Source organism: Lampetra fluviatilis, chromosome 64, assembly GCF_964198595.1.
Source record: "Lampetra fluviatilis chromosome 64, kcLamFluv1.1, whole genome shotgun sequence".
Classification (NCBI taxonomy): Eukaryota; Metazoa; Chordata; class Hyperoartia; order Petromyzontiformes; family Petromyzontidae; genus Lampetra; species Lampetra fluviatilis.
This window is the reverse complement of record NC_136338.1, coordinates 2,923,003-3,040,752: the sequence shown is the minus strand read 5'-3', so window position 1 is coordinate 3,040,752 and position 117,750 is coordinate 2,923,003. Positions and strand designations below refer to the sequence as shown.

The 117,750-nt window shown below is 49.1% G+C and overlaps 1 protein-coding gene across 10 annotated transcripts; it reads left to right on the top strand.

Moving 5' to 3' along the window:
- The first annotated feature begins 10,340 nt into the window (after positions 1-10,340).
- On the top strand, positions 10,341-94,580 carry CEP290 (centrosomal protein 290). 10 transcript variants are annotated; one of them, XM_078882265.1, is made up of 55 exons: positions 10,341-10,429; positions 13,762-13,887; positions 16,358-16,435; positions 16,916-16,985; positions 18,638-18,681; positions 21,100-21,243; positions 21,876-21,929; positions 23,582-23,734; positions 24,521-24,703; positions 25,252-25,341; positions 26,598-26,720; positions 28,339-28,462; positions 29,546-29,715; positions 31,589-31,751; positions 32,478-32,578; positions 34,011-34,098; positions 35,227-35,339; positions 36,821-36,905; positions 39,649-39,833; positions 40,809-40,973; positions 41,911-42,060; positions 42,934-43,049; positions 43,714-43,816; positions 45,600-45,830; positions 46,497-46,670; positions 48,649-48,760; positions 50,112-50,308; positions 52,170-52,321; positions 53,324-53,435; positions 54,554-54,721; positions 56,250-56,414; positions 57,418-57,540; positions 58,175-58,339; positions 58,773-58,880; positions 60,571-60,705; positions 61,669-61,944; positions 63,537-63,644; positions 64,164-64,372; positions 65,973-66,186; positions 67,730-67,867; positions 68,930-69,151; positions 71,319-71,465; positions 73,219-73,367; positions 75,265-75,405; positions 75,566-75,662; positions 79,993-80,121; positions 80,866-80,952; positions 84,487-84,651; positions 85,478-85,600; positions 86,846-87,018; positions 88,761-88,902; positions 89,905-89,978; positions 92,044-92,126; positions 93,054-93,160; positions 94,062-94,379. In XM_078882265.1, the coding sequence occupies exons 2-55, from the start codon at positions 13,786-13,788 to the stop codon at positions 94,248-94,250; spliced, it is 7,419 nt and encodes a 2,472-aa protein (XP_078738391.1). In that variant the 5' UTR covers positions 10,341-10,429; positions 13,762-13,785; the 3' UTR covers positions 94,251-94,379. The 10 variants fall into 10 exon arrangements, 9 of the variants coding, with proteins under 9 accessions (XP_078738391.1, XP_078738389.1, XP_078738390.1 ...); XM_078882263.1 differs by lacking the exon at positions 93,054-93,160 and having other exon boundaries at positions 94,062-94,580; XM_078882264.1 differs by lacking the exons at positions 16,358-16,435; positions 93,054-93,160 and having other exon boundaries at positions 94,062-94,580.
- Positions 94,581-117,750: the final 23,170 nt, after the last annotated feature.

Sequence of the window (117,750 nt, the reverse complement as noted above, 5' to 3'; positions counted from 1 at the left end):
GCGATTATCTGCGCCGGTCATGGGACTCCCCCTAGGTCGACTCGGCCTCAAATGAGTACCCGGTGCGGTGTGTAGTTAAACATCGCCACTGCGGTGACAAAGGCGGCCGGGCGTGGTGCTGGCCACCCACCCACCTCGTGTGCCGTGCCGGCCTTCATAGGTGCTGCTCGCTAACGGCACTTGTCCCTACAGTCTGTTCAAGCCTATGCGGGGGATCTTTGCCTTTGTGTGTGTGTGTGTGTTAGTCACCCGATTTGTGTAACGTTATCGACACCAAGAGACCGCACATTCCGGTCGAGTTTGGTGGCACGCAGTTCACGTTCACCGGAATTACAAACGCACGGATGATGTATATGATATGCATGCTTTGATTTTTTTTCAAGTGTATTAATGTATAGCCAAAGTTGGCCGTACCTTTGAAGGTTTTTGTTTTGTTTGTTTGATGATGTACGATAAAGGAATACCTCATGTTCACACGGAATGGGTTTTTTTTGTTTGTAACGAGAGCGCGCGCGTAAACCAAAGGTAAAAAAAACCAAAGACTTTAAAGTTACCCCCCTCTGGAATTGGCGTCGTCACGACACGAAGAAGGGGCCGATAGGGACATCTCGCACAGCCACGTTGAGAGGGAACGGCACCGTGGAAGCGGACACTGCAGAACTACCACTGAGATTCCTTCTCCTCCTCTCACCTCTTCCTCCACTCTCCCAACATTTCCGTTATCGATTTATTTGAACGAGCAAGCAACAACAAAATTTGAGCATTTGCAATTTTCTCCGATTGTAATTCTTATTTTTTTTTACATCAATGAACCCGAAGATTGGGTGAACGCCGTGCCGATTGCGACCGCAAGACTCAGTGCCGACCTCTCTTTCCCCGTGGTGCGAGGGAGACGTGATGGTTGGTGCCGACGATAAAACTGTGATAGCAACGATGCTCTTAGTCCATTGTTAGATACCGTCGTTTGTCACTCAACGCTCATGACGGATTCGTAGTAACAATGACAATTAAAAAAATTAACCCGTAAAAACAAAGTTTTTCACTATAAATCCTTTATATGCGTGGCATCGGGGCGGCTAGAGTCCTCTCGTCCTCTGGCTTGAGATGGCTGCCACCTATGGGTCAGATGATTGCATTGCACCATTAAGCAATTGGTAATTAAATATAATATTTTTGTCCTAAAAAGTGTAAAATTTTGGAGAAAAAATTTTCACGAACATTAATTGTCACGCACAACGAGTCTGTGTGGAAAATGTCAACTCGATTGGATCACGGGAAGTGGGTTAAAAAACGACTGAAAGATTTGCACGGTCCTAAGCAAGCAAGCGAACTTAATATAAAGGATTTAAAAATAGAAATATTATGTTGCAGAATTTTGGATCGTTGTCGCGGAGGGAGCATCGTGAGATGTTTGGGATGCAGCAAATCTGGCTGTGACGGTTCCACCTGATGACGGAGACTTGTGTTGCGCCCGAAACGTCGTGAGTCAATTGATTTTATTTTATACTCGTTCGTTTGTCCTTCCACCGCACCTCCGATTGGCCACGGTTGGCTACGTACGGTGCGAAAGAAGTTCAACGTACACACGCGTGACATTATGTGCCATGATCTGCATCGGAACATCAGGAGGTCGATGTGCACATCTATGTCTGTATGCATGCACGGTGAACTTCTTTCACACCGTACGTAGCCAACCGTGGCTAATCGGAGGTGCACAAAAATCAGTTCTCAAAAAAAAAGTTTTCGTTCGAGATGATTCAAAAGTGCATAGCTCCAGTGGCTTCCTAAGGAAGAGAGCGTTCCAGACGGCCGCAGAAGCGCATCTGAAAGCGCCGCGCGATGCGGTGACCGCCGTCGTTTTTGTTCGAGTTGTGGCTGATAATGATTATCTTTGATAACACTGTGTAAAAAAAATTGTTCCTAGGTAGTAAGTGTTATTTCCTAATTGCCTATGCCTCAAAAGTACAGGAAGGGGCTATTATTTCCCACAAACTTTGCTTTTGTGACCAGGACATTGATACTTTGAGATGTACCTATTTTCGATGAGAAAACGGGCGAATTTGTGTCTTTTCGTTCACGTAAAGTCAGAAAAAACTACATATGAATCAAAATATACATGTATTTATACTCAAGTAATAAAAAATATGAAAAATTGTGTTTCGTTATAACGCTCTTAGCTCCAGCGTGCCTCCGACTATCAGAAGGAAGAGCATTCCAGACGGCCTGCGGAACCCGTCTTGCCAGCCGGCAATTGCGTGAGCTAAGGAATTCACCTGTACATCATACCCCGAGGACAACACTTAAAACGAGAGGCAATGCAGTTATTCCATGGCTATAATGTGCGTACCTTGAACTTCTTTCGCACCGTACGTAGCCAACCGTGCGAATCGGAGGTGCGGTGGAAGGGGGCAGCAAACTAAGCACAAAAAGCAGCTCTTTGAGAAATGAGTTTGTCTATCTCGATGACGCTTTAAAAGTGCATCGTAGCTCTCAGCGGCATCCTAATATCGGAAGGAAGAGCGTTCCAGACGGTCGCAGAAGCAAAGCGTCTTGCAAGCCGGCTTCACCTGCACTTTGTACCCCCCGAAGGCAACACTTAAAACAACAAGATGCAGGGATTCATCTTCCTGGTTCTTTCGGTAAAGTCACGTAGAAGGGAAATAATAAAATAATAAAAATAAAACATAATAAAATAATGTTTTATTTGTATTATTTTAATAAAATAATAAAAATAAAACATAATAAACTAATGTTTTATTTGTATTATTTTATTATTTCCCTTCTACGTGACTTTACCGAAAGAACCAAGAAGATGAATCCCTGCAGTCACGAAAGCTTTAAATCGAAAAGATGCAGTGCAGTTCTCCCATGGTTATAAAAGTGACCGTCATCGAAAAACCCGTCCACGTGACGCACATCAAGCGTGCGAGAATAGGTGTTTACCCTTTTTGGCGATAAAACAGTTGTGTTACGATGTGAAATCACCCAACAGAAACGTTTTGCAAGGAATCAAAGTTCAAAGTTCATTTATTAGGTATAGCCCTGTGAGCCATTCGGCTCTTGAATCGGGTGCAACGGCAACAAACAAAAAAACAAAAACATGAACAAGAAAACATCTTAAAGTGACTATGTGACTGAGTGCAAACAGAAAATCGAAGAAAAGACAGCAAAATATTGCAGAAAAATCACCGTACACCAACCCTGTGCAAAAATCCCAGTGGGATGCAAGTCAAACAACAACAACAACCACAAGACAACTTAGATTAAGAATCATATCTGCATCAACCACATATGCTTATGGTCAACATGCAAACTAAAGAAACATGCCCTGGTAAGTGTACGATGCACCAAGACAGCAGACATCGTGGCTATCGCGATCTTCACCTGAAGACGGGCGCTTGTGTTGCGTTCGAAACGTCGCCATTTATTTCGTTTCAATTCTACCGACGTGACTTTAGCGAAAGAATCAAAGAGCATGATCCATTGTTCTTTGAAACTGATAGGTCCACACCGGAGACAGCTTTCTTTAGAAGGCCCATTGCTTGTGTTACGATCGAAACGTACACGTTCTGCTGAGCCTCGTCTCAAACGGTGTTAGACCAGAGGACGCCAACAGGCGTACACAGCACAAAGACAATGCCACTATCGGAGGAATGCGAGCTCGGGGTGAGCATCTTCATCATGGGACCTCCTTTGCCAGTACCCCCTTTTATCTGGCAACAAAACGCCTTTAGGCTAAGCCGTCGAACAAAGACGATAACCCCATCACCGCGCCGCGCGTTTAAGGATCGCTTCTGCGGTCGTCTGGAACGCTCTTCCTTCCGATTACCCAGAAGCCACTGCGAGCTACGCACGTTTAAGTCATCAAGGGGTTGAAAACTCATTTCTGAGCCACGGTCGGCTGCGTGTGTTTCGATAGAAGCTAAAAAAAAAGATCCCCCGTATAGCCTGTAACAGAGTGTAGGGGCAAGTGCTATTAGCGAGCACCTATGAAGGCCGGAACGGTACACGAGGGGGTGGGTGGCCAGCACCACGCCCGACCACTTTTGTCTCCCCAGTGGCGATGTTTACTACACACCAGAGGTGTGGACTCGAGTCATGTGACTTGGACTCGAGTCAGACTCGAGTCATGAATTTGATGACTTGCGACTCGACTTGGACTTGCATAACAATGACTTTGTCCCACCTATGAGATGTGGACTCGAGTCATGTGACTTGGACTCGAGTCAGACTCGAGTCATGAATTTGATGACTTGCGACTCGACTTGGACTTGCATAACAATGACTTTGTCCCACCTCTGCTACACACCGCACCAGGTCCTCATTTTGAGGCTGAGTCGACCTAGGGGGAGGCCCAGTACCGGCTCAGATAATCGTGGCCGGTGTTGGCCGTGAGCGGGAATCGAACCCGGGTGGCCGGGTTCGTAGCGCAGCGCAGCGCTAAGCGCTGCACCACCGCTCCCCGCGACAGAAGCTCAACAACGCGTTCATACGCGCGCGTACTTACTAATCATACGTTGCGGGAGTTAAAACAGTCAGCGCGACCAGCCGCACAAATATATCAATTGCACAGAGGGGCCTGTCCGTACAGCCGACGCATCATCCAACAACGGCTCCCACTCGCCAAACAGGTCTCGACAGCGAACGCCGCGGGAGAGAAACGAAATGTATAGTGCCCGTTTTTTTTTCTTCCGAAAAACACACAGACAGAGAAAGCCAACGCAATTATTGACTCCCGAGGGGGGCATGCAGTGACATGGATGGGGTGGTGGAACAAGCGAGTTTTTTGAGTGCCCGTGTCTCGTTCGCGGGTCTCCTGGGAACTTTTTTGCTCAGGCGCGTGCGTTCACTGCTGGCTAAGGAATTGTGTTTTTTTATTTATCCTTTATATTAAGTTCACTTGCTTGCTTGCTTGCGTGCTTGCTTGCTTGCTTACGACCGTGCAAATCTTTCGGTCGTTTTTTAACCCACTTCCCGTGATCCAATCGAGCTGACATTTTCCACACAGACTCGTTGTGCGTGACAATTAATTTTCGTGAAAAAAAATTCCCAAAATTTTACACTGTTTAGGGAAAATGTTTTTAAATATTTAATTACCAATTGCTTAATGGTGGCAGACAATCATTTGACCCATAGGTGGCAGCCATCTCAAGCCAGAGGACGAGAGGACTCTAGCCGCCACGCATATAAAGGATTTATAGTGAAAAACTTTGTTTTTACGGGTTAATTTTTCTAATCCGCGTTTGTTGCAGACTTTCCGAGGTTGAAAATGCGGTGGTAGTGGGCCCTCCCTGGTTAATACCTACTTGAGCGCGCGCGTGTGTGTGTGGTGCTGGCCATACACCCCCATCGTGTACCGTTCCGGCCTTCATGGGTGCTGCTAGTCAACAGCACTTGCCCCAACAGTCTGTGCAAGGCTATACGGGGGACTTTTCGATTTAAAGCTTTCGTGACTGCAGGGATTCATCTTCTTGGTTCTTTCGGTAAAGTCACGTAGAAGGAAAATAATAAAATAATAAAAATAAAACATAATAAAATAATTCTCACGACGTTTCGGCCACAACGCAAGCAGACGTCTTTCCTTCTACGTGACTTTACCGAAAGAACCAAGAAGAAGATATACGGGGGACCTTGGTCTTTGTGTCAGTGTAGCGGTTAGCACGCCGCTCACGGCCAACACCGCCAGTGACGATTATCTGAACCGGTCCTGCCCCCCCCCTAGGTCGACTCAGCCTCAAATGAGTGCCTGGTGCGGTGTGCAATAAACATCGCTACTGGGAGAGACAAAGGCGGCCGGGCGTGGTTGCTGGCCACCCACCCCCTCGTGTGCAACGGTGCCGGCCTTCGTAGGTGCTCGCGAACAGCACTTGCCCCAATAGTCTGTTACAGGCTACACGGGGGATCTTTGTCGTAGTTATTAACCGGTGGAATAAAATCATCCTTCGGTGGCCTGTTTCGCGATGGACTGTTTTAAAGATTCCGTGATCTTCTTGGTTCTTTCGGTAAAGTCACGTAAAATGGAAATAATAAAATAATAAAAATAAAACATAATAAAATATGATGTTTTCTTTCAATAAAAATAAAACATAATAAAAACATAATAAAATATTATGTTTTATTTTTATAAAAATAAAACATAATAAAATATTATGTTTTATTTTAATGAAAGTGAAACATAATAAAAACATAATAAAATATTACGTTTTATTTTAATACAAATAAAACATAATAAAATATTATGTTTTATTTTAATACAAATAAAACATAATAAAAACATAATAAAATATTATGTTTTATTTATTTTATTTTATTATTTCCCTTCTACGTGACTTTACCGAAAGAACCAAGAAGATGAATCGCTGCAGTCACGAAAGAAGCTTGAAATCGAAAGATTCCGTGATCGTTCATCGAAGGAGAAAGTGGTGAGCCACTGGAAAAGTTTACTCATTTGGGAAACGCATTGCAATCGTGGTGCCCAGTACGGTTCTGTGGAGCAAGGTCGAAACCATGGAGTCAACATTGGGGGGGACCAAATCTTCCAGGGTGTTCTGGGGGTCCCAACGCAGAAAAATATCTAAATTTGAAAACTAATTTCCTGCCTAAAATATTAAAAATTTCCCTAACACATGGGATGGACTTTTTATTTATTTTGATTTAAAGCTTTCGTGACTGCAGGGATTCATCTTCTTGGTTCTTTCGGTAAAGTCACGTAGAAGGGAAGTAATAAAATAATAAAAATAAAACATAATAAAATTATTCTCACGACGTTTCGGCCACAACGCAAGCAGCCGTCCTCAGGTGAAAACCAGGTCCGTCGAGGCGACAGAGTCTGAATATATATACGCTCCAAGCTCGTGTGCTGTTTCATTCAGACTCTTTCGCCTCGACGGACCTGGTTTTCACCTGAGGACGGCTGCTTGCGTTGTGGCCGAAACGTCGTGAGAATAATTTTATTATGTTTTATTTTTATTATTTTATTACTTCCCTTCTACGTGACTTTACCGAAAGAACCAAGAAGATTTTTATTTATGTTTGTACAATAAAGTCTAATAGTGTATTGCATTACATTGCTCTGTTTTTACTTTATTTACCATTTCTTGTTTCATTGTATGTAATGGCAGAGATTAGGGATTAATAAAGTACAACCATAACCACGATCATATAAACAGAAATCGATGCATTGATTTATCTGAAGACAAGTCAAGATATTGTGGCCAAGGTTTTGCAAATTGTTGTTTCTATTTACATAGCATAGCAATTTATTTTCATAGCAATATATTGGGGGGGGGGGGCATTTTGAGCATATTTTAATATTGTGGGTGGGATGTGTGTCCCCCAATATATATTATAATTACGGTCTTGCTGTGGAGAGAGAGATAAAAAAAAAACGTGGATTGGAATACGAACGGCAGAACTTACACAGGGCCCAACTCCTGAGACGATAATGCCACCATCAACCAGACGACAGAACATCGGTCAACCGGATTGGGAAGTCCCTTTGAGCAATGCACTTTTACATCATCTGGAATGAACAACTCAGAATCGGAATATGTATTTAGAGTTTCAGTTCAGTTTTCAGTTTCATTCATTAGGATTTACCCTGTGAGCCATTCGGCTCTTGATTTGGGTTCAAGCGCAACAAACAATACAATTACAAGATGCACCTAAAATTAATTGTACACAAATCTAAACATCACGTACGTCGTAAACAATAAAATCCTACGGGAAAAAGCACAACCCGTCCATGCTGCGTACAAAAAGTGCAAACAATTCCATTTTCGATGTTTGATCCCAATAACAATCATAATACAATACGGATAAAAATTTTAAGTACAAATCTACACTAAATAAAAAAAATCGGGCCAAACCAAGCCCCTCTAAAACTTACTAAAACAATGCTATATAAACAACGTAAGAGTTTTCCCAACAAATGTGATTAAAAGTTTACAATAGCGACACACACAACACACATCCTTTCTAGATTTGAAGCTTTCGTGACTGCAAGGATTCATACTCTTAGATTTTTTCGGTAAAGTCACGTAGGTAAAAAAATAATAATAATAGAAATAAAATAATAATTACTGTTTAAAAATAAATACATCTTTAAAAAAACATTTTTATATAAATAAATAGACCGCTATTTCTTTCTTGCTAATTCATTTCTACTATTTTTATTATATATTTTTACCTACGTGACTTTACCGAAAAAACCTAAGAGTACAACACACATCACTAAACCTAGCATCCTCCGCTAGTTGCATAAGTCAATCCATAGCAGCCGGATAACAATAGCAACAATAGGAATCCGATGAGCGATGAAGCTCTTTTTCCACAGGTGTTCAGTAAGGGGGTCACGGGGTAAGATCGTTACAACAACAAACACTACAAAAACACCACAGTGGTGCAAAGGGGCCGTCCATAAATGACGTCACGCACCTAGGGGAAGGGGGGGTCAGACATTTGTGACAGATGTGTGACGAGGGGGGGGGGGGGGGTTGAGAAATGTGACGTCACATCAAAATGCGCAACTTTAAATAAATATAGACAAACACGTTCCACTTAATTAAATAGACTTTTTAATAAATGTTTTCTCCTACAACATCAGAGTGCAGCGCCACATTAAATACGCACTACAATGACAATAGTTTAAAGCGATTTGAAGCATGTTTTATTTTGGGGGGGGGGGCGTGGCAAAGCTTTGTGACGTCATAATTGAGGGGGGGGGGTCTGACTTTTTGTGACGCCGTGTGACTAGGGGGGCGGGGGGTCAAAAATCGTCCAAAATCGCGTGACGTCATTTATGGCGCCATAGTACCGTACAACGATGCATGTTGCTGCACCGCCCTCTGCTGGTCACAACGTTGCCTAACATTCTAGATTTTTAAGTTTTTTCGGTAAAGTCACGTAGGTAAAACATCAAAATTAATGAAAATAAAATAGAATAAAAACAAAAATCACGACGTTTCGGAGGCAACCGGCTGTGACGGTTCCACCTGATGACGGAGACTTGTGTTGCCTCCGAAACGTCGTGATTTTTGTTTTTATTTTATTTTCATTAATTTTGATGTTTTACCTACGTGACTTTACCGAAAAAACCTAAGAATATGATTCCTTGCAGTCACGAAAGCTTCAAATCTAGAATTAGATTTTTAAGCTTTCGTGACTGCAAGGATTCATATTTCTCTCACTTGATACAGCAATCGTGCTGTGACGGTTCCACCTGAAGACGGAAGCTTGTGTTGCCTCCGAAACGTCGTGATTTTTATTTTATTTTTATTTTACTTTTATTAATTTAAATGTTTTTACCTACGTGACTTTACCGAAAAAACATAAGAATATGTTGCCTAACATCTTCTTGGTTCTTTCGGTAAAGTCACGTAGAATGGAAATAATAAATAATAAAAAATCTAAATAAAACATAATAAAAAAATTCTGACGACGTTTTCATTGTTTTATTTGTATTTTTTTTATTATTTTATTTCCTCCCTTCTACGTGACTTTACCGAAAGAACCAAGAAGATGAATCCCTGCAGCCACGAAAGCTTTAAATCGAGAGTTGCCTAACATTCTTACAGTCCCAGCGATGCACATCAGCGGATCATCATTTAATCGCTCCATCTCCTCCCATGGGCGTCCTCTAGCGCGCGGTCTGCCACTCCGGGCTGAGTCTCTAATTGTATTTCTCTACCTACGTGACTTTCCCTGCAGTCACGAAAACTTCAAATCTCGATCAAATCTAGATTGAGTCTCTAACGTCGGGAGAGGGTTCTTCCGGAAGATGTTGTCACTCGAACGGCCGGTAGACGTCTTCCGGAAGATGATTGGCAGATATCTTCCGGAAGATACCGGTAGGCGATTTTGCGGAAGAGGTCACTCGAACGGCCGGTAGATATCTTCCGGAAGACATGGTATCAATCTTCCGGAAGATGGGTCCTGAACAGCCGGTAGATATCTTCCGGAAGACATGCTCGATATCTTCCGGAAGACGTCACTCGAACGGTTGGTAGAAGTCTTCCGGAAGATATTGCCACTCGAACGGCCGGTAGATATCTTCCGGAAGACGTCACTCGAACGGTTGGTTGAAGTCTTCCGGAAGATATTGCCACTCGAACGGCCGGTAGATATCTTCCGGAAGACGTCACTCGAAGAGTTGGTAGAAGTCTTCCGGAAGATATTGCCACTCGAACGGCCGGTAGATATCTTCCGGAAGACGTCACTCGAAGAGTTGGTAGAAATCTTCCGGTAGATTTTACCACTAAAGCGGCCGGTAGATATCTTCCGGAAGACGTCACTCGAACGGTTGGTAGAAATCTTCCGGAAGATTTTACCACTAAAACGGCCGGTAGACCTCTTCCGGAAGACCCACAGTATCAGAAGCGTCAAAACGAGGGCGGCTATGCGAGAGTAAATTGCTTTAATCTCCGGACAGGTGACTATCGTATTTTATATCTAAACAATGTTGGGCAACGCTAACGTTATCTCATACATTATAATTGTCAAAGTTACAACGTATTGACATTTTTTAAGGCTTATCTCAATGCACCTCGCTAGAATAGCGCCCTAGGCCTCTGGTTGCTGAGCAACCCGTTAATACGGCGCTTAAAGATTTTATTTACGTTTACACTTAAAGTACACCTCGTTTAAAGCTTTCGTGACTGCAGGGATTAATATTAGTGGTTCTTTTGGTAAAGTCACGTAGAAGGGAAATAATAAAAATATAATAATAAAAATAAAACAATAAAATTATCACGACGTTTCGATTGCAACACAAGCAATCATATAAAGTAAACCTCGATTTAAAGCTTTCATGACTGCAGGGATTCATCTTCTTGGTTCTTTCGGTAAAGTCACGTAGAAGGGAAATAATAAAATAATAAAAATATAACGTAAAATTCTCACGACGTTTCGGCCACAACGCAAGCAGCCGTCCTCAGGTGAAGAAAGAAACACCACCAAGCTTGGAGCGTATATTTAAGCTGGGTTTTATTACTTCCCTTCTACGTGACTTTACCGAAAGAACCAAGAAGATAAAGTAAATCTTTCACGTATATATATATATTTTTTGCAACGCTTTATTTTAATGTAGCCGCGCTAGTTTGAGGCCGAATTAACGTACGGTTCGCACCTGTGGATCATTTAAGGCTGAGTCGACTTAGCTGAAGGCTTCACTGGATAATCGTTTAAGGCTGAGTCGACCTAGGGGAGTCCAACATCGCCAGTAAATTATTCTGCAGACATCAATCACCCTCGCCGAACAAAACGGCTCTCAAACACCCGAAGTATTCATCTTCTTGGTTCTTTCGGTAAAGTCACGTAGAAGGGAAATAATAAAATAATAAAAAGTAATCAATTAAATAATTCTCACGACGTTTCGGCCACAACGCAAGCAGCCGTCCTCAGGTGAAGAACAGGTCTGTCGAGAAGACAGACCTGCAGTCACGAAAGCTTTAAATCGAAATTTAACCCGAAGTACTGTCATGCAGTTTAACACGCTGGAGGTTTTCGCGACCAATATTCATAATAGAGGTTTTTTCAGGTTAGATCGCGTTAATATATTAATGTTGTGTCGTTAAAACCCGCCACCACCCGACACAGCCAACTAGTAAGGGGTTGTCACGTAAACAGAACGTGGCCAATTCGTCACTAGTACAGCATTAGTGTGTAGTGTATAGTGTATTGTATAGTAGTGTATATTAATGTATAGTGTAATGTATAGTGTATAGTGTATTGTATAGTAGTGTATAATAGTGTATAGTGTAATGTATAGTAGTGTATAGTGTAGTGTATAGCAGAGGTGGGACAAAGTCATTGTTATGCAAGTCCAAGTCGAGTCGCAAGTCATCAAATTCATGACTCGAGTCTGACTCGAGTCCAAGTCACATGACTCGAGTCCACATCTCATAGGTGGGACAAAGTCATTGTTATGCAAGTCCAAGTCGAGTCGCAAGTCATCAAATTCATGACTCGAGTCTGACTCGAGTCCAAGTCACATGACTCGAGTCCACACCTCTGGTGTATAGTAATGTATAGTGTAGTGTATAGCGTAGTGTATAGTAATGTATAGTAGTGTATAGTGTAGTGTATAGTAATGTATAGTGTATAGTAGTGTAGTGTATAGTGCAGTGTGTAGTGTAGTGTACTAGTACAGCCACACCGGTTGTGTGTTGGAGAGCCAAGCCACAACATTTACAATCTGTGTTTGACGTTTCGCCAGTAATTACAACCAGCTTCATCAGGCGACAGACAGATTTCTGTAAATGTTGTGGCTTGGCTCTCCAACACACAACCGGTGTGGCTGTACTAGTACACTACACTATACACTACACTATACACTACACTACACACTACTATACACTACACAATACACTACTATACGCTACACTATACACTACACTATATACTACACTATACACTACACTATATACTACACTATACACTACTATACACTACACTATGTACTACACTATACACTACTATACACTATATACTACACTATACACTACTATACACTACACTATACACTACACTATACACTACACTATACACTACTATACACTACTATACATTACACTATACACTACTATACATTACACTATACACTACTATACATTACACTATACACTACACTATACACTACACTATACACTACACACTACACTACACTATACACTACACACTAGTGCTGTACTAGTGACGAATTGGCTACGTTCTGTTCACGTGACAACCCCTTACTAGTTGGCTGTGTCGGGTGGTGGCGGGTTTTAACGACACATTTATATATTTACGCGATCTAACCCAAAACAACTCATGGATACTATAATGCACATTGAGTGTAATGTTTAAGGTGAATGTAGTGTTATAAACGTTCCTCATTCGTGGGATAAGTCGGTGGGTTGACACAGGCACTAAACGGAATGCACCAACATCACGTATTTACTGTATGTTGAACTTCTTTCACACCGTACGCAACCAACCATGCTAATCGTAGGTGTGGGGGAAGGACAACAAACTAAACACAAAAAATAATTTCTAAAGAAATGCGTTTTCAATCGAGACTATTTAAAAGTGCATAGCTCCAGTGGGTTCCTAATATGGGAAGGAAGAGAGCGTTCCAGACGGCCGCAGAAGCGCATCTGAAAGCGCCGCGCGATGCGATGATCCACCGACTTTGTTCGATGTCTCGGCCAAAAGTCGCTGCCGCTGCGATGTTGACCGGAGTTCACTTCGATGCTTCATGCTCCTTGACGAGAAACAGATACACTCTAGATCAGGGGTCGGGAACCTTTATGACTGGGAGAGCCATAAAAGCCAAATATTTCTAAATATATTGCATTGAGAGCCATATAGTATTTTTAACGTATAATAAATTAAATATGTCTTACTTTTAATGCAACTTCTGGTGCTGCATGGTTTTGCTGATGGCCTTGTAGTCTGGTTCGTACGTGGTGAGGTTGAGCTTCATGCAGGGCGTTGAGGCCCCGTGACCCGTGAAATTTATCTTCAAAACTAATTTCTGTTTACTTTAAAATGACACGGTATTATTAAGCAATATCACAAGTATTTTAAAATCAGTTCCAAACTGAATTTTTTTATTTTTTTTTCAACTCAAAATTGTCTGGGAGCCATATGCCGTCACCAGAAGAGCCATATATGGCTCGCGAGCCATAGGTTCCCGACCACTGCTCTAGATACTAAATCTTGCAAAAGGATTGATCGGTGCGCTCCACCACCCGGGGCCTCAATGTTGTGCGCGCTGTTCAGTCTGTGAACAGGAAAGCTTTGGAAATGTCACCGAACGTGGCGTGGGAGATCCTGCTCAAGTGTGACCCCAACACCTTGGAGAGAGAGGTTGACGTCGCGTACCAGATCGAAGACATTATTTCGAAGGTCAGAATATTTATTCGCACTTTAGGAAGAATGCGATGAGCTATAAAGCTATTTTTTCATGTCCAGTAGGGGCGCTGGGTAAGAACACAACAACAAGCAATACAAAAACATTATACTGGTAGGAACCACCTGGTTCCACCAGCCCACAGGGGATTATTGTGTCCGTCCGTCCCTCGTGCATCCAAAAATGGGAGGGGTGGGGCTGGGTGAAGAGGGGAGGGTGGGGAGGCACTGGGTGGGGAGGGGTGGGCTGGGTGGGGCTGGGTGGGGAGAGGCTGGTCACCTCGTGGTGCCCTTATAAAACTCAACGTTTAACCTACTCACGCCAGCTTGTGCCCGCCCTCACAGTCGGCCATATTTGCGGAATACACCACGCCGCCGTTGACCCTGGCCATTGACCGAGCAACCCAACGTTCCTACCAGCTCCCTCCGCAGGAATGTTTTACAGGACAATGCATATACTATCAGAGTATGTTTTTTGTTTGCATTCTGACCACAAGCATTGTGGTCAATGCAGACATGATTCCTCGTAAAAGGTTTCAGTTTGGTGTTTTAACATCTTAACACCTCATCATGGGACCTCCTTTTGGCGTCATCTGGTCAAACACCATATGAGACTAGGCTCCAAAGAAAGCTGTCTCTGGTGTGGACCAATCCGTTTCAAAGACAATGCATAAATTATCAGAGTATTGTTTTTTGTTTGCATTTGACTGCAAGTATTGTGGTTAATGTAAGCATGATTCCTTGCAAAAGGTGTCAGTTTTGTTGCCAGAAAAAAGGGGGAAAACCCTATTAGTATCTTAACACCTGTTTTGTTGCCAGAAAAAAGGGGAAAACCCTATTATCATGATACAGGGACTCCTCTACTTACGAACGAGTTATGTTCCAAAGGTCTGTTAATAACTCGATTTATTCGTAAGTCTAACTTTTCTTCTGTCGATTCCAAACATGTTGTTCGGCATGTACACTAAACATGTGCAGGGGGAAGTGTGTTTTGCCGTTTGTTGCATTTGGTTCGCGGTTCAAGCCCAGAGGCCACCCTTGTTAATTTTGCATGTGCATTATCCGGCCAGGTGGCTCAGCAGCAGAGAGCGAGAGGCTCGCAATTCAAAGGTTTGCGGGTTCAAAATCCTGGTTTGGGGTGTTGACTCAGCCCATCATCCCCTCCAGGGTCGATAAAATACGTGTTTAAGTTGAACCTCTTTCGCATCTTACGTAGCCAACTGTGGCTAATCGACTTGTGGGAGTAGAACAACAAACGCGTGATACACTTGGTGGAGAGGAATCGGCCAAACATCGCAATTCAGGACTTTCCGCAGTAGGGTTTCTCGGATAAATTAAACAGAGTAACACTTTGCGGCGGGGGACGTCAAGGGTGTTTCTCCTATAGAAGGATAATCGTCTGCGCCATAGGAATGTGGAATCTCCACGACCGACATCAGGGCTGCAAACAGGAGATGAGCACTGCCTCATTGCTCACCACTCTTGTGACTTCGTTATTCCAGAGAGGGTAGGCCATGCCCGCCAGCGTCACGGTTTCTATTTGCCAAATTTGATTTTAAAATGTACCCGCAAATTGCCTAGCTGGGACAGCATTGCCCACCCTACCGGCAGACTAATGGCCACTCGTAGGCCGGTGCTGCGTTCCGCTTGCTCCACACAGGGAGAGCTGCCACTGGCAGGGTTCCCCTGCTGCAGGGCGCTGTGGAGTGTACTGCATGGGAAGCGCAGTGTTATTGTAGTGCCATAAGAGGGGAGGGGCTGCTGGGGGCTCTGGGACCCTAGACAGTTAAGCCCCTTGGCGCCACCAACGGGGGGGCTGTGTGTGCTCTGTGGGATATCTGGGGGCGCACACAACCCCACCCCTCGTTGGGGACGAGGCATAAAAGGGCAGCTCCCTGGCCGATCGGGGCCAGTCGCAGCTCAAGACCCAAGACCCGCCAGCCAGCCAGCTTAGGACCCTGGACCCCCTCGTCCCGCTTGTCCTTGTAAGGGCCGGGACGCTGTGAGGGCCAGTGGTGGGACTCTGGTGCTCCCGGCTCTACGTCCTTGTAAGGGCGAGTTCCGAGGAAGCCAGAGTCCAGACCCGCACCTTGGCTGGGTCGGGTCAGGAAGCCTCCCCTAGGCTAATTGTAGCCAGAGGACCCCAGAGCGTAGCCAGAGTAGTGTATCTAGGCTGTGTACCTAGGCTGTGTACCTAGGCTGTGTATCTAGGCTGTGTATCTAGGCTGTGTACCTAGGCTGTGCACCTAGGCTGTGCACCTAGGCTGTGCACCTAGGCTGTGTACCTAGGCTGTGTACCTAGGCTGTGTACCTAGGCTGTAACAGAGTAGTTGGACTGTTGGACTGTTGGAGTGTTGTATTGTAATAAAGAAGTTACCTCTACAAGTGTCTCCGGAACCCATTCCATTATTATTATTATTAAGCAATGATGGTGATGTATTTGGAACACTTTGCATTGCCTTCACAGGTGGAGGTGAAGAGTTTAAAAGATGAAACGTCGGAAAAGCTCATCCATCTGTTTTCCCTCACGCAGTCGCTCATGCAGGTGAAGAGCGCGTGCATGTCATGTGTTCCACCTTCACCATCGCCAGCAGCGGTCACGTTGCCTAAATCGCGTATCATCTGAATTGCGTATCATCTGAATCGCGTGCCATCTGAATCACGTGTAATCTGAATCGCTGGTAATTTGAATCTCATATAATCTGAATCACGTGTAATCTGAATCTCATGTAATCTGAATCGCTGGTAATCTGAATCGCATGTAATTAATAATCAGCATTCCAAAGCACGCAATAATATGTAATGTGAATCACATGTAATCAGTAATCTGTAATCGGAATCACGTATCAATATGTAATCTGAATTGCATGTAATCTGAATCGCATGTAATTAATAATCTGCAATCCGATTCACGCAATAATATGTAATCTGAATCGCGTGTAATCAGTAATCTGCAATCATAATCACACATTCATACGTAATCCGAATTGCGTGTAATCCGAGTCATGTGCAATCTTTGCCCCAGCTGAAATCGCAGGAGGCTGCGTTTGCCATGGAGGAGGTTGAGAGGGCGGGAACCGAACAAGCCAAAGTCGGTACACAACGCACGGCACACCAGGGGAGGAATGCCCACCCCGATTTTTCGAGAATCGTCAACGCATTCGCTCGCGACGATAACTCGGCACAGTGACGGTAGCTGAACGCAGAAACTATTTTAACTATTTGCTATTATTTTTTTATTTTGACCAGGTAAGGCCCATTTGCGACCTGGCCGCAAATTATAGCTCAGTGAAGTGGCTTATCGCGTGGAAATTTACAGCGGCCAAATACACTTAATGCGTGACTTTGATTCAAAATATTGAGGCAAAAATTGGAAGACCCGGAGAAAAATCCACGCAACCACGGGTGGAGAGAGAGACAAGCAAACTCCAAATATGCAGCAGCAGGCGTCAGGGTCGGGATCAAACCCACGACCTCCTGTATACCAGGCGAGGTGGTTAACATCTCGCAGCCACCGTGGCGCCCCAAAAAAACACAACAAACGCAACACGCTGACGAAAACTCAACCGCATTCGTTAGTGACTGTTAAACCGATTGGCATGCGCCAAAGTTCAAACCGCACGGCGTGTTCCAAGAACGTGATTGGTCAACGTGGGCGGCCTTCATAAGACACCTATGGCTGGGCTGATCAGTCACTGCGTGGGACATTCCGATTCAAAATGCAAAGATTCCACGTGTATTATACACACACTTTTGGGGCAAGTGCTGTTAGTGAACGCCTATGAAGGCCAGCACGGCACACGAGGAAGTGGGTCGGCCAACACTACGCCCGACCGCTTCTTGTCTCCCTAGCGGCGATGTTTACACACCGCACCAGGTACTCATTTGAGGCTGAATCGATCTAGGGGAGGTCCATGACCGGTTCAGATAATCGTCACTGGTGTTGGCCGTGAGCGGGAACCGAACTCGGGTCGCCGGGTTCATCGCGCGGCGCGCTAACCGTTGCACTACAGCTCCCCACACACACAGACAAAGATACCACCGTATCCCCTGGACAGACTCTTGCGGCAAGTGACGTTAGTGAGCACCTATGATGACCGAAACGGCACACGAGGAAGATTGTGGCCGATTCCTCTCACCCTGGACACTCTCTGTTCCAGCTACTTCCCTCCGGCAGAAGGCTGCGGTCCATCAGGACCAAAACCTCACGTTATAAAAAATAGTTTCTTCCCATCCGCTGTGGGCCTCTTCAGCAAGACCAAGGGCTTAAAATGATTTTTACACTTACTTTAACATTTTATCTACAAAATTACACCTTGCCATATTTACAACATATTTGTATTTTTCTATTTTAGGATTGTATATTACAGCTAGTTTACATTTTATATCGTATACTTATTCAAAATTTTACATACGTTAGCCCCTGAGTATTAGTTTAGTATAGTTAGACTGTATACCACTTATTTAAGTTTTAAGATTCCTACATGTTGAATGTATGCACCTTCCTGCCATAGTAAATTCCTTGTTTGTGCAAACTTTCATGGCGAATAAAACTCTTTCTGATTCTGATTCTGAGGGAGTGGGTGGCCAGCACCACGCCCGGCCCCACACACACAAATACACACACACAGCACCCAAGTGTTTTAGGAGCTGTCGCTTAGTTTTACTCTGTGTCTTAGATGCGCACTCTACTCGAAACAATCTCGAAGAGATGCCACGTGATGACGTCTTCACCTCTCTCCCTTAGAGCGGCAGTACAAGGCGAAGATCGACAAGCTGGAGAATGAGCTGGTACGCGCTTGCTCTGCGCCCACGTTGTTTGCAATCGTCAACTCCCGCAAGCAGACACCCGTCAGGGATAAGGGGAGACAACACTTCAACCGATTCAACGACACGTTAACGCAAACATCTACACCGCAGGTTCTTTTGGACCAATCTTAATTTGTAGCTTTCGTGACTGCAGGAATTACTCTTTGGTTCTTTGGGTAAAGTCACGTATAAAGATAAAATAATAAATTAAATAATAGCATACGACGTTTCGATTGCAACACAAGCAATCATCATCAGGTATAAATGAAATAGCAACAAAAATCTAACCAGAAAACTATAGACAGACATATAAGCAGACAGATATCACCAAGATACATAGAGAGAGAGTAACACATAGGCACAGAGAGGGAGATCGTCTCTGTGGCGAGGCCTTAAATAGACAGAGGGGGGCGGGGCGGAGAGAGGGAGGGGTTAGAGAAAAAATTAACATGTCAATGAGTACAGCGACGCGTGGCCAGGATGAGCCTCCTGCAATAAGGACACAAGTTCATGTCCAGGTTGGGGATGGGTTTACTCAGCCATCCCTCGCTCCGAGGTCTTTAAAATTAATACAGCTTCGTGGGGAAGCCACACCGTGGTTTATCCTGTGGATAAACTCATCCCCCGCCATTGCAGTGGGAGAATTTCCACCACTGCCTCATCAGTGGTTAGCCTATGGATGGACCTGCCCCCGTCATAGTAATGTAGAATTTCCATCACTGCCTCATCAGTGGTTAGCCTATGGATGGACCTGCCCCCGTCATAGTAATGTAGAATTTCCACCACCGCCTCATCAGTGGTTACCCTATGGATGGACCTGCCCCCGTCATAGTAATGGTGAATTTCCACCACTGCCTCATTAGTGGTTACCCTATGGATGGACCCGCCCCTGTCATAGTAATGGTGAATTTCCACCACTGCCTCATCAGTGGTTACCCTATGGATGGACCCGCCCCCATCATAGTAATGTAGAATTTCCACCACCGCCTCATCAGTGGTTACCTTATGGATGGACCCGCCCCCGTCATAGTAATGTAGAATTTCCACCACTGCCTCATCAGTGGTTACCCTATGGATGGACCCGCCCCTGTCATAGTAATGTAGAATTTCCACCACCGCCTCATCAGTGGTTAGCCTATGGATGGACCCGCCCCTGTCATAGTAATGTAGAATTTCCACCACCGCCTCATCAGTGGTTACCCTATGGATGGACCCTCCCCCGTCATAGTAATGTAGAATTTCCACCACCGCCTCATCAGTGGTTACCCTATGGATGGACCCGCCCCCGTCATAGTAATGTAGAATTTCCACCACCGCCTCATCAGTGGTTACCCTATGGATGGACCCGCCCCTGTCATAGTAATGTAGAATTTCCACCACCGCCTCATCAGTGGTTACCCTATGGATGGACCCGCCCCCGTCATAGTAATGTAGAATTTCCACCACTGCCTCATCAGTAGTTACCCTATGGATGGACCCGCCCCCGTCATAGTAATGTAGAATTTCCATCACTGCCTCATCAGTGGTTACCCTATGGATGGACCCACCCCCGTCATAGTAATGTAGAATTTCCATCACTGCCTCATCAGTGGTTACCCTATGGATGGACCCTCCCCCGTCATAGTAATGTAGAATTTTCACCACTGCCTCATCAGTAGTTACCCTATGGATGGACCCGCCCCCGTCATAGTAATGTAGAATTTCCACCACTGCCTCATCAGTAGTTACCCTATGGATGGACCCGCCCCCGTCATAGTAATGTAGAATTTTCACCAGTGGCTCAGCACTGCAAATAGAAGGGCATCGCCTACTTACTTATTTGAGCCACTGTTCATTTTTTTTTGGGGGGGGGGGGTGGGGGATTTTTTGTACAAACGAATTGAATTTACAAAGAAGAATATTTATACGGCAGGAGGAATACAGATGTCCAGTCAGGGCACGGGGTAAGAACGTCACAACAACAAACAGTACAAAAACGCGACAGTGATGCAAAGTACAAGAAAGGTAAACAAACTACCCAAACAACATACAAATACAACGAAACCATCCCCATCCTACCAGACAGAGGTCGCAAACGGGTTTTGATTCCTTACCCGTACCCGGCCGCACAAGGGTCGCAAATGGGTACCCGTACCCGTACCCGGCCGAGTACGGGTAGCCATATCCTACCCGTACCCGTGCCCTACCCGAAATGCGTGACAAACGGTTACTCACCAGTGACTCACGGTCTACGGGTACCCGGTTGCGACCTCTGATCAGTGGAGGTGTGCTGCAGGTGACGGCGTCTGGGGAGAGAAGTCCGCGGCTCGTGACTGCCCCCTCCAACTCCCCCCCCTCACAAAACCCCCCCCGCCCCCACATACCCCCCCCCCCACCACCCGCTTCGCTTCGTCCACACAGACGCAAGTCCCAGGCCGCGGCGGTCGCAACGCGAGCCTCATGCGCGGAGAGATCCAAGAGCTGGAGCAGAACCTGGAGCGTAGGGATCAGGAGCTGGCGGCTGTGGAACAGAACCTGGAGAAAGAGAAAAAGTGGAGTGAGCAGGTACCGGTGTTTTTGGTTTCGGTCGGTTTCACTGTAGAGGTATTTTGCTAATGGTTGGTTCCACGGTACAGGTGTCCACTGTTTCATTGCTTTTATGGCTTTATTTTGGTGATTTTCGATAAGTTTTTTGGTTTGGCCATGTTTGTTTGTGGTAGTACGGAGTTAGAATGATGGCTTTAATCTAAGTTGTCTTGTGGTTGTTGTTGTTTGACTTGCATCCCACTGGGATTTTTGCACACAGCGTTGGTGTACGGTGCTTTTTCTGCAATATTTTGCTGTCTTTTCTTGGATTTTTTGTTTGCACTCAGTCACATATTCACTTTAAGATGTTTTTTGTTCATGTTTTGTATTTTTGTTTGTTGCGGTTGCACCCGATTCAAGAGCCGAATGGCTCACAGGGCTATACCTAATAAATGAACTTGTAACTTGAACTTAGTCACTTTAAGATGTTTTCTTGTTCATGTTTTTGTTTTTTTGTTTGTTGAGGTTGCACCCGATTCAAGAGCCGAATGGCTCACAGGGCTATACCTAATAAATGAACTTGAACTTGTTAGCAGGTGGCCTGGCTGCGTCACCGCGAGGGATCCATGGTCCGCTTAAACTTTGTGCGGCCCAACGTTGTGCCTTTTCAGCTCTCCAAGAAAATGGAAGAGGCTGAAGGGGAGATTTCTAAGCTGAAGAGAGAGGTAAGGCCACGCACACGGGCACACACACGTGGGATAATGCATCAATATTTGAGTGTTTTCAATGTCTCGATTTAAAGCTTTCGTGACTGCAGGGATTCATCTTCTTCGTGGGGAGGGGAGGGGAGGGTGGGGAGAGGCTGGGTGGGGAGGGCCTGGGTGGGGAGAGTGGGGAGGGGCTGGGCTGGGTGGGGGGTGGGAGGGGTGGGGCTGGGTGGAGAGGGGAGGGTGGGGAGGGGCTGGGTGGGGAGGAGGGGGCTGGGTGGGGAGGGGCTGGTCACCCCGTGGTGCCCTTATAAAACTCAACGTTTAACCTACACACGCCGGCTTGTGCCCGCCCTCACAGTCGGGCATATTTGCGGAATACACCACGCCGCCGTTGACCCTGGCCATTAACCGAGCAACCCAATGTTCCTACCAGCTCCCTCCGCACGAATGTGTCAATTCATAAAGGCGCACGCAAAATTCTTCATGCTCTTATTTATTTCTGTCTTGTCAGTGTTGTTAATTTCACCGTGTTTGGTTTGTGCTCGTTTTTTTCCATCTGATCGCTCCTGAATTTCTCCTTGGTTTCTCTTGACCGCCTTCCTCCCTCTGCCTTGTGTTAAATTCCCATGGAAAAGAAAAAAAATGTGAAAAAACTGGTAAGCCCTTCGGCGGTAGATACGTGACCATCTGAGTGAGCCTCAATGAGCCCTCTTGAGTGCGTATGTTGTAGTGTGTAGTGGGGGAGCGGTAGTGTAGTCGTTAGCGCGCTGCGCTACGAATCCGGTGACCCGAGTTTGAGTCCCGCTCACGGCCACCACCAGTGATGATTATCTGAACCAGTCCTGGGCCTCGCCTAGGTCAACGAAGCCTAAATTCAGTACCTGGTGCGGTGCGTGAGCATCGCCACTCGGAAGACAAAGGTGGTCGGGCGTGGTGCTGGCCACCCACCCCCTCGTGTGCCGTGACGGCTGGGTACGGGTACGGGTAGCTGTTTGCGACCGTGGTGCGGCCGGGTACGGGTAGGCCGTGAGTCACTGGTGAGTAACCGTTTGTCACTCATTTCGGGTAGGGTACGGGTACGGGTAGGGAACGGGTACCCGTACCCGGCCGGGTACAGGTACGGGTACCTGTTTGCGACCCTGGTGCGGCCGGGTACGGGTACGGGTAAGGAATCAAAACCCGTTTGCAACCTCTGCTGCCCGGCTTCCACAACACACAGCTTATCAGCGAGCCCACCATCACCCTACCCGGCTTCCATCTTTCACGCAAACAATGGGCAGCACTTAACCGGATCTGCACACACAACGGAAGTTGCGGACACATGTACAAGTGGAGAATAAAAATTAAATACATGTGCGAATGCTACTATGAACACCAAACCACAGACCGTGTAACTTCACGCTGCCCCAAATATACATTTGATTGCAGTGGGTTGGGTGAGCGAGTGGATGAGTGAGTCAGCGAGTGGGTGGGCTGGGTGTATCTGCAAGTCACCAACTCTCAGACCAAAGCGATTGAATGGCTAACTCGCTTTGAACTGAATCTGTAACAGCGCTCTTCACTTGGCGCGTACGAAATCGTCGTCACCTTCGTCGTCATCATCACCAAAATCGGTTACCTATCGTGCGCTCTAAGCGTTTTTTGTTTTCTCACGGGTCCCTTGACAGAACGACATCCTGCGGCAAGACATCGTGGACTACCAGCGCCAAATGGACTCTCAGCGAGAGAGCAAGCGGTCCCGCACCGAGGATGGGGCCGATCTGAAGGCGCAGATCTCGCGAATGAAGCGCGAGATGATGGAGTACCTTGACGACATCCAGGTATTTCATGGTTTTTTTCCACCGGAAAAAAATGGTGTTCGGATCTCCGAACCAGTCCGCTTGTCGCTAAATATTTTTAGCCGATGTACGCCCGCGCACGCGTGCATGGGAGCACGCACGAGGTCTGGTCCAAAAGGTCCACGGAGTTATTGCAGCGAGCCTCCCCTCACTCGAGGCCACTTCTCCTGGCCTCGGCAAGCACCTAGCCTGGCACAAGGCAAGCGCTGTGGTCACGTCACGGCCACTCGGTGGCGAATGGCGGCTGTTGTCGATGTAGTATGTCAGAATAAGAATATTTATGATAATTGGTTTTTACCCTTTTATCTGGCAACAAAACTGACACCTTTTTTTACACGGAGTCATGTTTGCATGGACCACAATACCTGCGTTCGGAATGCAAACAAAAAACACAACTCTGATAATGTATGCATTGTCCTTGAAATTGATTGGTCCACACCCGAGACAGCTTTTCTTAGAGCCTAGTCTCACATGGTGTTGGACCAGATGATGCCAAAAGGCGCACAACTCAAAGACAATGCACCATCAGAGTATGAGAGCTCGGGGTAAAGCATTTACACCATTGAAACCTCATTTGCCAGTAGCAAAAATTATAATAGTTTTTTTACCCTTTTATCTGGCAACAAAACTGACACCTTTTTCTACAAGGAGTCATGAATATTTATGTCTACTGGAGGAATCCGATGTGCTATAAAGCATTTTTTTCACAGACGTACCGTACACACCCTCGCCCTTCTCCCCCCCCCCCCTCCCCGGCCTCTGTCGTAGAACCTCACGGAGACGAACGAGCGGCTGGTGACTCAGGCGCAGCAGCTGCAGAAGGAGCTGGAGCAGAGCGCCGTGGACATGGAGCGCATGGCGGAGGAGTACGCGCAGATGAGGGTGCTCGTTCAGCAGAGCGACCTCGTCGTGGATCAACTCCGCCGAGACAAGGAGAACCTGGCCCTCCAGGTCCGCGTTCGTAGATTGTGTGTCGCTGTGTGTGTGTGTGTAGAGAGTGTGTATCACTTTGTGTGTGTCACTGTCTGTAGAGTGTGTCGCTGTGTGTGTGTAGAGAGTGTGTATCACTTTGTGTGTGTCGCTGTGTGTGTGTGTGTAGAGAGTGTGTATCACTTTGTGTGTGTGTGTAGAGTGTGTGTGTGTGTGTAGAGAGTGTGTATCACTTTGTGTGTGTCACTGTCTGTAGAGTGTGTGTGTGCGTGTGTAGAGTTTGTATCACTTTGTGTGTGTCACTGTCTGTAGAGTGTGTGTGTGTGTGTAGAGAGTGTGTATCACTTTGTGTGTGTCACTGTCTGTAGAGCAGAGGTCGCAAACGGGTTTTGATTCCTTACCCGTACCCATACCCGGCCGCACCAGGGTCGCAAATGGGTACCTGTACCCGGGGTGGCTGGCTGCTTGTTTGGTGAGTGGGTGGCTGAGTTGCTGAGTGGATAGGCCATGAGTATTGGCTAATGTCTGTGTTTCCTTGCTTTTGATGAGCAACTTCCTCTGCCCCACAGGTGCAAGAGCTGAATACTTTATTGCAAGTGCGCTCCGAGGAAGATGACCCCATCATGCAGGCCGTCAACTCCAAGATAGAAGAGTGGAAGGTCTCACACATTCTCCATTGCTTCTTTCATTGTCGTTATAATTAACAAGCAAACACTAGCCAGAGGTCCACGTGCTTAAATGATGCATGGTGATGATGATTATACTTGTGCTTGTGATTATGAGGCTGCTGCTGATCATGATAATGTTGCTGATGATGATAATGATGCTACTGCTGGAATTGGTGGTTCTGCTGCTGTGAATGATGGTGATGCCGGTGATGTTACTTCTGTGGGTGATAATAGTGGGGGTGAAAGTATAGATGCGGATGATGATGCTACTGTTGATCCTGCTGTAGATGATGACGATAATAATGGTGCCCACTGATGCTGACAGTTGTGTTGCCGATGCTGCAGCTGTTGCTTCTGCTGTTGTGGATTACGATGATGATTCTGCTGCTGCTGCTGCTGCCATTGTTGATGTCTCAACTGTAGACGTTGGTGATGATGGTACCACAGCCGCTGGTGCACCCATAGAAGCACTATCCAGGCTCAAAATCCTGCTTGACTTCCGAACTCTGACGAGATCGGGCGGATTCTGGACGATTTCATGAAAGGCTATGATGATGATATTGCTTCTAGACTTGAAGTTTTCGCGACTGCAAGGGTCCATACTCTTTGTTTTTTTTGGTAAAGTCACGTAGGTAAAAAATAAAATAAAAAGAAATTAAATCACGACGTTTCGGAGGCAACACAAGCTTCCGTCTTCAGGTGGCACCGTCACAGCAAGATTACTTGATACAGTGATTTAATGTATTAAATCCTTTATATTAAGTTCACTTGCTTGCTTACGACCGTGCAAATCTTTCGGTCGTTTTTTAACCCACTTCCCGTGATCCAATCGAGCTGACATTTTGCACACAGACTCGTTGTGCGTGACAATGCATTTTCGTGAAAAAATGTTTAAAAAATTTTACACTTTTCAGGAATTTTTTTTTTTATATTGAATTACCAATTGCTTAATGGTGGCAGGCAATCATCTGACCCATAGGTGGCAGCCATCTCAAGCCAGAGGACGAGAGGACTCTAGCCGCCACGCATATAAAGGATTTATAGTGAAAAACTTAGTTTTTACTGGTTAATTTATTTTTCTTTTATTTTTTACCTACATGCCTTTGCCGAAAAAACCAAAGAGATGATATTGCTGCTGCTGCTACCGTTGTGACTGCTGCTGCGGCTGTGGCTGCTGCTGAACGTTGCTCATCCATCTGCCGCCTTGCGCCCCCCCCACCCCTCCTCCTCCGCGCGGTTTGTTGCAGTCGCTTCTGGTGGGCAAGGATGAGGAGCTGCTCGAGTATCAGAAGAGAGTGCGCGACCTCCAGGAGAGGCTCAAGGCCACACAGCTCGACCAGGACAAGCAGAGCATCGTCGCGTTGCAGCAGGTACCTACCTCCGTGGCCCGTATCGTGTTTCCGTCTGTTCTCCCGTAACACCGCAAAGTGTTTCGTCGCGCGGATCGGATACGTAACGCGACGAGCGTGGTAGGGAACGCGTTATTTTTGTGCAGCGCGGACGCGGATTGGATATGCAGCGTGATCGTGCGAATGGAACTACGTCGCAGCGAGTAGTAATAATGATAATTCAATTTGTAACGCGCGCAAATTTGCGGACGTATCGGCCGCAACTCAGAGGCGCGGAGCCAAGCTCAGTCGCTCGATAGCACGTAGTTATAGAGGTGAGTCTTTAAGTGTCTCTTGAAGTAGGCGATTAAGGTGATGCTGAGAATGTACATTTCATTAAAGTATGTTTTGAAAAAAGTTTTTTTTAAATATTGCTTATGTATGTTGAACTTCTTTCGCACCGTACGTAGCCAGCCGTGCGAATCGGAGGTGCGGGGGGAAGGACAGGCAAACTAAACACAAAAATCAGTTCTAAAGAAATGAGTTCTCAATGTAGATGATTTCAAAGTGCATAGCTTCAATGGCTTCCCAATTTCGGAATGAAGAGCGTTCCAGACGGCCGCGAAAGCACAACTGAAAGCGCGTGATGCGGTGACCGCCTTTGTTGGATAGCTAGCCAAAAAACGCTCTTGCGAGGATGACCGGAGTTTGTGTGATGGTTTATGCTCTTTGACGAGCTCAGCGAGGTATCGTGGTTCATTTGTGGCAAGGACTTTGTGCGTAATGGCGAGATGTTAACTACCTCGCCTGGCATGCAGGAGGTCGTGGATTCAATCGTAACCCTGACACCTGTATTTTTGGAGTTTGCATGTTTCTCTCCCCGTGGTCGCGTGGATTTATCTCCGGGTCCTCCGGTGTTTCCCTCCACATTTAGAATCTTTCCATTCATATTGCAAACAAAGACAATTTAAAATGAAAATAATAACGTTACATTTTATACTGTGCAATGTTAAAATTTAAAAACTGCTCTAAATAAAATAAACAATCATCATCAAGTGTGAAATCCTGATGATGATTGCTTGTGTTGCAGCCGAAACGTCGTGAGAATTTTATTGTTTTATATTTTTATTCTTTTATTATTTCCCTTCTACGTGACTTTACCGAAAGAACCAAGAAGATGAATCCCTGCAGTCACGAAAGCTTTAAATAAATAAATAAACCTCGTGGACTGAATGCATATCTTATTATAAATTTCATAATTATTTCGCATAGTTGGCTACGTTTGGTGCGAAAAAGTCCAACATACATACTGGAGATCGTTAAATGCATGATTTATTCATTATTATTCATAAATGTTAGTGCATTTATTGATTAATAAATCCAAAGTCCGTTCTACTGTTCGATTCCCGTTCATGGCCAACACCAGTGACGATTATCTGAGCCGGTCCTGGGCCTCCCCTAGGTCGACTCAGCCTCAAATGAGTACCTGGTGCGACGTGTAAACATCACTGCAACGGGATTTGAACCGTGGCGTTCAAATAATATAATTGTTATTATCATGACGCCGGGCTGCGAATTCTACGGGGCCAAACAAAAAACTGTCTCTCTGTCTGTCTCCCGCGGCCGCCCACCCACCCGCCCGCCCGCCCTCATCTGCCAGGCGCTGCAAGTTCGTGAGCAGCAGATGGAGCTCCTCGCGGAGCAGATGGGGCAGCACACGGCCGAGATGGAGAGGAACGCCGCCGTCATGGAGGAGATGAGGGACCAGCTGCAGCAGCACCAGGGTGGGCAGCACGGGGCCGGGGGGAGGCGGGGGGGCGGTGGTAGCGTGGGATGGGAGGGCAGTGCGAAGGAGCAGTACGGAAGGGAGGGGTCGGCAGAGGTCGCAAACGGGTTTTGATTCCTTACCCGTACCCGTACCCGGCCGCACCAGGGTCGCAAATGGGTACCCGTACCCGGCCGGGTACGGGTAGCCGTTCCCTACCCGTACCCGTACCCTACCCGAAATAAGTGACAAACGGTTACTCACCGGTGACTCACGGCCTACCCGTACCCGGACCCGGCCGCACCAGGGTCGCAAACGGTAGCCGGGTATCGGGTAGGGTACGGGTATCGGGTACCCGGTTGCGACCTCTGGGGGTCGGTGGGAGGGGGCAGTTACTGAGGGCAGCGCGGGGAAGCATCGTGCGAGGGCAGCATGGTGGGAAGGCATGGTTTAGGCCTCATGGTGGTGAGGAGAGGGGGCGGGGGGGGTATGGGGCAGCAAAGGAGGACAAGTACGGAAGGGCGATACGGAGGAGAGGTCAAGCGGGAAGTATAGGGGCCTGCACGATGGGAAGCAGTACGGGGCAGTACTAAGGATAACACAGGGAGGCAATCTGGTTGAGGCATGACAGGAGGGCAGTACAGAGTGCAGTATGGGGGGGGGCAGTGCAGATGCACATCCTGCTAAGAGCGGCACACAGGGTGCATGATTATTGTGTTTTATACTGCCGATGGTGCTGCTGCCATTGCTGTTGATGCTTGTGATTATATTACAAATGGCTGACTTAACTGACTATCATTCATTGGTTGCCACCGTCGCTGCTGCTGCTTCTGCTTCTCTTGCTATTGCTTCTCTTGTGGCTGCTCCTACTGCTACTTTGCTGCTGCTTTTGCATCTTACATTTCTACCGCTGCTACTATTCCTGTTTCTGCTGCTTCCGCTTCTGATTTTGTCACTGCTGGTCCTGCTGCTTATACTACTGCTGCTACTGTTGCCACCGATGCTGCTATTGCTACTCCTCTCGCTGCTGCTGATCTTGCTATTGCTACTTCTGTTGCTACCGCTGCTGCTGCTGTTGCTACTACTGCTACTGCTGCCGCAGCTGCGCCCTCGTCGCAGGCTTTCCAGAACTCCACGCTGCGCGGGCGGCTGGCGGAGCTGGAGGGGAGGCTGCGGCAGGCGGAGGAGGTGGCGCGAGCGGCGGACGCGGACGCTGCGGAGAAGGACCGGCAGCTCATCGACGCGCTGGCCCGCATGCGCCAATACGAGGCCGTGCGTCTTTGCAAGCACGCCTCCCAGGCCTCCCCGAGTCACGACACGCACGACACGGACGACACGGACGACATGCAAAACGCGCAAATGAGTGCGGGTTATGTGCTGTGCGGCGTTCCCCGATGCGAACCGGCTCGCGTTTGGCGCTGTGCAGAAACGGGTGACGCACAGATTCACTCGGGGAGACCTCCCCCCCCTCCCCCCCAGGCTCGCACAGACACCCCCATAGATTCACTGAGAGGTCCAGACACACGTAGAGAGATCCATCGCCTCGCGTACGGGTGTCTGTGTGAGTCTGCGGGTCCCTAAGTGAATCTGCGGATTCCTATGTGGTTATATTGGACTGTGTGCGAGTCTACGGGACCTTTTTTTTGTTTGTTGTCCTTCCCCCGCACCTCCGATGACCACAGTTGGCTACGTTTGGTGCGAAAGAAATATCCCTGTGTGGGTTTATGGATATTCGTGTGGGTCTTCTGGTCCTTATGTGAGTCTATGATACCTATGTATGATACCTATGTATCATAGACTCTGTGTGAGCCTACGGGTCACATGTGAGGTATTTCGATTTAAAGCTTTCGTGACTGCAGGGATTCATCTTCTTGGTTCTTTCGGTAAAGTCACGTAGAAGGGAAGTAGAAGGGAAGTAATAAAATAATAAAAATTTAACATAATATGTTTTATTTTTATTATTTTATTACTAGATGTGAGGTATTGTTCCTCATTAGTTATACGGATATCTTTGTGAGTGTGCGTGTAGGGAGCGGTAGTGTAGTGGTTAGCGCGCTGCACTACGGACCCGGCCACCCGAGTTTGATTCCTGCTCACGGCCAACACTGCGCCGATCCTGGGCCTCCCCCTAGATCGACTCAGCCTCAAATAAGTACCCATGTGCTGTGTGTAAACATCGCCACTTGGGAAGTCAAAGGCAGTCGGGCGTGGTGCTGTCCACCCACCCTCTTCCTGTGTCAGCCTTCATAGGTGCTGCTACTCGCTAACAGCACTTTTCCGAACATGCTGTTAAGTTTAACACGTAGGCTTTCGCGACAAATATTAATCATAATCAAGGTTTTTGGGTTATTTATAAATGTGTCGTAACCCTCCACCACCCGACGCGGCCAATCAGCAAAAAAAGTGTCACGTTGACAAAAGACAAATAGTTCACTGCTTTAGCCCCACACTGGTGTGTTGAAGCGTGAAACCACAACATTTACAATTTTTGAGTAGTACGACGTTTCGCTGGTAATTGCATCCAGCATCATCGGGAAATTCGCCAGAATGGTGAGGCTCTGCTTTTGCTCCCGGTCTTATATAGAGCAGCAGCAGTGTGACGTCATCATTAACTCATCAGGTGCAACGATTTGAGGCGGAGGGGGGGTTATTGTTATTATATACTAGATTAGTAATCAGGCAATTTCTAGTAGTAGGTTTTTACCCTTTTAAACTGGTACAAAACTGACACCTTTATTCAAGGCATCATGTTTGCAATAACCACAACACAAGTAGTCAAAAAAGCAAACAAAAAGAAGCAACTCTGATAATTATATGCACTGTCCTTGAAGTTGATTGGTCCACACCCGAGACGGCTTTCTTTAGAGCCTAGTCCCCATTGGTGTTGGACCAGATGACACCAGAAGGCGTACAACTCAAACACAGTGCAATATCAGAGTATTGAGAGCTCGGGGTAAGCATTTACACTATGAGACATCTCTTTTACCAGTGGCAAAATATAGTCGTAGGTAAAAGAGATCTCATAGTGAATCGGGCAATTGTTACGATGCGAGTTGTAGATGAGTAATCGGTTGTAATGTGTGTTATTGTAATTATATTCTACGTTAAGGCTACACGGAGGGGGGGGGGATCTTTGTCTTTGCAGGGAGAGTACGGCCTTGCGGAGGCCGTGGCGGACATCAAGGCGTGCCAGCAGCAGGTGCGCACGCGCGACGCCACCGTGGAGACGCTCACGCGTGACCTCAACGCCCTCGAGATGCGGCTCAACGACATGCTGGATGAAAACGACGAGCTGCGCTCCCGCCTCGGTGACCACCCGTCTGTCCGTGTGTGTGTCTGTCGCTGTGTGTGTGTGTCTGTGTGTGTCTCTGTGTCTGTGTGTCTCTGGCTCTGTGTGTCATTGTCTTGGTTTTGTCTGTGTGTGTCTCTGTGTTTGTGTGTGTCTCTGTGTGTGTGTGTCTCTCTGTGTCTCTGTGTCTGTGTTTCTCTGTGTGTCTCTCTGTGGCTCTGTGTGTCTGTCTGTGTGTGTCTGTCTGTGTCTGTCTGTGTGTGTATGTCTCTGTCTCTGTGTCTGTGTCTCTCTGTATATCTGTGGTTCTCTGTGTGTCTGTCTGTGTGTGTCTGTCTGTGTGTGTCTGTGTGTGTATGTCTCTCTCTCTGTGTCTGTCCGTGTGTGTCTCTCTGTCTCTGTGTGTGTGTCTCTCTGTGTCTCTGTGTGTCTGTCTGTGTCTGTCTGTGTGTATGTCTCTCTCTCTGTGTCTGTGTGTCTCTATGTGTGTCTCTCTGTGTATCTGTGGCTTTCTGTGTGCCTGTCTGTGTGTGTCTGTCTGTGTCTGTCTGTGTGTATGTCTCTTTCTCTGTGTGTCTGTCTGTGTGTGTCTCTCTGTGTGTCTGTGTATGTACGATCACCCACCCCCTCGCGCGCCGTGCTGGCCTTCATAGGTAGTACCCGCTAACGGCACTTGCCTCAACAGTTTGTTAAGGCTATCGGGGTGATCTTTGTCGCGTGTGTGTGCGCCCATCTCCCGTGCCAGGTCTGGAGTCCAAGTCTGTGGTTGACCTCACAGAGATCAGGAAGAATAAAGCGCTGACTCAGCAGCGTTACCGAGCCGAGAACCAGGTGCTCCTGAAGGAGGTAAGTCCTCTGCTGCTAACCAACACCGCTTCGGTGGCTAGGAGATGTTAACTACCTCGCCTGGTGTACAGGTCGTGGGTTCGATCCCGACCCTGACGCCTGCTGCTGTATATTTGGAGTTTGTGTCTATCATCATCATCACCACGGTGGCTAGGAGATGTTAACTACCTCGCCTGGTATACAGGAGGTCGTGGGTTCGATCCCGACCCTGACGCCTGCTGCTGTATATTTGGAGTTTGCGTCTCTCATCATCACGGTGGCTATGAGATGTTAACTACCTCCCCTGGTATACAGGAGGTCGTGGGTTGCATCCCGACCCTGATGCCTGCTGCTGTATATTTGGAGTTTGCATCTCTCATCATCACCGCAGTGGCTAGGAGATGTTAACTACCTCGCCTGGTATACAGGAGGTCGTAGGTTGCATCCCGACCCTGATGCCTGCTGCTGTATATTTGGAGTTTGCATCTCTCATCATCAACGCAGTGGCTAGGAGATGTTAACTACCTCGCCTGGTGTACAGGAGGTCGTGGGTTCGATCCCGACCCTGACGCCTGCTGGATATTTGGAGTTTGCGTCTCTCATCATCACCACAGTGGCTAGGAGATGTTAACTACCTCGCCAGGTACACAGGAGGTCGTGGATTCGATCCCGACCCCAACGCCTGCTGGATATTGGAGTTTGCATCTCTCATCATCACTACAGTGGCTAGGAGATGTTAACTAGCTCGCCTGGTATACAGTAGGTCGTGGGTTCGATCCCGACCCTGACGCCTGGATATTTGGAGTTTGCGTCTCTCATCATCATCACAGTGGCTAGGAGATGTTAACTACCTCGCCAGGTGTACAGGAGGTCGTGGGTTCGATCCCGACCCCAACGGCCGTACATTTTGGAGTTTGCATGTTCTCCGCGTCACGTGGACTTTTTTCCAAGTCGTACGGTTTTTCCCTCCTCCATATACAGAAACGTGCATTTAGAGTATTTGGCTGCGATACATTTCCACGCGGTAAGCTACTACGTTGAACTGTCATTTGTGGCGAGATCGCTTCGGGAAAAGAAATTAATAGCTCAATGGTCCTTACGTGGTCAAATAAAAAATAAAAATCATAGTTAGCAGTATTCTTGGTTCTTTCGGTAAAGTCACGTAGAAGGGAAATAATAAAATTATAATAAATAAAAGGAAATCTTGCTGTGCTTTTCACACCTGATGATGATTGCTTGTGTTGCAATCGAAACGTCGTGAGAATTGTATTGTTTTATTTTTAAAATAATTGTATTATTTCCCTTCTACGCGACTTTTACCGAAAGAACCGAGACTATGAATCCCTGCAGTCACGAAAGCTTTAAATCGAAATTCAGTTAGCAGTAGTTACAGAAGTGCATAGTGGCTTCCTCGAATGACGTCGGTCGCTCTGCTTGCTCCGCTTTCTCGCAGATCGAGCGGCTGGAGGAAGAGCGGCTGACGCACAAGAAACAAATCCGAAAGCTCGCGCAGGACAGGGGTCAGAGAGCAGCCTCCATTGGTGAGTTGGGGTGGGGGGCCGGTGGGGGGTGCAGAGGTCGCAAACGGGTTTTGATTCCTTACCCGTACCCGTACCCGGCCGCACCAGGGTCGCAAACGGGTACCCGTACCCTACCCGATACCCGGCTACCCGTACCCGGCCGGGTATCGGGTTCTGATATCACTCACCACTGATGTTATCAGAAACATAATCTTACTGGTAGGAACCTCCTGGTTACACCAGCCCACAGGGGATTATTGTGTCCATCGTGCAGGGAGGGGCTGGGTGGGGAGGGTGGGGTTGGGTGAAGAGGGGAGGGAGGGTGGGGAGGGGCTGGGTGGAGAGGGTGGGGCTGGGTGGGGAGGGTGGGGAGGGGCTGGGTGGGGAGGGTGGGGCTGGGTGTGAGGGGTGAGGCTGGGTGGGGAGGGGCTGGTCACCCCGTGGTGCCCTTATAAAACTCAACGTTTAACCTACTCACGCCGGCTTGTGCCCGCCCTCACAGTCGGGCATATTTGCGGAATACACCACGCCGCCGTTGACCCTGGCCATTGACCGAGCAACCCAACGTTCCTACCAGCTCCCTCCGCAGGAATGTGTTTATTTAGGCTGGAGGAATCTGATGAGCAATGAAGCTCTTATTTCATAGATGTGGATGGAAATCAGGCTTAGGCGGACAGGTTTGCAATGCAAGCATTTGTGCTTTAATTCCGGATTCCCTTGAATATGGTCCTGATTGTCATATTGAGAATACTTGGCTTTGTGCCAGTCGGCAGCATCTTTGGTGTGTGTGTGCATGTGTGGAATGTGGGGAGCGGGAGTGTAGTGGTTAGCACGCTTTCGGCGACCCGAGTTTGATTCCGACCAATAAAACGGTGGTGAATGTTTGAACCGATACTGCGCCTCCCTTAGGTAGACTCAGACTTAAATTATTAATTGGTCGATTGGGTAAACATTAGCACTGGGGAGGCAAAGGCGGTCGGGTGTGGTGTTGGCAAACCCCACCCCCCTTTGTGCGCCGTGCCGGCCTTCATAGGTGCTCGCTAACAGCACTTGCCCCAACAATGTGTTAAAGGCTATCCGGGGGAACTTTGTCTTTGCGTGTGTACACGTGTGTCTTAAGTATTCACTTGCTGTCCCTCCCGCCGGCAGGCTTGCTGGCAGACGACTTGAACCTGAGCGATGACTTGGCAGAGGCTGGAACGACTTCTAAGAAATCGGAAAGTGTTTGGACAAAGGCCGACATGGAACGACTGAGCAGGAAGGTGAGTGTGTGTGTGGGTGTTTGTGAGCACTTCACGTGGCCTCAAGGTGCACATGGCCTGGCACAAGCGTCGTGGTGACGTCACCGCCACTTAGTGGCGAATGGCGATTGTTGTGAGCATGTGCAAGGGCGTAATGGTGGCGGGATGTTTACTACCTCGCCTGGCATGCAGAAGGTCGTGGGGTCCGATCCTGACCCTGACGCCTGCTGTATATTTGCAGTTTGCATGTCTCTCTCTCTCATAATCACTTGGTCATGTGCATTTTTCTCCAGGGCTTCCAGTTTTTCCCTTCACATTTATAATCAACGTGCGTTTAGAGTGTTTGGCCGCTATAAATGTCCACGCGATAAGCCACTTCGTTGAGCTATCATTTGTGGCCAGGTCGCTTCTGAAAAAGATCCATGTAGCTCAGTGGGGCCTGATGTTGTGAAAAAAAAAAAAGCTGTTTAGTTTGTTTTGTTTATTGGTGTGTATAGGTGATTCTTAACAAAGGCAAAGATGCCCCGTATACCCATACATAGGCTCCTGGGTCAGGTGCTGTGTTTTTGCGAGCACCTATTAAGGCTGGCACGGCGCACAAGTGGGTGGTGTGGCCGTGGTAGTGGTTGGGGCGCTACACCACGGACCTGGCTACCTGGGTTCGAGTGATAATCTGTTCACCCCTGGGTCAAGGCTACACGGCAGGGGGTCTTTGTCTTTGCTGCGTATATATATGTATGCTCGATGATGTAGATGATGTAGCCGGTGTAACTGGTGTTGACATCATGATGTTAAAAATGTAGATGATGTAGATGGTGTATGTAACTGTGTTGATATCATCCATATTGATGTTGAAAATGTAGATCATGTAGATGGTGTATGTAACTGGTGTTGACATCGTCCATATTGATGATGTTGAAAATGTAGATCATGTAGATGGTCCATAATCAACGTTTTTGGGTTTAGATCGCGTTATTTATAAATGTGTCGTAACCCTCCACCACCCGACACGGCCAATCAGTAAAAAAGTGTCACGTTGACAAAAGACAAATTAGTTCACTGCTTTAGCCCACCGGTGTGTTGAAGCGCGAAACCACAACATTTACAATTTGAGTACGAGTGGTGGAGGGTTACGACACATTTATAAATAACGCGATCTAAACCCAAAAACGTTGACTATGAATAATATTGGTCGCGAAAGCCTACGTGTTATACATGTAGATGGTGTATGTAATTGGTGTTGACATCGTCCATATGAATGACGTTGAAGATATAGATAATGTAGATAGTGTATATAACTGGTTTTGACATCATCTATATGATGATGACGATGATGTAAAAAATTACGATGTCGCCGTTGTAACTGGTATCGGCGGTGACAACGATCATCACGTCGACCGTGTAGACGGCAGCGACAGCGGTAACAGTGGAACTTTACCCCCCGGCTGGGCACGTCACACCACCGTGCCACTTCCCTGCCCTCGTGGCCCCGATACTTGCAGGTGGAGCAGCTGTGTCAGGAGCTGGAGCACAGGGAGAAGGAGCTGGCCGAGAAGTCCAAGGAAGGCGCGAGCCTCCGGCATCAAGGTATAGATGGCACTGGGGACGCAGGCCGGCTGGGGCGACACGGGGCGCTTACGCACGTGGGCCGTGGTGCCGTGGTGGCGAGATGTTAACTACCTCGCCTAGTATACAGGAGGTCGTGGATTCATTCCCGACCCTGACGCCTGCTGCTGTATATTTGGAGTTTGTGTGTCTCTCTCTCATCAGATGTTGACTACCTCGCCTGGTGCGCAGGAGGTCGTGGGTTCGACCCTTACGCCTGCTGCTGTATATTTGGAGTTTTCGTGTGTCATCATCATCACGGTGGCTTGGAGATGTTAACTACCTCGCCTGGTATACAGGAGGTCGTGGGTTCGATCCCGACCCTGACGCCTGCTGCTGTATATTTGGAGTTTGCGTGTTTTCCACGTGGTCGCGTGGATTTCTGTCTGGTTCCTCCGGTTTTTCCCTCCATATTTTAGAAACCTGCCTTTAGAGTATTTGGCTGCAATCAATTTCCACGTGATAAGCCACTTCGTTGAGCTATCATTTGTGGCCAGGTTGCTTCTGAAAAATAAGCTAATAGTTCAGTGGGCCTTACCTGGTAAAATTAAAATAGTTTAGTTTTACTTTATTGAGGGCGTTTGAAACACAATAACATGTATCTTCACCTCTCTCTCTCTCGTATTATTGCTCGCAGTCTATCCCAATCTCTTCCTCTTCTGCCAATGCTGCTGCTGCTACTGCTACATTGTTTCCTTCTGCTGGTGCTATTCCTGCTTCTCCTGCTGCTGTTTCTGCCGCTTTCCTGCCTGCCGTTCCTGATGCCCCTTGCGCTACCTGCTGGTCCTGCCAATGATGCTCCTGTCACCCTTTGCTGCCGACGCTGACGCTCCATCTCCTGCCGTTCCCTTTGTTACTATTGTCCCACCTGCCGCTGCTGCTTCTACTACTGCCTCTGTTACTACTACTGTGTGTTTGTGCTGCTGTTGTTGCACTCTCACCTGCTACTACTTCTGCTGGTTATTTTGCTGCTGCTGCTGCTGTTCGCTACGCTGCTGTTCCTACTGCTCCTCTCGTTACTACTGCATCACCCTGCTGCTGCTGCTGCTGTTCGCTACGCTGCTGTTCCTACTGCATCACCCTGCTGCTGCTGCTGCTGTTCGCTACGCTGCTGTTCCTACTGCTCCTCTCGTTACTACTGCATCACCCTGCTGCTGCTGCTGCTGTTCGCTACGCTGCTGTTCCTACTGCTCCTCTCGTTACTACTGCATCACCCTGCTGCTGCTGCTGTTCGCGACGCTGCTGTTCCTACTGCTCCTCTCGTTACTACTGCATCACCCTGCTGCTGCTGCTGCTGCTGTTCGCTACGCTGCTGTTCCTACTGCTCCTCTCGTTACTACTGCATCACCCTGCTGCTGCTGCTGCTGTTCGCGACGCTGCTGTTCCTACTGCTTCTCTCGTTACTACTGCATCACCCTGCTGCTGCTGCTGCTGCTGTTCGCTACGCTGCTGTTCCTACTGCTCCTCTCGTTACTACTGCATCACCCTGCTGCTGCTGCTGCTGTTCGCTACGCTGCTGTTCCTACTGCTCCTCTCGTTACTACTGCATCACCCTGCTGCTGCTGCTGTTCGCGACGCTGCTGTTCCTACTGCTCCTCTCGTTACTACTGCATCACCCTGCTGCTGCTGCTGCTGCTGTTCGCTACGCTGCTGTTCCTACTGCTCCTCTCGTTACTACTGCATCACCCTGCTGCTGCTGCTGCTGTTCGCGACGCTGCTGTTCCTACTGCTTCTCTCGTTACTACTGCATCACCCTGCTGCTGCTGCTGCTGCTGTTCGCTACGCTGCTGTTCCTACTGCTCCTCTCGTTACTACTGCATCACCCTGCTGCTGCTGCTGCTGTTCGCTACGCTGCTGTTCCTACTGCTCCTCTCGTTACTACTGCATCACCCTGCTGCTGCTGCTGTTCGCGACGCTGCTGTTCCTACTGCTCCTCTCGTTACTACTGCATCACCCTGCTGCTGCTGCTGCTGCTGTTCGCTACGCTGCTGTTCCTACTGCTCCTCTCGTTACTACTGCATCACCCTGCTGCTGCTGCTGCTGTTCGCGACGCTGCTGTTCCTACTGCTTCTCTCGTTACTACTGCATCACCCTGCTGCTGCTGCTGCTGTTCGCTACGCTGCTGTTCCTACTGCTTCTCTCGTTACTACTGCATCACCCTGCTGCTGCTGCTGCTGTTCGCTACGCTGCTGTTCCTACTGCTTCTCTCGTTACTACTGCATCACCCTGCTGCTGCTGCTGCTGTTCGCGACGCTGCTGTTCCTACTGCTTCTCTCGTTACTACTGCATCACCCTGCTGCTGCTGCTGCTGTTCGCGACGCTGCTGTTCCTACTGCTCCTCTCGTTACTACTGCATCACCCTGCTGCTGCTGCTGCTGTTCGCGACGCTGCTGTTCCTACTGCTTCTCTCGTTACTACTGCATCACCCTGCTGCTGCTGCTGCTGCTGTTCGCGACGCTGCTGTTCCTACTGCTCCTCTCGTTACTACTGCATCACCCTGCTGCTGCTGCTGCTGCTGTTCGCTACGCTGCTGTTCCTACTGCTTCTCTCGTTACTACTGCATCACCCTGCTGCTGCTGCTGCTGCTGTTCGCGACGCTGCTGTTCCTACTGCTCCTCTCGTTACTACTGCATCACCCTGCTGCTGCTGCTGTTCGCTACGCTGCTGTTCCTACTGCTTCTCTTGTTACTACTGCTGCTGCTCCTGCTACTGCTGCGTGCCGTAGTGTCGGAGCTGCAGGCGGAGGTGTCGGGGCTGGAGGCCGGGCTCAGGGAGGTCTCGGCGGCCGTGCGGGCGGTGCAGAGTGCTCCTGGGGGGCCGGGCGGGCCGGGCGTTGGTGACGGCGGCGGCGGTGGCGGCGGTGGTGGCGGCACCGCAATCCACCTGCCCTCGCTCGAGCGGCTGCTCACGGTGTGACGCAAAGACAGAGACAAAGATGCCCCCCGTGTAGCCTGGAACAAACTGTTGGGGCGAGTGTTGTTAGCGAGCAGCACCTTGTGACGGCCAGCACGGCGCACAATGGGATGGGTGGCTAACACCACGCCCGGCCGCCTTTGTCTCCCCAGTGGCGATGTTTACACACAGCACCGGGTGCTCATTTACCACTACACACACCACCACCACATACAAATACTAAGATCCCCCGTTTAGTCTTAACAGACTGTTGAGGCAAGTGCTGTTAGCGAGCAGCACCTTATGAAGGCCGGCACGGCGCACAATGGGATGGGTGGCTAGCACCATGCCCGGCCGCCTTTGTCTCCCCAGTAGCGATGTTTACACATCACACCAGGTACTCATTTGAGGTTAAGTCGGCCTAAGAGAGAACCAGGACCAGTTCAGATAATCGTCACCGATGTTGGCCATAAGCGGGAATCGAACTCGGGTCGCCGGGTTCGCAGTGCAGCGCGCTAACACACACACACGTATCTGTACGATTGGCAGGGGTCTTACAATATCAGCACAAACATATTGCACTGACATTACTGAGCTGTGCGGGGATGGAGCGTTGCTCTCCGTCCCCCCACTCGTACAAACACTCATTTAATGAAGTTGGCCGCACGTCCCAATGTAGGACAACAGTATTCTTGGTTCTTATAAAATATAAAACAATAAAATTCTCACGACGTTTCGATTGCAACACAAGCAATCATCAGGTGTGAAAACCACAGCAAGAAAACATTTTTCAAATTTTCTTGCTGTGGTTTTCACACCTGATGATGATTGCTTGTGTTGCAATCGAAACGTCGTGAGGATTTTATTGTTTTTTCTTTTTATTATTTTATTGTTTCCCTTCTACGTGACTTTACCGAATGAACCAAGAATATGAATCCCTGCAGTCACGAAAGCTTGAAATCAAATCGTCATTAACACGTCGCTCCTCTGCAGGTCCTGGAGGCCCGGCGGTCTGGCGGGCCGCATGAGGGGGTGGCTCAGTTGAAGGAGCAGCTTGCTCAGCTGACGGGGCGCAACCAGGAGCTCCGGGATGAGCTGCGCGCGACGCGATCGGAGGCGCTGGCCGCGTCGTCCACAAAGGACCGGGCCTTCGATAAGGTGCGACCACAGTGGCGGCAACAGTGCGCGCGACACGAGACCACGGCGACTGAGTGGGTGCCACGGTGGCTAGGAGATGTTAACTACCTTGCCTTGTATACAGGAGGTCGTGGGTTAGTTCCCGACCCTGACGCCTGCTGCTGTATATTTGGAGTTTGCGTCTCTCATCATCATCACGGTGGCTATGAGATGTTAATTACCTCGCCTGGTATACAGGAGGTCGTGGGTTCGATCCCGACCCTGACGCCTGCTGCTGTATATTTGGAGTCTGCATTTCTCATCATCATCACGGTGGCCAGGAGATGTTAACTACCTCGCCTGGTATACAGGTGGTCGTGGGTTCGATTCCTACCCTGACGCCTGCTGCTGTATATTTGGAGTTTGCGTCTCTCATCATCATCACGGTGGCTATGAGATGTTAATTACCTCGCCTGGTATACAAGAGGCCGTGGGTACGATCCCGACCCTGACGCCTGCTGCTGCTGTATATTTGGAGTTTGTGTGTCTCTCTCCCCGTGGTCACGTGGATTAATGATATGCACTGTCCTTGAAGTTGATTGGTCCACACCCGAGACAGCTTTTCTTAGAGCCTAGTCTCCATTGGCGTCATCTGGTCCAACACCAATGGAGACTAAGCTCTAAGAAAAGCTGTCTCGGGTGTGGACCAATCAACTTCAAGGACAGTGCATATCATTATCATCATCAGAGTTGTTTCTTTTTGTTTGCATTTTGACTGCTTGTGTTGTGGTTATTGCAAACATGATGCCTTGTATAAAGGTGTCAGTTTTTGTACCAGTTGAAAGGGTAAAAACCTATTACTACTTTCCTAAAGGACTACTTCTTTCAAGGTAAGAGTGGCTTGTGTTTAGTTTGCTTCCCGCTTGACTCTCGAATGCCGACTGCATTGAAACCACCCCTCTTGGTGTTCCCGTGCCAGATGTCTCGCCTGGAGGGGGAGCTGGCACTGCTGAGGACGTCTGGGGCTACAGGCACGGCGCTGCCCACGCTGCCGCTGCCCGAGGGCATGGTGCCGTCGAGCAGCGACGTCATCAACGCGCTCAACGAGTACCTGGTGCAGGTCTTGCAGGTGAGCCCCGTGTGCATCTTCGCATTGCGTCCGTGCGTATTGTTGAATCGTTGTTTATAGTTGCGTATTGTTGAATCGTTGTTTATAGTTGCGTATTGTTGAATCGTTGTTTATTGTTGCGTATTGTTGAATCGTTGTTTATAGTTGCGTATTGTTGAATCGTTGTTTATAGTTGCGTATTGTTGAATCGTTGTTTATAGTTGCGTATTGTTGAATCGTTGTTTATAGTTGCGTATTGTTGAATCGTTGTTTATAGTTGCGTATTGTTGAATCGTTGTTTATTGTTGCGTATTGTTGAATCGTTGTTTATAGTTGCGTATTGTTGAATCGTTGTTTATAGTTGCGTATTGTTGAATCGTTGTTTATAGTTGCGTATTGTTGAATCGTTGTTTATAGTTGCGTATTGTTGAATCGTTGTTTATTGTTGCGTATTGTTGAATCGTTGTTTATAGTTGCGTTGCGTATTGTTGAATCGTTGTTTATAGTTGCGTTGCGTATTGTTGAATCGTTGTTTATAGTTGCGTTGCGTATCATTGAATCGTTGTTTATTGTTGCGTATTGTTGAATCGTTGTTTATAGTTGTGTTGCGTATCATTGAATCGTTGTTTATTGTTGCGTATTGTTGAATCGTTGTTTATAGTTGCGTTGCTTATCGTTGAATCGTTGTTTACTTTTGCGTTGCGTATCGTTGAATTGTGCCCCATTGCATGTTGCCAGCGTATCTTTGCATTGAGTGTTGTACTATTACACTGTGCGAAAAGTGCACTGCGTATCATTATGCATCATTTCCCTGTGTCTACCTATCTTGTACATCGTGTGTTATTGCGTCGTGCGTCACTGCCTCGTGTGTTATTGCGTCGTGCGCCATTGCAGGATAACAGCGGCAAGGACGCGGAACTGGAGCGAGTGAGCGAATCTCTGGAGCAGCTGAAGCGCAAGTTTTCCGTTGCCTGTCACCAGCAGAGCCTTCTCTACCAGGATTTCCACAGGCGAGGAGGGTTCACGGTTCACGTCCGTTCACACACAGCAAGCATCGCGTGGTGGCCATGCTGGTGCACGTGGCCTGCGACCCAGTGCTTTGGAGACACCAGCAAGGGTTGGCTCAACAGAGTGGCTTATCGCGTGTGACAATTTATAGCAGCAAACCGCATCCTTCCAACTCTCAAACTTTTCAGTTTAACACGTAGGCTTTCGCGACCAATATTATTCATAATCAACGTTTTTGGGTTTAGATCGCGTTATTTATAAATGTGTCGTAACCCTCCACCACCCGACACGGCCAATCAGTAAAAAAGTGTCACGTTGACAAAAGACAAATTAGTTCACTGCTTTAGCCCACCGGTGTGTTGAAGCACGAAACCACAACATTTACAATATGAGTACGGGCAATTCGCCAGATGATGCTGGATGCAATTACCAGCGAAACGTCGTACTCAGATTGTAAATGTTGTGGTTTCGCGCTTCAACACACCGGTGGGCTAAAGCAGTGAACTAATTTGTCTTTTGTCAACGTGACACTTTTTTATTGATTGGCCGTGTCGGGTGGTGGAGGGTTACGACACATTTATATCTCAAACTTTTTGTTTGCCTTCTGCTCTCTCGACAGCTGAGCCACCTGGCCTCACGTGTGTCCCGTTCCCGATGTCTTTGCAGCGAGCGGGAGGAGTGGCAGAAGGAGAGGGAGCGACTGGAGAGGGAGAAGGTGTCCCTGGAGGAGAAGACCCAAGAGAACTCCATCCATGTCCAGGAGTACAACGTAAGGAGTGGCTGTCGCGGTTGCTGCTGGAAAGGATCGTTGAGAGTGCGGTGTCCATTCACCGACTGTCTTTGATGCACATTATCTGCGACGTTTTTTTCGTTACGTCTTTCTGACATCTCTGACTATTCAGCAAACTTAGTTCTTGCCATGGGATTCTCAGATGAATGTGGGGCGATGAGCATCGCCCCACATTCATCTTAGCGGGGAGACACGGACATATCCCTCCCGTGTAACATCGCGTGTGGCGCCACGGTGGCGAGATCTTTACTCCCTCGCCCTGTATGCAGGAGGTCGAGGGTTCGATCCCGAGCCCGACGCCTGTATATTTTTAGTTTGCGTGTCTCTCTCCCCGTGATCACGTGGATTCTTCTCCGGGTTCTCCAGTTTTTCCCCTCCACATTTAGAATCGACATCGCACGTTTAGAGCATTTGGCTGCTATACATTTCCACGCGATAACCCACCTCGTTGAGCTATCATTTGTGGCCGGGTCGCTTCTGAAAAAGAGCTACATAGTGCTCAGTGGGACCTTATATGGTGAAGTAAAAAAAATAGTTTCAAGGTTAAGTTAAACGTTTTAATATCATCTGGCTGTGCGTCTCGGAACGTAGAGTCATTATCGCCCTTAAATAATCCCTTGAGGACCAATTGGCGTGTTGGGAAGTGTTGCAGAATCCCAGCATGTGCAAGATTAAAGAAAATATTTATCATTCTTATAAATCAAGGGGCCAAAATTTGGTTTCTCCGCAGGGTTGCTGGGCTCACTCTGAGATCGGGTGAGGGGCTCGGTAATCCGGGAGAGCATTCGAACCGCTGCTCCTCCGGATCGAGAGCAACCAGTTGAGGTGGTTCGGGCACCTGCTAAGGATCCCCTCCCGATAAACTCCCCCTGAAACTCTTACCGGGCCGCACGTCCCACTGGGCAAAGACCCCGAGGTCGGTCCAAGACACGCAGGCGGGACTATGTCGCTCTGCTGGCCTGGGAATGCCTGGGAATTCCCCAGGAAGAGCTAGAGTCTGTCGCCAGGGAAAGGGACGTCTGGACCGCCCTGCTCAACATGCTGCCGCCGCGACCCTCTACGGGACAAGGGTATTGAGAAAAGAACGAACAAACGATTGAAACTAAACAATGTTTTATTTTACCAGGCAAGGTCCACTGAGCTAGTACAGGGTGTTTGAAAGTAATGGACCCGATTTGAAATCGCTATATCTCTGCAACCACGAACCGCCAATGAATGAAATTGTTACCGCTTGAAAGGGCGGGGCATAGAGTTTCAAATGGTTACCGCTAGATGCCTCTCCCAGCGCACAAACTGCCCCTAGCCTCAGTCATTCGCGAGACGCGCCGCCTCAACGTTGGAGAGGTCGCACGGGACCCCAAGACTTGGCGCTACACTCTTTTTGTGTAATTGTAACATGTTGCCGTCGTGAAATGTACTGCTTTGAAATTGGGTCCAGCTTTTTAAAACACCCTGAAAAGCTCTTTTTCACAAGCAACCTAGCCATCACAAATGATCGTTCAACGAAGTGGCTTATCGCGTGGACTTTTTAATGTGGAGGGATAAACCAGAGGACAAAAGTCATGCGGCCACGACGGAGAGAGACACGAAATCTCCCAATATACAGCAGGCGTCAGGGTCGGGATCGATCCCACGACCTCCCGTATACCAGGCGAGGTAATTAACATCTCCTAGCCACCGTGATGAGAGATGCAAACTCCGTGGGAGTTGACATCTCAGCGCCGCTGCGCTCTTCACTGGTGCCACGTCTTCTTGGATCCAGAACCTGCTGGAGGCCTCGAAGCTGGACGCCGACGAATTGACCCGGAAGCTTTCGGAGATGAGCCGGCGCATGACTGTGCTGCGCGTGAACGAGCTGGCGCTGAGTAGGCGCCACGCGGCGCTGGCGGAGGCCGAGAACCACGAGCGGCGAGAGAATGCCAGGCTCCACGCCGACGTGACGGACATGGAGGCCGCGGTGGCTCAGAGAATCGGCTACCTGCAGCGCTACAAGGTGTTTGGTGGGGCGGGGGGGTGGGGGGAGAGCGCCCTGTTCAGCCAACGTCGCAATCGTCGCCACCATTGCTATCATCGCCATCATCACCATCATTGCCACCGTCACCACCATCGCCACCATCGCCATCATCACCATCATCGCCACCGTCCCCACCATCACCATCATTGCCATCATCGCCACCGTCCCCACCATCACCATCATTGCCATCATCGCCACCCTCGCCACCGTCGCCATCATCACCATAATCTCCATCATTGCCACCGTCATCACCATCGCCATCATCATCATCACCATCATTGCCACCGTCCCCACCATCGCCACAGTCGCCATGGTCACTATCGTCGCCGTCATGGCCATCATCACCACCATCGCCACCATCGCCACCATCGTCATCCTCTCCGCCATCACCATCATCGCCGTCATCACCATCATTGTCATCCTCGCCACCATCGCCATCATCGCCATCATTGCCATCCTCGCCACCATCGCCATCATCACCACCATCACCAGGGCCCATGGCAACCACACTATGCCGCTGGGCAGAGAAGCTGTCTTCACGAACAGTTAAAAGTATTCCAGATTACCGTGTTGCAGATTGCAATTGCCGCTAAAGCTGCAATGGGCCTACCTTGGCACTCGCGTGCGGTCCGTGCTCGTGCGAAGGACATGGCAAGCTACAAGATCGCGGCACTGCAGAAGGCGCTGGCAGAGAGCGTCCCGGCATCCGAGTTGGAGGTGGCAAACGGGCGCTACAACGAGCTCACGGCCAAGTACCGGGACCTCCTGCAGAGGGACAATGTGCTGGCGCAGAGAGCCTCCAGCGTGGAGCACGTCAAGGTCCCCGCCGCACACAAAGATAAAGATCCCCCGTATAGCCTTAACAGACTGTAGGGGAAAGTGCTGTTTGCGAGCACCTATGAAGGCCGGAACGGTACACGAGGGGGTGGGTGGGTGGCCAGCACCACGCCCGACCGCCTTTGTCTCCCTAGTGGCAATGTTTACACACCGCACCAGGTACTAATTTGAGGCTGAGTCGACCTTGGGGAGGCCCAGGACCGGTTCAGATAATCGTCACTGGTGTTGGCCGTAAGCGGGAATCGAACTCGTGTCGCTGGGTTCATAGCGCAGCGCGCTAACCGCTACACTATCGCTCACCGCCGCACACACATACATGCACACACACGTTTCAACAGCGCTTTTAAACTACGGTCGAAATGCGCTTATGTAATAGCTCTGACCTGTCAGTCTGTTCATCTACAGTAAAACCTTGGATTGCGAGTAACTTGGTCTGCGAGTGTTTTGCAAGACGAGCAAAAAATGTAAGTACATATTAATTTGATAAACGAGCGAGGTCTTGCAACACGAGTAGTACGTGCAGCATACGCTTTGTCTGCCGAGCGTCACGTGATCACAACTGATACACGAGTGCTTTGGATTATAAACACGTTTCCGGAACGAATTATGCTCGCAACCCAAGGTTTTACTGTATCTGCCTTGTCTGCCCGTCCGTTCGTCCGTCTGCCTGTCCATTCATCTGTCAGTCCGTCTAACTCTCTATCTGCCTGTCTGTCCGTCTATCCATCTGTCCATTTGTCTGTCCCTCTGTTGTCTGTGTGTCAGTCGGTCCATCAGTCTGTCTGTCTGTCTTGTCTGCCCTCCATCTGTCTACCTCTCTGTCTGTCAGTCTGTCTGTCTGCCTGTCCATCTGTTCATTATCTGTCCATCCATCTGGCTATCTGTCCATGTGTCTGTCCCTCTGTTGTCTGTCTGTCTGTCTGCCTGTTCGTCTGTCTGCCTGTCTGCCTGTCCATCTGTTCGTTATCTGTCCATCCATCTAGCCATCTGTCCATTTGCCTGTCCCTCTGTTGTCTGTCTGTCTGTCCTTCCATCGTTCTGTCTGTAACGGGTTGCCACTCTTAACTCTCGTAAAGATAATCCAATACCAACAAAACTCGAGTACAACGTCGTGCTGCAATTAGAGACTTAACATATTGAAAGCTGGCCAAATTGATCAAAGGGTGGCCCAAAAGAACCGGTCGGCCCTAGTGTAACCGTAAGAGAAACGTTTTGCCAATGACTAGTGTGCAGAATCGGCAATACACGGAGCAGCGGTATGTGTATAGCCTCAGCATAAACACAGGGCAGATGTGTACGTGTAGGCTTGGCTATAGCCTGCCTATAGGGCTGCCACGGTGGTGAGATGTTAACTACCTCGCCTGGTATGCAGTAGGTCGTGGGTTCGATCCTGACCCTGACGCCTCTATATTTGGAGTTTGCAAGTCTCTCTCCTCCGGTTTTTCCCTCCACATTTAGAAACAAATGATAGCTTATTCGTGGTTCTTTCGGTAAAGTCACGTAGAAGGGAATTGATTATTATTTATTTATTTCCCTTCTACGTGACTTTACCGAAAGAACCAAGAATATGAATACCTGCAGTCACGAAAGCTTTAAATCGAAATATAAATGAGAGATTAACGAATTTACACTTCGTTGAGCTATCATTTCTGGCCATGTCGCTTCTGAAGTAGAGCTGTATGGCCTTGCCTGGTTAAATAAACAATAGTTTAGTTTAATAGTTAATAATACAACGTTCGAACCCGCACGGCACATTCGACAGACGCACAGGGCCGGACTTTTTATTCACGTTGTTAGACATTTCTATATGTGTAGCAAACCGGCAACCGTGTGTCTCTATAAAACAACACGAGTTCCAGGCCGGGTGGAGTAGCAAGCTTGCACGACTGCCGGTGGTTGTGGGAATGCGGCAACAAGACCCCCAGCTCTCTCTCTCTCTTTGTCTCCTCTGTCCATGCAGGAGGAGAACACCGCGCTTCGGGCAGAGGTTACAATGGTGAGCAAGGAACTGGAGATCTGCAAAGAGAAACTTCACACCCTGGAGCAGGCGAATGAGAGAATTGCAAAACAGGGTGGGCGCGTGCCTTAACATGCAGACGTCGTCACCATCGCCACCATCGCCACCATCGCCATCGTTGCCATCATCGCCACCATCAACCACCATAGACACCATCACCACCATCAACCACCATCGCCATCATTGCCACCATGGCCACCATCGCTGCCATCACCACCATCGCCACCATCCACACCATCGCCATCATCACCACCATGGCCACCATCGCCACCATCGCTGCCATCACCGTCATCGCCACCATCCACACCATCGCCATCATCGCCACCATCGCCAACATCACCACCAACAACCACCATTGCCACCATCTCCACCATCACCACCATCAACCACCATCGCCACCATCACCACCATCGCCACCATCGCCACCATCGCCACCATCACCACCATCAACCACCATCGCCACCATCGCCACCATCGCCACCATCACCACCATCGCCCATTGAACTCAAGAATTTTCTTCAACAGCATCATCAGCATCCTACACGATCCCATGAGGGATTACTGGATAGATCAACTCCACGAACTAATTTCATCGCTTCATCTCGGCGGTGGACGGTTTCACGGGTCCTCTTTCCCTGCTTTGGCCACCACTCCTGTCATTAGTCTTGACCGCTGGCCATCATCACTACCTGCGACGTGGCCTTCCCAAATCCAGAGAGAGACACCCGATCCCAGTGTTAGAGTCCCAAGATCTTAGTGTGTATGCCTTGGCCATTGTAAACCTCTTACAGGGCTGGAAGCGGTTCTGTGTCTTTGACACAGTCATTATGACCATCCTGAGACCGAGACATCCACCCTCAGAATCTGACCTCAGGATCTTAAAGCCGTCATCTTTGTGGCTCCGACACTGCCATTATGAACCCTAACAAAATGTAAAACTATTTAAACAATTTTTATTTTACCAGGTAAGGCCCACTGAGCTGAATAGTTCTTTTTCAGAAGCGACCTGGCCACAAATGATAGCTCAACAAAGTGGTTTATTATCAAATGTACATTTATAGCAGCTAAATTCTCTAAATCCATGTTTCTAAATATGGAGAGAAAAATCGGAGGACCTGGAGAAAAATCCACACGACCACGGGGAGAACATGCAAACTCCAAATATACAGCAGGCGTCAGGGTTGGGATCGAACCCACGACCTCCTGTATACCAGGCGAGGTAGTTAACATCTGGCCATCGCAGCACCCTGAGACAAACATCATCGCTTAAATGCAGTGACCTTAGCACTGTGACCTTTTACACTCCGACACGGCCATTACGAGCCATCCAAGCCTCCAGCAGCGGGTACAGGGACCCACACGTCATCCCCACATCCCCCCTCTCCACTCATTGCTGCGTCGTGAAGGCTTCACCACCTCGGCCGTCGGCACTGGCGCCGGCGATGCTGAGGAGTCGGTGTCGCGGCGGCTGACGGTGCTGGAGATGCGGGAGCTGAACGAGCGCCAGCGAGCGGAGCACGCGCTGCACATGCAGCGGCACGCCGAGGAGGCGCTGGCTCGCGCGCACGAGCGTAACCAGCAGCTCGAGGAGAAGTTTGCGCAGGTGTGTGACGGACGGCGGCGGTGGTGGTGACAGGCGGCAGTGGTGGCGGCGGTAGTGTAGCAGTTGGCGCGCTGCGATACAAACCCAGCCGTCCGAGTTGGATTCCCGTTCCGAGTAACTGAACCAGTTTTGAGCAGAGGTCGCAAACGGGTTTTGATTCCTTACCCGTACCCGTACCCGTACCCGTACCCGTACCCGGCCGCACCAGGGTCGCAAATGGGTACCCGTACCGGCCGGGTACGGGTACCCGTTCCCTACCCGTACCCTACCTGAAATGAGTGACAAACGGTAACTCACCAGTGACTCACGGCCTACCCGTACCCGTACCCGGCCGCACCAGGGTCGCAAACGGGTACCCGGCTGGGTATCGGGTAGGGTACGGGTATCGGGTACCCGATTACGACCTCTGGTTCTGAGTCTCCCCTAGGTCGACTCAGTTGAGCACCTGGTGCGGTGTGTAGACATCGCCACGAGGGAGATGAAGGCGACCGGGCGCGGTGCTGGCCACCTACCCCCTTGTGCGCCGTGCCGGCCTTCATAGGTGCTGCTGGCTAACAGCACTTGCCCCAACAGTCTGTTCAGGTTTTATGGGGGATATTTGTTTTTGGTGGTGGTGGTCGTGGAGTGCAGGTGAAATGTGAAATTAGTAGGACAATGATGGTGCGCTTTTCAGATTTGCACCCAGAATCTCGGTGGCGGTGGTGGTGGTGACAGCAGCCTAATGTCTCCGACACGGCCATTACGAGCCAACCTCGTTCAATCAGCGATGGTTTTGGTCGTACCCGGAATTACCACCCGATCTGGGAAGCCAAGCAGGTTTTGAGCCTGTGGGCAGTGCTTGGACAGGCGACCACCGTGCACAGAAACACAACAAAATCTTGAAACTCCAAAAAATATCCTCGCGACGGTATCAGTTGTGTTACTGATACCGTAATTGTCCAGATAATGAGATGCTCGGTAAAGTAAGACTCACCTCAAACTTTGGGACTGCTTTGAAATAGATGTAGCACATTTATCTGGGTGCAAAGTGTAAAGTTTACAAAGTATGGAGTGAATACTGGGGGAGAAAAAAGTGCCTTTTTATCAAGGCGCGGAGAAAGAACAAAACACAATGGCGATTCTCGACAACGTCTAGAATCTCCGCACCTCTGATTGGCGCGGTTGGCTACGTACGGTGCGGGAGAAGCTCTACATACGTACGTATAATGAACGACGAAAGGACAAGATGAAGGGAAACAGCGAAAGACAAGAGGGGACACGGAGGAGAAAATTGTGCACCGGTCCTGTCTATGGAGAGAACGCTGAATGATGATAATACGGAGAACATGGTAATGGTGGAAGTGGCCGCGGTGGTAGCAAAGGTCACGTAACTGGATAATAAGACGCACCCCAAAGTTTTTCTTGAAAAGTGCAGGTCAAAATAGTGTGTCTCGTGTGAGGGAGAATGCGTTGCTGCTTGGGAGTACGTCTGTATGTATTTTGAAATTTTTTCACGCCGTACGTCGTGAACAGAACAAGCTCCCTGGATGGAAGCTCCCTGATGAACACATTGTCGGCGAAATAACGGATTCTGGTCTTCAGGCCTTCACGTGCCGAGCACACACATCCCCTAACTTCACCGCACACCTTGTAGGGGACTCAGTTTTTGAGCTTGCGATGATTCGATGCTCATGCCCATTAGATGTACCAATGTCCGATATTGGCTGTTGTTCGCAATTGCGCCCGATCAAAAAATAAACGTACGAATCGGAGGTGCGGGGGAGGACAGCAAACGCAATTTTTTTTGTTCTGTATGTTGAACTTCTTTCGCGCAGTACGTAGCCAGCCGTGCTCATCGTTGTCATTGCCTTGCGCGCCTCAGCTGACGAGGATGAACCTGGAGGCGCAGCGCGTGGAAGCCGAGCTCCGGGACGAGCTGGCGGGGGGCGTGAGCCGAGCCGTGAGCGAGGCCGACCGACGGCAAATTCGGCAGCTCGAGGAGTCGCAGGCCGCACTCAGGATGGAGGTGTCCAAGTACGGACGCCCTGCACCGACGCCCACCACTGACCTCATAACCCAGCACTGTGCTTTGCATAGCGCTGTGCACTTTGAAATCTAGATTGAAAACTCATTTCTTTAGAACCTTCTTGTTTCTTTCGGTAAATTCACGTAGAAGGGAAGTAATAAAATAATAAAAATAAAACATAATAAAATTATTCTCACGACGTTTCGGCCACAACGCAAGCAGCCGTCCTCAGGTGAAGACCAGGTCTGTCGGACGGCTGCTTGCGTTGTGGCCGAAACGTCGTGAGAATTATTGCATTATGTTTTATTTTGTTACTTCCCTTCTACGTGACTTTACCGAAAGAACCAAGAAGATGAATCCCTGCAGTCACGAAAGCTTTAAATCGAAATTCTTTAGAACCGTATACTCTTTGGTTCTTTCGGTAAAGTCACGTAGGTATAAAATAAAATAAGTCGCGACGTTTCGATCGCAACACGGGAAAAATATCATCCAGCAGTGGAATCTGCTGAACCAGCGAGACAGCTGTTACAACAAGAGGTTATTATATACGTGGCGATGGGCAAGCAGGCAGGGTCTGAGCTGGAAAGGAATTCCGTCCACGGACTCAAGCACGTCAGTTGTGCGCCTTTTGGCGTCATCTGTTCCAACACCATGTGAGACTAGGCTCTAAGGAAAGCTGTCTCGGGTGTGGACCAATCAACTTCAAGGACAGTGCATATATTATCAGAGTTTTGTTTTTTGTTTGCATTATGGCCGCAGGTATTGTGGTCTATGCAAACATGACTCCTTGTAAAAAAGGTGTCAGTTTTGTTGCCAGATAGAAGGGTAAAAAAAACAATTATCACGTCAGTTGTGTTCATGGGGGAGATTAGGGAGAGAGGGATTAGGGAGGGAGAGAACGGCTTTTTGCATTTAGTTTGTTGCCCCCCCCCGCACCTCCGATTAGCACAGTTGGCTGTGTACGGTGCGAAAGAAGTTCAACGCACGTGTCCGTGCGTGCGTGCATGCAGGCAGCGCGACGTGGCGGAGGTGGCCAGGGCTCAAGCGGAGTCATGGGCCTCCCGCCAGCACTCGCACGAGAAAGAGGTTGAGTCTCTGCGGCGCCAGCTCTCCGACCTGCAGGTCAGGGGTCACCGTGTGCCGGTTATGGGCAGCGAGATGTCCAGAATTAACTTGAAAGTACACGTTTTTTTTTATTACTATTTTAACTTTTTTTTATTTACCAGAAGAGTGAAACCACAACATTTACAATTTTTGAGTAGCACGACGTTTCGCTGGTAATTACATCCAGCATCGTCGGGCAATTCGCCAGAATGGTGTTGTGGATTCTCTCTTCAACACAACGGTGGGCTAAAGTAGTGAACTATTTTGTCCTTTGTCAACGTGACACTTTTTTACTGATTGGCCGTGTCGGGTGGTGGAGGGTTACGGCACATTTATAAATAACGCGATCTAAACCCAAAAACGTTTATTATGAATAATATTGATTGCGAAAGCCTACACGTGTTCAACTGGTTGCACAGAGTTTTGTGGTAGCCGTGTCCTCACAGCGTACTGACTCACACCACATGCAATCGATGAATGCATTATTAGCCCCGACACCTGACCCTGCTTGACCCCGAGCCAAGTTCAGTTGTCGTTTTGTGAGGCCAGCGCAGCACGATTTGGTTCCGGCGCGTCATGGCAAGTTGCCACGTGGAAAACGCGGTGTGAGATCCCATCAAGTGATCGCCTGTATGTGTGTGGCTAGCGACAATTTGCACAGTAGGGGGCACAGGTGGTGCACCTGCCAGCCATCTCAGCCAACCCACGACACCTGGGTCTGTCCTGCGATCTCCTGCCAGCGAGCCTTCGACACTGCACGTGCCCTCAAAGTGCGTCTCGCCTGGCACAGACGCCGTGGTGACATCGCCACCGCCGAGTGGCGAATGGCGGTTGTTGTTCGAGCGGCAGTGCAGTCGCTAACGCATTGTGACCCGAGGTTGATACCCATTCACGACTTTTAACAGTGGTGAATAATTGAACTGGTCCCGTGTTTCCCCTCGGCCGACTCGGCCTCAAATGAGTACCTGGTGCCGTGTGTGAAACATCACCACTGGGGAGAGAAACGACTGCCGGGCATGGTGTTGGCCCACCCACCCTTTCGTAGGTGCATCTCACTAACAGCACTCGCCCCCCCCCCCCCCAACAGTCTGTTAAAGCCTATACGGGGGGAAAATGTTTGTTTTAATCGCGGGCAGTGCCGCTCGGATGAGAAGACGCTGCTGGGCACGCTGCACCAGCACATCATGGCGCTGCAGCTGAGCGAGGCGACGGCGCTGCGCAAGCTGGAGACCGTCCGCGCCAAGCTCAGCAGGGCCGAGGCCTGGGGCCTCCGCCTGGAGCAGCAGCTGGACCAGCGAGAACAGGCAAGCGCCACACGGCCACGTCGTCATCGTCATTGTCATCAACCGTGATCAATCCGCTGGCTGGGTGAAGGTTTTGCCAAGCTCGTCCCGTCCCTCGTGGTCCACCGGATGGACATGATCCATATTAGCTCCATCTCCGTGGTTCACGTCCTCTCTAGGGTATTGACTCCTTTGGCTGGCACTCCTTCATTAGTCTTGACCACACGCTATCACCCCTTCTGTCCAAGCAAACTTTTTATTAACAGTCTATAATAATGTGTTCGTGTAATCCACGTGTTCTTTTTTTTTTCACTTTACAACTGAGTTTCGAAGCGTTGGTGCATTAGTTCTGGCCATCCGTCCATCCATTCGTCATCATAACTCTTATAAAGATGATCCAATGTTCATTAAACTGTAATACAAAGATGATAATTGTTTTTTTACCCTTTTATCTGGCAACAAAACTGACACCTTTTTTACGAGGAGTCATGTTTGCATAGACCACAATACCTGCAGTCATAATGCAAACAAAAAAACATAACTCTGATAATGTATGCACTGTCCATTATCAGAGTTATGTTTTTTGTTTGTATTATGACTGCAGGTATTGTGGTCTATGCAAACATGACTCCTCGTAAAAAAGGTGTCAGTTTTGTTGCCAGATAAAAGGGTAAAAAAACAATTATCATATTTTTTACTGGCAAATGAGGTTCCAATGGTGTAATACAAAGTTTTGTTGCTATTGGAGACTTAACCTACTAATAAACTCGTTTAAAAAAGTTTTTTAAAACAACGAATTTATTAACAACTTCGTTTAACTCACGGTCGAGGAGTACGTCAATGCCGCCTGAGAGACACGCGGCGCCTGCTTCTTGTACGAGCCGATTCCACAGTTTAGGGACCACGCCGTTTTTGACCTACACACAAATATATATATATAAATAATAAGGCGTCCATACAAAGTGTAAATTGCTTTTCAGTCAATTTGGATTTAAAGCTTTCGTGACTGCAGGGATTCATCTTCTTGGTTCATTCGGTAAAGTCACGTAGAAGGGAAAAAAAATAAAAAAAAAATAATAAAAATCTGACGATTGCAATCGAAACGTCGTGATAATTTTATTGTTTTATTTTTATTATTTTATTATTTCCCTTCTACGTGACTTTACCGAAAGAACCAAGAATATGCTTTAAGTAGCGAATTAATTGATTCATTGATGCCGATTTTGATACAGGCATGCATTGTCACCGGATCTGAGTACGCGTGCAAAATATGAAATTGATTGGACAACGGGAAGTGGACGAAATTTTAATTACAAGATTTGACCCAGACAGACAGAGGAATCAAGCTAAGTAACACCGTCGAAAAACCAGTCAAATTGATCGAAGGCTTTCCCAACACCCGCAATTGCATCGCCCGTGCGCATCCCTCCACGCTAACGCAAAGGCACACATCCGATACAAAAAGCTTAACGCGACGGGACAGAGTAGTTGGTTGCCGTAACGACGCTTGTGGAATCGATCCACCTTCAACCCCCCTGCCCCGGTGCAGACTCTGATCCACGCGCGTGCCGAGGGCCACAGCCGCGCTGGCCACCTGCGCCGTGCGCTACAAGCCCTGCGCCACCGCTACGCCGGTGCCGTGCCTCTCGCTGAGCAGGAGCGCTTCCACCGCACGCTGGCGCAACTGCAGGACGACGAGATGACGGCCGCAGAGGTGAGAGGCGCCGTGGGCGGCTCGTGCCGCGCAAATGGAACAGCGGCTGGGACCGTCTCGCGTTGACACGCTAATCTCTCACATTTGCAGTAAAACCTTGGATTGCGAGTAACTTGGTCTGCGAGTGTTTTGCAAGACGAGCAAAAATGTGTAATTAATTTTAACTCGATAAACGAGCGAGGTCTTGCAATACGAGTAGTGCAGTACGTACATTATACGCTTTGTCTGCCAAGCGTCACGTGATCACAACTGAGCCGATGGTTCTTCTCTCTCTCTCGATGTGGGATTGTGGGTAATCGTCTCCCATGCTCGGTCTCAGTCGGCGTGCCTCACTTCTATAGTCAACATCCGTGTGAGCGTACACTGTTTACTACAATATAGTGTTGTGACCACGTGTGTGTGTGTAAAGCATTTTTTTATTTTGTGTCCAAGTGTAGTGACTGTTCTTTAGTAACTGTACTGCAAGTGAAAGTCGTCCAACACAATAACCCTCCTCTCCTCTCTCTCGTCTCCCTCACACCAGCCACGATTAAATGTAATCAATAAATTTGATTACTTTATATTAAATTTAAATAATAAAAACATAATGAGTTATTATTTTTCGATTTAAAGCTTTCGTGACTGCAGGGATTCATCTTCTTGGTTCTTTCGGTGAGGTCACGTAGAAGGGAAATAATAAAATAATAAAAATTAAACATAATAAAATATTATGTTTTATATTTTATTATGTTTTAATAGCGTCTTTCCGACAGACCTGTTCTTCACCTGAGGACGGCTGCTTGCGTTGTGGCCGAAACGTCGTGTTTTATTATTTTATTATTTCCCTTCTACGTGACTTTACCAGAAAGAACCAAGAAAATTAGTTGTTAGATACGAGGCTTAGCTCATTGCCAAGCGTGACACACGGCGGCGGGACGGGTGGGGTGCGAGGCGCGATGCGGCCCGTCGTCATTCGCCGCCGTACATTCTCTCGCCGCCGTACATTCTCTCGCCGCGGACGCAGGAGGCGCGCAAGTGCCGCGAAGACCGGAGGTTGGCCGAGGACCGCCTTGCCGAGCTGGAGATCAAGTCCAAGGGCCTGGAGGAGCTCGTGTCTACGCTGAAGGACGCACGGGGCGCGCAGAAGGTACGGCCACAACAACCGTGCACGAATCCGAGAATCGTGCACGCGCGTACACGACTCTCGGATTCGTGTACGCGCGCGACGATCGCACGCTCGCTCGGTTAATGACGTCATTTTCAAACCGTTGAGTCAAAAGTAGGTTGTGGGTTTTTCGGCAGGGAAGCGTCACGGCCCGGAACGGGGACGATGACCAACGGTCAAAAATAACGGTCAAGAATAATTGACGGAGTATGCCTCTATGTATGTACGTGTGGTGAACTTCTTTTGCGCCGTACGTAGCCAACCGTGATAATCAGAGGTGCGGTGTGGGGGGGGGGGGCGGTGAAGAACAACAAACTATGGGTCTCTGTGTGAGTCTGTGGGTCTCTGTGTGAGTCTATGGGTCTCTGTGTGAGTCTATGGGTCTCTGTGCGAGTCTATGGGTCTTTGTGTGAGTCTATGGGTCTCTGTGTGAGTCTGTGGGTCTCTGTGTGAGTCTATGGGTCTCTGTGTGAGTCTATACGTTTAAAATAAAATAATAATAATAATAATAAATGATAAAGAACTCAATTAAATCACGACGTTTCGGAGGCAACACAAGTCTCCGTCTGATGACCATGACAATTTTGACAACGACGATTCGCGTGCGTCTGCGCAGGTGTGCGAGTGGCACAGGCGCATGCAGGAGCTGCGCGTGAGCGAGCGGCGCACGGAGCGCGAGGCGACGCGCCACCGGGACGAGGCGTCCCGCCTACGTGCCGCCGTGGAGGAGCACGAGAGGTCGCGCTCCCTCCTCGAGCACGAGATCTTGCAGCTCAACAAGGTGGCGGTGGTAGCCTCCAGCCAGCAGACAGCTTCTTTATCCCCTTGTCCAGCTCGAAGCCAGCCTCTCTAACCCCACGTCCAGCCAGCAGCCAAGCAGTAGCCAGCCTCTATCCCCATGTCCAGCCAGTCACCAGCCTCTCCGTTCATCCCCTCTGACCGTCCGGCCACACCAACGCAATATAACTTAGAGGCCAGCCCATCAATCCGTCCCCTCTTGTCTGCATCTTCGTCCACACCATTATAATATAACTGCATGATGCCAGCCTGCCCTACGGAAGGAACATTTAACCTGGTGCTCCTCTTCTCACTCACCAGTCATCAACTCACCTCTGATGTGTTTGTTACATTACGGCTGGGGTTGCTGTGTTAGTGTACGTTCCTACGTCCCTGTTGTTGGTCGACGTCGCTGTCGTTGTGCGTGTGTCCGTCAGTTCCACGAGGAGAGTCAGCTCGCGTGGGAGCAGAGGGAGCTGGAGCTGGAGAAGCAGGTGGAGGCGCACGAACGGCAACAGAAGGAGATGCTCTCCGCGGCACGCAAGGCACGCACGCACATAGCACTCCACTACCACGAAAAATAAAGATCCCCTGTGTAGCCTTCACAGATTGTTTGGGAAAGGGTTGTTAGCGAGCACCTATGAAGGCCGGCACGGCACACGAGTGGGTGGGTGGGTGGGTGGCCAGCACCACGCCCGACCGCCTTTGTCTCCCCAGTAGCGATGTTTTTACACACCGCACCAGGTTCACATTTGAGGCTGAATCAACCTAGAGGAGGCCCAGGACCGATTCGGATAATCGCCACTGGTGTTGGCCCTGAGTGGGGATCAAACTCAGGTGACTGGATTCGTAGCGGCAGTGCGCTAACCGCGACCACCCCTTACACATGTGGGCAAGTCACGTAGAAGGGGAATAATAAAGTAATAAAAATAAAACATAATAAAGAGAGAATTTGTGAGAAGTTTTTATTACGTTTTATTTTTATTATTTTATTATTCCCCTTCTACGTGATGACTTTACCGAAAGAACCAAGAAGATGAATCCCTGCAGTCACGAAAGCTTTCAATCGAAACATGTGGTGTATTTCTAGAAGCTGCCAGCACGCAGAGCGAAACATTGTACATCGTGTACCCATGCGGTACAGGACACATCGGAGAGCTATAGAGGACGAGAAGCAGCACCGTGCAGTTGTACTGAAACGATTATCACAAATATTTGGAGTTAACCCTTTTCTACTCTTTGGTTCTTTCGGTAAAGTCACATATAAAGATAAAATAATAAATTAAATACTAGCATACGACGTTTCGATTGCAACACAAGCATTCATCATCAGGTATAAATGAAATAGAAACACAAATCTAGTATACTTAGAAATGTAATGTAATACAACAGAGACTCTCTGTATACTTAGAAATGTAATGTAATACAACAGAGACTCTCTGTTGTATTACATTACATTTCTAAGTCTACTAGATTTGTGTTTCTATGTCATTTATACCTGACGTCGTATGCTAGCATTTAATTTATAATTTTATCTTTATACGTGACTTTACCAAAAGAACCAAAGAGTAATTCCTGCAGTCACGAAAGCTCCAAATTTAGTTTGAACCCTTTTCTACTCCAATGACGTACGTGTGCGTCTTCCAATTCCGTTTCCGATGACGTTTGCCATCGGATAAAGGAAAGTAACTCGATCGGTACGGGAGGGCGTGCGGCACAGCTTGGCGCCAGCTGTCATAGAGTGCGGTCGTATTGCTACGGCTCTCTGCGGTGAGTGCAATGTCTTTTTAAATCCTTTATATTAAGTTCACTTGCTTGCTTGCGCGCTTACGACCGTGCAAATCTTGTGGTCGTTTTTTAACCCACTTCCCATGATCCAATCGAGCTGACATTTTGCACACAGACTCGTTGTGCGTGACAATTTATTTTCGTAAATTTTTTCCCAAAATTTTCCACTTTTTAGGGAATTTTTTTTTTCATATTTAATTTAAAATACCAATGTGATAAAAATGAAACTATCACTCAAGAAAAACATAAATGAATAATCAAATAAAACCGATGCCACGCATATAAAGGATTTATAGTGAAAAACTTTGTTTTTACGGGTTAATTTTGAAACAACTCTGAACCACTGGCGCGTTCTGAGATTCGGCGGTGAACGTGACCCCCGCCCTGCAACTTACAAACGTCTCGGAACGTTGAAAGGGTTAACGCCGTTTTCTTCTGTGGACTCAGTTTGAAGAGGTCGGCGGCACCGTGCCAGACACGGGCCTGCCCGTGGCTCAGCAGCTGGAAAAGGCGATCACGACGATCCGTGGCCATGTCAAGACGATCCTGCAGAGCCAGGCGCAGTGCCGCTCACTCGAGGAGGTGTGGGTCGCACACACGCCAACAACAACGTGAACCCCGGTTCCGCAACACCGGCGTCTTGCAGCTTTATCCAACTGCCCACCTCCTTGCTCCCTGCCGTCCGCTGACTCCACTATCCTCCTCTTTCTATAACGGCTGCCATCATTTTCAATGGCTGTCAGTTTTTATACTTGTGGCTCCTTCCCCACTGCCGCCCCCTTTCTCACTGCCGCCCCCTTTTCCAACTGCTGCCCTCTTTTTCCCACTGCCACCCCCTTTCTCACTGCCGCCCTCTTTCCCATTGCCGCCCCTTTTCCAACTGCCGCCCCCTTTCTCACTGCGGCCCCCTTTTCCAACTGCCGCCCCCTTTCTCACTGCCGCCCCCTTTTCCAACTGCCGCCCCCTTTCTAACTGCCGCCCCCTTTTCCAACTGCCGCTCCCTTTTCCAACTGCCGCCCCCTTTTCCAACTGCCGCCCCCTTTTCCAACTGCCGCCCCCTTTTCCAACTGCCGCCCTCTTTTCCAACTGCCGCCCCCTTTTCTCACTGCCGCCCCCTTTTCCAACTGCCGCCCTCTTTTCCAACTGCCGCCCCCTTTTCTCACTGCCGCCCCCTTTTCCAACTGCCGCCCTCTTTCCCACTGCCGCCCCCTTTCTCACTGCCGCCCCCTTTTCCAACTGCCGCCCCCTTTCTAACTGCCGCCCCCTTTTCCAACTGCCCCTGTCTTTTCCAACTGCCGCCCCCTTTCCATCTGCCGCCCCCTTTTCCAACTGCCGCCCCCTTTTCCAACTGCCGCCCCCTTTCCAACTGCCGCCCCCTTTTCCAACTGCCGCCCCCTTTTCTCACTGCCGCCCCCTTTTCCAACTGCCGCCCTCTTTTCCCACTGCCACCCCCTTTCCCTTCAACCACCACCCACACTTGTCACCATGGCTTCTCTCTCTCTCTCTCTGTCCCTCCCTCCCTGCCGCTTCTGCCGCAACGAGCAGCAGCTGCAGCAGAAGCAGGACGCTCTGCACAGCGCCGAGGCCAACGTGCTCTCTCGCGAGCGCGTCATCAACGAGCTGCGCCTGCGCCTCCCGGCGTCGGCACAGCGTGAGAAGCTCCTGGCAGCGGCGGTGGCGGCAGCAGACGGTGGCGGCTCCAGCGAAAGTGGTGGGGCCCTGGTCGCGACCCAGCGCGCCGTGGCCAACCTCCAGGTCCGGCTGGACCACAAGGAGCAGCTCGTCGACAAGTACCAGCGGCAGCTGCAGCAGGCACAGCAGGTGGGCGCATTGAGGGCACCGACTCGTCAACCTTCAGTTTCAGTTTTTCATTTGTTTGGTATAGCCCTGTGAGCCATTCGGCTCTTGAATCGGGTGCAACCGCAACAAACAAAGAACAAAAACATGGACAAGAAAACATCTTAAAGTGACTATGTGACTCTGCGCAAACAGAAAAATACAAGAAAAGACAGCAAAATATTGCAGAAAAAGCACCGTACACCAACGCTGTGTGCAAAAATCCCAGTGGGATGCAAGTCAAACAACAACAACAACCACAAGACAACTTAGATGAAGGCCATCAGTCTAACTCCGTACTACAACAAACAAACATGGCCAAACCAAAAAACTTTTCGAAATCACCAAAATAAAGCCATAAAACAATGTAACAGTGATCATAGGAACTGTGACCGAATTTTCTAAATAAACGACCTAAGCAACATGTACCACCAAACCCTGCAGCCATAGCTGGCTCATTGGTGCTCACTAACAGCACTTCAGCTGTCGCCTGATGATGCTGGTTGTAATTCCCGTCGAAACGTCACAGTACACGAATTGTAAATGTTGTGGGTTTACTCTCCAACACACCGGTGTGCTGAACTAGTAACAAATTGGCATGTTTAGTTTACGTGACAAACATGGATAATTGGCTGTGTCGGGTGGTGGTGAGTTTCACGACACATTTGTGTTCACGCGATTTAACCCAAAATAACATCTATTATGGAGCACTTAGGATATTGGCACTTGAAATGTACTGCTATAGAAGGATTACCGCATCTAAACTGGACCCAGAGAGTGACTCAGGGTAGAAGTAAGAAAAGAAACAACAGGGAAATTAAAAGTGTGTTGTTTGGGAAAAATTGAAGGAATCGCAAAGAGAGGAAAGACCTAACAGAGAACGGCTTTATGGCAAAATTAGAAATCGGTTCCAGAAATCTGTGCGCACTACTTGAGAATATTGACACCAGACAGAGGAAAGTGTAAAAAAATGCCAAAATGTGCAGTGGAATCCAACGGCCAATCTGCCCATAGATCGTGATGATGATGAGGAAGAGGAAGAACGGCACTTGCCCCAATGGTCTGTTAAGACCAGGCATGTCCAAAGCCTGGCCCGCGGGCCAATCACAGCCCGCGGGCAGATTTCACACGGCCCGCAGCTTCGGTCTTATAACGTGTTATTTACGGCTCGCCAGCTCTGTCAGAATAAATACATCATAAAACTCATGGAAATTTAAGGTATTCTATACAGTTTGTTCAATGTTATCTGACTGAATGAAAGGCAGAATTGCGTTTTTAGAGTTGTTCCCGTCTGCCTGAGTGGCTTATATTTGGTTACATTGTCATTTGAAAAATAAAGGTAATTGTGACAATGAATTTTTTTTATAACAGTGTGTGTATTTCCACGTAACTTTTGTGGTTAAAACAATGTCAAAAGGATCTATTGGCCCCCGGGCATCTTCACCATATCAAATGTGGCCCTCTTTGCAAAAAGTTTGGACACCCCTGGTTAAGACTATACGGGGAATCTTTGTCTTTGTGTCGGTAACACCGGTCTGTGTCTTTCTCTCTCTCTCACGTTCCCTGCTGTGGCTCAGGAGTTGGAGGAGTTAAACCGGCAGCACGGCGAGGAGATGAAGGTGGTGCACCACAAACTCAACGCCCAGTCCAACGCCACCTTCAGCAAGTTCAAGCAGGCCGTGCTGGTAACGGCGACGCACACGCAGGTCGACAAGTTTCGGCGGCGGCGCGTCTGTCCGCCGCATTGATGCAGCGCGGTGCGTGGCGTGTTTTCTCTCCCCGTGGTCGCGTGGATTTTCCGTTATTTTTTCTTCCACATTTACGTCGCGTTTAGAGTATTTGGGCACTACAAGTTTCCACGTGATGACAAGCCGCCTTCTTTGAGCCGTCATTTATGATGGACAGGTCGCTTCTGAAAAAGCGGACCTTACCTGGTAAAAGAAAATAGTTGAGAATAGCACCGCTGCTATCGACAACAATGCTGCTGCTGCTACCGCTGGTGCTGCCAATGCTGCTGCTGCTGCTGCTACCGCTGGTGCTGCCAATGCTGCTGCTGCTGCTACCGCTGGTGCCGCCAATGTTGCTGCCGCTGCCAAATCAATGCCACTTCCATCACCGCCAGTTCCACCGATTCCGCCGAACGTCGTTCCCTCACCCGCGCTCCCCTTCCTCTGTCGGTGGCCATGCGGCAAAACCCCTGGCAGGAGACGCTGAACTCCCGGCCAACGGTCGCGGTGGCGCCGGCGAGCGCCGCCCAGCTGACGCGGCTCGCCGAGCTCGAGCAGACTAGCGCCGAGCAGGAGGAGGCGATGGTGGCGCTGGCGGAGAGGTTGAGGGCGACCCTCGCTGACGCCCAGCGCCACAAGGTGCAGCTGCTGCAGCAGCTGACGGAGCATCGCGCCGAGACCGCCAAGTACGAGCTCTAGATGTGAAGCTTCTTTCGCGACTGCAAGGATTCGTACTCTTAGGTTTTTTCGGTCAAGTGACGTGGGTAAAGTAATAATAATAAAATAAAATAATAATAAATGAAAAATAACTCAATTAAATCACAACGTTTCGGAGGCAACACAAGTCTCCGTCCCCAGGTGGGACCGTCACAGCCAAATTGACTGTATCAAGTGAGGCAAAGTTCCAAGAGACAAGATCTTAAATGCAAGTTAAGGGGGAAGGTGGGCGGGGCTAAAAGAGAACAATCCGTGTACCTCGATTGTTCTCTCTTAGCCCCGCCCACCCCCCCCAACACGTTCCATTCATTGGCTACCACATTCCGATAAGCCCCTCCCCCTTAACTTGTATTTAAGAGCTCGTCTCTTGGAGTTTTGCCTCACTTGATACAGTAAATTTTAGCTGTGACGGTTCCACCTGATGACGGAGACTTGTGTTGCCTTCGAAACGTCGCGATTTATTATTTTATTTCTATTATTGTCTATATTTTTTATTTATTTACGATTTATTTTTGCCTACGTGACTTTACCGAAAAAACCTAAGAGTATGCTAAGTACGAGCTTTGATTTTTCGTTTCCTTTTGGTGACGACGCTGTTCCCGCGCGTGGACCGTCACAAAACACACACGGTCCGCCGGTGAGGAAGAATTTTTTGATGCTGCCGAATATGATTAAACAATGAAGCGTACACATTAGAGGTAATAAAGTGATTTAATAAAAAATATGTTAAATGCTGTTTGGCTCTTTCGGTAAAGTCACGTAGGTATTAAATAAAAGAAATCACGACGTTTCGGGCGCAACACGAAAGCTTCAAATCAAGATTGAATATATGAAATGGTTTTATTATTCTATTATTATTTTCATATTTAGAAATTTGTATTATAATTATTACAATTACGAAAATTATCCATTATTAATAAATATATCTAACGTTATAAACACTCCAATTATTAAAGATAAAAATTTATTATAATTATATATTTTATTCTGATAACATTTGCAACACCAAGTGAGAGCTTAAATAAGCATTGAAGCGTACACAGAGGTTATAAAATATTTCAATTATTCTTTTTAAATCCTTTATATTAAGTTCACTTGCTTGCTTGCGCGCTTACGACCGTGCAAATCTTTCGGTCGTTTTTTAACCCACTTCCCGTGATCCAATCGAGCTGACATTTTGCACACAGACTCGTTGTGCGTGACAATTTATTTTCGTTAAAAATTTTTTCCTAAATTTTCCACTTTTTAGGAAAAAATAAATTATATTTAATTACCAATTGCTTAATGGTGGCAGGCAATCATCTGACCCATAGGTGGCAGCCATCTCAAGCCAGAGGACGAGAGGACTCTAGCCGCCACGCATATAAAGGATTTATAGTGAAAAACTTTGTTTTTACGGGTTAATTTTTTACCACGATCACATTTCCAATTTCCCCACACAAGACCGGCCTCACCGGAGCATTTGCCCCCTACGGTTCCCGCCCTGTGGCCCAGCCCGCCAGCCCTGCCCGTGGAGACACGTGCGTGCGTGCGTCTCTCGTCCCGCGCGCGCGCGTGTGCGCGTCACAGGCTGCAGCAGCTGCACTCGTCGGAGCTGCGGGCTGAGCGGGCGCGGGCGGAGGAGGCCAGGGCCTCGGAAGCGGCGCTGGCCGAGGAGCTGCGGCTGCTTCGCGTGGAGCTCGACGCCCAGAAGGAAGCGAACTCGCGCTCGCCCACGGCCGGCATCCGGAGCCTCGTGGAGAGGCTCAAGGGGGAGCTGGCCTACAAGGAGAAGCAGTTGAAGGTGTGCGGGAGACGTGACCGCCGCTTTGTCGTTGCACACGCCCGTTGCCTTGTACGGTGGCCAGGAGGTGTTGACTACCTCGCCTGGTGTGCAGGAGGTCGTGGGTTCGAGCCCGACCCTGACGCCTGCTGCTGCTGTATATTTGAAGTTTGCGTCTTTCATCATCATCATCACGGTGGCTAGGAGATGTTAACTTCCTCGCCTGGTGTACAGGAGGTCGTGGGTTCGATCCGGACCCTGACGCCTGCTGCTGTATATTTGGAGTTTGCGTCTCTCATTGTTACCACGGTGGCCAGGAGGTGTTAACTACCTCGCCTGGTGTGCAGGAGGTCGTGGGTTCGATCCCGACCCTGACGCCTGCTGCTGCTGTATTTTTGAAGTTTGCGTCTTTCATCATCATCATCACGGTGGCTAGGAGATGTTAACTTCCTCGCCTGGTGTACAGGAGGTCGTGGGTTCGATCCGGACCCTGACGCCTGCTGCTGTATATTTGGAGTTTGCGTCTCTCATCATCATCATCACGGTGGCCAGGAGATGTTAACTACCTCGCCTGGTGTACAGGAGGTCGTGAGTTCGATCCCGACCCTGACGCCTGCTGCTGTATATTTGGAGTTTGCGTCTCTCATCATCATCATCACGGTGGCTAGGAGATGTTAACTACCTCGCCTGGTGTACAGGAGGTCGTGGGTTCGATCCCGTCCCTGACGCCTGCTGCTGCTGTATATTTGGAGTCTGCGTGTCTCTCTCTCCCCGTGGTTGTGTGGATTTTTCTCCGGGTCCTCCGGTTTTTTCCCTCCACGTTCAGAAACGTGCGTTTAGAGTATTCGGCTGCTATACATTTCCACGCAATAATCCACTTAGTTGAGCTATCATTTGTTGCCAGGCCGCTTCTAAAAAAGAGCCGCATAGCTCAGTGGGCCTTACCTAGTAAAATAAAAAAAAAAAATAGGTTAAATAGTGCAATGATACTGTAGCGTTCACACACTCCTGTACTATACCATTGCAGTGTCAACACCTGTTACCTGTACTATACCATTGCAGTGTCAACACCTGTTCCCTGTACAATACCACTGCAATGTCAACACACCAGTCTCCTGCACACCATCGGTGTACTGCTCATAGACCGTATTATTGATATGCTGGCGATAATCATCATAATACAGATGATGGTGGTGGTGGTGCCGGCTACGGCAATTGTGATGATCTTCTTGGTTCTTTCGGTAAAGTCACGTAGAATAATAAAAAGAAAACATAATAAAATAATTTTCTTTTTATTATTTTATTATTTCCATTCTACGTGGCTTTATCGAAAGAACCAATAAGATGAATCCCTGCAGTCACGAAAGATTTAAATCGAAATGTAATGGTGATGATGTGTATGTATGTATGTCAAACTTCTTTCACATCCTACCTAACTAACCGTGCTAATCGGAAGTACGGGGGGAATGACAACAGGTGTGTTAACGCTACAGTGGAATAGTAGAGGAGACATGACGACGATGATGATGATGATGATGGTTGTGCTGCTGTTGGGACGGTGCAGGGTCTGAGCCAGGCGATGCTGCGTCTTCAAGGGGAGATGACGAACCAGGCCGAGCAGAACATCATCGCGGCAGCCTCCCAGAAGGAGGAGAGCCTCAATGTGCAGACACTCGTTGACAAGCACGTCAAGGACTACAAGGTGCCATACTCTTTGTTGTTTGTTTCCGGTAAAGTCACGTAAGTGAAAGGTAGGAAAAAAAAAAATCTAAAAACAAACTCACGACGTTTCGAAAGCAACACAAGCCTCCGTCAGAGCTATTAGAGACACGTGATTATGTAGGGTACGAGGGGGTGGGGGGCAACCTAAGGTAAGCTGAGGGTAAGAGAAGTCAAGTAACCAGGGAGAGGACCGCAGGGTAGGGAGTATGGACCCTTGCAGTCACGAAAACTTCAAATCTAGGATGACAAGGTACACGGACAAAGACAAAGATCCTCCCCTTCTCTGTATAGCCTCTCAACCCTTTACCGTTCTGAGGCATCCACAGGTCGCAGGGTGGGTGTCCCCGTTCACCGGCGAATACCGGAACGTCGCAAGCGGTTCGGTGTTAATTTAATTGAGAGAGGCGTAGTAGCGCCGCTGTTGTTACACGCTTTCATTTAACTCTGTCTGTTGTTGTTGTATCCTCAAATCTTATAACTCAATTTGAACCCACTTCCCAATGTGTAGTATCGACTGCAAACTTGGTATACTTATGTCATACTGATGACAATACTATATTCTATAATAAAAAATATATTTTTAAACATTATTTTTTATATCTTATGTTTCGGCTTGGGTCTAATTGTCCACGCTCAACTGACGTTGGCTGTAATTGGCCACGGCCCCTTACATTATGGCAAGCTTCGAACCTACTTCCTGGAGTTGTGGAGTTCTTCCATTACTAGTACATTTCATAAAAGCGTGTTTAAATGTTTTGGCTGCTCTCGCACTGATGATGTCTTCTTCTTGGTTCTTTCGGTAAAGTCACGTAGAAGGGAAATAATAAAATAATAAAAATTCTACATAATAAAATACAATTCTCACGACGTTTCGGCCACGACGCAAGCAGCCGTCCTCTATTTTATTTTTATTATTTTATTATTTCCCTTCTACTTGACTTTACCGAAAGAACCAATAATATATACACCCTCTGTCTTTTTTTTTTTCCCTCTTCTCTTCTTCTCTTCTCTTCTTTCTTCCCCTTCCTCCCTTCCGCGCCAGGCCCGCCTCGAGAGCGCCCAGTCGGAGGCGTCCGCGGCTCGCCGCGAGATGGGCGAATGGCGGCGGCGCGAGCGGGAGCTGTGCGAGCGCCTCGAGGCGGCGGAGCGCGAGGCGCGGCGAGGCGACAGGGAGGGCGGCCGTCTCCGCGCCGGCAAGGAGGAGGCGGAGAGGAGGCGCGACGAGATGCGTCGTCGCGTCGAGAGGATCAATGCGCAGCTGCAGGTGCCCCCGTCGCCGCCGCCGCCGCCCCCCCACCTCTCTCTCTTTCTGCTTTGGTCGCTCGCTCTTACAAACTGAGTAATCATTGGAAAGATGCGATTAACCACGCAAAAAACATTTAACTACACTTATTTGGACCATCTTCATGGACAGACAACTATTACAGGTTATTGATAGACAGCCAGGCTTGTTTTACCATTTAAAGCTTTCGTGACTGCAGGGATTCATCTTCTTGGTTCTTTCGGTAAAGTCACGTGACTTTACCGAAAGAACCAAGAAGTTGTTTTACCATGTTTAGTTGTTTCTTTTTTCACACTATTGTTATGTAGGCCAGGCTTAGTCACAAACCGTACCTCTCCATAACAAAGGCTCAGCCTCTTAAGCCTCACCTTACCATATTAATAAAAAGTGTGCCGTACTTGGCCCTTCCCCCTCTCCAACCATTATATAAATGGAGTGGTAGCTCCTGCAATCTCTCATTTACTTGATACAGCTGTCGTGGCTGTGACGGTTTCACCTGAAGACGGAAGCTTGTGTTGCCTCCGAAACGTCGTGATTTTTATTTTATTTTACTTTTGATAATTTTAATGTTTTACCTACGTGACTTTACCGAAAAAACCTAAGAATACACTCTCACTTCTTCGCATTCGGAATTAACGCTCATAATTTCCGCTATTAACGTCAACTACGGTAAAACCTTGGATTGCGAGTAGCTTGGTCTGCGAGTGTTTTGCAAGACGAGCAAAATTTTTCAATGAATATTAATTTGATAAACGAGCGAGGTCTTGCAATACGAGTAGCGCGTGTATACGCTTTGTCTGCCGAGCGTCACGTGATCACAACTCATATACGAGTGTCTTCTTGGTTCTTTCCGTAAAGTCACGTAGAAGGGAAATAATAAAATAATAATAAAACATAATAAAATTATTCTCACGACGTTTCGGCCACAACGCAAGCAGCCGTCCTCAGGTGAAGAACAGGTCTGTCGGAAAGACAGCATCTAAATGTGAAGAACAGGTCTGTCGGAAAGACAGCGTCTGAATGTCTTTCCGACAGACCTGTTCTTTACCTGAGGACGGGTGCTTGCGTTGTGGCCGAAACGTCGTGATAATTATTTTATTATGTTTTATTTTTATTTTTTTATTATTTCCCTTCTACGTGAACCAAGAAGATGAATCCCTGCAGTCACGAAAGCTTTAAATCGAAACATATACGAGTGCTTTGGATTGCAAACACGTTTCCGGAACGAATTCAGCTCACAATCCCAGGTTTTACTGTAGATATATTTATTTTTTTCCCAGGTAAGGCCCACTGAGCTGTGTAGCTGTTTTTCAGAAGCGATGTGGCCACAAGTGATAGCCCAACACAAAGTGGCTTATCACGTGGCAATTTATAGCCGCCAACTACTGCAAAACACACGTTGATTCTAAATGTGGAGGGAAAAACCCGGAACAAGCAAACTCCAAATACACAGGCGTCAGGGTCGGGATCGAACCCACGACTTCCTGCGCACTAGGCGAGGTAGTTACCATCTCGCCGCCGCATGATGAGAAACCAGCGGAGGGAGCACAGGTAGACAATGTCGTAGCTGACGCTGCTGGCGATGATGAGAAACCAGTGGAGGGAGCACAGGTAGACAATGTCGTAGCTGATGCTGCTGGCGATGATGAGAAGCCAGTGGAGGGAGTACAGTTAGACAATGTCGTAGCTGATGTTGCTGGTGATGATGAGAAGCCAGTGGAGGGAGCACAGGTAGACAATGTCGTAGCTGACGCTTCTGGCGATGATGAGAAGCCAGTGGAGGGAGCACAGGTAGACATTGTCGTAGCTGATGCTGCTGGCGATGATGAGAAGCCAGTGGAGGGAGCACAGGTAGACAATGTCGTAGCTGACGTTGCTGGTGATGACGAGAAGCCAGTGGAGGGAGCACAGGTAGACAATGTCGTAGCTGATGCTGCTGGCGATGACGAGAAGCCAGTGGAGGGAGCACAGGTAGACAATGTCGTAGCTGACGCTGCTGGCGATGACGAGAAGCCAGTGGAGGGAGCGGAGCGAGGTGAGGGAATCTAGCCGAGCTCCAGTCGTCACGGGGAGCAATCGCGCGCATCTAATACCGTCGCCCGAGCCGGCCGTGACGTTGCGGCGCCGCCGCTGCTTCGCGTGCCGGCAGAAGGGCGTGGATGGCGCGGGGAGGCAGACGCAGGTGGAGGAGCTGCAGGGCCGGGTGAAGCGTCTTGAGCAGGAGCTGGAGAAGAAGGCGGCGCAGCTGGAAGAGACGCAGCAGCGGGCGGAGAGAACGGCCGCGAAGGAAGACAAGGTGCGTCCATAGACACTCGTTCATTCATTCACTCGCTCGCTTGTTCTTTTGTTATTGCAAGCAGTGGCCAGAGACGGATGTTGAAACTTCCCAATCGGGGGGGGTGGTGGTCCTGAAGTTTCAAGGTTTTTTTAAGAGGGCCCTACATTCTGTTTATATTTATTGCAACGTAACGCGGGCCCAGTACAATACGCCGATCGCTAACGAAGGGGAAATAGGGCCCGACATTTGATGCATTTCACGATCACATTCATTGTGTTTAATTGTATTTTTTTTCCCCCCTCTGCTAAATATCTACGGTGACACCGCCACATGCGTCCTACCCTCTGCGCAGCGCGACTCACGACCTCCTCTTGATAACAAGATCCAGGATGGTCATGTCTATGCTCCGCAGTCTGGAACGCACATTCGCAGCATCACCTCAATCGCCTCCTTCAAGAGAGACTTAAAAACTCACCTCTATAGCCGCGCTTTCGAGCGACTCTGAGCTTGGCTCCGAGCCTCTGAGTTAGGGCCGTTACGTCCGCAAATTTGTGCGCGTTATGAATTGAATTATTATTATATCGGATACCGTCGCGGGATCTCTGACATCAACCGTGAAGTGGACGGTGTGCCAAAGAGTGTCCGTGGTTCTCCGACAGTCATTGTGAGCCTTGCGCATAGCTCTGAGAGGCAAGGCCGCCCCCTGCTCAGCGCGACAATCTATCTCGCGAATTATTTTTTATTTTACCAGGTAAGGCCCAATGAGCTATCTGGCTTTTTTCAGAGGCGACTTGGCCACAAATGACAGCTCAAAAACAGTAGCTTATCGTGTGGAAATTTATCGCAGCCAAACAGTGTAAACGCACGTTTCTAAATATGGAGGGAAAAACCGGAAGACCCGGAGAAAAGTCCACGTGACGCGGAGAACATGCAAACTCCAAAATGTACGGGCGTTGGGGTTGGGATGGAACCCACGACCTCCTGTACACCAGGCGAGCTAGTTAACATCTCCTAGCCACTGCGGTGATGATGAGAGACGCAAACTCCAAATATCCAGCAGGCGTCAGGGTCGGGATCGAACCCACGACCTCCTGTATTCCAGGCGAGGTAGTTAACATCTCCTATCCACTGCGTTGATGATAATAGACGTAAACTCCAAATATCCAGCAGGCGTCAGGGTCGGGATGGAACCAACGACCTCCTGTATACCAGGCGAGGTGTTAACATCTCCTAGCCACTGCGTTGATGATGAGAGACGTTAACTCCAAATATCCAGCAGGCGTCAGGGTCGGGATAGAACCCACGACCTCCTGTATACCAGGCGAGGTAGTTAACATCTCATAGCCACCGTGATGATGATGAGAGACGCAAACTCCAAATATACAGCAGCAGGCGTCAGGGTCGGGATCGAACCCACGACCTCCTGTACACCAGGCGAGGTAGTTAACATCTCCTAGCCACCGAAGCGGTGTTGGTTAGCAGCAGAGGACTTACCTCCTTCAGGAGCACCTGGTTCTCGGCACGGTAACGCTGCTGAGTCAGCGCGAAAACCCATCGCAGCCAAGTACTCTGAACGCGCGACGTTGATTCTAAACGTGGTGGGAAAAAACCGGAGGACCCGGAGAAAAATCCACGCAACCACGGGGAGGGAGAGAGACACGCAAACTCCAAATATACAGGCGTCGGGGGTCAGCATCGATCCCGCGACCTCCTGTACACATCTCGCCACCGTGGCTCTTCTGCTCATTCTCTCGTGATGGCGGGTCCACAGGCTGAGCCGAAGGAGCAGGTGATACGCTGGGAGGAGGGCAAGCGGTGGCAGGCCAAGGTGGAGGCACTGAGAGGCAAGCTGAGGGACAGAGAGAAGGAGGTGGAGGCCCTGACCAAGCAAGTGGCCGCGATTCGTGACTCGATCGCTCGGTACGCGTGTGAGTGCATGTGTGTGTGTGAGTCCGGCAGGCAAGGCTGCGTTGGCTGGGTCATGCAGCCCGCATGCCCAGCCACCGCATGCCTAAACAGCTTTTGTTCGGCCGGATCGAGGGGGCTAAACGGGCGCGGCACGGGCTAGAGAAGAGATGGAGTGATGTGGTACAGGAGGACGTGGAGCTGAGTGGACTTGCCGATGACTGGTACCAGCGGTGTCAAGATCGGCCTCTGTGGAGGAGGCTCGTGAAGGACGCTACTGGGCAGTTGGAGGCAGTCGCCCTCCAACAACAACGGAGGGCGGAGGAGCGACGCTCACAACAACGAGCGGAGCGCCGGGTGGCTAAAGCACAGCAAGTTGGTACAGTAGGGGGCACAGGTGGTGCATCAGCCAGTCATTTCGGTCATCTCAGTCAGTCGACTCGTGGCACCTGGGTCTGCCCCGTGACCTCCTGCTAGCGGGCGTTCGACACTTCACGTGTCCTCAAGGTGCACATGGCCTGGCACAAGCGTCGTGGTGACGTCACCACCACTTAGTGGCGAATGGCGGTTGTTGTTGTGTGAGTGGGATTTTTGATCTTGGTGTGTGGGAGCGGTAGTGTAGCGGTTAGCGCGCTGCGCTATGAACCCGGCGACACGAGTTGGATTCCCGCTCACGGTCAACATCGGTGGCGAATATCTGGACCGGTCCTGGGCCTCCCCTAGGTCGACTCAGCCTCAAATGAGTACCTGGTGCGGTGTGTACGCCACTAGGGAGACAAAGGCGGTCGGGCGTGGTGCTGGCCACCCACCCCTTTGTGTACCGTTGCGGCCTTCATAGGTGCTCGCTAACAGCACTTGCCCCTACAGTCTGCTATGGCTATATGGGGGATCTTTGTCTTTTGTGTGAGTGAGTGCGGGGGGTGGTGGCGTAGAGGTTAGCGCGCTGCGCTACGAATCCTGCTCACAGCCAACATCGGTGGCGAATATCTGGACCAGTCCTGAGCCTTCCCTAGGTCGACTTAGCCTCAAATGAGTACCTGGTGCGGTGCGTAAAAATATCCCCACTGAGGAGACAAAGGCGGTCGGGCGTGGTGCTGGCCACCCACCCTCTCGTGTACCGTTGCGGCCTTCATAGGTGCTCGCTAACAGCACTTGCTCCAACAGTCTGTTCAGGCTATACAGGGGATCTTTGTCTTAGTTTGTGACAGTGGTTAGCACGCTGCTCGATGAACCCAATAACCCAAGTTCAGTTCTTTGCCACGGCCAATGCCAGTGACGCTTACTGAACATGTCCTGGGCCTCCTCATATGAGCACCTGGCGCGATGTGCAAACATCACCACTGGGGAGATGAAGGGGGCGGTGCGTGGTTTTCGGCGGCCACCCGCACCCTATTGTGCCGTGCCGGCCTTTGTAGGTGCTAACAGCACTTGCCCCACCAGTCCGTGAAGGCTCTACGGCAGGCATGTCCAAAGTCCGGCCCGCGGGCCAATCACAGCCCGCGGTCAGATTTCATACGGCCCGCAGCTTCGGTCTTATAATGTGTTATTTATGGCTCGCCAGCTCTGTCAGAATAAATACATCATAAAACTCATGGAAATTTAAGGTATTCTATACAGTTTGTTCAATGTTATCTGACTGAATGAAAGGCAGAATTGCGTTTGTAGAGTTGTTCCCGTCTGCCTGAGTGGCTTATATTTGGTTACATTGTCATTGAAAAATAAAGGTAATTGTGACAATGAAAATTCTTTTGTAACAGTGTGTGTATTTCCACGTAACTTTTGTGGTTCAAACAATGTCAAAAGGAACTATTGGCCCCCGGGCATCTTCACCATATCAAATGTGGCCCTCTTTGCAAAAAGTTTGGACACCCCTGCACTACGGGGTGTATCTTTGTCTTGCGTCTGCGTGCAGGGACGCCATGTCGCGCCGGACCCAGGACCGAGGCGTCACCGCTGGCCACGTACTGGCGGCAAGGGCCCAGGAGGAGGCCTCTCGGGCGCAGCAGCTGCAGGACACCAACCGCCAGTTGGAGGACACCATCACCAGCATGCGGTACCAGCAGCCGACACCAGGGGCCCAATAGTTCCCCCGTATCGAACCTTAGTTTGTGTCGCACGGCCCGTCCCCCACGACCGTGGCTTGCCTTGAATTTGCCGCTCTCTCCGCCCCGAGATGCTCACTCGTTGGCCCGGTGGCCGGGGCTTTTTCGCAGGCAGCGGGCGGCGCTCTCCAAGGAGGCTGCTGTGGAGGAGCTGCTGCTGCAGAACCGGCGCCTGCAGGAGCGGCTGAGGCTTCTGAAGAGATCCGCCGTGAGTCTCCCCCCCGCGATCCCTTAGGAAGCCGCACTCGCTGAGTGGGGAGAACGGAATAGCGTGTAGGCCCATCGCGTCGCGCGTGCTGCTTCTGTGACCACACCACCGTCGACCACCCCACCCCACGCTCACCCCCCCCTCCGCTCACCCCACGCTCACCCCCCCCGCCACCGCCACTCCCCAGCACAGCAGCGTCTTGTCTGCCTCAGTAGGTACTCACTAACTGACGGTGTTTGCCCCTGTTTTCCGGTTGATGAAGCAAAGTCACCTCAAACACACAGAGACCCGTAATTCACACGTAGTTTGTTGTCCTTATGTATGGTACGAAAGACGTTCAACAGACATAGGCTCACACGGAGACCCATAGACTCACACGGATACCCATAGACTTGCACAGAGACCCATAAACTCATACAGAGACCCATAGACTCACACAAAGACCCACAGACTCGCACAGAGACCCATAGACTCACAGAGACCCATAGACTCACACAGAGACCCATAGACTCACACAGAGACCCATAGACTCACAGAGACCCATAGACTCGCACAGAGACCCATAGACTCACAGAGACCCATAGACTCATACAGAGACCCATAGACTCGCACAGAGACCCATAGACTCACAGAGAGACCCATAGACTCACACAGAGACCCATAGACTCACACAGAGACCCATAGACTCATACAGAGACCCATAGACTCACAGAGACCCATAGACTCACAGAGACCCATAGACTCACACAGAAACCCATAGACTCATACAGAGACCCATAGACTCGCACAGAGACCCATAGACTCACAGAGACCCATAGACTCACACAGAGACCCATAGACTCACACAGAGACCCATAGACTCACAGCGACCCATAGACTCGCACAGAGACCCATAGACTCACAGAGACCCATAGACTCATACAGAGACCCATAGACTCGCACAGATACCCATAGACTCACAAAGAGACCCATAGACTCACACAGAGACCCATAGACTCACACAGAGACCCATAGACTCATACAGAGACCCATAGACTCACACAGAGACCCATTGACTCATACAGAGACCCATATACTCACACAGAGACCCATTGACTCATACAGAGACCCATAGACTCACACAGAGACCCACAGACTCACACAGAGACCCATAGACTCACAGAGACCCATAGACTCATACAGAGACCCATAGACTCGCACAGAGACCCATAGACTCACAGAGACCCATAGACTCGCACAGAGACCCATAGACTCACAGAGACCCATAGACTCGCACAGAGACCCATAGACTCACACATAGACCCATAGACTCACACGGAGACCCATAGTTTGCCGTCCTTCCCCCGCACCTCCGACTACCACAGTTGGCTACGTACGATGCGAAAGAAGTTCAACGTACATGCAGATTTCACTTTAGCGTGTCTCGTAAGCAAGGCTTGGCCTCTTAAAGCATTGCCGTAGTGAGCCTTTCTTAGGCCTCCCCGTTCTCTTCAGCTGTCAGTTAATTATTCTGTTCACCTCAGCAATCTCCTTTATACAGCCTACTCTGGTTTATCGTTCTCCGATGCGTTTTCGGGATGTACCACATTCTCTCTGGCATGATGTCCAACGTTTCGCCCCGCGCACTGGGGAGCTCCTTCAGGAACCGAAGAAACCGCCCGGCATGTGCAGCGAAACGTCGTAAATCACGCCGGAACGACACGCGGTGCAACCCGGAAACACGTCGGAGAGTTGCGCAACCCCTACCGCCAACTCAACTCTCTGCTGCTTCTTCTTCTTCCGTTCTTCTCCCTCCTCTCTCCTTCCTCTCGTTTTTACCTTCACTGACTGCGCTCGCCTCAAATCCCGCCCGCCCGCCCGTCCGTTCCCGCCCGCTTAGAAATCCCAGAAGCGCCCATCCCTAAAACCCCCTCCCCGCGTCGCAGCTCAGCCTCCGCGTCAACTGCCGCCCGCGGATCGCCTCCGCGAATCAGAGGCGGCCGATGGAACGGCGGCGGCTGCAGCAGCGGCAGCAGCAGCAGCGGCAGAAGCAGCAGCAGGAGCAGGAGCAGCAGCAGCGGCAGCAGCAGCAGCAGCGGCAGCAGCTACAGCAGCAGCACTCTCTACCGACGTGGACGAAGCTCCGGCGTCATCGTCCCCACCCGAAGGAACGGCCGTCGCCAACAGCGGGAATTCTCTTACGGGACGCGGCTTGGCGGCCGTGAGCGAGGCTCGTTCAAACGGCGCTGCCGCCGCAGGAACATCGGCGAGCGGGGAGACCGGGTGGGGGGACGGCGGACGCCAGGAGGAGGAGGAGGAGGCTGTGACGGTGGGCGGCGGCGGTGATGGTGGTGGTACTGGCGTTGGCGCACCGGAGGTCGCGGGAATGCAGGCGAGGAAACCCAGGAAGGGGCTGCTCCGTGCCGCGGCTCAGCAAGACGAGGAGGAATTTGACGTCGCCGCCGCGGTGATCGCGAGCGGAGGAGGAGAAGACGATCGGAAGGCGGAGCCCGCGACTGCCGTCGGGAATCCAGAGGAACCTGGGACCGACGAAACTCAACCAGAATCGCCGGCGGGAGATGCTTCGGCCATTGCGGAGGAGGCACGGCTAGAAAGCCCGCCGGAATGCGCGCCGGAAGCCTGCCCGGCGGGGGGGGATCCGTCGGGAGCGGAGCCGGGAAATGATTTGGGGAATCGCGAGGAGCGGGTCGACGGTGGGCAAGGGGAGGGGAGTGGCGGCACCGGCGATGGGACGCGCGACTCAGACGGGGCGTCGGAGGTAACTCGTCGACGCCCTCGCCGCCTGGGGTAGCTTCTCCCCCCTCCGGCTAAACCGGGAGGGCGCGGACAAAGAGGGGGGGGGGGGTGGGGCGAGCGCCATCGGGCGCATTGTGATGGAGGAGTCTGAGCTGTAAACACATTCCTGTGGAGGGAGCTGGTAGGAACGTTGGGTTGCTCGGTCAATGGCCTGCAGGTTCAACGGCGGCGTGGTGTATTCCGCAAATATGCCCGACTGTGAGGGCGGGCACAAGCCGGCGTGAGTAGGTTAAACGTTGAGTTTTATAAGGGCACCACGGGGTGACCAGCCCCTCCCCACCCAGCCCCACCCCTCCCACCCCCCACCCAGCCCCACCCTCCCCACCCAGCCCCTCCCCACCCAGCCCCACCCCTCCCACCTCCCACCCAGCCCCACCCCTCCCACCTCCCACCCAGCCCCACCCTCCCCACCCAGCCCCTCCCTACCCAGCCCCTCCCCACCCAGCCCCACCCTCCCCACCCAGCGCCTCTCCACCATCTCCACCTAGCCCATCCCCACCCTCCCCACCCAGCCCCTTCCCACCCTCCCCTCCCCACCCAGCCCCACCCTCCCCACCCAGCCCCTCCACACCCTCCCCTCCCCACCCAGCCCCTCCCTGCACGACGGATGGACGGACACAATAATCCCCTGTGGGCTGGTGTAACCAGGAGGTTCCTAGCAGTATTAAAGGGCTTAGGTTTTCACTCGAGAGAACGATCCCGTGCCGCTTGCGAGTCTTGATTTCATCGAGCGTGAAGACAGCAGGGTCGGCGTAGTGATCACGGGGCGACTGCTCGGCTTGTCGCTTGCTAGACACAGCGCGTTGCGTTCAGACCGGCCGAGGTCGTAGTGCGGTCGACGAAAACCCGTGGCTGTGAGTTTCACGGAGTCACTCTCTCTCCGCCTAGTCGACACAAAAGCAGTCGAACGCATAGCCAGTCTCCACCACTGCCCCCCCCCCCTGTTTGTAGACACTTGATATAAAGCATCATGGGACCTCCTTTGCCAGTACCAAAATATACTAATAGAGTTTTTCCCCTTTTTTTTCCTGGCAACAAAACTGACACCTTTTGCAAGGAATCATGCTTACATTAACCACAATACTTGCAGTCAAATGCTCACCCCGAGCTCTCATTACTCTGGTAGTGCGTTGTCTTTGAACTGTGCGCCTTTTGGCGTCGTCTGGTCGAACACCATATGAGATTAGGCTCCAAAGAAAGCTGTCTCTGGTGTGGACCAATCAGTTTCAATGACAATGCATAAATTATCAGAGTTGTGTTTTTTGTTTGCATTATGACTGCAGGTATTGTGGTCTATGCAAACATGACTCCTCGTAAAAAAGGTGTCAGTTTTGTTGCCAGATAAAAGGGTAAAAAAACAATTATCAAATAAAAAATTGTTTAGTTTTTAGAATCTTCAATTACCCTGGACAAATCCGATGAGCTACGAAGCTCTTCTTTTGTTGTTTTTTTACACATGTCCTGTAAGGGCGGGTCTGACATTTAGAATTTAAAATAAACAAAACGTCCCGTCGTTGCTGCTCGCGGTTCTCAGACGCCCAGCTCCAACTCGCGCCTGGACCAGGAGCAGGAGGTGCAGAGACGAGTCCTTGAGCTGTCCGACGAGAACGTGGAGCTGCGCTTCGAGCTGGAGAGGGTGCGGAAGGACCTGCCGAGGCTGCAGGTGCAGGGAGCTCACTCCCCTTGTGTGTGTGCGTGTGTGTGTGTACGTACGTACGAGGAACTTCTTTCGTGACCGTGCGTAGCCAACTGTGCTCATCGGAGGTGCGGGGGAAGGACAACAAACTTTGCGTCTCTGTGTGTGAGTTTATGGGTCTCTGTGTGAGTCTATGGGTCTCTGTGTGTGAGTCTTTCGGTCTCTGTGTTTGTCTATGGGTAACTGTGTGAGTCTATGGGTAACTGTCTTGAGTCTATGGGTCTCTGTGTGAGTCTATAGGTCCCTGTTTTTGTCTATGGGTCTGTGTGTGAGTCTATGGGTCTGTGTGTGAGTCTATGGGTCTGTGTGTGAGTCTATGGGTCTGTGTGTGAGTCTATGGGTCTCTGTGTGAGTCTATGGGTCTCTGTGTGAGTCTATGGGTCTCTGTGTGTGAGTCTATGGGTCTCTGTGTGAGTCTATGGGTTTGCGTGTAAGTCTATGGGTCTGCGTGTGAGTCTATGGGTCTGCGTGTGAGTCTATGGGTCTCTATGTGAGTCTATGGGTCTCTGTGTGAGTCGATGTACGTCTGTACGTTGAACTTCTTTCGCACCGTACGTAGCCAACCGTGCTCATTGGCGGTGCGAGGCATAGTCAAGTCGAGGTGTAACCCTCCACCATCTGCCCGGCGGTGACGTAGTGCGTGTGCTCGCTTATTCTTTGTTCCTTGTGTTGTTGTTTTGGATTGTTGTTGTTGTTGTTGTTTTTCTGAAGGACAAGCTGAGCGACCTTCAGGCCCTCTGTGCACAGCTCAAGAGGGAGAAGGGAGAGATGGAGAGGAAACTCGGCAACGTCAGAGGCGTGAGACATTCACATCCCCCCAAAATCTGTCGTCGCTCGTGACGTGCGGCAGTGTCTTCCGGTTTGCCGAACGAATACGTCATGTTCCTGGTTCTTTCGGTAAAGTCACGTGGCTGGGTGGGAGCATGTAAAAATACGCTGCCGAGCTTAGCGGTGTTCATGAGGACGCTGTCTCTCAGACAGCTCTGTTCTTCACCTGAGGACGGCTGCTTGTGTTGTGGCCGAAACGTCGTGAGAATTTTATTTTATTGTTTTATTTTTATTAAATTATTATTCCCCTTCTACGTGACGACTTTACCGAAAGAAACCAAGAATATGAATCCCTGCAGTCACGAAAGCTTTAAATCGGAATACGTCATTATGCCGTCGCGCTCATTACACACACAAAGCGCCTGCCACAGATGGACCGCAATACCTTGCCGATCTCGTTGAGGAGCATAAACCGTCGTCACGCGAACTCCGGTCATCCTCGCAGTGGCTTTTGGCTTCTGTGGCCGTCGGAATGCTCTTCCTTCCCATGTTAGGAAGCCATCGGAGCTATGCACTTTTAAATCATCTAAATTGACAAACTCATTTCCTTAGAACTGCTTTTTGCAGTTCTGAAGACCCATAGACCCACACAGAGACCCATAGACTCACACAGAGGCCCATAGACTCACACAGAGACCCATAGACTCACACAGAGGCCCATAGACTCACACGGAGACCCATAGACTCACAGAGACCCATAGACTCACACAGACGCCCATAGACTTACAAAGAGACCCATAGACTCACACAGAGACCCGTAGACTCACACAGAGACCCATAGACGCACACATAGACCCCTAGACTCACAGAGGCCCATAGACTTACACATAGACCCCTAGACTCACACAGAGACCCATAGACTCACACAGAGACCCATAGACTCACGCAGAGACCCACAGACTCACACAGAGACCCATAGTTTGTTGTCCTTCCCCCGCATTTCATTTAGCACGGTTGGCTACGTACGGTTGCGAAAGGAGTTCAGCATACAGACATACACGCGGACAAAGAGATCTTAAACTCACGGCTTTACATCCTACTCGAGTTAAAAAAATTAACCCGTAAAAACAAATGTTTTCACTATAAATCCTTTATATGCGTGGCGGCTAGAGTCCTCTCGTCCTCTGGCTTAAGATAGGCTGCCACCTATGGGTCAGATGATTGCCTGCCACCATTAAGCAATTGGTAAATCAATATAATTTATTTTTTCCTAAAAAGTGTAAAATTTTGGAAAAAAAATTTCACGAAAATAAATTGTCACGCACAACGAGTCCGTGTGGAAAATGTCAGCTCGATTGGATCACGGGAAGTGGGTTAAAAAACGACCGAAAGATTTGCACGGTCGTGAGCGCGCAAGCAAGCAAGCAAGTGAACTTAATATAAAGGATTAAAAAAAAGAACATCCTGTCACATGACCTACGGGTGCGGAGAGACGTCATTGCGTCACCTAGGTAACCAATAACGATCATGTGCGCTCGACTATGTTAAGTCTGTATTGAAGTAGACGTGTGTGTATGTGTTCATTACCGTTGGCCTCTCTCTATAAATACAGGTAGTCCTCTACTTTCGATGGAGATGCGTTACGACGACCCCATCGTAAGTCAAAAATATCGTAAGTCGAAGATGGCCTATAGCCTACCCAGGAGTCTTAAAGAACGGTGATAATTTAGCAAAACAGAGCCATTTACAGTACCGTACTGTGTAAACTATATACTGTATGTATTTATTAATTACAATACTGTATTGCACAGTAAAATGTAAAGTTAAAAAAACCAACGTAAATTCTTAGCCTACCTATATGAACTGCAATTTAATAGAAAGTTTTTTCAGGAAACAATCCTATCTGCATCACGCGAGGTGGGAGATGCGTACATCCCGGCAGCGTCCCAACGTACAGCATCGTACCTCGTACGCTTCCGCGTTTGCCTGCCGCGCGGAATTTAAAATATTTGACAATGTTGTCGTATCGCTGTCGCCGTCGTAAGATCGAAATATCGTAAGTCGGACCCCGTCGTAACTCGGGGACTACCTGTAGATCCACTTCTTGTCGTCTCTGCTGGCCGCCGTGCACGCGAGCTCGTGTCGGTTTGCCCTGTAAGTCAAAGTCGGCGATGTATCGTCGCTGCGCTATGTTTATCCTCGCTAACGTTTTTCTGTTGAATGTTCTCGACACGCGGTGTCTCTACGTCAGTTTGACCGACAACGTTGTCAATAAGTCGGATTTTAATGCCATCACACCATGACGCCATCACACTGTCACATCATTACACCATCACACTGTCACATCATTACACCATGACACTCTGACACTGTGATAGGACGACCCCATCACTCCATCACACTGTGATGCCATCACTCCGTAACGCCATCACACCATCACACCATGACACCCTGACACTGTGATAGGATGACCCCATCACTCCATCACACCGTGATGCCATCACTCCGTAACACCATCACACCATGACACCGTGATGCCATCACTCCATAACGCCATCACACCATCATGTCATCACACTGTCACATCATTACACCATCACACCCTGACACTGTGATAGGACGACCCCATCACTCCATCACACCGTGATGTCATCACAACGTAACGCCATCACACCGTGACACCCATCACACCACCACACTGTCACATCATTACACCATCACACCCTGACACTGTGATAGGATGACCCCATCACTCCATCACACCGTGATGCCATCACTCCGTAACGCCATCACACCATCACACCATTACACCATCACACCATCACACCATTACACCATCACACCATCACACCATTACACCATGACACCCTGACACTGTGATAGGACGACCCCATCACTCCATCACACCGTGATGTCATCACAACGTAACGCCATCACACAATCACACCATCACACCGTGATGCCATCACTATAACGCCATCACACAATCACGCTATCACACCATTACACCATCACACCATCACATCATCACATCATCACACCATCACACCATCACACCATCACATCATCACACAATCACACCATCACACCGCGACACCCTGACACTGTGATAGGATGACCCCATCACTCCATCACACCGTGACACCAATTACACCGTGACACCGTGATGCCATCACTATAATGCCATCACACCATCACGCCATCACGCCATTACACCATCACACCGTCACATCATTACACCATGACACTGTGATAGGATGACCCCACCACTCCATGACACCGTGATGCCATCACTCCGTAACGCCATCACACCATCACACCATGACACTGTCACATCATTACACCATGACACCCTGACACTGTGATAGGATGACCCCGTCACTCCATGACACCGTGATGCCATCACTCCGTAACACCATCACACCATCACACCGCGACCCCACCACACCATCACACCGTGATGCCATCACAACGTAACGCCATCACACCATCACACCATCACACCACGAGATCCGTGACGCCGCCGAAGCGTGACGACGCCGCCGACGCGTGCGTGCGGTGCAGGCGGGCCGCAGTGGCAAGACGGTGCCGGAGCTGGAGAAGACGGTGGGGCTGATGCAGCGCGTCGTGGAGAAGCTGCAGCGCGAGAACGAGGAGCTGCGGCGAGCGCCGGGCGTGGTGGAGGCCCAGCGGAGCGCCGGCCTCGAAGCCGACAACACCAAGCTCAAGGTAGCCCCGCCGCGTGTGCGCTGCCATCGCCACTCCGCGTCAGTCCGTGTGTCCGTGTGTCCGTGTGTCCGTGTGTCAGCGGCCTAGGGGGTGGGGCGGTGGTGCAACGGTAAGCACGCTGCTAGCGCCACGAACCCTGGCTGTGACCCGAGCGCAATTCCCACTCGCGGCCAACACCACTGACGATTATCTGAACTGGTCCTTGGCCTCCCCGAGGTCGACTCAGCCTCAAATTAGTACCCAATGCGGTGTGCGAACATCAGCACTGGGGAGACAAAAGCGGCCGGGCGTGGCGGTGGCCACCCACAACCTCGTGTGCCGTGCCGGCCTTCGTAGGTGCTCGCGAACGGCACTTGCCCCAACAGTCTGTTACAGGCTACAAGGGGGATCTTTGTCTTGGTTGTCCATGCCCCCCGCGTATCCCCGTGTCTCCCCATGTGTCCCAGTGCTTCCCCTCGTACAGGGGGAGTTTCCAGGAGACCATGTGTCTCGAGACCCTGTGTGTGTGTATGTTCCTGAGTGTCCCCGTGTGTCCCATATCTGTGTGTGTGTTCACATGTCCTGTGTGTTCCCGTGTGTCTCCGCGTGTCCCCATATGTCTGCGTGTCTCCGTGTGTCCCTGTGTGTCTCCGCGTGTCCCCATATCTCCCTCTGCGTGTCTCCGCGTGTCTCCGCGTGTCCCCATATGGCTGCGTGTCTCCGCGTGTCCCTGCATGGCCCTGCGTGTCCCCATACCTCCGCGTGTCTCCACGTGTCCCCATATCTCCCTCCGCGTGTCTCCGCGTGTCCCCGCGTGTCCCCCCGCCCCCCCCCCCCTCCTGTACAGGCGGAGCTCCAGGCCCTGCGTCTGAAGGCCGGGCAGCAGCTGAGCGACCGCTACGAGACGCGTAGCCGTGGGGTCGACAAGCTCATCACGGAGAACGAGAAACTCCTCGCGCACATCAAGAGGGTGACGATGCACGCAGCAGATAGACACACGCACACACGCACACATGGAGAGAGACGCACACACGCAGACATGGAGAGAAACGCACACACGCACACATGGAGAGAGACGCACACACGCACACATGGAGAGAGACGCACACACGCACACACGCACACATGGAGAGAAACGCACACATGGAGAGAAACGCACACACTCACACATGGAGAGAGACGCACACACGCACACATGGAGAGAGACGCACACACGCAGACATGGAGAGAGACGCACACACGCACACATGGAGAGAAACGCACACACGCACACATGGAGAGAGACGCACACACGCAGACATGGAGAGAAACGCACACACGCACACATGGAGAGAGACGCACACACGCACACATGGAGAGAGACGCACACACGCACACACGCACACACGCACACATGGAGAGAAACGCACACATGGAGAGAAACGCACACACTCACACATGGAGAGAGACGCACACACGCACACATGGAGAGAGACGCACACACGCACACATGGAGAGAAACGCACACACGCACACATGGAGAGAGACGCACACACGCAGACATGGAGAGAAACGCACACACGCACACATGGAGAGAGACGCACACACGCACACATGGAGAGAGACGCACACACGCACACACGCACACATGGAGAGAAACGCACACATGGAGAGAAACGCACACACTCACACATGGAGAGAGACGCACACACGCACACATGGAGAGAGACGCACACACGCACACATGGAGAGAGACGCACACACGCACACATGGAGAGAAACGCACACACGCACACAGAAACACGCGGTACCACTGACAACAACTATTCGCTCGTCCCTCTTCCCTGCCTTTAGTTTTGTCTGTCATTCATTCACTCACTCACTCCTCGTCCCTCTCCCTTTCATCAGTCGTCTCATTCATTCGCTTTTCGCTCCCTGTCGCCCTCACTCCCCTGCCCATAGTTGTCCTGTCATTCACTCACTCACTCGCTCCCTCTCCCTTACCCATCAGTCGTCTCATTCACTCACTCCTCGTCCCTCTACCTTACCCATCAGTCGTCCCATTAATTTGCTACTCGCTCCCTGTCCCCCTCACTCCCCCGCCCCGCCTGCCCGCACTCACTCACTCGCTCCCTCTACCTTACCCATCAGTCGTCTCATTCATTCGCTAATCACTCCCTCTCGCCCTCACTCCCCCACCCGCCCGCCCTCGCGGGTCTCGCGTCTCGCGCCGCAGGAGAGGGAGGCCGTGGACAAGCTGCGGGGGGAGAAGCGATCGCTGGAGCTGGCGCTGGAGCTGGCGCGGGAGGAGTCGGAGAGCTCACGCCGGCGACTCGCCGAAGTCGAGGCCCAGCTGGCGCGGACGCAGGCGAGCGACGAGCAGGGCCTGAAGCCCGGGGCCCTGTCGAAGTGAGCACAATCATCCGTCAACTTCGTCGTGCTGATCACCAGAGCGGGAAAAAAACGATGGAGCCACGTGGCCAACAGCGATGACCATTTAGCGGCACGCGCATCAAAGCTAACCGCCAGACAGACGTCGATTTAGAACTATTATTACTATTTTTGTTTCGATTGAAAGCTTTCGTGACTGCAGGGATTCATCTTCTTGGTTCTTTCGGTAAAGTCACGTAGAAGGAAAATAATAAAATAATAAAAATAAACATATGTTTTATTTACGTGGAAGGAAAATAATAAAATAATAACAATAAAACATAATATGCTTTATTTTTATTATTTTATTATTTTACTTCTACGTGACTTTACCGAAAGAACCAAGAAGATACTATTTTTGTATTACCAGGTCAGGCCCACTGGGCTATATAGATCTTTTTTTCTTCCAGAAGCGACCTGGCTATCACAAGTGATAGCTCAACGAAGTGGCTTATCATCACGTGGACATTTATAGCAGGCAAAATACGTTGATTCTGAATGTGGTGGGGAAAACCGGAGGACCCGGAGAAAAATGTACGCGACCGCGCGGAGAGAGTGAGAGAACGTGCACACAAATATACAGGTATCAGGGTTGGGATCAATCAAACCCACAACCTCCTTCATACCAGGTGAGGTAGTTAACATCTGACCACTGTGGCGCCAATGCGGCTTGCTGATGAGCAATGAACGCACACAAACTACGCACCCCAACCCTTGATAAATTAAAATTATTATCCTTCCAAACAGGGCCCTCCTTGAAAAAATAGAGAACTGAAAGACAGCGTCTGAATTCAGACGCTGTCTTTCAGACAGACCTGTTCTTCACCTGAGGACGGCTGTTTGTGTTGTGGCCGAAACGTCGTGAGAATTGTATTTTATTATGTTTAATTTTTATTATTTTATTATTTCCCTTCTACGTGACTTTACCGAAAGAACCAAGAAGATGAATCCCTGCAGTCACGAAAGCTTAAAATCGAAATTTGAACGCCATGTGACTCGGGTAACACAAATTAAAGTTGAGTCTCGGTTTGGGGGCGGCTACATATTGCTAAAGTTCACTAAATACACAGGCGTCAGTGTCGGGATCGAACTCACGACCTCCTGCGTACCAGGCGAGGTAGTCAACATCTGATGAGAGAAAGACACAAAAACTCAAAAAATGCAGGTGTCAGGGTGGGGATCGAACCCACGACCTCCTGTAGACCAGGCGAGGTGGTTAACATCTCATAGCCACCGTGATGATGATAATGAGAGACGCAAACTCCAAATACACAGCAGGTGTCAGGGTCGGGATTGAACCCACGACCTCCTGTACACCAGGCGAGGTAGTTAATATCTCATAGCCACCGTGATGATGATAATGAGAGACGCAAACTCCAAATATACAGCAGCAGGCGTCAGGGTCGGGATCGAACCCATGACCTCCTGCGTACCAGGCGAGGTAGTTAACATCTCCTAGCCACCGTGATGATGATCAGAGAGAGACACGCAAACTCCAAATATACAGCAGCAGGTGTCAGGGTCGGGATCGAACCCACGACCTCCTGCGTACCAGGCGAGGTAGTTAACATCTGGCCACCCCCCCCCCCCTCCCCCCCTCGTGTCCCGTTACCGGCCTTCGTGAGCGCTACTCGCGGGACAGCACTTGCCTTGCAACAGTCTGCTGAGGCTCTGGTGTAAATCTTTGTGCCTTTTTTGTCTTGTTTGTCTTGGACATCGAGGCTGTACGAGGCTCGTCTGCGGGACGCCCAGGAGGAGACGGAGCGCGCTTGCCGTGGCCTGGAGGACGCGCGGGCGCTGCTGCGGCAGGGGGAGCAGCGCGAGGGCGAGCACCGGCGCCGGCAACGGCAGCTTGAGCAGCAGGTGATCCCGCCCGGACAGCTATCGAGATTCGGTGGCGCTAAGTTTGGGGTGGCCCGGGGGGGAGGGGGGGGGCAGCCGTGGCGTGGCCCGGTGGGTAGCAGCACTTGGCGACGACAACCCTAGTCTTGGAATCTCATTTGGCAGAAGAAAAAATATGATAATTGTTTTTTTAACCTTTTTTTCTGGCAACAAAACTGACACCTTTTTTTTTATTTTTTTTACAAGGAGTCATATTTGCATAGGCCACAATACCTGCGGTCATAATGCAAACAAAAAACATAACTCTGATAATGATGACGCCAAAAGGTGCACCTTTTGGCGTCATCTAGTCCAACACCATGTGAGACTAGGCTCTAAGGAAAGCTGTCTTGGGTGTGGACCAATCAACTTCAAGGACAGTGAATACATTATCAGAGTTATGTTTTTTGTTTGCATTATGACTGCAGGTATTGTGGTTTATGCAAACATGACTCCTTGTAAAAAAAAGGTGTCAGTTTTGTTGCCAGATAGAAGGGTAAAAAACCAATTATCAACCCTAGTCTTGATAAATAGTTTGGTGAATTACTTTATTTAGAAAAATAATGTCAGGCACGAATATGTCTGTGCTGCTCCCCTAGATGTCACTGTAGTGAGGAGCGGTGGTGTAGCGGTTAGCGCGCTGCGCTACGAGCCTGACGACCCGGGTTCGATTCCCGCTCACGGCCAACGCCAGTGACGTATATATCTGAGCCGGTCCTTGTCCTCTCCTAGGTCAACTCAGCCTCAAATGAGTACCTGGTGCGGTGTGTAAACATCGCCACTAGGGAGACAAAGGCGGTTGGGCGTGGTGCTGGCCACCCACCCCCTCGTGTGCCGTGCCGGCCTTATAGTTCCTCACTAACAGCACCTGCCCCAGAGATCTGTATCTTTGATGTCGCTGTGCCGATGCTTTGCATGTGTGTGTGTGTTGAACTCATTTTGTACCAAACGTAACCAACCGTGCTAATCGGAGGTGCTGTGCAGGTGGAGCTGTTAAAGAAATTCCCGGAGGAGGCAAAATCCCAACCGGGCCTCACCAGGGAGTTCCAGATAGCAAGGTACAACTCCCGGTGCCCGGCACGGCCACTCTGAGTCCAGACACCCAGCCACGCGGCTCGCGTTCACCGTTTACCATTCCGATGGAATACGCGCGCGCGTCATGACGTTCTTCTTCCGATTCCGTTCACGATCACGTATTGTAGTAGTAGGTTTTTACCCTTTTAAACTGGTACAAAACTGACACCTTTATTCAAGGCATCATGTTTGCAATAACCAAAAAAGCAAACAAAAAGAAGCAACTCTGATGATGATAATAATATGCACTGTCCTTGAAGTTGATTGGTCCACACCCGAGACGGCTTTCTTTAGAGCCTAGTCCCCATTGGTGTTGGACCAGATGACACCAGAAGGTGTACAACTCAAAAACAGTGCAATATCAGAGTATTGAGAGCTCGGGGTAAGCATTTACACTATGAGATCTCTTTTACCAGTGGCAAAATATAGTAGTAGGTTTTTACCCTTTTAAACTGGTACAAAACTGACACCTTTATTCAAGGCATCATGTTTGCAATAACCACAACACAAGTAGTCAAAAAAGCAAACAAAAAGAAGCAACTCTGAAGAAAGCCGTCTCGGGTGTGGACCAATGAACTTCAAGGACAAGTGCATATAATTATCATTATCAGAGTTGCTTCTTTTTGTTTGCTTTTTTGACTACTTGTGTTGTGGTTATTGCAAACATGATGCCTTGAATAAAGGTGTCAGTTTTGTACCAGTTTAAAAGGGTAAAAACCTACTACTATATTTTGCCACTGGTAAAAGAGATCTCATAGTGATCACGGAATTGATTCCGAATGGGATCGTAAGTAAAAGGCCTCGCATGGAGTTTGGTGCACCTAGCCTGGCACAAGCGCCGTAGTGACGTCGAAGCCACTTAGTGGCGAACGGCGGTTCTTTTGCTGGTTTATCCAGGATGTTTCTCTTCTTGGTTCTTTCGGTAAAGTCACGTAGAAGAGAAGTAATAAAATAATAAAAATGAGACGCTGTCTCCCCGACAGACCTGGTTTTCACCTGAGGACGGCTGCTTGCGTTGTGGCCGAAACGTCGTGAGAATTATTTTATTATGTTTCATTTTTATTATTTTATTACTTCCCTTCTACGTGACTTTACCGAAAGAACCAAGAAGATGAATACCTGCAGTCACGAAAGCTTTAAATCAGGATGTTTCTGTTGCGCGTCGTCGCTTTAAGATGTTCTGTGTTCATATTTTGTTTGTTGCGGTTGCACCCGACTCAAGAGCCGCATGGCTCACAGGGCTCTATCTAATCAATGAAACTTGAAAACTTGAAACTTGAATCGTGGAGCGTCACCACGCTTTCTCTGCGGCGAGTACAATGTGTTGAAAAATAACGGCACTGCTACGCCGCTCCCAATAAAATTAACGGTGAACCGCCGGCGCATTCCGAGATTCGGCGGTGAACAGGACACGCTACCCTGAAACTTGCAGGCGTGTCGGAACGGGGAAGGGTTAAGAACATTCTTTGGGTCTTTCGGAAAAAGTCACGTACATAGGTTCAAAGAAAATAACGAAAAACAACAAAACTACGACGTTTCGATCGCAACACAAGCATCCGTCATCAGGAAGAAAAATTAACCCGTAAAAACAAAGTTTTTCACTATAAATCCTTTATATGCGTGGCATCGGTTTTATTTTATTATTCATTTCTGTTTTTCTTGAGTAACAGTTTCATTTTTATCACATTGGTATTTTAAATTAAATATGAAATTTTTTTTTTCCTAAAAAGTGGAACATTTTGGAAAAAAAATTTCACGAAAATAACTTGTCACACACAACGAGTCTGTGTGCAAAATATCAGCTCGATTGGATCACGGGAAGTGGGTTAAAAAACGACCGAAAGATTTGCACGGTCGTAAGCGCGCGAGCAAGCAAGCAAACAAGTGAACTTAATATAAAGGATTTAAAAATAGCTTTAAGTCAAGATTTAAGGGTTAAGAACTTCAGAGGTACTGGGCTTTGGACTTTGATGCACCCCCTCCCCACCTCACCTCCGCAAGACGACCAGCACCAGGGCTCAAACCCTCACTCGGCATGCGTGTTTGCAGGTTGACTATCGACCGCTTGGAGAAAGAGAAGGCGGAGCTGGGAGAGGAGTTGGAGCAGCTGAGAAAGAGCGAACCATCAGCGGGTGAGCCGTCAACATCGGCATCGGCATCATTGTCGTCGCAACCATCATGAGGAGCAGCAGCGGCAATGTTGTTAGCAGCAGTAGCATCAGCAGTAGCATTCTCTCGTTAGCATCATTACCAGAAATATCTTAGTCGTAATCAGCAGTATAATTGTCACCATTGGCAGCTCCAGCATCATCTTGATCGTAATCAGCAGCTGCATAATTCTAATAATGAACTGCTTTTACACCATTGGAAACTCCTTTGCCAGCAGCATCATCTGGTCCAACACCACGTGAGACTAGGCTCTAAGGAAAGCTGTCTCGGGTGTCGACCAATCAATTTCAAGGACAGTGCATACATTATATCAGAGTTGTGTTTTTTGGTTGCATTCCTACCGCAGGTATTGTGGTCAATGCAAACATGACTCCTTGTAAACAAAAAAAAGGTGTCAGTTTTGTTGCCAGATAAAAGGGTAAAAAAACAATTATCATGAACGTCTTTTTCATGATAACAATTACGGTGAACCCCGTCATGACGAAGACCAACACTGTCATCTTCGTAAGCCTGGCGGAAATCGAGGCGGCCGGGTGTGATGCTGGCCACCCACCACCCCCTTGGTGCGTGCGCCGTGCCGGCCTTCATAGGCGCTCGCTAGCAGCACTTGCCAAAAATAGAAAATCAAAGAATCACCAAACTGCGGTAAAGCCGAAACCACATCACCGACTAGTGCGCCATCCATGCGCACCCTGGCAGTATCGCTGCAATCCGTACAGCGTCTACTGCCGCCTTGGATTGCTTGAAGTACCTTAACATTCAACGATGACATCATCTATACAAGCTGTTGATTTACATGCCTTACGAAAGAATAAGAAGCAGCAGCACTTGCCCCCAACTGTTTGTTAAAGGCTGTCTCTTGCTGGTGTGCGTGCGTGCGTGCATTACAGAGCGCGATGTTCTGCAGAAAGCGCGGCGTTACGACGAGCTTCTGCAGGAAAATGTTCAAGTGCAGGTGCAGCTGCGTGAGATGAAGATGCACAGTGGCCGGCTCGAGGTAGTGTAGCGTTGAGCGCATGTTAACAAGTCATTGATAAGACTGGTCAACACACTTTTTCTGGCATCAGGTATTCCAACGGTTTTAAGGTAATTTTGGGGTGCTGATTCCAAATCTGGCATCAGTTTTTGTCGTCTATCGCATCAGGTTTTTGAGATATCAAATATTGCATTTGCAATAAAAACTGCAGAAGAAAAATATTAAATAAATGTGGATATCTACATAAAATTATATTATAAACACACTATCCTTAAACTACAGCATCGTATTTTAACACTAAAGCAGTCACTGACTCGCAACAACTTGCAATCATAAGTGACAGAGTTAATTTCGGGTAAAATCAATGAAAATGGGGTATGCCGATAGCATAAAAATTAGATGTGATAGAGCAAATCTGAGATCAGATTTGGAATCAGCACTCTGAAATTAGTCTAAAACACCATGGGAACCTCATTTGCCAGTAAAAATATAATTGTTTTTTTTACCCTTCTATCTGGCAACAAAACTGACACCTTTTTACAAGGAGTCATGTTTGCATAGACCGCAATACCTGCAGTCATAATGCAAACAAAAAACATAACTCTGATGATGTGCACTGTCCTTGAAGTTGATTGGTCCACACCCGAGACAGCTTTCCTTAGAGCCTAGTCTCACATGAGTTGGACCAGATGACGCCAAAAGGCGCACAACTCAAAGACAATGGCACCATCAGAGTATGAGAGCTCGGGGTAAGCATTTACATAGAAGGGTAAAAAAACAATTATCATATTTTTACTGGCAAATGAGGTTCCCATGGTGTAAATGCTAACCCTGAGCTCTCATACTCTGATGGTGCCATTGTCTTTGAGTTGTGTATGCTACACTGGGGGGACTTTGTGCGTACATGCGCCACCGTGACCAGGAGGAGGTTCGAGGCCTTCGCAAGGAGCTGGAGAGCTTCGACCCGGCATTCTTCGAGGAGATAGAAGACCTCAAGTTCAACTACAAGGAGGCGGTGAAACGCAACCTGGTGTACGAGGAGCAGCTGCTGAGCCTGGGACAGCAGTTCGGCATCACAGTGGCCGTGCCGGCAAACGTGTCGGTCGACTGATCACTCCTGCCCTGGCCTGGGTCACCGAGAAGATCCAGACGGACCCGGAAAGAACTGGACAGATGCGGACAGACCCGGACAGACCAAGAAAGACCTCGACAGACATTGACACATCCCGAAAGACCAATACTGACCGAAACAAACCGAGACACGGATGCACCAAAACAGACCCGGAGACACAACCGCGCACTACTTTTGGGAGAATCTTATAATTCGGAGAGTATGCTATGTATATCTAAAACACGTATTTATGTTATCACAGCGCTGATTTTTTTTATATTACACCCATAATGTGGACATTTTATTAAAATGATTAACTTTGCATTGAAATTCCCAATCTGGAATTGTTTTTATTCCGTAACAGGCACCACTAATTTCAAAGGAAGTTTTGAGTATTTAACCCCCCCCCCCCCCCCCAGTTTTAATACGAAGCTATTTATTTTCAGGGGCTAAGATGATGTTAGTTTCATAGTGGTTGTGTTAATGGAAATTGCATCTCACAATCAATGGCGGATCCAGGATTTTCAGTTAGGGGGGCAACCCTTCCAGCAATGAAAAATGATAGAGTAGTTAGTAAGTAAGGACTTGTTAGTGAGTAAGGAGTTGTTAGTAAGAAAGGAGTTGCTAGTAAGTAAGTTGTTAGTAAGTAAGGAGTTGTTAGAAAGGAGTTGCTAGTAAGTAAAGAGTTGTTAGTAAGTAAGTTGTTGTTAGTAAGGAGTTGTTAGTGAGTTGTTAGTAAGGAGTTTCTAGTAAGGAGTTGTTAGTAAGTAAGGAGTTGTTAGTAAGTAAGGAATTGTCCCTTGCTTTTTATTCGACGCGTGTGCGGCAATGGCGCAGCCATCGATCGAGGGTCGAATTCGAACCGCGTCGTGTGATCGGCATCGCGCTCGCTGAAGGTGAATGCCTCCAGGAAAGTCGTGGACTGTTGTATACGCGACTGCAAACAATTCTGAGTCACTTATAACCGCTTTGCCGTTACTAATTGCCAATTATGGACTCAGACTATTGTCCTATCATCTCATAGAGTCCCTGACACGTAATACTATGCTACACAGTGGCAGTGAGAGTCGCAAGATGCCGATTTATTACTAATAAACCCCAATGCTCCGATCGAAATGAGGGATTTCGATCGAATCATTGGAGGGGGGGCACGTGCCATCCCACTTCCTCCGCCAGTGCTCACAATCACCGAGGAACCACAGACAAGACAATCACCGCATCACGCGCTTTCAGATGCGCTTCTGCGACCGTCTGGAACGCTCTGCCTTCCTACATCAGGTAGTCACTGGAGCTATGTATGTCTACATTGAAAACCAATGTCATTAGAGCTGCTTTTTGTGCTTCGTTGTCCATCCACCGCACCTCCGGTGAGCACGTTGGCTACGTACGGTGCAAAAGAAGTGCACCTTGCATACAAGCTGGATGGCAGCACCCAGGCGATGAGCCGTCTCTACTCACAATTGCCCGAGCTTCTGCAGTCCTCTGTATGCGAAGATGTTTTCGGCCAATAAATGAACATTGTATACGTGTCGGAGGAAACCAGACCAACGGGTGTGAGGGGGAAACACTCTATCCCATACAGAAGGCAGAGATATTGGTCCATACTTTGCTGTACCGCTTTCTCCATGACTTATCAATGTGTTTCGAGTATTTGGCTGCTATACATTTCCACATAAGCCACTTATGAAAAAGAGCTCTGTAGTTCAGTGGGCGTTTTACCTTGTAAAATAAAAGTTTATATTAGGGTTTTTAACCCTGGCGAGTCGGGGTATGACACCTTGATGCCAACGACAAGGGAGTTTTGCAAACATTTGCATGATCTACCAACCTTCGCCTCCAAAAAACTTGGGTTTTATAAATTAAAATTTTTAAAAAATTGCTCAAGTTGCAAGAGGAAAACCTTGTTTACCCAAATAGAATCTTTCCAAACGGTTTTATGCTTTCAAAAATGTTTATTTCGAAAGAAGCAAAACGTGATTCAGCGCCACGCGTGACCGAATGCCCGCTTCATGAGCTCCGAGGATCACATGACCACTCCTTCCCTGCACCTCCCATGAGCACGGTTGGCTACGTACGGCGCAAAAGAAGTTAAACTTGCATACAGACAACATCATCCAGCACTCGGCTGATTTACAATTCTCGTAAAAAAATATACTTTAAATAACGGGTCCTTTAATGAATTTGCGAGTTGTACAGGATTATCCAGATGTCTTGTGACGCCCCCCCCCCCCCACACTTAATTATCTATAACGTAAAATCTTGTGTATACCAATGAGTGTGAAAACATAAATGAATTATGAAATGGGCAATAAAATGAAAAATATTAGGGGTCAGTTAATTAATGGGTGGGGGGGTCACAAGACATCTGGACTCCCCCCCCCCCTCTGACCATCACGGGCCAGTGGACGTGTCGAGCCGCAGCTCTCTGGCCAGATCCTCCCAGGGGTCGAGGCCTCGCAAGGGCAGCCGGGCCAACGCTGGGTCCCGCCGGGCCCCGATTGTCCTCTCCGCCGCCTCCCGCAACTCGCTGTGGCACGACCCGGGCAGCGGCGGCAGCAGCAACTCCGAGAAGCGGGCCCGCAGCTCTGTCCAGCCGGGTGACCCCGTCCACAAGCGGCCCGCGCAAGGCCCTCCGTGGGCCCCCAAGTCGCGGCGCAGCGAGGCCACGTGGCCGCTCAGCCGCTCGAGGTAGAATTCGCGCAGCCGGGGCCGCTGCGCGCAAGCGGCGAGGAGGAGAGCACGGGGTTCGGTCAGGGATGGGGGCATCTGTGGGTTTGTGTGGCCACTCGTGGTGGTGGTGGTGGTTGCTTTGTCGGCATGGCGCTGCCTTGATGGGTTGAGGCTTTGCGAGGAGGTCTGGTCCGGTCTCGGGTCCATGTGCCGCTGCTGCTGGGCTGGTGCTCGGTCCTGAGCTGATATCTGCTGCTGCTGCTGTTGTCGAGTTGAGTGGCTGTGTGGGCTTCGGTCCCTCGCCGGCTTCACCTCGCTGCTGGCTCCTCCGTCACCAGCACCACCATCACCAACACCACCAACATCACCAACACCACCAACATCACCAACACCGCCAGCACCACCAACACCACCATCACACGCCTCCTCAAAGGCGCCCGACTCGAGCAGCCACCGCTCAATCGTGTCCCTCGCCCCATCATCCTCCTCCTCCCCCTCCTCACCCGGTTCCACCAGCGCGACCAGGGCGAGCTCAGCGAGCCACGAACTCCTCCTCCCCGCCAAGCGACCACGCTGCAGCATCTCCACTGCCGCGGAATCGCCTCCTCGCCTCCACCTCGCGCCCAGAGCGGCCCGCAGGAGCCGAGCCCTGGGGTCCAGCCAGGAGGTGGACGCCGCGGACGACGAGAATGAGACGGAAGAGGAGGACGAAACGAAGGATGATGGTGGTGTTGTTGATGATGTTGGTGATGTTATTGAAGAGGCCGCCAGACCCAGCATCTCCACGGAAGCCCTCAGCCTCGCCTGCTCCATCAGCAAGGCCCCTCCACCGTCCCCACCTTCCTTCAGGGCCTCCCCGACCGCCCAGAGCCGCGTCTCCTTCCCCAGCCACGGGTTCCTCAGCAGCGCGCCCAACACCGAGGCAGGGCCGCAGGCGCGCGCCTCGCCTAGAAGCCCCGCCGAGCCGAGCGCGTCGTGGGCGGCGGGCGGGCGGCCTTGTGGGGTGGTCGCGCTCTCGAGGTGTCGTCGGGCCCACGCCATCGCAGCGGTGGCCTCCGCGGGGTTCCAGGAGGAGGAGACGGGGCCCCGGGCGGCCGAGAGAACGTCCGAGACGCAGAGGGAGACGGCGGCTGTGGCCAGAAGCGACTCCATCGCTCGCGGGGCGGACGGGACACCGAGGTCCTCAGAGAGGAGGAGGAGGCGTGGGGTCCGTGGGAGGGGCTCGGTGACAGATGTCAGTTCAGAGGTTAAAGTCCCTCCAGGCTGACCGTGCTTATTATCTCTGGTAATTTACAGGGTGATTTTTGAAAAAAATTGTTAACACTTTTTGGGACGATCGTTTTTTTTATGGAAAATTAACGGGCAAGAATACACTGTAAAGTCAAGTATGTGCAAAAATAAAACCAAAAATAGTTTTTGTTTTAATTTTATTGCGTCCATTTTTCCCATTCCTTGTTAATTTCTCTTCCCCCCCCCCTTTCCTTACATTCGAGGATGTGGCTATTTCAATTTACACGTGATAAGCTACTTCCTTGAGCTATCACTTCATGGCAGTGGTGGGGAACGTCTGGCCCGTGGGCCGTACAAGGCCCGCGAAATCATTTGGTGTGGCCCTGCCAAGGCAACCGCAGGCGGCAATCGAAATTCAACAAATCTAGGAGCAAACCTGGAAAAGCAGTTGCGAGTAGCAGCAGCAACATCAATACCAGCTAACATCACACACGCCTCGCCAAAGAGAAGCAGTTCCAGCCATCACATTAGGGTTGAGTTAATTAAACGTTTGACCAAATATAACGGGCTAATTTTTAAGTTGATAATTTTGTATGGCCCGTGATTTATTTTATAAATATACAAATGGCCCTTGGCAGAAAAAAAGGTTCCGCACCCGTTTATGGCCAGGTCGCTTCTGACGCACTGGGGGTCTACTACCTGGTCAAATTAAAATAATTTAAAGACTCCACTCCCCATCCTGTGGTGCCAGGGTCAAAAAAAAAAGTTGCTGTTCATTGCTCAATCAGCAGATGAAACGGGGAGGTCGTCAATGCAAGTTAAATACAAAACACGTTTATTCACACGATGCCTGCACTCGCGATGCAGAGACCATCAACAGACACCATCCCCACGCACACTCATCGTCTGGCACCACGCTGCTGCCCAGTAGCTTCTTTAACAGCTGCAAAGTCATATTCTTGGTTCTTTCGGTAAATTTGGCTGTGACGGTCCCACCTGAAGGCGGAGACTTGTGTTGCCTCCGAAACGTCGTGCTTTAATTTAGTTATTTTCATTTATTTGTATTATTATTTTTTTTACCTACGTGACTTTACCGAAAAAACCTAAGAGAATCCTTGCAGTCACGAAAGCTTCAAATCTAGAAAAATAAAACAATAAAATTCTCACGTTTTTTTTATTATTTTATTTCACTTCTACGTGACTTTACCGAAAGAACCAAGAATATGAATCCCTGCAGTCACGAAAGCTTTAAAACGAAATTTAGCTGCAAAGTCAGTAATGTAAAAAAAAACTGAACATCAAAGGTATGTATGTAGAACTTGTTTCGCACTGTATGGAGCCAATCGTGCTAATCGGAGGTGCGGGACAAACAAACAGAACACAAAACCGCAGTTCTAGAGAAATGAGTTTTCAATATAAATAATCCAGTGGCTTCCTCATGTCATTAGAGCGTTCCAGACGGCCGCAGAAGCGCATCTGAAAGCGCGGGTTGCGTTGACCGTCTTTGTTCGATGGTTAACCAAACGCCGCTGCGAGGATTACCGAAGTTCGTGTGATGGTCCGTTTGTTCCTTGATGAGATCAGCAAGGAGATACGCAAAGGGACTAACTACTGGGCAACTCTGTGTGATGGGGCATTCATTGAGTCCAGCGCGCAAGCACTTAAAACAATTCACTCGCGTGATAAACACAGCACCTCGGGGTAAAAAAAAAAAAGCACATTGCATAAATACAATCGAGTACACGTATAAATAGAATATGCCACAAGGCAGCTCATTTAAATAAGTAAAGCGATACCCGTAGTACCGTGAAAACACAAGCAATATCGAACTCGCTTCGGCGCAAACCAGATATTCAAATGAACACGTAGGCTTTCGTGACAAACCTTACTAATTGGCTGTGTCGGGTGCTGGTGAGTTTAACGACACATTTATATTTACGCGATCTAACGAGAAAAAATTATTGATATCCAATGCACGGCACACGATGTCTAATACTTGAGGCTCGGGAATAGGCAATTAACCATCATCACTCCTGAAATTGGACTATCTTACGTGATTTTACAAGGAATCAATCCATTATTGTTCGTGTCGTCTTGCCTCATATACCAGGGTGACCCAAAAAAAACGGGCCCCGTGTACACTTTATGTGATATCTCCTTTATTTATTCACCGATTGCCCTTATTTTACAGGACATGGCAGAATCAACGACCGTGAGTACACCAAGACCCCAGTGGGAGCTGGGACAAAGAATACACTGTGTTAAATTTTACTACAAGACAGGCTCGTTCAAGAAAACCCAGGACAGTTTCATGCGTCAGTTCGAATGTGAAAAGGCTCCATCCAAAAGCAGAATTCAGAACTGGGTGGCCCACTTCGAGAAGTATGGGACCGTGGAGAACCTCAACGCTGCCAGTGAGAACCGTCCAAGCCACTCGGGACGTCCCAAGAAGCGAACAGCCGAGCTGGTCGAAAGTGTGAGAGAGTCTCTCCAGCAGAGTCCGAAACGCTCTGTGCGTAAGCGAAGTCAGTCCCTCGGTATGTCCCGTGAGACTGAACCATCACGGAACTCAAGGAAACCATCAGGGAGGAGATGAGAGCCATTACCAATTCAGTCTGTAAGAACGTCATGGACAACTTCGTGCTGCGCCTCAAGAAATGCACGGAGCTAAATGGAGGCCATCTAGAGCACATGCTGTAGAACGGAGAAAAAAAGGCCAAAGACCCTAGTGTTTTGATTTGATGTTTTGAATATAATAAACTAGTTATGACCAAAGTTTCATTTCATTCGGACAAAACACTAAGAAACGGGGCCTAATTAGAGTTGGGGCCCGTTTTTTTTGGGTCACCCTGTATTCAATCTCGTCTCTTTCCATCATCCCGAAGAGACATATCACTGCAATTGTATACATCGTAAACAACCCCCAATTTTATACTTCCATCGCGGGCATAAAAATTGATTTAAATTGTCGAAGGAATGATTATTTACACACACACCACACACTCGTTGGCCCTTTTCCCGAAAAAGATCCTCCTATACACAGGCTGCTGATGCAACGTATATGCCGCATGGCCCATTACATGACCCATTACAATCGGAAAATGATCCTTGGTGAATGTCAACATCACAAGGATCGGTAAACATTTAACCGATGAAGCTGTCGCCTCTGATCCAGCGCTTTGGGACTAAGGGTAGGTGGGTCGCGCAAATTCCTGCAACTCCCAAACCCACCGAGGTACAAGTAGGCCGGGAGATGTAAGTATAGCAATGTGGTTCATGAATCCATCTTTACAGATTTTTTTTTAACGTTATCTCGTATGCATTGTTTTATTCCAGACTCAATCAGGCTTTCATGGGTAAATAAGTTAACCAATACAGCCGATCATGATGAACTAAAACAATGTAGCTTATTTACGGTAAACTTTAACCGATATAGCCGATTCTGGTGAACCTTAACCACTTCCAGTGATCCTAACGAATATAACTAAAACAGATTATATTGAACTTACTCCAATGCACACATCTCTGGTGAACTTAACCAATGCTGATTCTGGTGAACTTATCCAATACATACTCTTAGTTCTTTCGGTAAAGTCACGTAGGTAAAAAATGAAATTAAAATTAATAAAATGAAAAATAAAAAAAATCACTGTAAAAATGAAATTAAAATTAATAAAAATAAAAACAATAATTTTTTTTTTATTAATTTTAATTTCATTTTTTACCTACGTGACTTTACCGAAAGAACTAAGAGTATGAATCCTTGCAGTCACGAAAGCTTCAAATCTAGAATTTATCCAATACAGCTTGTTCTCGGTAATTTAACCAAATACAGCTGGTTCTGGTGACATTAACCAAATACAGCTGATCCATTTGGACCGATCCCGGCGTTGTCCGATCCCGGCAGGACGTCTCTACTCTGGTGGCAGCGTGGGGTGCAGAGGCTTGATCCGAGCGAACCGCGACAGGCCCAGGCGCAGGGTTATGCCTCCTGGCGAGCGAGCCAAGGCGGCCGCCGCTCCGGTCGCTCCCACGGGAGTTCCCGATGACGCTTCGGCCCCTCGGCACCGTGGGGAGCCCAGCCCCCGTCCCGCTGTAGCAACTGGGGGGGGGGGGGGCACAGCAGAATGTTACGATGGCGCCGCCCCCTCCAGCTCAACAATTGCAATTTTCATATCGGGGCTTCTACGACACACATTCGACCGATTAAGTTGCAAACTTAAATTGGAGCTTTCGTGACTGCAGGAATTACTCGTTGGTACTTTCGGTAAAGTCACGTGTAAAGAGAAAGTAATAAATTAAATACTAGCATACGACGTTTCGATTGCAACACAAGCAATCATCATCAGGTATAAATGAAATAGAAACACAAATCTAGTAGACTTAGAAATGTAATGTAATACAACAGAGAGTCGGATAACATAACAGTCAACACCCTTCCTGGTTGATTACGTTCTTCCTGAGAATGCTAAATTTGAGAGAGAGATGAAACACAGCACCAGAGACATATAGACAGACATATAAGCAGACAGATATCACAGAGATACATAGAGAGAGACAAACAAAGGCACACAGAGAAACCACGCCTCTGTGTCGAGGCCTTAAATAGAGAGAGGGGGCGGGGGCGGAGAGAGTTGCGACATAGCCGACATTTTGGCGTGTAGCGTAGTATCGCCAAGGCTCGATTACTACTGCGACTCGCTACTCTACGGGACGTCTGGAAAAAAACATTACCAAGCTGCAGCGTGCACAAATTTCTTTGGCACGTGTCGTGACGGGTACTGCAAGTTGCGACCATGTCCATCCAGTGCTCGGCCAAGCTACATTGGCTTCTGGTTGCCGAACAAATGCATGATACTGGTAGGAACCTCCTGGTTACACCAACCCACAGGGGATTATTGTGTCCGTCCGTCGTGCATCCAAAAATGAGAGGGGTGGGGATGGGTGGAGAGGGGAGGGTGGGGAGGGGCTGGGTGGGGAGGGAGGGGCTAGGTGGGGAGGGGCTGGGTAGGGAGGGGAGGGTGGGGAGGGGCCGGGTGGGGAGGGGAGGGTGGGGGTGGGAGGGGTGGGGCTGGGTGGGGAGGGGCTGGTCACCCCGTGGTGCCCTTATAAAACTCAACGTTTAACCTACTCACGCCGGCTTGTGCCCGCCCTCACAGTCGGGCATATTTGCGGAATACACCACGCCGCCGTTGACCCTGGCCATTAACCGAGCAACCCAACGTTCCTAACAGCTCCCTTCGCAGGAATGTGTTTTTATAAGATGAAGGTGCAGCTATGCAATGTCTTGCTCATGCCACTGTTGGTGGATAAGCCACCATCAGAGGGAGCTATGGAGAGCCTCACTACAGAGTAATTATGGCCTAGTCTTCCATTACAATAATATAAATAGTGAGAACCAAGAAAAAGTGTGACCGAAACACTTTGCAAGCCAATGAATCTGCGTGTGGTCGAAGATGGCATGCGTATGTGGTCTAGCATATCAACAGCTAATGTATACTCTTTGGTTCTTTCGGTAAAGTCACGTAGGTATAAAATAAAATAAAAAGCTAATGCAGTTCTGTACTCATCTGTCGTATGGAATTCAGTGAACCTGTGCGTTTGGACGCCATGCTCATCAAACACTCCCTACTCATGCCACGCTCTCATTTATGTGACATTTATTTTTTTACGTTTATTTTTCAAGCGTAAGATTACATGCTTCAAAGCCCGTCAGAATATCCTTCCCATGCACACACGGGGTCACTGGCGGCCTCTGACGTACGGCCCCCCGACAATAGACAAAAATTAAAAACACCGCCCCCCCCCATCAGCATCGTGCTACCCCCGACTGTTTCAAATGGTGTGGCTGCTCACACACTGATGATGTCTTCTTCTTGGTTCTTTCTTTCGGTAAAGTCACGTAGAAGGGAAATAATAAAATAATAAAAATACAACGTAATAAAATACAATTCTCATGACGTTTCGGCCACAACGCAAGCAGCCGTCCTCTATTTTATGTTTATTATTGTATTATTTCCCTTCTACGTGACTTTACCGAAAGAACCAAGAAGATGAATCCCTGCAGTCACGAAAGCTTTAAATCGAAATTTGATGATGTCTTATCGGCGAAAGTGCCCCCCCCCCCTTTTGAAAATTAGTGAAGTAACACTGATATTCTCGTCTGAGTACAGATGGAATTTCAGATGCGTGTGAAGACGGTGAGCTGTTAGCTCTGTATTGAACTCAATACATTTACTAAACTATTGAAACAAAACTATGTTTTTTATTTCAGATCATGCTTTCCCACCTGATGACGGACGCTTGTGTTGCGCCCGAAACGTCGTGATTTATTTTATTTTATACCCACGTGACTTTACCAAAAGGACCAAAGAGTATGGATAATTTTGGTTGTTAAACTGAAATGGATTTTTTGAAAGTATTCCAAATGTTTTACCAACTGCTGTCCATACGGAAAGCAGTTCACTGGCCCGTGTTAGAGGACGGGCCGCAGATGCAGATATCAAAACTAAAACCAAGATATTTTTTCTTTTACTAAGTAAGACCATCACAATGATAGCTCTATGAAGTGGCTTACACTGTGGAAATTTATAATAGCAGCCAAATACTTTCAACGCTTGTTGATTCTAAACGCGGAGGGGAAAACCAAAGGACCCGGTGAATAAAATCCATGCGACCACAGAAAGAACACGCAAACTCCAAATATACAGGCGTCAAGATCGAGCCCACGACCTCATGTACACCAAGCGAGGTAGTTAACGTCTCACCACCGTGACACCAGTCTGGGCTGTGGAAACCACAGGCTTAGTTGTGCCCTGCTCAGATAAGGAGTACAGCTCGGGATTTATTACCTGGCGGCTGTGGAATTTTCCGAGTTTTGGCAGCAGCTGGTTTGACCGCCGCGCTCTTCTTACCGTTAGCAGCGACGGCTTCTGAAACGCACAAGGAGAGAGCGCTCGCGCAGTCGAGCAGGGCGACGCACAAACATCACTTAACAACTCTTTGGTTCGTTCGGTAAAGTCACGTGGAAAGAAAATAAATTCAATAATAGAATACGACGTTTCGATTGCAACACAAGCAAATGTCATCAGGTAAGAATGAATAAGAAAACAAATCTAGTAAACTTAGAAGTATAATGCAATACAACACAGAGAGTCGGCCAACACAACAGTCAACACCCAACGTGGTTGATTCCGTTCTTCCAAATATTGCTAAATTTGAGAGAGACAAAACACAAACACGGAGACACACAGACAGACACACAAGCAGAGAGAGACAACACAGAGACACAGAGAGAGACACACAACATAGACACACAGACACACAAGCAGAGAGAGAGACAACACAGAGACACACAGAGAGACACAACATAGACAGACACACAAGCAGAGAGAGACACAGAGAGACACAGAGAGAGACACAACACAGAGACAGAGAGAGACAACATAGACACACAAACAGACACACAAGTAGAGAGAGACAACACAGAGACACACAGAGAGAGACACGCAACATAGACACACAGACAGACTGTACACAAGCAGAGAGACAACACAGAGAGACACACAACATAGACACACAGACAGACTGTACACAAGCAGAGAGAGACAACACAGAGAGACACAAAACATAGACACACAGACAGACACACAAGCAGAGAGAGACAACACAGAGACACACACAGAGACACACAACAGACACACAGACAGACACACAAGCAGAGAGAGACAACACAGACACAGAGCGAGAGAGACACACACGTAGACACAGAGACACAAGCAGAGAGAGACAACACAGAGACACACAGAGAGAGACACACAACATAGACACACAGAGACACACAGAGAGAGACACACAACATAGACACACAGAGACACAACGCCTCGGTGTCGAGGCCTTAAATAGAGAGAGAGTGGCTCGAAACGTCGTGAGAATTTTTATTGTTTTATATTTGTATTATTTTATTATTTCCCTTCTACGTGACTTTAGCGAAAGAACCAAGAAGATGAATCCCTGCAGTCATGAAAGCTTTAAATCGAAATTTGATGTCTTATCGGCGGAAGTGCCCCCCCCTCCCCCCCCTTTGAAAAGTAGTGAAGTAACACTGATATTCTCGTCTGAGTACAGATGGAATTTCAGATGCGTGTGAAGACGGTGAGCTGTTAGCTCTGTATTGAACTCAATACATTTACTAAACTATTGAAGAAAATTTTCACATTTTCTTGGATTTCAAGCCTGACGATGATTGCTTGTGTTGCGGTCGAAACGTCGTGAGAATTTTTATCGTTTTATATTTTTATCATTTTATTATTTCCCTTCTACGTGACTTTACCGAAAGAACCGAGAACAGGAATTATTATTATTGTGACCGCCGCTGCTCACCGGCGTCAATGCCCTCCTGGTTCGCTCCGCCGCCGCTGGTCTGCTGCGGCGCGAGCACTGTTGGTCGTGCCGTGCCCACCGGCTTGCTCGCCTTGGCCTTCTTGTTCTTCTTGAGCGACGCGCTGTGGTCAGAGGCACCGGCGTTGTCGGTTGCCCCGTCGTCGGCCACGGCCGCGCTTGCGGACGGGTCCGGAGCCGCTGCCGAAGCGACATCTGCGGTCACGCCTGCGCTTGGAAATCACGGCGAGTTAAATCGCGGCGTCGCTCAGCAAACGTGTCTCGACTCGTTCGCTGCGCGTGACATCAACGGCACGGCTCGGGTTCTGCAGTGGCAGCTTCTGAAAAATAAGCTTAAGATCTCAGTGTAAAATCTTGACCGTAAAGCTTTCGTGACTGCAGGAATTCATATTGTTTGGGACTTTCGGTAAATCTTCTTGGTTCTTTTGGTAAAGTCACGTAGAAGGGAAGTAATAACATAATAAAAATAAAACATAATAAAATTATTCTCACGAAACGTCGTGAGAATTATTTTATTATGAAACGTCGTGAGAATTATTTTATTATGTTTTATTTTTATTATTTTATTACTTCCCTTCTACGTGACTTTACCGAAAGAACCAAGAAGATGAATCCCTGCAGTCACGAAAGCTTTAAATCGAAACATTCGGTAAAGTCACGTAGATAGGTTCAAAGAAAATAATTAATCAAAACTACGACGTTTCGATCGCAACACAAGCGGCCGTCATCAGGATGACGATCGAAACGTCGTAGTTTTTTGTTATTTTCTTTGAACCTATCTGCGTGACTTTACTGAAAGTCCCAAAGAATATCTCCGTGTAATTTAACCTGGTAAGGTAACAAACATAGTTTAGTTTTAGTTGTATTTATTTTTTAAAAGTGATTTGTTTACCTTCCCTACACTTTGCACTCCTCTAGTCTGTTTGTATCGTTTGTTGTTGCAACGTTCTGACCTGCCCCGACTGGACATCTGTGAAAAAAATATTCCTCCAGTCTAAATAAACATTACTGGTACGAACCACCTGGTTCCACCAGCCCACAGGGGATTATTGTGTCCGTCCATCCGTCGTGCATCCAAAAATGGGAGGGGTGGGGCTGGGTAGAGAGGGGAGGGTGGGGAGGGGCTGGGTGGGGAGGGGAGGGTGGGAAGGGGCTGGGTGGGGAGGGGAGGTTGGGGAGGGGCTGGGTGGGGAGGGTGGGGCTGGGTGGGGAGGGGAGGGAGGGGCTGGGTGGGGAAGGTGGGGCTGGGTGGGGAGGGGAGGGAGGGGCTGGGTGGGGAAGGTGAGGCTGGGTGGGGAGGGGAAGGTGGGGAGGGGCTGGGTGGGGAGGGTGGGGCTGGGTGGGGAGGGTGGGGCTGGGTGGGGGGTGGGAGGGGTGGGGCTGGGTGGGGAGGGGCTGGTCACCCCGTGGTGCCCTTATAAAACTCAACGTTTAACCTACTCACGCCGGCTTGTGCCCGCCCTCACAATCGGCCATATTTACGGAATACACCACGCCCTGGCCGTTGACCCTGGCCATTGACCGAGCAACCCAACGTTCCTACCAGCTCCCTCCGCAGCACGAACGTGTTCTGATTCTGATATTCTGAGCCGAGCCTGGCTGGCTTGGCGCAGCCCCCCGTCGCGGCTCGGCCGTGCAGTGAAACAAAAGAGGCCGTGAGTAAGGAGTCACCGTTCGCGTCTTGCGGAGGCACAGCCGCTTGTGGCGGAGGAGGTGGAGGGGCGCCACCCTGCGCCGGCTGCTCTAGGGCAGCGCTGCCCTTCGCCTTCGACTTGGCTCTTTTCTTGGCAGGTTTTTCCACCGCCGCCGCCGCCGCCGCCGCCGGCGCCTTCTTGCGAGATTTCCCCTTGCCGGGCGCCGCCTCTGTGACGGCCGAAGCCGCGGGTGGAGACGGGGTGACGGCAGGATCGTGCGCCGGGGGCGGCGTGGCAGGGAGGGCCTTGGCCTTGCTCCTGCATTTGGCTTGGCCTTTGCCAGACGCGCGCGCGGCGCTCTCCGACGTGTCGCACTCTGCTGGGAGTTTAAAAAAAAAAGGGGGAGTGAAAATCTTCCATTTGTAACCGGTTTCGAGCCGAATCCACCGCCGGAACAGTCTGTGATGTGTAATTTACACTTAACCATGTCCCATTCCGATGACGTACGTGTGCGTCGTCAGTTTTTCTTCCGATTCCATTTATTCCATCGGAATAGAACCGAAAGAAAAATTTCAAATAACTTCATCATCACCTAGGCTCCCACAAGGCCCATGCCAGAGGGCGTACGGCAGCTTGGCGCCAGCTATCCTTAAACGCGATCGTGTTGCTACGGTTCTCTGCAGTGAGTGCAATGTCTTTAAAAGCAACTTCGTTACGCCCTTCTAAATAAAATGATCTCTGAACCGCTCGCGAGTTACGAGATTCATCGGTGAACGAGACCCAAACCCTGCAACTTGCAGACACCTCGGGACGGTAAAGGGTTAGGAGAGAATTAACTGGCTGTGTTTTTTACGGAGAGAAGTAGGTGGCAGACTAATCTCCTTACTGATACACTGAGCTGGTGGCTTTGCTGCACGTGGCCTGTAACCCAGCACTGTGGAGGCAGTGAGGGTTTGTGGACCACACGCTGATTCGTGAAAATCCCACCTGCCATCTCCTGGCTTGCCAGCAAGTGGATTAGTTACCATCTGTACGGGGATCAGAGGTCGCAACCGGGTACCCGATACCCGTACCCTACCCGATACCCGGCTACCCGTACCTGGCCGAGTACGGGTACGGGTACCCGCTTGCGACCCTGGTGCGGCCGGGTACGGGTAGGCCGTGAGTCACTGGTGAGTCACCGTTTGTCACTCATTTCCCAACGTCTTGTCTCTTCTCACAATTCAAGTTCCTAGAATCAACCCACCCGCGCCTGCAACATGGCTTCATCCCAGAGGTCGAAATCAGGTACCCGATACCCGTACCCTACCCAGCCGGGTACGGGTAGGGTACGGGTAAGGAATCAAAACCCGTTTGCGACCTCTGACGGGGATTAAGTTTTACCCTCCTCTCATGCATGGGTTTTTTCCGTGCACTCCAAGTTTCCTACCGCGTGAATAAAAACTTGCTCATGGAGTTGACCCAAAATCCCAATACAGGGCCACGGAACCAAGCGATTTACTATTCGTGGTAACGTCTGCAAAACGCTACACCTCTTCTTGGTTCTTTCGGTAAAGTCACGTAGAAGGGAAGTAATAAAATGATAAAAATAAAACATAATAAAATAATTCTCACGAGGTTTCGGCCACAACGCAGACCTGGTCTTCACCTGAGGACGGCTGCTTGCGTTGTGGCCAAAACGTCGTGAGAATTATTTTATGTTTTATTTTTATTATTTTATTACTTCCCTTCTACGTGACTGTACGGAAATAACCAAGAAGATGAATCCCTGCAGTCACGAAAGCTTTAAATCGAAATTTAACGCTACACTTGTCTCGATTTTAAGCTTTCGTGACTGCAGGGATTCATCTTCTTGGTTCTTTCGGTAAAGTGACTTTACCGAAAGAACCAAGAAGCTACACCTGTCATTTGACGCAGATTGTGTGGATTTCCGCTCGCCAATGTTAATCGATGGACCAACGCATCGGTTCCATCCCTGCCGCACAGCTGCACCCACCGAGGGCCTCTGGCCGTTTCCCCCTATCGGGGAGCTCTTCTGGCACCGTCGTCGACGACGATGATGATGCCGACGCTGAAAGTGTCGTCGCCGTCGGCGTCGTCGTCGCGGTTCCACAATCACCGGTCGCTTGCGGCCCTCCCTCCGCGGCTTCCTCGCCTAGGCCGGTTCCGGGCTCGCAGGCCGTCGCCGGCTCTGGCCGCAGACCGACGCGGCCCTCCTCTCCCTCGGAGCATCCTCCCTTCACCGCGGCCGTCTCTGGCTCGTCGTGCAATGGTGGCGAAAGCATTCGCCGATCGCTGGCCGACGGCTCGGCCAATGCCAGGGGGGACCCGGAACTCGGCTTGTCCGATAGCGCCGGCAGCTGCTCTGGGCTCGGAGGAGCAGCAGCAGCAGCAGTAGCCGTCGGAGGAATGGGTGTGCCGGGGTCATCCTGTGCTGCAACCAAAGTGTTTTGAGCCGCGGCGGCCCGGTTGGGCGGGTCAGGGTTCGAGACCGCTTCGGTGGCTGCTGGAGTCGAGGTCTCTGCTGCCGAGCTGGCGGGTGCGGTGACGGTGTTCTCCTGCATGGACAAGGCCAGCGCCGCTTGCAGCTCCTGCTCGTAGGTCAGCTCCTCCGACAGCTGTAGCGCGCTGGACCCACACATGCAACAAAGACAAAGGCCCCCCGTGTAGCCCACACTGGCTGTTGGGGCAAGTGCCGCTGGAGCTACGCAACTTTTAAATGGAGATTGAAAACTTTTTTTCTTTAGAACTGCTTTTTGTGTTCGATTTGTTGTCCTTCCCCCCCGCACCTCCGATTAGCACGGTTAGCTACGTACGGTGCGAAAAAATAAGTTCAACATAGAAAGAAATATATACGGTCAATGCAGGACACCTATGAGGGGGGGGCAGTGCGACCAGTACCACGCCTTGGTTGCCTTTGTCTCCCCCGGTGCTGATGGTATAGCCTACGCGGGGTGTTGGGGAAAGTGTTGGTAGTGGGCACGTGTGAGCCGTTGGTGTGAGTGAGGGCTTGAGGGGGGAGTCTCACCACTCGTCTTGCTGTTTCTTCCTTCTCTTGCCCGCGGCCGCCTCCTGGCTCCGCTTCTTATCCGGACGGGCGGCCTTGCGGATCCGGAAGTCATCGTCTGGGAAGAGAGCGGCAGTGACGCGCGCTCGTGCGCACGATGCAATCGATGTCCGCCCGAAGTGGAACCGTCGTTTTTTAAAATCCTTTATATTAAGTTCACTTGCTTGCTTGCGCGCTTACGACCGTGCAAATCTTTCGGTCGTTTTTTAACCCACTTCCCGTGATCCAATCGAGCTGACATTTTGCACAGACTCGTTGTGCTTGACAATTAATGTTCGTGAAAATTTTTTTCCAAAATTTTACACTTTTTAGGACAAAAATATTATATTTAATTACCAATTGCTTAATGCTGCCATGCAATCATCTGACCCATAGGTGGCAGCCATCTCAAGCCAGAGGACGAGAGGACTCTAGCCGCCACGCATATAAAGGATTTATAGTGAAAAACTTTGTTTTTACGGGTTATACTTGTTTACACATGAGAGAGAGATGGCAATGATATTCTACGTACAGGGAGCATCTTTTGATTTAAACCTTTCATGACTGCAGGAATTCCTATTCTTGGCTCTTTCGGTAAAGTCACGTAGAAGGGAAATAATCAAATAAAACAATGAAACTCTCACGACGTTTCCATTGCAACACAAGCAATCATCATCAATTTTCTTGCTGTGGTTGTCACACCTGATGACGATTGCTTGTGTTGCAATCGAAACGTCGTGAGCATTTTATTGTTTTATTTTATTATTTCCCTTCTACGTGACTTTACCGAAAGAACCAACAATAGGAAGCATCTTGGTAAGAGTTGCAGAGTCAGTGTTTAATCTCGACACTTTACGTAAGAATGTTGACGAACGTCTTGCATGTTATGGATTTAAACGTGGAATTTGTGGAATTAATAAATGTGGATGAGTTTGATGACAATGTCTCACTTGGCCGGTGGAAAAACCCTTGCCGGGTGAATGACATTCAGAAGGTTGCGAGTTCAAACCCAGGTTTAAGTGGGGGGGAGGGGGGGTGGTGACACGGCCCATCATGCATCCAGAGCCGATAAAAGAAGTACCATTTTGTTGAGAAGTCAAAGGTGGTTTTACCATTGATCGGGTCAGCCCTGCCATGGTAAGGTGGAATATCCACCACTGGCTCTGCAGAGTTGTTAAATAGAAGATGAGCACAAATGCTTCATTTGAGCAGGAAATCATTTTGAGTTTTTGACTTTACGTGCAGGGAGATGATCTAGAGGCTGCATGTATGTACGATAATTGGTTTTTTACCCTTTTATCTGGCAACAAAACCTACACCTTTTTTACAAGGAGTCATGTTTGCATAGACCACAATACCTGCAGTCATAATGCAAACAAAAAACATAACTCTGATATTTCTAGATTTGAAGCTTTCGTGACTGCAAGGATTCATACTCTTAGGTTTTTTCGGTAAAGTCACGTAGGTAAAAAATAAAATTAAAAGCCTAGTCTCACATGGTGTTGGACCAAATGACGCCAAAAGGCGCACGACACCATGTGAGACTAGGCTCTAAAGAAAGCTGTCTCGGGTGTGGACCAATCAACTTCAAGGACAGTACATACATTATCAGCAGGTATTGTGGTCTATGCAAACATGACTCCTTGTAAAAAGGTGTCAGTTTTGTTGCCAGATAAAAGGGTAAAAAAACTATTATCATATTTTTTACTGGCAAATGAGGTTCCAATGGTGCATGTATGTACGTTGAACTTCTTTCGCACCGTACGTAGCCAACCGTGCTAATTAGGAGTTTAAGAGACTCAACAAATTCCCCGAAGCTTTTGTAACACCGGTTCACATCTTACCGTCCAAGGTAAACAATCGTGCTCGACAACAGCACAGAAATTAGCCCAAGCCAAAACTATTTTGGCGCAGAGTGGATGAACAAAAAAATATCCCACGGTCACTTTCCCACGAGAAACGGAAACGTTTCCAAAACAGCACGGTGACCTTAAAGACGATAAACAACAGCAATCGTTTATTCTCACGTGAATGAATTTCACTGGGTTAGTGTAAAACATTGTACGCAGGATCCACGGATAATCATTTACGAATAGACTCGTTAAGGACTTTTCATTAAAAGTTAAATCAACTGATTATTATGATTGCGTATACAATATTGTATTGGGTGGTGGGAGTTTGCATAGTGTGGTAACATGGCCTAGCGGTAGCACGTTCTCCGATAGTTGCAGAGGTTTACAGTTCGAATCCAGCGGGCCACCCTGGTTATTAATTGCATGTGTGTATAAACCATAATAACACTTCAGAGTGGACATTCAAGATCCCCCGAAGACATTCCCAATATTAGGCCATTGTGTGCCTGCGTTACGGTACTAAATTTGATTAGCCGTAAAATATTTAATTGTGATTATACATACATACATACACAGCAGCAGCAATGACCACCCCCTACTGGCAGACTAATGCTCCGTGTCACTCTTGCAAAGGAGAATCATTCTGGTCTCTCTTGAGTGCTCACCTGATTCAACAAAATAAACTTGAATATTGCTTTTTTTTTTACTGCGTTGAATGGTTTATACGGAGTGCTCTGGCCGCCAAATAACATCTGGTAACCGGCAGCAACTGTTTAACAAGCCTGCCTGATGAGACCCAGAGGGCCGAAACCGGTCCAGGATTTGCTTTCCTAAACAAATTACAGTACAATTAATAATATTGGTCTGGAGAGCCGATGGACGTGAAAATGTGTGTGTACGTGTTCGGCCGGATCGAGGGGGCTAAACGGGCGCGGCACGGGCTAGAGAAGAGATGGAGTGATGTGGTACAAGAGGACGTGGAGCTGAGTGGACTTGGCGATGACTGGTACCAGCGGTGTCAAGATCGGCCTCTGTGGAGGAGGCTCGTGAAGGACGCTACTGGGTAGTTGGAGGCAGTCGCCCTCCAACAACAACGGAGGGCGGAGGAGCGACGCTCACAACAACGAGCGGAGCGCCAGGTGGCTAAAGCACAGCAAGTTGGCACAGTAGGGGGCACATGTGGTGCATCAGCCAGTCATCTCAATCAGTCGACCCGTGGCACCTGGGTCTGCCCCGTGACCTCCTGCCAGAGGGCGTTCGACACTTCACGTGGCCTCAAGGTGCACATAGCCTGGCACAAGCGTCGTGGTGACGGCACCGCCACTTCATGGCGAATGCCAGTTGTTGTACATGTATGCCAATTAGTTTAAAAGACAAAACATTATCAGAGCATTTTTGCGTAGTTTTCAAAAAGTCCGTGTGGTTAATACAGACTTGATGCCTTGCAAAAGGTTTGAACATCTTAGCACCTGTTTTATTGGCAGAAAGAGTAAACACCTATCATATTTTTTTCATACTTAATGTTACTTATTGACAATGTATTGAGTGGGGTTAATTTGTCCAAATCATCGGTGGGGAACGTCCAGCCCGCGGGCCGTATAAGGCCCATGAAATCATTTGGTGTGGCCTTGCCAAGGCAACCGCAGGCGGGACTCAAAATTCAAAAAATCTAGGAGCAAACCTGGAAAAGCAGTTGCGAGTAGCAACATCATCAATACCAGCTAACATCACACCAGAGGTCGCAATCGGGTACCCGATACCCGTACCCTACCCGATACCCGGCTACCCGTACCCGGCCGGGTACGGGTACCTGTTTGCGACCCTGGTGCGGCCAGGTACGGGTACGGGTAGGCCGTGAGTCAATGGTGAGTCACCGTTTGTCACTCATTTCCCAACGTCTTGTCTCTTCTCACAATTCAAGTTCCTAGAATCAACCCACCCGCACCTGCAACATGGCTTCATCCCAGAGGTCGCAATCGGGTACCCGTACCCTACCCGATACCCGGCCGGGTACGGGTAGCCGGGTATCGGGTAGGGTACGGGTACCCGTTTGCGACCCTGGTGCGGCCGGGTACGGGTAAGGAATCAAAACCCGTTTGCAACCTCTGCATCACACAACTCGCCAAAGAGAAGCAGTTCCAGCCATCGCATTAGGGCCGAGTTAATTAAATATTTGACCAAATATAATGGGCTAATTTTTAAGTTGATAATTTTGTATGGCCCGCGAATGACGTTATATAAATATCCAAATGGCCCTTGGCAGAAAAAAAGGTTCCCCACGCCTGGTCTAAATCATTGCAACTCTAAAAGGCTTAATAACGCCAGTTTCCACTTGGAAGTTGAAGCGCTAAGCCCCGAATAGTTTACAAGATGGTGATAATCCGCAGGGCTGCCTTAGGCTGCTGTATATGTGATTTAGGGGCCGTCCATAAATGACGTCACGCGATTTTGGACAATTTTTAACCCCCCCTCTCGTCACACGGCGTCACAAAAAGTCAGACCTCCCCTAAAATATGACGTCACAAAGCTCTGCCCCCCCCTTCCCAAAAAAAATAAAACATGCTTCAAATCGCTTTAAACTATTGTCATTGTAGTGCGTATTTAATGTGGCGCTGCACTCTGATGTTGTAGGAGAAAACATTTATTAAAAAGTCTATTTAATTAAGTAGAACGTGTTGTCTATATTTATGTAAAATTGCGCATTTTGATGTGACGTCACATTTCTCAACCACCCCCCCCTCGTCACACATCGTCACAAATGTCTGACCCCCCCCCCTAGGTGCCTGACGTCATTTATGGACGGCCCCTTAGGCGATCGACTGAGTGGATTCCTTTGTCAAGGCGCCCTTCCTCCTCTAACCCAGCTTAAATATACGCTGCCAAGCTTGGTGGTGTTCATTCAGACGCTGTCTTTCCGACAGACCTGTTCTTCACCTGAGGACGGCTGCTTGCGTTGTGGCCGAAACGTCGTGAGAATTGTATTTAATGTTTAACATATAGTATTTTATTATTTCCCTTCTACGTGACTTTACCGAAAGAACCAACAAGAGCGAGCGTTGGTTGAGTTTACTGCGTATAGTGAGCGAGTGGGTGAGTGAGAGTGAGCGAGCGAGCGAATGACTTAAATGTTGGTGGAGTTGATGGGAGTGGATGACAACCGTCACTCACCATCGCCATCCAGTTCCCCAAACGATGAATAGTCCAACACTGGCCTGGATCTGTAGGGAATAAAGACACGAGTGGTTTTTGCCAAGTTGAAAATAACATTCTGCGCACGACAGTACAACGTCGCCTATCATCCGCCAAGACAAATTCGCCATATTTATTTACACAGAAAAAATCCGATGAGCTATGACGCTCTTGTTTTCGCAGATGTCCAGTAAGGGGGCACGGGGTAAGAAGGTTCCAACAACAAACAGGACAAAAACACGACACTAGTGCAACGTACAATAAAGATAAACAAGTCACCGAAACACAAATAAATACAACTAAACCATCCCCATCCTTTTTCGATTTAAAGCTTTCGTGACTGCAGGGATTCATCTTCTTGGTTCTTTCGGTAAAGTCTGCGTAGAAGGGAAATAATAAAATAATAACAATAAAACATAATAAAATAATTCTCACGACGTTTCGGCCACAACGCAAGCAGCCGTCCTCAGGTGAAGACCAGGTCTGTCGGGGAGACAGCGTCTGAATGACACACCACCAAGCTTGGAGCGTCTATCTAAGCTGGGTTGGAGGGGGGGAGAGCGCCTTGACAAAATAATTTGCATATCAAGAGGAATTTTAGCATATTTATGGGAAATGCAGATATGCGATTAGTACTACTTGTGAAATGCGTAGGAGCTTTGGCGGGGGGTTTAAAGTCATATTATGCCCGTGCATTATGCAGGATTAGCATCCACTGAGATATTAACTTAACCACCCACACCCCAGTTGTAGTATTTTACCTTCCTTTTGCTTAATATGGACGTTCAAACTTTCTGTGGGCAGATGAAAATTAAGTGAATTATAAGCATCTTAAGCGCGGGCTGGTTTCATTCTAGGCTGCTGCTCCCTCGTGAATGGTAGAAACACATATTCTTAGGTTTTTTCGGTAAAGTCACGTAGGTAAAAACAAATAAAATAAATAAAATATCACGATGTTTCAAAGGCAACACAAGCGTCCGTCTTCAGGTGGAACCGTCACAGCACGATAGCTGTATCAAGTGAGAGAAATTCCAAGAACACAGTATTTGTATATATACTGGTTGAGAGTGGGAGGAGCCAAGGTAGGCCCTGGATATTATTTGTGAGGTTCGGTGCGTCTGAGGCACGCTGTTAGGAATGAGCCTTTGTTGTGTAAACTAGGTGCGGATGATGTAAAGGTGCTTGTAAAATAATATTCAGGGCCTACCTTGGCTCCTCCCACCCTCAACCAGTATATATACAAGGACTGTTTTCTTGGAATTTCTCTCACTTGATACAGCTATCGTGCTGTGACGGTTCCACCTGAAGACGGAAGCTTGTGTTGCCTCCGAAACGTCGCGATTTTTATTTTATTTATTATTTTACTTTTATTAATTTGAATTTTTTACCTACGTGACTTTACCGAAAAAACCTAAGAATATGAATCCTTGCAGTCACGAAAGCTTCAAATCTAGAATGGCAGAAACACCTCAACCGGT

Coding starts and splice junctions, on each gene's coding strand:
- CEP290 (XM_078882263.1), top strand. CDS start 13,786: ATGTCACCGAACGTGGCGTGGGAGATCCTGCTCAAGTGTGACCCCAAC. Junction 61,945..63,536: donor AGCTGCAGCAGGCACAGCAG/GTGGGCGCATTG, acceptor GCTGTGGCTCAG/GAGTTGGAGGAGTTAAACCG. Junction 63,645..64,163: donor AGTTCAAGCAGGCCGTGCTG/GTAACGGCGACG, acceptor AACCCCTGGCAG/GAGACGCTGAACTCCCGGCC.